At 31.5% G+C, this 111,759-nt stretch overlaps 8 protein-coding genes and 1 non-coding gene across 10 annotated transcripts; 6 read left to right on the top strand and 3 right to left on the bottom strand.

Annotated features, from left to right (window-relative positions):
• The first annotated feature begins 20,694 nt into the window (after nucleotides 1-20,694).
• VPS41 (vacuolar protein sorting 41) lies at nucleotides 20,695-33,411 on the top strand. Its single transcript, XM_047323630.2, has 19 exons — nucleotides 20,695-21,168; nucleotides 21,891-22,160; nucleotides 22,261-22,440; nucleotides 22,623-22,874; nucleotides 24,188-24,320; nucleotides 24,800-24,890; nucleotides 27,499-27,601; nucleotides 28,212-28,315; nucleotides 28,394-28,487; nucleotides 28,594-28,749; nucleotides 28,829-28,891; nucleotides 29,035-29,100; nucleotides 29,459-29,659; nucleotides 31,562-31,639; nucleotides 31,715-31,834; nucleotides 31,943-32,023; nucleotides 32,413-32,498; nucleotides 32,644-32,725; nucleotides 32,820-33,411. The coding sequence occupies exons 1-19, from the start codon at nucleotides 20,911-20,913 to the stop codon at nucleotides 33,258-33,260; spliced, it is 2,859 nt and encodes a 952-aa protein (XP_047179586.2). The 5' UTR covers nucleotides 20,695-20,910; the 3' UTR covers nucleotides 33,261-33,411.
• A 10,912-nt stretch (nucleotides 33,412-44,323) lies between these two features.
• AGO5 (Argonaute family protein) lies at nucleotides 44,324-50,266 on the top strand. The gene is made up of 22 exons (XM_047323639.2): nucleotides 44,324-44,988; nucleotides 45,122-45,345; nucleotides 45,470-45,625; nucleotides 45,719-45,852; nucleotides 45,936-46,042; nucleotides 46,336-46,439; nucleotides 46,745-46,880; nucleotides 46,989-47,105; nucleotides 47,182-47,289; nucleotides 47,361-47,432; nucleotides 47,787-47,909; nucleotides 47,995-48,145; nucleotides 48,218-48,342; nucleotides 48,469-48,606; nucleotides 48,689-48,825; nucleotides 48,898-48,960; nucleotides 49,054-49,117; nucleotides 49,230-49,365; nucleotides 49,453-49,526; nucleotides 49,624-49,718; nucleotides 49,813-49,844; nucleotides 49,928-50,266. Exons 1-22 carry the CDS (start codon nucleotides 44,482-44,484, stop codon nucleotides 50,095-50,097), a joined length of 2,973 nt encoding a protein of 990 aa, XP_047179595.2. The 5' UTR covers nucleotides 44,324-44,481; the 3' UTR covers nucleotides 50,098-50,266.
• Nucleotides 50,267-50,964: 698 nt separating this feature from the next.
• LOC124846390 (aspartic proteinase 36-like) lies at nucleotides 50,965-55,672 on the bottom strand. The gene is made up of 10 exons (XM_047323634.2): nucleotides 55,209-55,672; nucleotides 54,820-54,949; nucleotides 54,429-54,679; nucleotides 54,007-54,234; nucleotides 52,873-53,035; nucleotides 52,649-52,725; nucleotides 52,434-52,530; nucleotides 52,209-52,275; nucleotides 51,769-51,840; nucleotides 50,965-51,355 (listed from the first exon to the last, which is right to left on the bottom strand). The coding sequence occupies exons 1-10, from the start codon at nucleotides 55,430-55,432 to the stop codon at nucleotides 51,195-51,197; spliced, it is 1,470 nt and encodes a 489-aa protein (XP_047179590.1). The 5' UTR covers nucleotides 55,433-55,672; the 3' UTR covers nucleotides 50,965-51,194.
• Nucleotides 55,673-67,914: 12,242 nt separating this feature from the next.
• Nucleotides 67,915-72,097, top strand: LOC124846391 (uncharacterized). Of its 2 annotated transcripts, XR_015785180.1 has the most exons (5): nucleotides 67,915-68,216; nucleotides 68,894-69,868; nucleotides 70,909-70,956; nucleotides 71,174-71,707; nucleotides 71,818-72,097. XR_015785180.1 is itself a non-coding variant. In XM_047323636.2 (4 exons), the coding sequence occupies exons 1-4, from the start codon at nucleotides 68,040-68,042 to the stop codon at nucleotides 71,591-71,593; spliced, it is 1,620 nt and encodes a 539-aa protein (XP_047179592.1). In that variant the 5' UTR covers nucleotides 67,915-68,039; the 3' UTR covers nucleotides 71,594-72,097. The 2 variants fall into 2 exon arrangements, 1 of the variants encoding a protein (XP_047179592.1); XM_047323636.2 differs by having other exon boundaries at nucleotides 71,174-72,097.
• Nucleotides 72,098-72,518: 421 nt separating this feature from the next.
• LOC124846393 (recQ-mediated instability-like protein) lies at nucleotides 72,519-74,299 on the bottom strand. The gene is made up of 4 exons (XM_047323637.2): nucleotides 74,126-74,299; nucleotides 73,940-74,048; nucleotides 73,381-73,442; nucleotides 72,519-72,998 (listed from the first exon to the last, which is right to left on the bottom strand). The coding sequence occupies exons 1-4, from the start codon at nucleotides 74,243-74,245 to the stop codon at nucleotides 72,885-72,887; spliced, it is 405 nt and encodes a 134-aa protein (XP_047179593.1). The 5' UTR covers nucleotides 74,246-74,299; the 3' UTR covers nucleotides 72,519-72,884.
• Nucleotides 74,300-75,401: 1,102 nt separating this feature from the next.
• On the bottom strand, nucleotides 75,402-77,423 carry LOC124846387 (GDSL esterase/lipase At5g22810-like). The gene is made up of 5 exons (XM_047323631.2): nucleotides 77,144-77,423; nucleotides 76,719-76,849; nucleotides 76,384-76,617; nucleotides 76,036-76,291; nucleotides 75,402-75,705 (listed from the first exon to the last, which is right to left on the bottom strand). The coding sequence occupies exons 1-5, from the start codon at nucleotides 77,415-77,417 to the stop codon at nucleotides 75,473-75,475; spliced, it is 1,128 nt and encodes a 375-aa protein (XP_047179587.2). The 5' UTR covers nucleotides 77,418-77,423; the 3' UTR covers nucleotides 75,402-75,472.
• Nucleotides 77,424-81,419: 3,996 nt separating this feature from the next.
• LOC124846397 (GDSL esterase/lipase At5g22810-like) lies at nucleotides 81,420-84,351 on the top strand. The gene is made up of 6 exons (XM_047323643.2): nucleotides 81,420-81,556; nucleotides 82,284-82,783; nucleotides 82,898-83,028; nucleotides 83,143-83,376; nucleotides 83,492-83,747; nucleotides 83,941-84,351. Exons 2-6 carry the CDS (start codon nucleotides 82,504-82,506, stop codon nucleotides 84,132-84,134), a joined length of 1,095 nt encoding a protein of 364 aa, XP_047179599.1. The 5' UTR covers nucleotides 81,420-81,556; nucleotides 82,284-82,503; the 3' UTR covers nucleotides 84,135-84,351.
• A 20,517-nt stretch (nucleotides 84,352-104,868) lies between these two features.
• LOC124846394 (UDP-D-apiose/UDP-D-xylose synthase 2-like) lies at nucleotides 104,869-107,651 on the top strand. The gene is made up of 9 exons (XM_047323638.2): nucleotides 104,869-105,189; nucleotides 105,285-105,377; nucleotides 105,464-105,571; nucleotides 106,074-106,188; nucleotides 106,285-106,418; nucleotides 106,500-106,601; nucleotides 106,719-106,811; nucleotides 106,912-107,047; nucleotides 107,126-107,651. The coding sequence occupies exons 1-9, from the start codon at nucleotides 104,908-104,910 to the stop codon at nucleotides 107,236-107,238; spliced, it is 1,176 nt and encodes a 391-aa protein (XP_047179594.1). The 5' UTR covers nucleotides 104,869-104,907; the 3' UTR covers nucleotides 107,239-107,651.
• Nucleotides 107,652-111,183: 3,532 nt separating this feature from the next.
• On the top strand, nucleotides 111,184-111,265 carry TRNAS-GCU (transfer RNA serine (anticodon GCU)). The gene has a single exon. It is a non-coding gene; the product is annotated as a tRNA-Ser (tRNA).
• The last annotated feature ends 494 nt before the right edge of the window (nucleotides 111,266-111,759 follow it).

Below are 111,759 nucleotides of genomic sequence, written 5' to 3'. Positions count from 1 at the left end.
GGTGGACGGACGTCTATGGGGTGATGTTAAAAATCAATTTTGCACTAGTGAATTAATTGGTGCCTACTGATTGGAAGACAGTACTTTTCAAATAATAAAATAAAAAATACAGCTTAAAATTTTTGAGAAAATTGGATTAAGGATTTTGCCAATCATTGATAGTAAGGTTTAAATAATTTGAAGTTTAAGGTATTTAGTATATTTTTTGGCACAGAGATATTTAATACGTAATATCGTACGCTCTAAATATGTAATTCGTGGTTTTAAGTTAAATTTTAAAATATAAATATTCAAAATATAAAAAAAAATGTTAGTGTTCATAGATATTCTACCCAAATTGATCAAAATATATTCTATAAATATTGGTATAGTTTGTGGTTTTTGTTTTCTCCCTTGGTGTGTTTCTTTGCATAATTTTCACAAGCACTTGATGATGCACTATTTTTCTTGACAGTAAGATTTACTTTGTCAATATTGTATTGTGCATTCATACCTTATTGAGATTCTTCTTTATAATTAGTGCATCAATTATGTTATATTTATCTTCTCTTTTAGTATGGGAAATAGAGTTATGAAAATAAACAATCTAGTTCCACCTTTTTTACCAAGTAGAAAATGTACTGAATTCCTAACAAATTGAAATTGTTGGGTTAAACCAATACTAGACCAAAGCATTTTGACCGGATTCAAGAGAGAGAAAAAAATCCAAATATGAATATCCATTTATATTTAAGTCGAGTCGCTTATTGAATTCAATTTGTTTATATAATAATTTGAGTGTAATTTTCAACATGTCATGTATTTTAATAAAAATTAGGTTTAATTGCTTCCTTTGTCCCCAGTTTGGTTGAATTGTGTCAAATTCATCCTCATTTTTAAAAAAGTTTCATTGTCATCCTCACGTGGTGTAAAAGTTTCATTGTCGTCCTCACGTGGTGTAAAAGTGTCAATTGAATCCAAACATAGAAAAAATTTGTGTCAAAGTAGTCATTTTTCCTATATATCTGTGTCTTCCTTTCATACAATCAAGTACAGATATTCATTTTACCTTATCCAATTTAAGGCTTTTCATAGCTCCAGAGAAGTGACATATGAAAGGAAGACACAGAGATATAGGAAAAATGACTACTTTGACACAAATTTTTTCTATGTTTGGATTCAATTGACACTTTTATACCACGTGAGGACGACAATGAAACTTTTTTAAAAATGAGGATGAATTTGACACAATTCAACCAAACTGGGGACAAAGGAAGCAATTAAACCTAAAAATTAATATTCTAAAAACTCGGTAAACTAAGAATTGTATGATCGTGTTTTTTAATAAATTATGAAATCAATTTAATTTAGAGTAAAATTGTTTGATTAAAAGTGACAGAAAAAACAATTATAAAAATTTTGTATCCCATTATTTAAAAATATAAAACATAAACAATTTTGTAAAGTCAATAGTTGTGAAGTTATATTGCTATTTTCAAAAGGTTGTGGAGTTAGTTTTAGGTGGAGAAGTTATACAGTTATAACTTCCCATACTAATAAAAATATTTCAATTAATAAAAGATAAACTTGTGTGATTAAAAATAACATCAAAACCAGTTATGAAAATTGTATATATTTATACTAACATTTTAACCTTTGCAAGCATATGCAACTTCAAAAAATTAATTCGCAATATTGTTTTAAATTGAAACCTAATTTTGTTATTCATGATTTGTATTATAAGGGTTTAGTAATTGTATTCGGTGAGCAAGTGTAACATCCCAAAAATATAGTAATAAACCATATAATAGAAATAATTACATTTAATAATATATCAGTTCAGTCTTACACTAATCAACGTACGCTTACGGCCGAACGGCCTTACATAAGGTTTCCAATTAAACTGTACAAGATAAGATAAAAACCTGACCGAACGGTTTACAAAAGAACTTACCGAATGGTCAGATAAAAACAAAAGAGAGGAGGTGACCGAACGATCACCTCACAATAAGACTATTATCTACTAACCGAACGTTCTACTGTTCGGTTTGGACTTCAACCTCCACCAAGTTTTCCTCTTCCAGCGCCTCTTCCAGCAGTTCATCTCCATCTGCTCACATCCACACGGATGATCATCGCAACGACAAGGACGGACGTACAAAACCAGACGATACAGGAAAATGCAGGGTAAGCTTATGTAATTTAATTCAAGTATAAACATACACTTCAAACAATCAAACGCACAAGACAAGTTCATCATACGTAACATACAATTCCTAATACTAGACGGATTGTCCGGACTGTATGAAATCTGTGTAGCTACGACGTTCGTGCACCCGGGTGATGTAGTAACTGGAATACTCTCATCAGCTGCCACCCGAGGTTAGTCCTATCTGTCCAAAGTACCCTTAAGGACTAGGACCTCTTTCCGTTCCCACACATGACCTACCCTCCTCTACGTGAGGACGAGTACTCATGGAACATCAGGATGAACCGCCAGCTAAGCATTACCACATTCATACTTTACAATTTCAATATTCATCCAAGAGTCGTTCCTCCCTGGAACGCTCGTTCAAAATCCACAACCTTTCATTCATCTCATATACTCTTCATCTTTTATAATTATTCACTTTAGTGTCATCTTTATCACAATTTCTAAGAACATCAAATACCGAACGTTCAGCCCTCTTCAGAACGAGGACGAACGATAGGAACGAGACAGGGAAATCTCCCGTTCCAGACTAGAATAAGACCGAAAGGGTTACTGTTAGATTTAGTAAATAAACCGGGTACAATTATACAATATATGACGAACGTTACTTACAACAAGAATCGGTTAAATGAACTGACCCTCGTAACTACAAACAACACTCAAAGAATACCTTAAGTACAGGAAATCTAGATAGGAGACAATGAATGTAGATGTGTCAAGACGCTAAAGAACCATACGTAGAATAATTCATATACAGAACCTAATGTCGGTTAATGACTGATCACGGTAAAGGAGATTCTGCTGAAACTGGATGAACGTTGTTTCATCAAGATTGATCAATTGGAAACGAGTACAAGCGCTTGGTATAAGACCGAGCGCCACTCTTTACGAGAGCTTGGGTTAAGACCTATCACTAATTTAAACTTATAATAGAAACATTAATAATAAATATGATAAGATACAATGGAGACAGTTTTTAAGAATAACTAAATATACAAATACATGTTTACAAGATTTTCAATTCCTCACATAACACTCAGGTGTATCTACGCTTGGCCGAACGCTCAAACATAGCACTATTACAAGAAGGCGCTCGTCCTCAACTAGAATTCTTCCCAAATGAAAGAATTGAATTTCAAAGAAGTTAACTAGAACCACCGAACGGTCAAGGACCGTTCAATGACGAACGCACATTATCATAGTGAGAATTTCACATTCAGATTTTCATTTATCTTCAACTCATTTTTCAATACATCATTTCATAACCTTATAACTTCACCTAAAACATCAATTTACATACTTCGTAAAATCTATATCATGTTAATAAATCATACTCCAAACAAATACTTATATTCACATTCATACTCTCCAAACATAACTGTAACACCCCGAAATTTGGTGTTACGTCGACTAAAAATTTTTTTTTTTTTCCGTAAAACACATAAGTAAAAATTCAAATTTTAATATTCAACCTCAACGGAAAAATATAGTACGATATTCATTACAAACCGATTATTCCGAAAATAAAACGTTTAAATAGTCAGGATCGAATATAAACAAATACATTCCCAGTCATATATCCCATCTCTCTTTCATCCTTTATGCATGTTCAGAAACATCAGCCATCACATCTGCAATAACATCTGCTCCCGTATAACATCACACATTATACGATCATCGCATTCACATGCACAAACAAGCAAGGGTGAGCTAACAAAATACAATTCTTATACATCATAACATACTCATAATAACATGCTATCATCCACACCTTAACCAGATCGAACTATATACCCGAGTACGAATTATGCTTCAACCATATGCATATCCCAATATGTATCAAAATATCAAATTAGAATGCATACACCAACATGTATTACAAAATAAATCAGACTACATCCACCAATATTACAGACGAATCAAAATACATACCCCAATATGTACTAGCGTCACTCCCATCACTCTTTTCAGAGCTTCCCCGGGCCGTTACACATTACCCTAATGTGTAGTGCTGCTTCCCATCACTCTATAGGGAGATTCCCCGAGCAAGTACACCAGTCACCCTCCATCACTCTAATTAAGAGCTTCCCCGAACAAGTGCAAGTATACCCCTCATCACTCGCCTAAAGAGATTCCCCGGGCCCGCAAGCACAACGCCAATTTAATTATCTCGAGCTTCACCGGACTAGTACCCCACGTCACCCCCATCACTCTTACATAAATGTAAGAGATTCCCCGGGCGGTTACACATTACCCCAATGTGTAGTGCTGCTTCCCATCACTCTATAGGGAGATTCCCCGAGCAAGTACACCAGTCACCCTCCATCACTCTAATCAAGAGCTTCCCCGGACAAGTGCAAGTATACCCCTCATCACTCGCCTAAAGAGATTCCCCGGGCCCGCACGCACAACGCTTACTATCCACCACTCGTTTAATAACATGATCTGACCAAATACCCATATACAATAATCCTTACAATACCAATCCAACCATACCATAACGCCCATATCATATCATCATCACATATTCGCCAACCATGAACTTAGCATATGTTCAATATATTCAAATGCATAAGTGAGATTATCACATTATCATATCATTAATAACCTCAATTCTTCATTTAACATGAAACTCATAATCAAATCATATACAACCATGATTTCAACAGTACTTAACCATCCAAACATCATTCTCATATCAATATGCAATGTCAAACCGATCACACAACATTTCCATATCAAATAGATATATCAAACAACTCAAAACAGTGTATACATAACACATTTTCTTTATATCCTTTTAATACCCATATTTAGGTAACTCAAACAGCTTTAAACCATCACCAACAGTTCCGGAAGGGTCAAGAACCCCCAAAACGACCTAGAGAACGTCCAAAACGGACATCCGGAACCCCCAAAACTATCAAAAACAAATTCTGCAGCTTGCTGCTGCGTTTAGGCGCGCTGGAGCGCGACCAAAGGGCGCTGGAGCGCGACCTGCACCAGTTTAAGCGCGCTGGAGAGCGTCCCGAGGGCGCTGGAGCGCCGTATCAGTTGACAGCAAGTGCAGATTTGGCTTTTTATGCACTTGAGACTTATTCTAATGATCAAAGTGACCTCCTAAACATTAGGATTGATGAGAAAACATATTTATAACTCGAATCAAACATCTATTGATCATCAAACCCGAAACTTGGTATCTCACATCATGTTTGACACTCCAAAAACACCTAAACTCAAATTTACACCTTATACTCTTGTTTTATGCAAACTAACCACTTGGACAAGTTCTAATTGGCTCTATAACAGATTACAAATCAACACCTACAGCCCAGAACATATAATTCAAAATATCACTTGTTAAAACCCCTAAAATAGTCCAAAATCAATCCAACTTCAACATATAAACTACCAAGGAACCTAACTTCCATTTTCTACCACTTTCAACGTTCAAACCAGTTTTGAATCACTCACTATCAAGCTTAAAATGTTTAGTTTACATCAGATTTACCTTCTTTAGATTTTCACCTATCAATACCCCTAAAATACCTTTGAATCCACATGGCAAACACACTATAACAACTACTAATTCATCCTTCACCACATATTAGCTAACTTCCATCATAAACAACTCTGTAAATATCCAATCAATTGATATTCATTACAGATTCTCACTTAAAACCAATACTTCATTAAGTCAATTCTTAAACCCCCATAGATTTGATCTCAAAATCAACTCCAAAATACCTTCAAACAATATCATTCCACTTTGTATTAGACTTTAACCAATTAATCATTCACACCACACCATTCTATCCATAATCATCAATTTATCCATCTAAATTTCATCAATCATCCAAAACAAACCATTTTCGCACTTGATGAAAAAGTAGGGTAAACTATCATGGTTTCCATCTCATTTCACATTCAAATCCACCAAAAACTTCATACACATATAGATTATCATGCTAGAACGAAAATCCACCATTAATCCATCATATATTCAACAATTTTGCATCATAAAGTTCATACCAAAATTTCATAGGTCAAAACCATAGTAACAACCCACTTGAATCATTTTCTTGAAATCATTCCACTCATTTAACCAAAAATCAATTTCCATACAGCTCCCCACATCAAAATCAAGCAATTGGAATCATAGTCACATCCACAAAAATCTAGAAACCAGTTGAGTTAGCTCCCCTTACCTCTTGAAGATCTCCTTGGAACACCTTGAATCCTTCACTACGAATCTGGGCAGCACCTTGCTCCAAAGACCCCTAGAAAACTCTCTCACGGACCACTTTCTTCTTTGTAATTCAGCACCTAAGTCCAAGTGCAGAATCCACCCCTTTCTCTTATTCAAATCTGCCCCAAGGGGCAACCATGGCCCTTCACTCCAAAAAGAATCGCTCAAAATTGAAAAAGAGGATCATCCCATGCTCTTCTCTGGCCCAAAGGACCGAAATGTTGGATCTGGAACAGATTCCCCAACTTTCCACGTAAGTCCCACGTGTTTTAGATCCAAAACGCGAAAACTGACAACTCTCGCGCCCGGGCGCCCCACAGGAAAGGGCGCTGGGCGCCATCCACCCAGACAGCACATCTGTCACAACTTTGACAGTTTGGTTGAACCCCTTCTCGAAGTCGGAATTAGGCGTATGAGTACTCGAATCGAAGCTCTTTGAGTCTACTTTCCAATGGAAAAAGAATCAACCCAAAATATTAATTGTATAAAAAGTTATACATAAAATAGTAAACTATGTCAAATTTTGACAGCATTCAATTTTACACTACAACTTGAAATTTTTACAACTTGGTAAAATTTTGAGTTTACAAGGGTCTTACATTCTCCCCTCCTTTAAAAATTTTCGTCCTCGAAAATTGTACTTGTTAACCAAAAAGATGAGGATAAAGATTTTTCATTTCTTCTTCCAATTCCCAAGTCATTTCTTCAGTCTTCTCATTCCACAACACTTTCATTGTACGAATATTCTTCCCTCTCAACTGCTTTGATTGAACATCCAGTATTCGCACAGGTTTCGTGTCCAATGACAAGTCTTCTCTGATTTGAACATCATCCAATTCGAGCACATGATCAGGGTTTGACACATACTTCCTCAACTGAGAAACGTGAAACACATTGTGTAAATTTTCCAATTGAGGAGGTAGTGCAATTTCATATGCTACCGGTCCTATCCTTTTGATAATCTGAAATGGTCCAAGAAACTTCGGAGATAACTTCCTTGACTTGATGGCTCTTCCAACTCCTTTCATCTGAGAGACTCGCAGAAAAACATGATCTCCCACCTCGAATTCAAGAGGTCTCCGTCGTTTGTCTGCATAAGACTTCTGCCTACTCTGTGTTGCACGCATCCTTCCTTGTATCAGCTTAACCTTCTCGGTTGTCTTCTGTAACAACTCTGGACCCACCGATATTACTTCCCCATCTTGGAACCAGCACAAAGGTGTCCTACACCTTCTCTCATAGAGAGCTTCATACGGTGCCATTCCAATGCTCGCGTGAAAGCTATTGTTGTACGTGAACTCCACCAAAGGTAACACCTCACTCCAACTTCCTAAGTGATCCAGTACACATGCTCTCAGCAAATCTTCCAAAGATTGTATAGTCCTTTCAGACTGTCCATCCGTTTGGGGATGATAAGCTGAACTCATCCTTAACTCTGTACCCAAAGATTCTTGCATCTTCTTCCAAAATCTTGACGTAAATCTTGGATCACGATCTGAAATAATGCTCTTGGGTACTCCATGCAACCTTATTATCTCCTTAATGTAAAGTTCTGCTAGCTTATCCAATGACATCTTCTGGTTGATGGGTAAGAAATGAGCACACTTTGTCAACCTGTCCACAATCACCCATATAGAGTCATGACCTCTCGGGGACCTTGGTAAATGAGTCACAAAGTCCATTGATATGTCATCCCACTTCCATTGGGGAATTTCTAACTGTTGCAGCATTCCTCCTGGTCTTTGATGCTCAATCTTAGCCTTCTGACAAGTTAGACAAGAGGAGACAAATTCCGCCACATCCTTTTTCATTCCAGTCCACCAAAAAGAATCCTTCATATCCTTGTACATCTTAGTCATACCAGGATGTATGCTAAGACGACTCTTATGTCCTTCTTCCAGAATCTTTCTTATCAATTCCAACTTTGCTGGAACACACACCCTGTTTCTAAACCGCAAAACTCCGTCAGCTCCTAGACTAAAGTCCTTAGCCTGCTCTGTCCCTAACAACTCCACCGTCTGTTGTAAGTTTGCGTCTTCTTTTTGCTCTGCTTTAATCTTCTCCAAGAAGTCACTTGTGATCTTTAAATGACTACACCAAATATGATCTTGGTTCAACTGTAAACCCAAGTTCATATCTCTAAACTTTTCAATTAGCTCTAGTTCCTTAACCATCATAGCTGACATTTGTATCCGCTTCCTGCTCAAAGCATCTGCAACAACATTTGCCTTTCCTGGATGGTACTGTAAGTCAAAGTCAAAGTCCTTCAAGTATTCCATCCATCTTCTCTGCCTCATATTTAACTCCTTCTGATCGAAAAGATACTTCAAGCTCTTATGATCACTAAAGACCTGAAAACGTGATCCATAAAGATAATGTCTCCAAGCCTTCAGAGCGAAAACAACAGCGGCTAACTCGAGGTCGTGTGTTGGGTAATTCCTTTCATGTACCTTCAATTGCCTCGATGCGTAGGCCACTGGTCTCTTTTCTTGCATTAACACACATCCGAGTCCTTGGTGTGAAGCGTCGCAAAACACTTCAAAAACCTTCGAAGTATCTGGGATCATTAGCACTGGAGCACTTGTCAGACTTCTCTTCATCTCTTCAAAGCTTGCTTCACACTTGTCTGTCCAAGAGAATGGTTGGTCCTTCCGAGTCAACTGCGTCAGTGGACCTACTATCCTTGAGAAATCTTTGACAAATCTCCTGTAGTACCCGGCTAGGCCCACAAAACTCCTCACTTCGGATACTGTTTTTGGACGTTCCCACTTCAATACTGCTTCTACTTTGGTTGGATCCACAGAAATTCCTTGGGCAGAAATCACATGACCTAGAAACTGTACCTCATCCAACCAAAACTCGCACTTGGACAATTTCCCGAACAACTGGTGCTCCCTGAGTGTTTCTAACACTGTCCTCAAATGTTTAGCATGCTCTTCCTGATCCTTAGAATAAATGAGAATGTCGTCTATGAACACAACAACAAACTTATCTAACCAAGGCCGGAAGATTCGATTCATGTAATCCATAAATATTGCAGGAGCATTGGTCACTCCGAACGGCATCACCACAAACTCGTAGTGACCGTAACGTGACCGAAAGGCTGTCTTCTGTATGTCTTCAGGCTTCACTAGGATTTGATGGTACCCAGACCTTAAGTCGATCTTTGAAAACACGCCAGCTCCACGCAATTGATCCAACAAGTCTTCAATCCTCGGTAATGGATACTTGTTCTTGATCGTCAGCTTGTTTAACTGCCGGTAGTCAATGCATAACCTCGAACTTACATCCTTCTTCTTCACTAATAGTACTGGTGCCCCCCAAGGTGAAGCACTTGGCCTGATGAATTTCTTTTCTAACAACTCTTCAATCTGCTTCTTTAGTTCGACTAATTCTATCGGAGCCATCCTGTACGGGGCCACAGACACTGGTCCAGCTCCTGGGACTAGATCAATGGAGAACTCTACTTCTCTGCTTGGTGGTAATCCTGGAATTTCATCCGGAAAGACATCCATGAACTCCTCCACCACTGGGATTCTCATTGCTTTTTCTCCAGAACTCTTCTTCTTCTCCTGAGCCATCACTACAAAACATGTGGCTCCATTACTGACCTCCTTCCAGGCTTCCTTAGTTGTGATCAACTTAAAATCGTCAGAGTCCGGGAACACCAACTGTTGTCGTCCACAGTCGAGAAGAATGTGATTTGAAATCAACCAATACATTCCTAGGATGAAATCTAAACCTTAGGATGGTAGAAAATCAAGTTCTCCTTGAACTTGTGTCCAGCCAAAAGATCGTGATTCCAACACAGACTAAACTGGTTGAGATCTAACTCGATATGTGTTGTAGAAAACTCTAGTTTACACTAGTTTCTCATAAGAAGCTACACCAACAATTCCTTCAATTCTCTCAGTCACATTGTGAGAGTTGCAATTCTCAGTTCTCTGAGACATGATGCTCTTTACACGCATAGTAATGACACAATCAATTTCATAAACAAACAAGAAAATTACAAGAATGCATGATAGAATTTCTCACTCCCCAATCCTTAAAATTTTATTTTCGAAAAAGAATCACTGCTCTGATACCACAAGTGTAACACCCCGAAATTTGGTGTTACGTCGACTAAAATTTTTTTTTTTTTCCGTAAAACACATAAGTAAAAATTCAAATTTTAATATTCAACCTCAACGGAAAAATATAGTACGATATTCATTACAAACCGATTATTCCAAAAATAAAACGTTTAAATAGTCAGGATCGAATATAAACAAATACATTCCCAGTCATATACCCCATCTCTCTTTCATCCTTTATGCATGTTCAGAAACATCAGCCATCACATCTGCAATAACATCTGCTCCCGTATAACATCACACATTATACGATCATCGCATTCACATGCACAAACAAGCAAGGGTGAGCTAACAAAATACAATTCTTATACATCATAACATACTCATAATAACATGCTATCATCCACACCTTAACCAGATCGAACTATATACCCGAGTACGAATTATGCTTCAACCATATGCATATCCCAATATGTATCAAAATATCAAATTAGAATGCATACACCAACATGTATTACAAAATAAATCAGACTACATCCACCAATATTACAGACGAATCAAAATACATACCCCAATATGTACTAGCGTCACTCCCATCACTCTTTTCAGAGCTTCCCCGGGCCGTTACACATTACCCTAATGTGTAGTGCTGCTTCCCATCACTCTATAGGGAGATTCCCCGAGCAAGTACACCAGTCACCCTCCATCACTCTAATTAAGAGCTTCCCCGAACAAGTGCAAGTATACCCCTCATCACTCGCCTAAAGAGATTCCCCGGGCCCGCAAGCACAACGCCAATTTAATTATCTCGAGCTTCACCGGACTAGTACCCCACGTCACCCCCATCACTCTTACATAAATGTAAGAGATTCCCCGGGCGGTTACACATTACCCCAATGTGTAGTGCTGCTTCCCATCACTCTATAGGGAGATTCCCCGAGCAAGTACACCAGTCACCCTCCATCACTCTAATCAAGAGCTTCCCCGGACAAGTGCAAGTATACCCCTCATCACTCGCCTAAAGAGATTCCCCGGGCCCGCACGCACAACGCTTACTATCCACCACTCGTTTAATAACATGATCTGACCAAATACCCATATACAATAATCCTTACAATACCAATCCAACCATACCATAACGCCCATATCATATCATCATCACATATTCGCCAACCATGAACTTAGCATATGTTCAATATATTCAAATGCATAAGTGAGATTATCACATTATCATATCATTAATAACCTCAATTCTTCATTTAACATGAAACTCATAATCAAATCATATACAACCATGATTTCAACAGTACTTAACCATCCAAACATCATTCTCATATCAATATGCAATGTCAAACCGATCACACAACATTTCCATATCAAATAGATATATCAAACAACTCAAAACAGTGTATACATAACACATTTTCTTTATATCCTTTTAATACCCATATTTAGGTAACTCAAACAGCTTTGAAACCATCACCAACAGTTCCGGAAGGGTCAAGAACCCCCAAAACGACCTAGAGAACGTCCAAAACGGACATCCGGAACCCCCAAAACTATCAAAAACAAATTCTGCAGCTTGCTGCTGCGTTTAGGCGCGCTGGAGCGCGACCAAAGGGCGCTGGAGCGCGACCTGCACCAGTTTAAGCGCGCTGGAGAGCGTCCCGAGGGCGCTGGAGCGCCGTATCAGTTGACAGCAAGTGCAGATTTGGCTTTTTATGCACTTGAGACTTATTCTAATGATCAAAGTGACCTCCTAAACATTAGGATTGATGAGAAAACATATTTATAACTCGAATCAAACATCTATTGATCATCAAACCCGAAACTTGGTATCTCACATCATGTTTGACACTCCAAAAACACCTAAACTCAAATTTACACCTTATACTCTTGTTTTATGCAAACTAACCACTTGGACAAGTTCTAATTGGCTCTATAACAGATTACAAATCAACACCTACAGCCCAGAACATATAATTCAAAATATCACTTGTTAAAACCCCTAAAATAGTCCAAAATCAATCCAACTTCAACATATAAACTACCAAGGAACCTAACTTCCATTTTCTACCACTTTCAACGTTCAAACCAGTTTTGAATCACTCACTATCAAGCTTAAAATGTTTAGTTTACATCAGATTTACCTTCTTTAGATTTTCACCTATCAATACCCCTAAAATACCTTTGAATCCACATGGCAAACACACTATAACAACTACTAATTCATCCTTCACCACATATTAGCTAACTTCCATCATAAACAACTCTGTAAATATCCAATCAATTGATATTCATTACAGATTCTCACTTAAAACCAATACTTCATTAAGTCAATTCTTAAACCCCCATAGATTTGATCTCAAAATCAACTCCAAAATACCTTCAAACAATATCATTCCACTTTGTATTAGACTTTAACCAATTAATCATTCACACCACACCATTCTATCCATAATCATCAATTTATCCATCTAAATTTCATCAATCATCCAAAACAAACCATTTTCGCACTTGATGAAAAAGTAGGGTAAACTATCATGGTTTCCATCTCATTTCACATTCAAATCCACCAAAAACTTCATACACATATAGATTATCATGCTAGAACGAAAATCCACCATTAATCCATCATATATTCAACAATTTTGCATCATAAAGTTCATACCAAAATTTCATAGGTCAAAACCATAGTAACAACCCACTTGAATCATTTTCTTGAAATCATTCCACTCATTTAACCAAAAATCAATTTCCATACAGCTCCCCACATCAAAATCAAGCAATTGGAATCATAGTCACATCCACAAAAATCTAGAAACCAAGTTGAGTTAGCTCCCCTTACCTCTTGAAGATCTCCTTGGAACACCTTGAATCCTTCACTACGAATCTGGGCAGCACCTTGCTCCAAAGACCCCTAGAAAACTCTCTCACGGACCACTTTCTTCTTTGTAATTCAGCACCTAAGTCCAAGTGCAGAATCCACCCCTTTCTCTTATTCAAATCTGCCCCAAGGGGCAACCATGGCCCTTCACTCCAAAAAGAATCGCTCAAAATTGAAAAAGAGGATCATCCCATGCTCTTCTCTGGCCCAAAGGACCGAAATGTTGGATCTGGAACAGATTCCCCAACTTTCCACGTAAGTCCCACGTGTTTTAGATCCAAAACGCGAAAACTGACAACTCTCGCGCCCGGGCGCCCCACAGGAAAGGGCGCTGGGCGCCATCCACCCAGACAGCACATCTGTCACAACTTTGACAGTTTGGTTGAACCCCTTCTCGAAGTCGGAATTAGGCGTATGAGTACTCGAATCGAAGCTCTTTGAGTCTACTTTCCAATGGAAAAAGAATCAACCCAAAATATTAATTGTATAAAAAGTTATACATAAAATAGTAAACTATGTCAAATTTTGACAGCATTCAATTTTACACTACAACTTGAAATTTTTACAACTTGGTAAAATTTTGAGTTTACAAGGGTCTTACAATAACCATCATGCATTATATTCATTTCAGTCAATTAGCGATCGTTCATACAACCAAACAAACAGATAAATTAAATTAAATAAGTTTCCCTTACCTCAGAGCGTGAACGTACGTCCTTCAGACTAAAACTCAGTTCGCCGAACTACTATCCTTTCTACCCTCAACGCTCAACGACTCTTCGAACCAAAATAAAACAACAGACCAAACTCGTTCAGAATGAAACTAAGGACCCATGCAACCAGAACTTGGTTTGCATGTTTACAAGAACGAATGGTTAAAGACAAGAAAAACTTACCCGTTCAGAATTTGAAACCAATCGGATCAAACTAAAGCTTGGGACGCCGGAAGTGCTCCTACGGTACCTGAATGGAGATCGGAAAAGAGAAAGGGTGAGTTTTGGTAGAGAGAGGATAGAGTTTCTAGTGAGAAGGAGGAGAAAATGAAAAGTTCAGAGTTTGGGAAGAAGGGTGCATGCAGAGTAAGTGAAACGAAAAATTTCAAAAAATCAGATTTTGCTTCTCTCATTAAAACGAACGTCTGCTCACTCACTGACACCTGCCTTCCACTATCTGATTTTTCAAATCCTCGTTGCTTGACTCCTGGCGTCCGTGCAGAGGGGTTTTGGGTGCGTTTTCATGAGGCCTGACAGCAAGCCAACTACTTTGATGCATATTTTTACTCTAGCAAATAGATTTAGTGTGGTTCAGGTATTTTGGGTGCATGGTAAACATCATTTTCTTGTAGGTTTAATTGAATTTTAAGTTATCTGAAATTTTTAATCTTTTTATTGAGTTTTTCTTTTATCTTATAGTTTCTATTTGAGTTGTTATTTTCTAATATTTATGATGTGAGGTTGATGTATGATAATATAATTATTATTGTATTTTCTTTTCTCATTGTAACATCCCATAATCTCACACTCGACATTTAACACTTGATAATTCATAGTTGATATATTGTAGCATTACACCACCACTCATATTGAATATAAAGAACTTCATACAATATACCTATGTGTGTGTGTGTGTGTGTGTGTGTGTGTATATATATATATATATATATATATATATATATATCTTTTAAACTCAGATTTCAACTAAAAACTCATAAATACAATTCGAACTCTTCTAATTTATTCTTCTATCTCTTCCTTCATTGGCACTGAATCGAACGATATTCCTTCATCTGCTCCCGTATAACGAATTATACGATCATCGCACAAACACAAACACAAACAAGTAGGGGTGAGCTAACATTACACAAATCATTTGTAAAACATGCATAATTACATTGATACACTTAACAAACATCATATAATAATTATGTCATACACCCACATACTATCATACAACAATCGCACCATAGACACTCATCCCATCATACCACAATCCCTAATAGACACTTATCCCACAATATTCAATAGACACTCATCCCACAACACCCAATAAACACTCATCCGGATGATACGTTGATGAGCAGTCACGGGAGGTTATGCACTTGTGATGACTTCTACTTATTCTTACAAATACACTTTCAAAATATTTTATATCATCCACAAGGTTAGTCCTCAACACTATGTCCAAAACCGGCACATAGACCAAGACCTCCTGTCCCTCTCACCACATAATTCATCCTTCTCTACTTGAGATTGGATGATTATTAGAGTATCAGGATAACCTCCAATAACAGGACCTTCAACATCAACATATACACTAATACCATATCATTACAGAATCTCTCCATGAGATTCATACCATGCTCATATTTCTCAACTCATATTATACCATTACAAAATCTCCCCATAATACTCATATCATGTTCAGATGCATAATTTCATATCAACATCATAAAATACATTCATCACAGAAATCATACAGGATAAATATATTACAAACAAATTAATAATAATAAAATATTACTATAAATGGTCACCGGAGAAGAATCAAATGTTTGACAATCATTAAAATAATCTTAATATATAAAAATTCTTGGGGAAACAAGAAGCTGAATCTGGCAGAGCCGGTTAGACAACTTCTCATTCTTCCAGGAAGATGCAATAAAAATTAAATAGAACAGTAAAAGTTCTGGGGAAACAAGAAGTTGAATCTGGTAGAGCCGGTTAGACAACTTCTCGTCCTTCCAAAAAGATGTAATGAAAATAGATAAAACAATAAAAGTTTTGGGGAAACAAGAAGTTGAATCTGGCGGAGCCGGTTAGACAACTTCTCATCCTTCCAAAAATACAATATAAATAAATAAGAAAAACAATAAAAGGTATAGGGAATACAAGAAGTTGAATCTGGCAGAGCCGGTTAGACAACTTCTCATCCTTCTAAAAATGCAAAAGAAACAACTAAATGTTCTGAGTAATAATAACGTACAATTAGTATAGCAGAATCACTATCACGTTTTACAACTATCAAACTTGGATCTCGGCACAGAAGCATGTTCCCCCTTAACTCCACTTCTGAAAGTAGTTTTGTCTTTTTATTTATTTATTATTTTTTTAATATTTTATTAAAAATATTATTTTATAAAAATAATATTTTGACTTCACTACCAAAAGTGTCTTGCTCACCATTCCATCGAAAGGTTCTTTGTCATTTTGCAATCATATTATTATTTTTTATTTTATATAAATATATATATATATTTTTAATTTATTATTATTATTATTATTATTATTATTATTTTTAATGAACTTTACACTCATTATTACTTTATTGAAAGTATAATGGAAAACGAAAATATTAAAACTTTACCATAATTTAAACTCAAATTTAAAAATACTTATATTAAATCAAATACATATATTAGTCAAACACTTAACACTATTATAATAAAATACAACCATTACTTCTCCTATTTCAAACATATAACCATTGCAGAATAATATGAAGGTGAGTTTATTTCCATCATTTAAGTAAATGTAAGATTTCCCACCTACTCGAATGAACATTATATTATTTCCATAGATACTTCATCCGCACTGTTTTTCTTTCGAATGAACATTATTTTGATTACTTAAAATAAAAAGCAGTTGCTTGAAGAACATTGGAGATACTCTAACTGAGTATCCCGATTAACCAATTGAAAATTAGTCAGTGCAATAAAAACATAAAAATATTATCGTAGGATGCACAAATACGGTGTATAATATATAAGAAAATCAACCTTTGACTGTTTTAAGTTTTTATAATAGATTGATTTCAATTTTAGTTTCACTTCCCAGTAGTGTTGCTTTGTTTTAATCATCACATTCAATGAAATACATGTTTTCTTATATTATAAATAACTTAATCATACCATTTTATCAATATAAATTAAAAATATATTATATTTTATAATAAACAAAATTTATGATATTTTAATAACTAAAATAAATTTAATCCAAACTCATGGATACTGAGTTACAACCTCACAAACCCATGTGTCCACGACCAGGTTATAGGTTTTTGCATCTCACAAATACTAATTGCATCTCCATAATAGAAGAAAACCATTCGAAGAGTTTTAGGTACTGCATTACGCTATCATAGCTGTCACCGTCGTTACCGCTATCACTTGTTCGAGAGGAAAAAGGAAGAAGAGTGAGAGAACACTGCATGAAAGAAGAACAAAGAAAACGCATAGTAAAACTTATTCCACAACTTTTCTAAAATATATTTAATGTATTTTGAAGCATTATTTTTTGAACATATTTCATGTGGAATTATTCAAAAAATATATTTTGAAATAGATTATATACATTTTAGAAAGTTTCTTCTGAAAATTTCATTAAAACTTGTTTCAAAATATATTTAATGTATTTTGAAAATTCTGTTATTAAAATGGAATATTAGAGTAGATAGGCAGATGTTTTAAAGTAATGAGATTAATTATTTTATTTTAAAATAAGTCGATAAAATAAATAGAATTTAATTCTATGTTTTATTTTTTAAAACACATTTCATCTCTTTAAAACTTGTTCTTTAAATCTCTTTACCTTCTTTTTACATTTTTTTATTCTTTAGGTTTTTGTTTGAAGATCAAGAAGTTCCTAGAGATCACGGTGAAGTACTCTTCACTTTCATCCGATTGATTTTCTGTTCAGAGGAAGCTTTCTCCTAGGATTTTAAGGTAAGGAAAGCTAATTTGATTTTCATAAGTGTAGTAGGATGGTTGAAATCTATTAATTTGTGTGTATATAATTATATAAAAATTGGTGATGTTGAATTGGGGGAAATGTTGAGTGATTGTATTTTTAGGATGTGTTTTGATACTGTTGAATGTATGATTGTTGCGAGTTATTATATGATGAATTTAATATATTGTTGAGATAAAATGACATTAATAATGGTGGTTGTGAATGTATGAAATTATAGTCTAGTTTGTAGCTAGAATTAATGATTTAGGTATGTTAATTTTTGGAATAATGATCACAATGTGAAATTTGTAGTTTGGTATTTGTTTTGGAGTGTTTTATGGTTGATTAACATCATAAGACATTCAAATTAAGAAGGTTAAGGAAAGAAGATAAAATGAGTTCAAATATTACTTGTTTTGGAGTGAAAATTTAGGAGTTTTGGTAGTTGAGTTTTTGAGTAAGCAATTGGTTGGGTAAACGAGAAGTTTAAGGACTTTGTTTGAAGTCCATTAGAACTTGAGAGTGTGGTTAAACTATAAAAAATCTGGTTTGTAATGCAGAAAAGAGTCAGTGAGGATTGATTGAAGTGATTTCGAGTCCATTTAGGGGGTTTTGAGTATTGAATCTTTAAAGCAACAATTATGTGGAGTAGGAGTTGGTTTAGGGTCTATGAGTCAATTTAAACTTGTTTGTGCAGTACAACTAGTGTCATGAATGGTAAAAGAGGTAGAAATGATATTGGGTAGTTTAAAGAGCTTAATTTGGTTTGGAGTGGCAAATTTGAGTATAATGGTGTTTCTAAGGATTTCATAATGTTTATAAGGTCTTAAGAAGTATTAAAAGTTGAGGGTGAAGGGTGTAAGGTCAAAGAAAAAGAGAAAATGGGATATGTTATGGCGTTGAGCGCTCCTTTTTGGGCGTCAACTCTCGGGTAACAGGATGTTGAGCACCAGCCTAGGCGCCAGCTCTCTGTCTCGGGGGCGCTAAGCGCCAGCTAGCAAAGTGAATTTTTGAGTTGTTTTGGGTGTTTTGGGACACTGGTCTGAGTTATTTTATTTCTTTTATTGATGTTTCATGATTTAAAATGTGTGGATGAAGTGTGGAATGAGGTTATCAATGTATGACTGGAATATTGTGAATGAGAATTCTAAGGAGGAAATATCTTGTGAGTGGTTTATGGGGAATTAGTATAAATTGTAAGAAGTCGATATGGAGGTTATCCTGACACTCTAATGATCATCCATGCTCAATTAAAGAGCGATGAGTCATGTCGTGAGAGAAGCAGGAGGTTGTAGTATGAGGGTTTTTTCATGGTGACAAATGGCGTTTTAAGGACTAACCTTGTGTGTCAACTTTGAGTGAGTCAGCTGTTTCACCATACAAGTGCAGAACCTTCCATGACTTGACAATTGTACTATATAATAAAGGGTTTAGCCTAGTCTGAGTCAGTAGATGTGAATGAGAATGATATTTTGCTTATTTTGTGTTTGAGATTTGTATGTTGTACTTACTTTAATATGAATAATTGTTTCACAATTAGCTTACATTTCTTGTATGTTTCTCATTTGTTTTTTCTATGTGTTATTCTTTTTGCGATGATCATCTGATGAATGTGAGTAAAGCTTGATGATGTGACGGTTGAGCAAGTGTTAGGCGAAGAAGGTGTTGATGTGTAGTGATTTTAGTACTTTATTTTCTTAGTGTTTATTTTTCCTTGGTGATTTTTGATACACTATTATTGTACATAGTTTTGATACTTGTACTTATTGTATACAGAGTTAGCTTTATGGTTATTTTAGATAATTGTAGAAATTATTTTATATTTCTTTCCATTAACTAGTTTATTTTATTGATTATGTGATCTTTCCTTTATGGTTTCAATATTGTACTTGAGAAGTTACAAAAACTTAAAAAAATCTTAAACTAATATTTTCTATTAATTTCTACAAGGATATAATTAGAATTTTAGAAAGAATAGGGTTGCAGCAAAATTTCTTTGATTGCATCCCCTGCGCCCTTTGCATTTTTATTTATATTATAGGTTTAGTTGATTTTTTTTTGTATAAGCCTTTTGTTATGTTTTAAGTCGTTTAAATTTGACTTTAGTATGAAACCTTTTTAAATTTTCAAAATTGAAAAAAAAAACCTTCTTGATATTTTAAATTTATTATTTAAATTTAAAAACAATTTTAGAGTAACTAATTATTTTTCTCAAATGGAATAATTGCAAAAACATATATTTTTAAGACGTGATAAAGTAAAAGAATTTTAATTATTTATCCTGAAATTGACGAGGAATTAATTATAAAACATAATTAGAGTTTTTTCTGTCACATTTTTTGTTTTTCTTTTACATTAAGAATTTTGTTGGGATATACTCTCCTGGATCAGAAATTAGAACCATTGGATTTCTGGGTAACGATCAATCAAGGCTTCTGATGTCACAAGGCGGTGGCCGAAAGCAAAACTGGACGTAGAAGATCAGAGTGCATCACTACTGTTAACTAATCAGTACCAAAAACCTCGTTGTTTTTGTCGTCTACTTCATCATTTCCTTTGTCGAGGGACCGTTTGAACCTTTCCTCTTTCTTGAGAAATTTTGTAAAACCAAATTTCACTTTTAAAAAAAAGACGAACAAAGAAAGGAATAATAGTATTAATTAAATAAAAAAGATTTTTTTAGCGCAACCAAACAGATCTAATTTCTCGCCTTCGCTCATTTCGCATTTTCGCCAACTGAACATTCTGCCGGGACGAGGCCTCACGCGATAACTATCCGAATGGCTCCGTTTCCGTCTGAGAACGGCGTCGAAGGAGACGACGAGAGAGAAGAGGAAGATGAAGAGGAAGAAGAAGACGAAGAAGTGGAAGATGAAGAAGACGAAGAGGAACCGAGGCTCAAGTACCAGAGAATGGGAGGTAGCATACCTTCGCTGCTAGCGAGTGACGCCGCGTCATGTATTGCCGTCGCCGAGCGGATGATCGCTCTCGGCACTCACGGCGGCACCGTTCACATCCTCGATTTTCTCGGTAATCAGGTTAGTTAACGTGTGATAATCCATTCGTTGCGTAATTCGACGTGGAGAATCTTCCGATTACTGTGTATCTGAGCTGTTATCACTCGAATTGGAGCTGGTTAGATCAAATTTATGGAGTGGAATATTTCGCGTGATTGAGAACTTGCGTGCGTTGACGTTCTCTTCAAATGTATGCTAGGAATTGTGGATATTATTTGGTTTATGCTAGCGCTGTGCACTTTGAGATTTCGCATAGCTGCCGTTTAGTGATTGATAATTTCGCAATTTCTGTGAATTTGAACTGTTACTCGAATTAGAGCTGGGTAGATCAAATTTACGGAACGGAACAATCTGTATTATTGAGAAGTTCGTTCATTGATACTCTCTTCAAATGTATGGTAAGGATTATGGATGTAATTTGGTTTATGTTGAATCCGTGCGCTTTGAGATTACACGGAGCCTGGGGTCAGAATTTCGTAATTTCTGTGAATTTGAACTGTTATTTACTCAACTTGGAGCTGCCATGACTAAATTTATGGAAAGAAGTAATTCGTGTGGCTAATAAGTTGTTTTCGTGATATTCTCTTCAAAATCAGATTATGCATGGGTTTATGGATGTATTTTGGTTTATGTTGACATTGCGCTTTGAAATCTTTTGTGTAGCGTTTGTTGGCTCATGGTCAATTGCTTGCGTGCTGTGTTATTTATAGGAATCCGTTTCTAATTGAATTACCTTGTTGCAGGTTAAGGAATTCTCCGCACATGCTTCTGTTGTCAACGACCTTAGCTTTGACACAGAAGGTGAATATATTGGAAGCTGTTCTGATGATGGATCAGTTGTGATAAACAGCCTTTTCACTGATGAGAAATTAAAGTTTGATTACCATCGGCCGATGAAGGCAGTTGCCTTGGATCCAGATTATGCAAAGAAAATGTCCAGGAGATTTGTTGCTGGAGGTTTGGCTGGTCATTTATATTTGAATTCAAAGAAATGGCTGGGCTACCGTGATCAGGTTTGTCAGAATGTTTTAATACCTGAGATATCTATTCTGTACTCTACAGTACTTTTTGTTTGTTAACGATAAAACTACCCCACCCTACCATCCCCCAAAGGTTTTGCACTCTGGTGAAGGTTCAATACATGCTGTGAAATGGAGAGCAAGTCTTGTTGCTTGGGCTAATGATGCAGGAGTGAAGGTTTATGATACTGCCAATGACCAGCGTGTTACATTTATTGAAAAACCGCGAGGGAGCCCACGCCCTGAGCTTTTACTTCCTCACCTGGTCTGGCAGGTTAGTCAAATATTGATTTAGGCAAGCGCTCGAGTTATACCATTCTTTCATGCAGTCTCCGCTGCTATAATTGAAGGCTTATTCTGTTGCATTAGAATTTGAACAGTGGCAAGGCCATTATTTCTTATGTTCCTGTATATCTCTTGATAAACTGAGGAGCTTAATGCCTTTTATCACTGTAGGATGATACCCTTTTGGTAATTGGATGGGGAACATCTGTCAAAATTGCTTCAATAAGGACAATAAGGGCAGCGAATGGGTCGTTCAGGCAGGTTCCTCTGTCTGGTGTGGCCCAGGTGGATATTGTGGCATCTTTCCAAACCAGCTATTTCATCTCAGGGCTTGCTCCCTTTGGTGATGCTTTGGTTGTTCTTGCATATATCCCTGGAGAAGATGGAGATAAGGATTTTAGTAGCTCAGCTCCTTCACGGCAGGTATTTATGCTCATTGGTAATAATGAAATGAAATTCTTTAATTTTCACGCTGAACTTCTATCCTATTGTAAATTCCTCCCATTGTTTTTATGCTACAACTTGTTTTCTTTGTTCATTCTTCTGTCTTTTACTCATGTAATGGGAAATTCCTCTAAATATCATAACTTGAAGTAGTAATTTCCTGGTCTATAAGACATAGGCATGCTGAAAAATTTATTTATTTATTATTACATTTTGTGAAAGGTCAAACAATCAATTTGATCATTTGGATTTTTTAAATTGCTTCAGTGTTATATAAGCAATGGTACCAGATCAGCACCATGCTGCTTCCCACTAGTTAGACATTTTCATATATATTACAGACAGGCATGTGGCATGCGCATTATTTACTATTTAGTGCATGTTGGTTCTATTTATTTTCGGATAAACAATATTCTTATACCAGCCCCCAGAGAGAGCTTTTGGAAAAGAGAAAAAATAATTATTTACCTGAAAAATGATTTACCTAGCATGACCTAATGTGTTATGTCTCATTCAGGCTATATATCATTGTTACTTTTTGAGGGCACTATTTCTTATTGGGGGTGTAGAAAATAATGAACTCAAGCTGCATAACAAAGTCAGTGTGGAAGCAATCAAATTTACATTGTATTTGCCAAAAATAAAGTGTATTATAATAGCAACGCCAATACTTCAATTTGCTTTACATACCTGATGTCGATACTCCTGGATAGTTCTCCAATAAGTGTAAATGATGTATCAAGACCTGTGAAACACCAATACTTTTATTTGTTTCACTTCTCTTATACTGATATTGTTGAAGGTTCTACGGCTTTAGAACATTTATACATAATAAAACTACATGAAACATACATGTGTAATATATGAACATGTCTCTTTGTGAAGCTGACTAAAAAAATTGTCTCTATGAATTATTTAAAGGAAAAGAATGAAATAGATATTGTTATCCCTATATGTAAGTTGTAAATAATAGGAAGTAATTTGTGATGACAATGATTTGTAATTTTTGATTTGTTTCGGCAATGCCTAAAAAATGTGTGCTTGATTTGTATCTGTAGAATTGCAATTATATATATTTATTTGTGAATTTTTGTACATTTTTAAATATGTATCTTGTACATACTATATCCTGTTATCTTTAAAATAACTGTATTGATGTATTGAAAACATATCTCTTACAAAGTGATTTATTCAATACATATATATATATATATATATATATATATATATATATATATATATATTCAAAAATTTGACTTTGTTATGAGCTTGAGTAAAATAATTTTGAACAGGGCAATGCTCAAAGACCAGAAGTAAGAATAGTAACATGGAATAATGATGAGCTTTCAACAGATGCTCTGCCAGTACATGGGTTCGAGCATTACAGAGCGAAAGACTACTCTCTTGCTCATGCTCCCTTCTCAGGTTAACATTTGGCTTACTTTGTTTGTGATGTTTTGAAGCATATTCAGCTATTTTGAATATGCTGTATTTCATTCCACTGATACAGACATTAATATGATATCACTGCCTGCATAAAGGATATTTATAGTGAGAGACGAAACAGCTGATAGAAAATAGGTGACACGTAATGTTCAAGGGATTGTGCACAACCCTACTCTTCATTTTTTCTTCTCCCGTCTTCTCATCCCTTTTCTTTTAATAGCCACACGTATGAATTTTTCCTCCCCCAGTTCCCCTTGGTTGCCTCAGTGGTAATCTGGCTGCATTTACCATTTTCTTCATGGGATCTTAATTCTCTTTATTGTTTCTCCCAAAATCTTTTCTTCATTCATTCCCTCCCTGAGAGACCTGAATCCTCTGAGCTCCTCCTTTCTAATATACACCTTAGTAACATATTGTTTCCTGAAATCTGTATAATAATGTTTTTCATTCAAATGTAGGTAGCAGTTATGCTGGCGGTCAGTGGGCTGCAGGTGATGAACCACTTTACTATATTGTATCTCTGAAGGATGTAGTTATTGCCAAGCCAAGGTTGATTTCAATTTCTTTATCTATTTTACTGTTTTAATTTTTGGATGCATTTGTGTATGACTTGTGGCCATAAAAGTATTGAGGGGGATGTTGACAACATGTTTATTACCAATACATAATATGTGATGTTTCCTTTATTTATTATGCATTGAAAGATGATAATATTTGTAGTTTAAACTGTTCATCATGTCCACCCTCTAGGAAAGGGGAGGGATTTAGTAAGAAAAGAAATCATCTTATGATAAAAAGTTGTCTTGAACCTCATCATATCCACTTAGCATGATATATGCTGTCTTGTGTTTGTTTGTATTTTCTAAGACAAGATATGGTTGTTGTCAGTTGATTTCTTGCACGGACAAATGTTCTAATTCTAATTGGAGTAGCTTGATTTGGTTATCATCGTTGTCCAGTTTATTGATAGTTGTGTTATGTTTAATATTCCTATACTATTGATTTTCACACATAGATTATAGAATTTCAGAATCATATAGTCTAAGGAACTTACTTTTGTCACTCATTTTAGAGGGAAAATATTGATGTCTGAATGCTGTCATCTGTCCATGTTACCCTTCACACTTGTACACTTTGTTGTTGGAAATTTTAACCTCCCTTAATTTCCTCAGCAATGCATGCTGTTGTTGTGGTTGTAAGAAGCTATATCATTTGAAATAAAAACAAATAGGGTGTGTTCTTCATCTAAAAGTTCTTGCTAAAACAATATGCTGGAATTTTTTTAATACATTTAAGATAGATGTTGTTGAATATAGAGAAAAACTAGGTATAGGGTTAATTTCCCTTGTGTCTAAAATACACAGGATAATATATTTATAATGAAGAATGATACAAGTATATATGACAACCAAACATAAATATGGTAAATAGAAGATATTGTTACAAACAATATCAACAATATCTACCAATATCAAATGTCTAGGTCTCCCTAATTAACACAAAACGCAATATATCTATCAGACGTAATTGCCCTTTTTACCACTAAACTTTTTCACTTCCACGAATTTTGTCACTGAACTTTTTTTAGCCTATTGTACCATATAAGTTAAAGAATTAAACACATTTTACCAATCCCTCAATTGGCAAACAACTATGAATCATAATGTTGCCAATAAATAAAATAATTGATACAATTCCATGTCGGCATGATCATATGCACTAAATCTAAATATATATGGCTACCCTCCTCTCTCGAGCCTTAGCCCACACATCCTAAGGACTCCCACACCACCCATCCCTCCACTCTCAATTCTTTATTGCCACCCAAATCCCTACCTCAACTGGGACTGCCCTCCTTCCTTTACTCCAACCCCAACCTTTTGAGAATGTGGCTCTACTAATTCTTCCTCAAAAGGGTCTTCAGCAGTACCACTTCTCCTCATACCTCTTGGAGTTCCAAGTGCCCCTTCCATTAACTCCCATCCATATCGGATATTTCCTTTTGTGTGTTTGCCAACTTCTCCAACCCACTTAAGTCTCAAACCTTCATCATTTGTAAGCTCCCCCACCCACCCACCCTCTCCTAGCCCAAGTCCAACCCCCAGGATCCGACTCAAAACCTGACCACATAAACACAGACACACTCTCTCAACAAAAACCCTTCCCAGCTCTTCCACCTAAGACTCCAATGCAAAACCAAAAGAGTCAAAACCCTCAAAGTCCTCATCTTTCACCAAAATACCTTTTTCCTCCCCCTTTGTCACCACCTGGAGTCATCAAGATGCAATCGGTAAAACAGTAATTTCCAGTACTATTTTTCTTAGGGTGAGAGGTCATTCATGTTTAGCAATTTCTGAACAAAAATCCTCATGTTCCTATGTGCCTAAGTCCAATGCATGGCCCTTGGCTTCGTCCACAATAATGATGGCCTCTTTGTGTGGATTGCAAATTTGTTGATCCTGGGTCGCATCAAGTCATTGTTTCCAACCCAAATTGGAACCTAGTTCAACCACAATTCTCTTACTTTATCAACAGATTGAGCATGTTCCCCTAAACAGTCTTCAATTTTTTTGACAACATGGCTGTTCATTTGATTCTTCTTATGGTGGTGTGCGCTGAAAATCTGAAACAAAAAATATATTTTAGCCAAGGGAGGCGATGTGGACATATGGGAATACCGGAGAGAATGGTGATGGAGGTGTTGAGGTCGATGATGATGGTGAAGGGAGAGATGTAGGCCATCCATTTTTTGAGATTGTGACTAGCTTCTGAAAACTGATAAGTAAAGTTCAAACAGTTAGTTAGGGTTTATGGTGTTGACAATGGTGATAGGCCAGGGTTAATGTCCACAACACACAACACTAACAGTAAAATTAACATGCAGTGCCATGCTACATAGGCCAACATTAAATTTTCAACTTGTTTTATAATCATGTCCTCTGAGTTGTTTGCCAATTGACGGATTAGTAAAATACATTTATTTTTTTAATTATATGGTACAATAAACGAAAGATGGAAAATTTGCAGAAGTACCAAAGTTGAGTGATAAAAAGTGCAACTAAGCCTTTAAATATCATGTTTATTTTCCAAGTTTTTGTAAAGATCTGAAAAAGTTAAGATAGATAATTTAGAAAAATTGATGCATTTTAATAATCAGGGATACTGAAGATCATATTGCGTGGCTTCTTCAGCATGGGTGGCATGAAAAAGCATTGGCTGTGGTTGAATCTGGTCAGGGACGAAGTGAACTACTTGATGAGGTATTATGGTTTATCCTATTTCAATCTAACTTTTAATAAAGGGCACATATATGGCACATAATTGGAATATGATATGCACAATTGCATATGTAGGCACTTGTTTAAGTTGATTGTATGTTTTTGAAAGCTCCTCAACTACTTTGTTTTTCTAGAAATCTATTAATTTATTATCATTTGTTTTTTCTAGCAATAACACTATATAGACATTTAAGATGAAATGAAATGAATTTTATAGTAATTTCCTATATAATTAGTGGTGACTAGATTATGTAAAGTAAAACTGTTGACCTGCTCAGGCTAGATCTATATAAAACTTGAAACAACTTGATTGGTATTGAAGCTTGATGTCTAGTTTCCTCGAGACTATTTTGATGCAAGTGGTAATTCTTATGCTTGTTTTAGTTTAGTTATTTGAAAGTCTTTACTCTTGAGGGTACCTTACCGGGCTTTCGATATCCCTTATTGTACTTTTCTTCTCTTTAATGAGTTCTTTTTTATAAAATAAATTACAGTGGATAAATATATTGTGTATATGCTTTGTTACCTTGTAGTTGAATTTGTCCATTTGAGTATTATGAGAAGTTTTTAATTTTTCCCACTATCTTTGCAGGTGGGATCTAGGTACCTTGATCATCTGATTGTGGAAAGAAAATACAGTGAAGCAGCATCTCTGTGTCCCAAGTTGCTTCGGGGATCAGCTCCAGCTTGGGAGAGGTACAACATGTTATTATTTGCTAGTCTGTTACTGTGTTCTGATTTGTAATTGGTGTTTAATGAACTGCTTTCAAACAGATGGGTTTTCCATTTTGCACATCTTCGTCAACTACCTGTTTTAGTTCCTTACATGCCTACAGAAAACCCCAGACTACGTGACACTGCTTATGAGGTTAGCTAGAACAAAGTGGTTTCTGTCACAATTAATGTGCTTGCTCAGTATCTGTAATTAACTTGCTTGGTATACATAATCTTGTGTGCTGCTTTTGGTTCTACAGGTTGCTCTTGTTGCATTGGCTACAAATTCTTCTTTTCATAAGGATCTCTTGTCCACTGTAAAATCCTGGTCTTCTGTAATTTATTCTGCATTACCTGTAATTTCAGCCATTGAACCTCAGCTAAATACTTCGTCCATGACTGATTCACTTAAGGAGGTTAGTCTGATCAATCATACTTGCATTTTTTAATCTGTTAACCACATATTTATGTTAATAATTTTTAAAATTGTTCTAGGCACTGGCAGAGTTGTATGTAATCAATGGGCAATATGAGAAGGCCTTCTTGTTGTATGCTGATGTAAGTGTTCAAAGTAATTCTTCTTGCATTCAGGCAGCCATGACATGTATTAAATGCTATACGCATGCTTTATACTAGAGCATATTGTCTATTTGTTATTACAGCTAATTGACTTTCCTTTTTTGTTTGGTTGAATTTTTCAGCTTATGAAACCAGAAGTATTTGATTTTATTGATAAACATAACCTACATGATGCAATTCGTGGAAAGGTATAATTATGCTTTGTAGAAGTTACGGTAATCTTGGAATTCTGTCTGTGTTTTCTCTATAGGTCATAGACCTTACCTGACAAATTTATGTTTCATATATCTGCTGGCATTCTGGGTACATTAAGGTCTGGGTATCCATGTTTGCTATATCTGATATTTTTTTTGAGGATTAATGAACAAAGTACCATAATAGATTTGCCAAATTGGTTGAGTAAGATTTTACTATTCCCAGAATTGTTTATAGAGTTGTTGAATTTTCTTTTTAAGCAGTATATGAGCTTGGTTCTGTTTGTATCGGTTTTCATTTCTTTATATAATGATCATTGAATTCTTATTTGTTTAATGTTTTTCTGTGCAGATTGTTCAATTAATGATGCTAGATTGCAAGCGTGCAGTTCCTTTGTTGATCCAAAATAGGGACTTAATAAGTCCACCCGAAGTTGTGAAGCAACTTCTAAATGCTGATGATAAGAGTGATCGTAGATATTTTTTACATCTATATCTTCATTCATTATTTGAAGTAAATCCTCATGCTGGGAAAGACTTCCATGATATGCAGGTAGTTTTGTTTCTTTTATTTAGCTTTTTGCAAGCTTCCTTAGCTTTGGAATCTAAGCTGTAAGTTAATCTGTATTTAATACTTACAATTACATTTGATGAAAGCCATGTGTCTGGCGTTTGGAGTTTCACTCGACCATTCCTACCTTTGTTTCTCTTACAGAAAATAAAGTAGCAAACTTCATTGAGTGATAACTCTGACTGTAACTGATTATGGTCCAAGACAAATGTACAGGAACAAGGAAATGTTAGATCCAATGATAGGGACTTAGGTAATATTTGGTGTCTAAGCCCCACATCAAATAACATGAAATGTTTGCTGGAGTATTTAAGTGTTTGGCTCTTTCTCCTTAACAACAACTAGCTTTTAAAGGTGGCTTCCCTAAGTCTATGGGTGCATATCAATTGGTATTAAAGTCGGTTGTCAACGTCTCAAAAGGGGCTACCAAGAGAGGGTTTTAACCAATGACGAATTTGAGTGAAGTATCACCGAATAAGTGTCATAGGAACAAATGTCTCGTCCTCATTTTTATGTGTATTTGCTCGAAAGTTTATCCAGTGTTTGTCTTGTCAATGAGATAACTGAAAGTTTGGAGATCATGTTTTCAAATCTCTCTTTGCTTGCACGGCTAATAAGACTCTTTACGTGGACCCTCCTTAGTCTCCACTTGTCAGGGAGCCTTGTGCACTAGTCATCTTCTTTGTTGAGAGAATCTTTGTGCTGTATCAACTGAAAGTTAACAATATATTTGGATAACTTTCTTATGATGTGCCTGTTGAAAATTATTACGTTACTGTTGCCAAGCCCAAATAAAAGAAATGGTTTGTCTTAGGCAATGGACAACAACAAACACAACTTGTACTAATCTGTGAGCCTTGGAAAGAGATGACATGGTTTCGTTAATGATAGGTTTATACTAAAACACAGGTGGTTTATCCATGTAATCAATCCACCTGCTAGGTTATGGAGTCTCCGATAATGGATGTGTCAAAAACTATTTGATGTCATGAATTAGGTGAAAACGCATGGATGGTTGTTGTGTATTGTAATGTTAAGTGTTAAAATAATAACTTTATCAAGACGTAAAGTTTGGTAGACATTGAAAAGCATGGCTGAAATGAAAATGCCATAAGTAAAAGACTTTGAGAGCTACCAGAAATCCAGGACCTGTACATTTTATTCACAAGTATGACCATGGATTGAGGGGATTTTCTCTCGCCTTGAGTTTGGCCTTGTGTGGTCGAATCCTTAGCTTTGGGTTTTTAGCTTTAACACGCTGTTCTGCTTCTCTAACATGGAACTGTCCCACTCTTAACATAAGGATATATAGCATCTCTAATTGTTGTGCATGAGTGTGTTTGTGCGCCCTGGAACTAGAATCATCAGGTCATTGTGTCTATTCTGATTCATCCTAGGTTTGCTAATTTTTAATTGAACTTTAAGTAGTCTAAGACAATTGCCCTATTTTTGTGCTACATTTCTGTGGTATTCCGGCTGCACCATTTCTGTCTCTCAATTTTAATAGCATAATATTAGTGCTGATTGCTGAGGACAAGCTCTGATGCAGCGTAAAGCTGCATCTTGGTGACCACTTGGTCATGAATTCAAATCCAGAAACAGTCTCTTTGCACCTTCTAGGGTAAGACTGCATACAATGACCCTTCGTATACCTTTGCATAGCAACAGGAAGCCTTTTCGCCTTTTGGCTCCTGGGTTATTTTGTTAGTATTAATGCTGATTCTTGCCTAGTCTTTACTGCTCTACCCTTCTCTCATTGGTTTTGACTGGTTGCTTCAATAACTGTCTTCTGAAGCTAAACATGAATAATAATGGTTTGTAAACGTCATTAAATTATTCTTTTCAGTCATTTAATGTAATTTCTTTTTCATATAATCCGCATAGGTAGAACTCTACGCAGACTATGATCCAAAGATGCTACTACCTTTTCTCCGTAGCAGTCAACACTACACCCTTGAGAAGGTGATGAACCAATGGAAAACTTTGACAGTAATTTGTACTGTGATTGTGAATCAAATTCTGAAAGTTGTTTTTCAGGCTTATGACATTTGCATTAAAAGGGACCTATTGAGGGAGCAAGTCTTCATTCTAGGAAGGATGGGAAACTCAAAACAAGCCCTAGCTGTTATTATAAACCATTTGGGGGATATAGAGGAGGTAATTATTTTTTGTTTTCAATTGAATGAGTTTGGTTTCAAACAACGTCTAAATCATGAACCAAAACTGTGGTGATTTTATGTTTGAAGTGGTCATGATATTTTGCAGGCTGTAGAGTTTGTCACCATGCAGCATGATGATGAACTTTGGGAAGAATTGATCAAACAATGCCTTCACAAACCTGAAATGGTACCATGATAACTGAACTTTTTTACAGGCGTGAATGTGAAATCATTGTGTTGTATTAGAATATTTGATGATTTACCACACATATATGATGTTTTAGTAGGATTAGTTACTACTTGTTATCCATGTAAAGATTGGCTTCTTTTTGTAATTAGGGCTCTACATTGCTTTAAAAATGAAAAAAAGACAAATATAATGTGAGAAAAAAAATCTAGGCATATTTTTTTGTATATTTTTACCTAAATAATACCCTAAATTTGTTTTTATTAACCTTTAGAACTTTGATTAGAAATTGAAAAAAGTAAAGAGAGAAATAACTGACCCATTATGCTAGTATGTTGTACTTCTACCCTTTCTCGATCTGTTTTAAGCTTGATTTTTGTAATTAATAGGTGGGCATATTGTTGGAGCACACGGTTGGAAATCTGGATCCCCTTTACATTGTAAATAAGGTTCCTAATGGGTTGGAAATACCTCGGTAAGTAATTAGTGTCAACTTTGTTATCAGATCATTGATTGTATTCGAAAATACTACTAAGATTTGTGCTGGCCTGAAGTCATAGAGATATGTGTCGGTAAGCACTATGTTCACTGACTGTAATATCTCTATCTACTTTCTATAGGCTCCGGGATCGACTGGTTAAGATTATCACTGACTACAGGACTGAAACATCACTCAGGCATGGGTGCAATGATATCCTTAAGGTGTTTTTTCTTCCCTATTCCCTCTGGCTCGACCTTTGGAGCCCAAATTCTTGAATCTGATCAATATCCCACTGTCTTGCTGTTATTGAAATAGGCGGACTGTGTCAATCTTTTAATCAAGTATTACAACGAGGCAAGGCATGGAGTTTCTTTAGGTAATGAAGAAGATGAGACACGAGTTAAAATGAGTGACACTCGTGCTTCTCAGGTATTTGAGAAATCCCCGAGTCTGAGAACTATGGAGATGAAGTCAAAGACTAGGGGAGGTGGAAGATGTTGTATATGTTTTGATCCATTTTCTATACAGAATGTATCGGTCATTGTTTTCTTTTGCTGTCATGGTTATCATACAACTTGTCTCATGGATTCCTCTTACACTAGTAGTAACAAGAAAGAAACCACGTCCCTAGAGGCAGGAATGTATGATGGTTACAATGGTTATGAGGACGATGCTAGCGATGACGTTGAAGATGAAGAAACCAAGTCGGGTGGCCCACGAATGCGCTGTATATTGTGTACTACTGCTTCTAGTTGAGTGTGTTCTTGAATGTGTCCACAGTTTGTGTTTGCATGGTTAATCTTTTAGTTCGTAGTTCCATGCACCGAGAGCATTTGTGGTTTCATTTGTTGTCAATTTTTTTTTATCAATATAATTAATCATGGGCTTCACTCCCCCATTTTTTGCATGGTTATTCCTTCATTGTTGATACAGGGGCTTGTTTCTTTCACGAAAATACTTTTCGTTTCACATGTTTGGTTATGTAGTAGGTCCCGATAAGATACTGAGTTTCTGTTTCTAAATCTATAAATATATCTCTACATTATCGTTGTAAACAAGACAAATTGAATACTTCTATCTTTTAATATCTTTGACTATATCAGCACCAGCTTTAAAAAAAGTTTATTCCATTAAAAATTAAAAAGGAAAGATAGAAATATGGTGGGAATAAATAATTATTATGAACAATAACTATACTTTTTCTGAGGATGTGAACTTCTCACGAAATATAAACGGTGGAAAAAGTGAAAGTGAAATCTTCTTGCAGATAAATATCAATGGATAATTTTTTCGTAGATAACTTCACCCATCTTACATTCCGGAGTATTAAAAGAACATGAGATGAAAAAATACCTTAGGCAAAGGAGGCATGCTGAAATTTCATTGTCTTTGGGTATTTGAGAACAGAATTATTTTTATTATCCAAAACATGTGAGTGTATATATATTTCAAGCCTTTGATCATATAATTTTTTTATGCCATGTGTATTTTCTATGTTATCAGCCACGTCATAGTAGTTTAAACTTTGTTTTTGGGATGATTCTCTACTTAGTTTCAAACTCCTTATCTTGTCATGCTGTCTCAATTTTTGAATACATGAATTAAACACTAATAAAGATTTTATGGAGATTAAAAACAAAAGGTTATAACATTTTTAAGAACAATTACTTAAACCATATATTTATTCTTGCAAAGCTTATGTAAATCTGAAAAGAAAAATAATCTGTAACTATAATTCTGAGTGGTTTTACTGTTATTTTTTAATTGAAATTAAAGTTCATCTTAGTAACATCGCAATAAAAATTAGCATTAAATATTAGTGTTAGAATAGTTTTAATCAGAAAGTGATACATAAACAATTGTACTTAACTTTTTTTTTTAAATTAATAAAAAAAGGTACAGTTGATAATCATCTTAAACCCAATTAACTCGTATGAAAAGGTGGAAAGACAGAAAAATATAATTTTACAAATGAATAAGTAAAAATTTTCACAAACATTATAAGTTAATAAACAAATGAGTAAACTTATTAAAAAAAATTAATAGTTAATTCAAAATTAAGATAAGATATACTAATAATTTTTTCATATTACATACTTTTAAATAATATTATTTTAGAAAAACTGTAAAACCCCAGAAAATGGTGTTTTAGAAGTGGGGTAGTCTAAAAATAGTAAAATTCGATTATTTTAATAATAAATTATTTTATTATAAATAATTTTGTTATAAACGAGTTTTATTATTTTAAAATGTATCATCTCTCTATAAACCACTTGTCTAGAGTTCTCTACCTTCTCTTTAAGAGTTATTGATCTCAAGTTATTTGACGATCAGGAGGTGCTTAGACGATCACGGCGTCAAGGTCTACCATTCTATCCGATCAATTTTTGGTGTTTAGAGCAAGTAAATTTTCATCCCTTTTTCTTATTCCTTTTCTTGATCCTTGATCAAGTAAAGAGGAACTGTTTTGCATGTATCAAGTGATCTTCTTCCATGATTATTGGTTAATTTTGGGTTTTAAGATTTGTCTCTAATCGCTAATTGGTGATTCGTAGGTGTTTCTAGAAATTTCTTGTGCGAGAAGTAATTGGAGTGTTGTTTGAGCTTTGTACCGTCGGTGTAAGGTAAGGGAAGCTAGAGTTTTCTTTAAGTCATGTTAATTGTGCATGTTAGAGAATGTATGAATATTGAATTGTTGAAGTAAAATTTTGTTATGTGATTAGAGGTATAGAAATCAATTGTTGTGTTTGATGCTTTGTATGATGATGGATGTTGTATAACATGTTGAATTTGTTATATGTATATTGGTGATGTTGAATTTGATGTTGATAAAGTGAATTGTGCTGATTGAATTGTTGGAAGAGAAAGGGTTAGTCTTGGTTGTAAGTTAATTGGTCTAAAATGGAGATTTAAGGTAGTGAAATGATTATGAATCGTTGGTGAATTGATTTGATGAAGTTTGGGTTGCTTATGACCTAGTTTGAGTCATGTTCAACACTTTATTTGGAAGAGATTTTAGTTAGGAGTAAGTGGTGGTGATTGTGTAGAGTTCAACTTGGTTTAGAACTCAAATTGAGGAAGTGAACTAGTGAAAACTTGAGTTAGAGGTTCTATGCTCAAATGGTCAATTTAGAGAGTTTTGGTAAGTCGTTTGGGACTTGTTAGAGCCCCTATGTTACCCGAAATTGTACCACAAGTGGTAGAATTCAATTTGAGTCTTTAAGTTGATCTTTTGTGAGTTTTTGATTGAGATCTTGTAGCTATTGGTTTAGATTGATGTTAAAAGGGTTTAGACACACATAGTTAAGTTTAATTGGATATATAACATGTTCTAGGAGGGTTAGAAGTTGGAAAAATATATTCTTTAGGTCAAGAGTGGTTTCGGGTGATAATTCTGCAGTTTTCGTGTTGTAGAATTATGCAGACTCGCTGAGTGACTCCACTCGCTTAGCGAGAGGTCAAGGGGTCTGGGTCACTATCTCAGGATTCGCTCAGTGATTCGAGTCGCTGAGTGAGAAGTTGGGGTCTGTTATCTTTGGGAGTTTTATTCGATCAACGAACTAGGTCGCTGAGTGAATGGTTTGGAGTCTAGAGGTACTGTCTAGAGGTTTTGCACAGTGAGCAGGGTCACTGAGTGAGGGAACTTTGGGGTCGCTCAGCAAGAGGGTTCGCTGAGCGACTGGTCTAGGTTGTAATGTACTCTTTTTCTTCTTTGATCTTATGTGATTTTAAGTGATATTCTGATTCATTGTGGATGATGTATAAGTATTCATGAGATTATATGAGCAGTGATATTATACAATTTGGTATGGAAATAAAGTTATGGAAATGATTATGAATGTGATGTGATGATGTTGTTCAAGTAATGTGTGAGGTGTGGATTTCAAGTATCATGTGAGAAAGAAATTTCAAGGAGGAATATCATAAGTTGGTTATGAGGTGTTATGTATTGATGTAGGGGCTCCTGGACTGGGGAATGATCCTAACACTCTCAAAAACCCCATTTCATGTAGAGATGGGTGATTATGTCATGGAGAGTAGCAGGAGGTCCTAATTTATGGTCACTGGTTAGGACCATAAATGTTTGATGAAATAACCTTGGTGTATGGTATTATTGGTGGTGGTTGAGGATGTGGTTATTATTATTATTTCTTATGAGTCCGATATCGATGCATCTATCCGGATAGTAAAGGGTTTCAAGTAGAAGGGTCAAATGTCTGTGGTGTTTGATTCATAACATGCATGTATATGATCATTGTTTTAAATGGTATGTGTAAACTTTTGATACTCTAGCTTACCCTTGCTTATGTGTGTTGTTTGTGTTTCGGTATGTTTTCTCTTTTGCAATGATCACTTTATTAGTGTGAGTTTAGGGAGACGTTCTTTTCAGTTACTCTAGCGATGGGTGGTTGAGGGGAAACAGTTGAGAAGTCGAATGAATCTAGAAGAAGAGTAGATATTATCTTTCATAAGTTTGTTTCCTTATAGTAATTATTGTCATTATTGTAATATTTTTTTAGTAGTATTTTACTATTAAAAATGGGATGTTAAAAAACAATCATATCTTATTGGAGAAAAATATGGAAAACGGAAGTGAAATTAAACAAAAGAAAAGTGTTAAATAATAAGTAAAGAAAAAAGGTTAAACAACGGAGGCACGGACTATAGAACATCATTATGAAGCATATGTGATTAACTTAACATTTCCAAAACAATACAAGAACGGCATCACAAATAGAAAAATATAAAAATGTAAACACAATTATATAATCATATAAACAATTAAGAAATAAACAAATAATAAAATCTCATATGGTTTCATTTCATGCATGCTATTTGTGTTTCTCTAAGCTTTTATTATGATTCAAAATATTATTAAAAAATAAATTTAAATCTGACTCGTTTAATTTATAAAATAATATAATGATTTTGTCCAAGTTTACACACAATTCGTTCTCACAAAAATTGTCTGGAAGATGAAAATTGTCTCAATTTATATAATGCATAAGTTTAATTAATATTTTGGTGATAATATTTGTAAAATTTATTCATTGTGATCTCTTGATATTTTTTTGTCTTCAATTCAATCACTTTTTTTACTTAAATTGATGTTATCACTGTTTAAAAAATAATTACAGGTTTGATTTTTTTTAATATTTTTTTTTTGTTTTATTTTATTTTATATTTTATCCTCAAATAATCTTCACTCCTTCTTCTTTTCATCTTTCACTGGCAACTTCATTTCCCTTCTCAAATGGGTGCCCTAAAAATGAAGACTCAAAAACCCAAACTCCTGAGTACCCGAAAAAGTTTTCACCTTTTCACCTTCTACATTGGCTGCTGCCATAATGAATCATTTATCAAAGAGATTGAACAATTTACCGTTACTGAGTACCAAAATCAACTTCTTATTTTTAATTGTTCAAATTTTCCACAGTTTAGACTGACTGATTGAAAAAAAATTGTTTATTATATTATTCTTATTTGGCTTAACCCACATACTAAAAGTTAAAAACACACGATGCAATAAAATCCAGTAAGTATCTTAATTCTAAAACAGTTTAAAACTAGTTTATTAAGACAATATTTTCATATAAATATTATAATTATTATTTATGATAAAATCTAATTTTATTATTATTAATTGTATTATTATATTTTTAGTTAAATATTATTTTAATGAAAATTCTATAAATCTCCCTCTTCTAAGCAACAAATTTTAGAATTTCATCATCTATATGTAAATCCATTCTCACAATTTTGATAAGACCAGTTATGTTATACGAACAAGTAATAAGTACTACAAATGTGAGCCAAACGGATAAAAGAGATACATTTAGTACTGATTTAATGTAACGGAAAAAATTAAATTAAATTCTTTTAAATAAAATAAAACTGAATTAAAGATAAAGAAATTAAGAAATCACGCTAAATACCATTAAACTTCATATATATCTGTGTTGACTAATAAATTATAAATGAGATCGATACAAGTTAGGAAAAATCCTGACACTTTTTGAAACTCCTGCTGTGCTGTATTTCTCTTCTTCCCTCAACTTCCAATGTTTTCCAAATATAGGTTTTGTTCGGCTTATTGCTTTTGTTCTGATATTGCTTTGTTGATGATTGTCTCCTAAATCCAAAATGAAGTTCCTTATGCATGCTGGGTCAGGTTAACTTACCTGAGAATGGTTATGAGAAGGAAACCACAAATAGCTTAACACATCCCTGAAATTAAGATTTGTTTCGGCTTATGAATCATTTACTCCTTTTGTCGTTTCTCTTTACTTTCTATTTTTTTAGTTTCATCTTGAGCTTTGCTACTCTTATCCTTTGCTTTTGTTTATGAAAGTGTGTGCAGATGTTTTACACCATGTTTCATTTCACATCAAATTTGAAAAATAAAAGAGTATGATTTACGTATAAGTTAAAGTTTTTCTTCAAGTTTTATTTTTCACATAGATTCTAAACTTTACATATTAAATGTTTACATATTAATGAGTGTTAACTTTAGGATCATAATATTTTTCCTTCGTCAAAATATTTAGTTCTCTTTACCTCTTAGTTTAGTCTTTAAGTCGTTGATATCCTTGTCAAAATATTTTGATACTTAAGTTAGTTATAGAGTCCGATCAGCTCTCAGAGATAATATTAATTTCACCATAAATGTAATCATTTACCTTCCTACTTTACAGCCCAAAGGTTCATAAGCATGTTTTGTCTTGTTAATCATGTAGGGTTTATAAAGAGTAATTTACATATGTGTTTATTAGACACCTCTAAAACGTAGACCGGTTATAATGTGTATAAACTCCATTTAATTGTTTGGGAAGATGTGGTTTCGAGGTTATCCAATCAGTCAACGAAAGGGAATACATTATTACAATATGATGGAGCTTAAAACTTGTTACGATGTTTGTAACAAAAAAATGGTAAATAATCTTTATTTTTTTATGTCTATCAAATGGATTTAAAAGAACAAATAACAAACATATTTTGGGTTCATGCAAGAATGTTATTTGACTATTCTTATTCTAGATATGTCATTTTGTTGGATAGAACATTGTATTATATAACTGGTCGGTCAATATATTCTCTTGTGTTGACCGACTGGATAACCTTGAAACCGCATCTTCCTAAACAATTGAAGGGAGGTCATACACATCATAACTCGCCAGTCTACATTTCAAAGGTGATTGATTGGTAAATACACATGTAATTTACTTTTCATAAACCCTACATGATTAAAAGGACAAAACATGCTTAGGAACCTTTAGGCCGTAATTCGGTCAATCTTAATTAAAAGTGTTGAAATCTGTAAATATTTAACTAAGGTAACAAAGTAAGTAATTGCATTTATTATGAAATTAATATTGTAACGTGAGAAATGATTAGATTCTAGAACTAAATTGAGCATAATAGTCTATTTGATAGATATACCATGACACAACTTAAAGACTATACCAAGAATACAAAGAGTAAATATAGAAAAAGACTGTACCAAGAACACAAAGAATAAATATAGAAAAAGACTGTACCAAGAACACAAAGAATAAATATAGAAGGTGACAAAACAAAAACAACAATTAAAAGTAAATGAGTAGTTTTTGACCCATCATCCATCCGAAACAAATATATTGAAAAAAAAAAATCACATAACCTTGTACTTTTCTTGAGATTTGATCGTTATAAAGTTAGAAGAGTAAATTTAGTCCAAATTTTGAAAAATAGATTAATTTTAATTTTTATTTAAAAGTTAAAAGATTAAAAACATATTTAATCCTTAGATTATTTATGAAATTATGATTAGAAAAAAAAGCCTAAAAAATACTTGGTAATACTGTACCTCTATTAAATTAATTATAAGTTTATGTTTAAAAATAAATTTTAATTGAAATATTATTAGTGTCGGCTGGTTATAATTAGTATTGAAAAAGATATTTAATAAGTTAAAACCTTCTTTCAATAAATTTTAATTTTGTTTAAAAAAAATCAGTTGTCTTTATTATTTTATACTTCAAATTTAATTCTATTTTATTTTCTTGGTTTATTATATTTTTTCTTTTATTTCTATGTAACTTTAATTTTAATTATATTTTATTTTTTTATTTTTATGTGATTTCAATTTTGATTTTATTTTCTTCTTTTATCTATTTGTGATTTTTTATTTCACTCTTTGTCTCTCTTTGCTTTCTTGACACATTCCATTTCTTGAATTTTATACTATCTATACGTACCAATCTTTTTATTCTCATTTTTCATTAGTATATTTTTCATTTTATTTGTGTTGATGTTGTTGTTATTCTATTTATTGAATTTATACTATGATTAACAATGCATTTCTTTTTTTTGATTTTGTGCACGGATTAAGTTTTAGGGTTCAACCCAGAACAATAATTTTTTAATTATTTTTATTAATTATTAATCTCAAAATAAACTTTGCATGTTTATGAAAAAGTTGAAGTTAAGAAAGAGAAAGACTCGAGATTGAGTCTATGTTCGAGTTTACTTTCTTGACAGTCAAAACTAGGTTTTATTGTTTGATTTTGTTCATATACTTGTTTTTATTAGTATTTTATATAATATATTTTTCATATAAAAATATATAAATATATGTGAATTAGAAAATTTGAATAAGGCTATTCAAAATTCTAAGAGAAGAAAAAAGTTGACGCTTTAGTTGCATCACAAAAAGAGTTATGAATATATTTATAAAAATAGATAATAAAAATGAATTAAAAAAATATAAGTGAATGCTGTTTGAATTAACAAGATAATAATAATATAGATACATAGGAAACAACAATATAGATTTTTCATTTTTGATTTAGTATTAAAATATTAAAGTCAATAGATTATACATTTTTGAAAGAAAAATGTTTAAACATTAAAAAATCTTTAAAACATGACAATTTGTTAGATATTATGAATTTAATTTATTTTCAGAATTAAATAAGAGAAATTATAGATTTGAAAAATAATAAAATAATTGACATTCTTAATTATATAAAAAAGTAATTTATTTTCCAAATGTTTATATAACTTATAACATTAACAATTTCAGTATTAATTATTTCAATAAGAGAAGTGAAAACTTGAGTGTGACATGATAAAAATATTTTTTTTCTAAGCAAAAGATTCACGAGAAATAGTAGGTGCAGAAAAACAAAGTTATTCTTCTAATCAAAGAAAAAAAAGTAGTCTGAATTAAGACAATGTTTTATACAACAATAAAAATCATTATGAACATATTTTATTGCATTTTGAATAAAGACTAATTGTTGAATATTTTTAAAACATATTTTTATTATTTGAATAATTTATTTTGCGTTAAGCATTTATTAATTGTCTTATTTACAAAAAACTGTTAAATAAAATTAATTTTAAATTTGTTCGTACTCTTTGAGTCGTTCTGGTTCCACGAGTCAAAAATAAATATATATGTTAGAAGAGTACAAGAGAAGATGGAAAAAGAAAAGAGAAAAGGGGACAAGGAAGCGTCACGGTCACAGACACAAACATCAGCATTGTTTGTTTCACTCCGCTTTCATTTCACCTTCTAGTGTATTGGTAAACGCTAACGTCGTCAACGTCTGCACTCCTCTTTGTCTTCGAACCTTCTAGAACGGACCCACCAAAACTTCCATAGGAAGGAGATAACTGTACGGACACATTAACTCACAAGTTAGCGTGGCATTTCAACCACTTTGTTGTTTTCTCCTATCTTCTACACTAAAGTCTTAATTCTATCTTAAAATATGTTACAATAATACTCTACTTGTTCATATTTTATTCATAAAAAACAAATTACATGTATTAATTAACTAAATTGATTTTTTATCAAATTTTATTAAACATTTTTAAAAAATGCATTTTTACCTGTAAATGATAAAGAAGTTAAATAGATATTTAATTGCATAAGCGCGTGAATGAAAAGTCCAGTAGAATTTTAACATAAAGTAATACGCGTAACCTAACATAAAGTAAAAGGAACAAAAGAAAGCATAACAAAAATTATAAGATTGGAAATCTAAACTGTTATATTATTCTTTCTTTCTCCTTTTAACTTTTTTTTTATCTGATGGAATTTTTTTCTACTTTATTTACCCAACATGGAAGCTTAAAATAGGAAAGAACGCTTAAAATATTATTTTCAAAATAATTTTAATTAAAATTAAATTAGGACATTTCTTCGTCCTCGATTCTCTCTTTCTTCGAAAGACATCCTCCTCGGATACATATAGAAAGAAAAAGGACATGGTCGATGAAGCAGAAAAAGTAAATTCTTTCCCCACGAGGCTTCACTACTGAAAAGTTCTGGTCAGAGAGCAAAAACTGAACTTGTACGGAGCAGGATATCTTACAACGGAAGCCAACCCTAATATTGAAAATATAAATATAACCGTCAATTTGGGAAAGAATATAGAAAAAATAAAAGGAAAATTCATTAGTGGATTTAATAAATACTAACATGATGAAAAAAATGTTAAATTGAAGTATAAATATAAATAGTCTAATATTATTAATAAAATAAATAAAAATAGTTGTAGGGTCCACTAAGATATATAATCGCTTGCGACTCTTGACGGGATCTGAAAGAATCGTGTCTGTGTCCAGTAATCCAACGCCGCCCATCAGCGCGAGGAATGATAACCTAGTGGTGTATCCAATTCCTTCACGCGCCTCTTTTGAAAATCGCACATTACTCGCGCTGCCTTCGCGAAACGTGTCTAACCAAAAAACTTCTCAAGTACGCTTAGAGATACCTGGGCGAGTACAAAGATTGATGAACGTGAGAGTGTGGGTAAACTTTCTCCTTTACGTGAGAGGTGGGTAAAATTATAAACTAAATATATACGGAATATTATTTATTCTTTATACTATAATAGTTTATCCAATAAAGGGTGTAGTTTTTATAAATACTTTTATTTTGTTAAATGAAAATAATTTTTTGAATAAAGTCTTTATATTTTTATCCATATAGACTATTGTAATTCCTCAATTAAAAATAGCTGCCTGACATCTTAACTTTTTGAAAGTTATTTAATAATGATATTTATCTCCTCACATTATTCTAATAATCATATTTGTTTAATACCAACACATATAAATAGTATATCAGTATTTATTTATAGATTTGAATACAGAACGTTTCTACTCAAAGATATGGTTATTAAAAATATTCATTTTGTAAACGCAACACTCATACTCGAAAGACTTTTTCTATTTTCATTAAATTTTTAGTATTCAGGAAGGAGAAATGATTAATAACATTCCCATTTCAATTTAATCACATTTAATATTTTTCCTAGAATGATTAATGTACGGAACGCTGTAATGATTTTTTTTTTACTAAAACTCATCAATGATAATAAATACACAAAATTATAGCATTGATTAAAACAATATATATTTTATATTATCTATTCTGTTTTACTATTTTCTTTTACCTATTAAACTCGCATTCTGTTCCAAACATAATTATATCAGTACTCTTTCAACGACAAACAAAAAATTAAACTCTGCTGTTTATTATAAACACACAATTATCAATGGTATTTCTATTTTTCTTTAAATACACCAAGTCAGTTTCCTGTGAAAGAATAAAATAGAAGGAAGAAAAAAAATTGAAAATGAGTTTAATTTAATTGCTGGAAACTATTATTTTTTTAACTATTCTTATTTTTTTTATTTTTAATTTGTAATTTCGGATTTTACAAAAGCAGTTACAAGCAGTTTTTATTTATTTATCTGTAGAAAATAGCTGTTAATGAAAAGAAATGGGGAATTTTGAAATTTACCCATTGGTTTTCTCTCTTTCTTCCTGCCTTCCTTCCTTCCTTCCTTCCGTCTTTCCATACCAAACTGTTACCTCCCCCCCAATGCAGTTTCACTACTTAAAGAATCACTTGAAGAGCCATTTTTCATAAAATTCCAATCACCACAAACTACACTGCCAAATCTCTCACCTGCAACAATGTCTCGTCGCGGCTCTCAGCATTCCGATTTCAACCGTCCGCCGCAATCCTCGGCTTCTTCTTCCACTGCCGGAGGCCGAGGCCGAGGCCGCGGTCGAGGTCGCGGACATTCCGCTCCGTCTCCTCCGGTTCAAACATCCTACCCTCCTCCTGCACAAACTTCATCCGCTGCTTCTCTGGCCCCGTCTACTGCCGCTCCTCCCCGCGCGGTGGCGCCTGTCCCTGCATCAGCAGGGCCTGGTCCATCCCGCCCTCCGCCGGTCCAAGCCTCGCCGGCGCCAGTTTCTGGATCGGGAGCGGTTACTACAACGGCGCCGTCTCCGGCAGTTCATTCAGTTACTTCGGCGCTCGAGAAGCAACTTACATTGGAGACGTCGGCACCGTCGTCGTCTAAGGCTAATAGATACCCAGACCGGCCAGGATTCGGGAGAGCGGGGAGGAAGATCCAAATTCGAGCAAATCATTTTCAAGTTCAAGTTGGGGTGCAAGAGATATATCACTACGATGTTAGTTAACTGAATCGTATTTATTCTGTTCTACATTAGTTTATTTCTTTGGGTTGCATGATAGTGTTTTCTGTTGCTTATGAGGTTGAGAGTGAAATGAGATGCGTGTCTGAGTGAGTTCATTTGTGATTAGGTGGCGATCACTCCGGAGATTACTTCGAAGAAGGTTTCCAGAGATGTTATCGACTTGTTGGTTCGAGCACACCGTGAATCGATTCTGGGAAATCGCATGCCGGCTTATGATGGACGAAAAAGTCTTTTTACCGCCGGACCACTGCCTTTTGAAATTAAGGAATTTAAGGTCAAACTGGGAGATAACGATGAACCAGGGGCTTCTGCCACCCCAACTTCTTCCAGGTGTGTTTTTTTTTGTAATTATTATTATTATGTGTAATAATTGTTATAGTTTACATGTATTTAAATGTAAATATATTTTTAATATTTCATTAGTTTACGGTAATTTTTGTTTCTATTGGCATAGGAAAAAGCGTGAACGTGAGTTTAGGGTCACAATACGATTTGCTTCGAAGACTGACCTTCATCACCTTATTCAGTTTCTCAGTCGCCGTCAGTTGGACTGCCCTCAGGAAACTATTCAGGCCCTTGATGTTGTGCTGCGGGCTACACCTTCTGAGAAGTTGTTTTTTATTTGGTGTTGTTTTGTTGGTTGAATTTTGATTTGAACTGTTCTGTCTCTGTTTTACTGATTTGTTTATTTTTTAAAATAAAGTTTTGATGTGGTTGGGAGATCCTTTTTTTCTCCTGCATTGGGACCTAAAGGACCGTTGGGTAGTGGAACTGAATATTGGCGGGGGTATTACCAGAGTCTTCGCCCAACTCAGATGGGCCTGTCTCTTAATATTGGTTGGTTTAACTTGTCAATGTTGGTCAAGTTCTGAGTGTCTTGAATAAAGCTGTCTTGGCAACTGATCATTCTTGTGCTGCAGATGTCTCAGCTAGGGCATTTTATGAGGCCATTCCTGTCCTTGACTTCATTTCGAAGAATTTTAGACTCGATTTTCGCAGGCCTTTGCCTGATCAGGACCGAGTTAAGGTATTGTGCTGGAAATTTGTGGTCGTTCTTTATTGGTATTTAGTTACATTTTGCTCATAAATGCATACCGATGAGATTTTTGTATTGTGCTCGAAGATTGTGTGGTTTTTTTGTTCTTATTGAGCTACATTTTGCTTTTGAGTGCATGCTAATGAGGTTTTTGTTTATGCTGAGAGTAAAGATCTGTTACCAAAATTTTCTTCAGATCGTTTGATTAATTTTCAGTCTGGGCATGTTGAAATGTGTATAATTAATTTAGAAATCACGTGTGCCTTTTGGATCTTAATTTACAGATTAAGAAAGCTTTGAGAGGAATCAAGGTCCAAGTTAATCATGGACAGAATATTAGACGTTACAAAGTCACTGCAGTCACAAAAGAACCGCTCAGAGCCTTAATGTAAGGAACTTTTGCTTTAGTTTCCATTTTAATTGTTGTCTATCATTTACATTTAGATCATTAAATGGTGGAAAAATTTATCGTAAGGATATATGGTTTTTTGTAATATGCATTTCAGTTGTTGTACTTCATTTCTTCATAAATTATTGGCATTTTTAAATGGCAAAAAGGTTTATGTCCAAATCATTCTCATTTAGTCCGTTCATCAGTTAACTTACGAAAGTATTCTCTGTTCTTATATATAAAGTGCGTAGTCTCTCAGTATGAATAAACCAAGAGTTTGACTTTGTTATTTCTATGTTTAGGTTTAATGATGACACTGGAACAAAAAAATCTGTTGTTCAGTATTTCCAAGAGAAATATAATATTTCATTGCAGTATACACAGCTTTCTGCTCTTCAAGCTGGAAGTGACACTAAGCCAATTTTTTTGCCTATGGAGGTTTATCTCTACATCACTTCATCTTTTTACGAGTGTATATATAGAAAATGTATGGAATATTTTTGGTGAGACTTAACTTTGGTTCAATGTACTTGTTTTATATTGTAGCTGTGTCAAATTGTTGCTGGACAGAGATACACTAAAAAATTAAATGAGGATCAAGTGACTGCTCTTTTAAAGGCCACATGTCAGCGTCCTCATGAAAGGGAAGACTCTATCAGAAAGGTACCTACTTCGTAATGAATTGGCATGTGTTGCTTGTTTAGTTCTTTACTGGTGGTGATTTTGTCTGTTTTGACAGATTGTGAGGCAGAGCAAATTCAGCGCGGACAAATTTGCCCGCCACTTTGACATTCAAGTGAGGGAGGATCCAGTGACACTTGATGCTCGTGTATTACCTCCTCCCATGGTATGATTATACGCAACACATTTTGGCCAATTCTTTTGTTTAGAATATCTAATTTTATTTTGTTTCTGCAGCTTAAATACCATGGATCGGGTGGTGAATCACAGGTTCAACCAAAGATGGGCCAATGGAATATGATTAATAAGGTAAATATATGAATGATTTCCTGTTTGGTGGTAATTAATACCAATGTTTTATAAAATACTGATTATGGTTTTCGTGAGTAATGTGGTTTAATTGGGTGCTCTTTGTATGATTGATTACAATGCTCCATAACCTAATGCATTTTTGTATCTCATTCTTCATCATTATTTGTTATTTTTCTTGTGTAAGTTGTGTTATCATGTACCTTAGATATGGCTAATATTATACGTTGTTCAATTACACACAGGGAATTATTACAAGTAAATTTAATGTCTATCAAGTACTTTACTCCAAGTAATATCATAATAATTTACTGGACCGGATAAAAAGATGTAACCACTTGTAATATTTTGTAGAGAATGATTGCTGGTGGTACTGTTGAACACTGGACTTGCCTAAACTTCTCTGGAAGAATACACAGAGATCTGCCATATCAACATTGTCAGGATTTGGCTGAAATGTGTAACAGCAAGGGAATGGTATGGTAGTTTGTACAGATTGCTACTGTGATTGTCTAATGGCTAGATTGTTGAGTATTTTTTATTTGCGTGGATTTTATGCCAGCGGTTTAAAGAAAGTCCTGCACTACCAATCACATCATCTCCAAGTGGTCAAATAGAGAATGCTCTTGTGAACCTGCATAAGCAGTGTAAACAGGCGAATGTAGGGCTCCAATTGTTGATTATAATTTTACCTGACGTCAAGGGGTCGTATGGTGAGTGATTTCTATTTTCAAATATAATACTCTTAATTGGCTCTATGATATCTAATCATTTCGTTCTGACAGGGAAAATAAAGCGCATATGTGAAACAGAATTAGGAATAGTATCTCAGTGTTGTCAGCCCAAACAATTGGTAAAACCGAACAGGCAGCAATATCTTGAAAATCTGGCCCTCAAGATAAATGTGAAGGTTGAAGTTATTCACTAAAAACATTGTTTGTGTTAATCATATTGTTGCTTAAGCTAAATAACATATATGTTTCAGTAAACCTTTTGTTTCTTTTAAATTGTAAACGTGTCTTTGTTGATTATATAGGTAGGTGGTACAAACACGATATTGAATGATGCATTTGTGCGTAGAATACCTCATGTCTCCGATGTACCGACGATAATATTTGGTGCAGATGTTACGCATCCCCAGCCAGGGGAGGACAGCAGTCCTTCCATTGCTGCAGTAAGCTCTTTTTTCAGTCTTATTTGTAGATGCATTACTCGGTGACGATTTTACTGTGTTTAATTGCTCAATGTTTGTGTAGGTGGTGGCATCCATGGATTGGCCTTTTGTAACAAGGTACAAAGGAGTTGTTTCTGCGCAGAAACATAGGGACGAAATGATACACGATCTTTATATTGGAGATCCGGCAGGGGGAATTCCACATTCAGGAATTATCAGGTATTGTTGATTGGTGTTGCTATTGCCACTTTTGTAAATCCAATCCAATTGACATTTTTTTACTCGTTTCAGGGAGTTGTTTCGTGCTTTCCGAATTTCAACTAATCGTAAACCGGAGAGAATTATATTCTACAGGTTGGGTTTGATCGAACTTAATGGGACATTTATGCTATTAGTCTCATATTGTGTATCTAATTCATTTATCAATGTCAAAATTATTCTCAACAGAGATGGTGTAAGTGAAGGACAGTTTAATCAAGTGCTTCTCTATGAAATGGATGCCATAAGAAAGGTATGTTGGATATGGGGAATTCTTTTGAAGAGAGGATAAGCATGTGGAATGCATAATGTTGTAATTGGAGATTTATTCCACACTTAATTGAGTTTGATATCTCTTGTTTCAGGCTTGTAACTCTTTAGAAGAGAATTATTTACCCCCAGTTACTTTTGTGGTGGTCCAAAAGAGGCACCACACTCGGTTGTTCCCTGCTAATCACGGAGCACGTGATACTACAGATAGAAGTGGAAATATAATGCCAGGTTTTATATCTCAGCTGTGTTTGGCTATATTGCAGGTTTCGTTTGTTCACGCCAGAATTTATTAATTTTGTGTACTTTTTCTTTCAGGTACTGTAGTTGATACAACTATATGTCATCCTCGGGAATTTGACTTTTATCTGAATAGTCATGCTGGAATTCAAGTAATGCATTACCCTTAAGACGTGCATTTTACTTTTGTTATTTATTTTTCTAAAGACATTTTTGATAAGTTATCTGCTTGGATTGTATATTTTGCAGGGAACAAGCCGACCAACTCATTACCATGTATTGTACGATGAGAATAAATTTACTGCTGATGAGTTGCAAATTTTGACCAATAATTTGTGTTACACGTAAAATTCTACTCCCATGCTATTTTTACTATATTTTACTATTTTTGTTGTTGCTGTCTTGTCAAGTTTGATTGAAATTTGAGCTTATTTTCAGCTATGCAAGGTGTACTCGATCAGTTTCAATAGGTTTGTTACATCAAATTTGGTTCCTATATCTTTGACTATATTAGTTTATTTACACTCATTTGGAGTTGATTGTTTGCTTGCAGTTCCTCCAGCATATTATGCCCATTTGGCCGCATTCCGTGCTCGCTATTACATTGAAGGTGACGCATCAGATGCTGGTTCTTCAACTGGAGGCAAGGGTGTTTCAGCCAGCTTTGAGGTTAAATTGCCATCGGTGAAGGGTAATGTCGCCAACGTGATGTTTTTCTGTTGAAGACTCAAGATGGTTTTCTGTAAAGATCTGTGTGGAAAAATATCTGGTGTTGCGAAATCCTTTTTTGGTCTAAAAACATAGCTGCTTTGCGACTTACAACAGAGCTTTTTGGTTCTCTAGAACAATTATGAGAAGTGAAAGAAGTGAAATACGGATTATGAATTTGTAAGGGCATTTGTTTTGTTGCTTTTTAGTTAGTTTATTGTTGGCTAAGATTTAATTAAATGTGTTGTTGATTGTGTTTTATAATTAAAGACAGAAATAATACTTTTATTTAATGAAAATGAGTAATATTAAAAAACCTAGATAGAATAATACTTTTATTTTAATGAAAATGAGTGATATTATTCTATCTAGGTTTTATAATTAAAGACAGAAATAATACTTTTATTTAATGAAAATGAGTAATATTAAAAAACCTAGATAGAATAATACTTTTATTTTAATGAAAATGAGTGATATTAAAAAACTTAATAGAGAGTCGATAATGAAAAGTTTTTTTTGTTAAATTAATTAGTAACGTTTTAAAAATGCTTAAATTTATGAAGGGGTAAATTGAAAAGTTGGGATTGCTTTTTATTCTAGTTTTTGATTTTATGTGAATGTTATGGAATGAGTTTTATGTACAATAATCATGTTAATTTAGTGCTACATATGATCTGAATAATTATTTTTCTAAAGGCCTCCACAATTTGCAATAAGCCATTTTATACAAATAACTATGATGATATTTTTATGCAGAAATTGAGTTTGACAAACATGTTATGACATAAAAAAAACTTGTTCATTTACAATATTATGTACCAAAAACACAATTTGCAATAAGTCATTTTATACAAATAACTAGATGATATTTTTATGCAGAAATTGAGTTTGACAAACATGTTATGACTTCCATAAAAAAAACATGTTAATTTACAATATTATGTACCAGAAAAGCAAAAAAACCGCAGACAACCCTGTTATGCACAAAGAAAACACAAACAACTGACAATCCAAGTAATAACGGAACGTGTGGTCTTGCCTATTGCACCAATTCCGGCAAGAGAAATACATAACAAAAAAGAATAAGTTCCAATGAGTTCCAATTCTGCATGCTACAAAATTAGTGTTATGTGCATGAACAGAGCAAGCAATAACATCCTTATCAAAGCGTGAGGTCCTTCACATAAAGAAGTGCTTCCACCTAACTCTCCTGAATCTACAAACTCACTTCTGCCCCTACCAGCTGATGCAGATACATTCACTGGCAATGAACCTATATTAATGCATTTAAATTGTAAAACTCATTAGAATATGATGTACCCTTCAACATATACAAACACAATGCAACACAACCCAATGATGAGTGACACCTAAAGTTAAAACTTTAGACACATCTTTATGTGTTGGACCCTTTTAGCTTTTTATAAAATAATGATGAGTGAAAATCTAAAGAAAAATTGAAGAGACCTTTTACTTTAAATAAGAGACTTACATGTTAGACCCTTTTGTTCATCATTTATTTACAATCACTAATAACCAATAATTATTTAAGTTGGTCTAAAATTTGAGTTTTAGTAATCTTATCCTTCCACGTACCTAAAGAAACCTTGCTTCATAAGTAAATAGAATCCTTATTTACACATCTCGTTTACTATGTGTCTGCAATGAAGTGTAGGTGAAACTTACAATCATAGTTAGTCCATCCTATGCGTTGACCAGCAACATCGTAGACAAAAATTTTGTCTTTTAATACGAGATCTGCCCCAAAAGAATCCAATGTTGTTAGTATATCATACATGATAGTTACTTGATGCTGAACAATAATGTATAAACAAGAATACTTTTGAGTTCATATTCTGTCAGACTCAGAAAGTACAGCATACTAGTTATAGTATCTCAGCCCCACAATAAGCAAGAGAGTACAAGGATTTCTATTTTTTATTCTATACTATTTGTGGGCATTACCAAAATTACAAAATATAAGTATTTTCTTTCTAAATATAAGCTTTAAGGTCCAACTATTGCTATTTTAACTTCAGTGACACTATCAACTTGTTTTATGTATCCTCATATTACCAAAACACAACATGCACATAGGACCTAAAGTTTCCAAACCAGCACTATACCTCCTAGAATAGTTACACTTTGACCCGGGATTTTCTGAAAGCCAATACACCAAACTGAACCCTCACCCTGCATCACACAGAGGTTAATTGATACCCTTGTACGAGTGAGAAAACATGCAGAGTATAATAATAACATGCATATGAAAAATAGATGTAGGTAGTCCAGTGGTCAGATATTATACCTCAGAAAATTGAATAAAAGGAAATTAAAACTTGAATACTTACAATATAATTCTGTTGAATAAGGTAGTCCAGTGGTCTTAAAACCAGAGATGCACCACCAGCGAAATTCAGACTTACTTGTGGAAACATGTCAACATTGCTAAACAAAGTATAGCCAGAGAAACAGATAAACAGTGTCAAAAACATTTATTTTTATCCAAACATGAAAAGAAGAATGCTTGAAATCAACAAAATATATATGAACAGGTCAACTTAACCTGGAGGTGGTTATTAAGTAACACTGATTTCCCCTGGAAAGAACACTGCGTACAGATTGTGGAATAGCAGCTGTAATCTGCATCAACAATAATATTGCTGTCAATTATCCATAAATTTCCTAGAAAGAAAAAATAATGCCACTATTGCTAATCACATATGAAGAATCAAAGCATCACCTATTATTAATCAATTGGATGAAAAGAAATTACCTAACATAACTCACCGCATTCACAAAGGTTGTATAAGCCTCTTCTGCAAGGTAGGACAAAGTTGTTCCAGAATCAACAATGGTACCTCTGTTGCTTGATGTAGCAAAAACTGCAGGGTTAATTTGCAAAAACTGGCCATTGACAGAGATGCTCTGCAGATATAAATTGTAATGAGGCCTGAAATATTTGCCAAGGAAGCAGTTACTCGAACCAGTTTTCACAAATAAACTATATATAGCGATATATTCCAATTTGAAAATTCTTATTCAATTTTTTGCATCATGTTAAGCCATAATTGAAGCAAATTTTTATTACAAGGAAAGGCCAGTAACCATGATAGAGTTGTAAAATCCAAAAATTAAGCCTCAATAACTGTTTATCTGTAAAATCCTAGTAAATAAATAAAAGCACTTGCACCAAATCACACCTATTAGAAACTATGCTCTCATAGTGGAAGGAAGGTTGGCTTAGATGTTCAGTTGTCAAGCTATTCAAAGCTTAAAAATCAATAGACCTTGTCTTGCTGATTTCAGGATTGAGCTTTACAAAAGTAGAAATCAATTTGAGAGTATCATCACCTTAAACAAGAAGTAATTGACTCCGATTCAAGATGGAACATGTTTTCCTTCTGTGTTTTGATGACTGATTTCAATGTTTTAGAGATCTAACCACCATTAGCACCAAGTATAAATAAAGAGGACCACTTGACCAACCAGTAACTCCTGAATGAAAATTCTTTGACCTCACACAAGGCACCTTTCCAAGAGCAGGCACCCAAGAACATTGAAAACATTCCATCCATCCCATAGTTCTAGAACCGTTAATTTGTGCAGTGACAAACAATCAGAGTGTCAAATACCTATTGTCGGGTGAACATTTTCACAACACAGTACTAACTAGTGTCCTAGATGTTATAAATTGATTTCATTTATTTGTTTTATTAGGCTCCTAAGAACAAACACAAGCTCCATCAATTCATCAACTTTTTTCATCTCGTACAAAAAAAAAAATCAACAGAAGTCAACACTTGACAAAAATTTCAATCTTCAAGTCAAGTAGATAATCTAAAGGATAAGTACCATGTTGAAATTTCACTGAATCCATTAAATATAGCACATTCTAAACCACAAATAAATAAATAAACGTACTGCGATGGAACAAGTGGAGTATAAACTATGTTTGGCTCCACAATTTCACCAAGAACCAAGACACCTCCACCAGTGTTATCTCCTCTTAAGCAATGAGAGAACACTCTCGGTGCAATTCCTTGCGATGAGAGTTGGGAAATGACAGACATGCCTTGTTGCCCGAATCCAAATATCCCATCAACTGCTCTATCGGACTTTGTTAAGTCCCCAGTCTGCTGGATGCTACAACTGTTCCACAGTAAAACATTATAAGACGATGCTTTACAAGTTTAAACCAACAAATTCAGAAGGGGAGATGAGGGAGGGGTGCTTATTAAAACATAGGAATGCTATTTCGAGCCATTTCTGACTCTCAATACAACCATAACAACAGCCTTATCCTACTACATGAGATTGGTTATTTCAAACTCGTGATAGCTCACCCAAAAACTACAGATGCAGAAGCATTTGTTGTCAAGGTTCCCTCAAAAATACTAGCAAAATGCATCAAGTCTGACACATAATAGCCTGATGTCCCACTGCCATCTCCATACTGGAACGTGTAAATGCACTGGTTGTTCTGACTGGAACAGCTTGCATCGGAGGACTGAACTCCGCTCCTGCACCTCCGGTCAGAACAAGAGATCAATGAAGATGTTGATGAACTCCTAGGGTCAAAGTAATTGAGCTGAATCTGCAACCAAATCCAGCAAAGATGATGTTCAATCAGTATCATTCACAAATCCCAAAAGTACATTGTTATAGTCTCATCCAAAATGTGTACCAAACTGAATCAACCAACTAACAAATAAGGAACAGGGAAGTTAAATTTACTTGCAGCCCACTTGTCTGAGGACAACCATTGCAGGACCCACAACTAACCCAGAGAACATCACTCCCAGTGTCAATCTGCACATAAAATTCCCTTGGAGGAGTACCCATTTTTACCTTGGTATAGTAAAGCCTGTGGGAAAAGCCAAAATTTTTATTTTGTTTTATTTTATTTCAAAAATTAAAACATTAAATGGAGAGCACAAAACATATAACAAAAGAATCAAGATTGGAATTGCAAGAGAATTTCAAATATCATAAAGAAAAGCTCAGAATTACCAGCCACACATGATAAAGAATCACCAAGATAAGAAATTTGGAGGCACCCATGACAGAAACTGATCCAAAAAAACACATAAAACTTAGAATTGAAAAATGGGTGATAGAATTACCCGACTTGTGAGGGATCGAAGGTGCCTTTGACAGGGAAATCTACGACATAGTTAGTAGACTGCAACATTCTACGATGTCTGAGGCTGTCCCGAGCTCTGAGCTGACTCAACTCCACGCCATGATTCGAAGGAAACGCTCTTTCCAGTGTCAGAGTCACCGGCGACCCCTCCACCACCGACAGAAGTGCGGCGGCGAATAGAAAAACGGCGGCCACCGCTTCCATTTAGTGTCGGTTGGAAAGTGTAAAAGAAGGGAAGGTGAAGCGGAATTGAGACAGTGACACTAATGAAATATGAGAACAAAAAGCAACGCAGCGCAAAAATTGTTGGTGTTGCTGTTCTTCATGATCGCGATGAGAGAGAATTGTAACCTGAACGAACCTGCAAGTTGCAGGTTGCGAATTTGGTTCACATAACACAACAATAATGGATTACGTATAGTTACTGCCATTTTTATATGAAACCATCGTAACAATTACTGCACCACCGCTACATACATTTTTGTAATATACTCTACCTTCTTCTTCCACCGTTTAAGAAAATAAAACGTTTATACTGGGGGAATATTTTTATTATTCTGTTATACTATATATTACTAAATTTCGTATGAAAAAACAGAACATTAACGGACATTTTTTCACAACCATGATAAAACAGAACATGTTTTCTACCCAGGAAAGAAAGAAAGAGTTTAAATGAAAATAACAAAAAAGTGAAAATATGAAAACATTAAAATGAAAGTTAATTATATTTAGGTGAAGAATGTAATACCTCACTATAAAAAACAATAAATAAAACATTATAAAACAGATATTTAGAAATATATAAGATAATAATACAGCAATTTATCATAATAATTATAATTATAGTAATATAATATATACACTGAAAAATTACATAAATTTTTCTTTTTTAAAATCTTATACAAAACAATTAGATAAATTATAAAACTACCTCGTTATCTTTTTACCTTTCATGATAGACATATTGTTACCTACCTTAACATCTATTTATACGGATCATCTTAAAACATAAAATTGTAAAAAAGATAAATTAATGTATAAAAGATTTAAATTTTTCTATGTATACTAATTTATAAACATGCACAATATCACATAAGTTATATATTCATACAAACTCTTAATACTATATCCTATTGTCTAAATAGATATGTCTTAGATATAAGGCTTCAATGTAGGCATCATTTATAATGGTATTGATGTTCTAAAGAATTATAAACAAAAAAGTTATAACCTTATCACTTACAATGTTAGTTCTCTTCGTATCTAGAATTGACGGTGACTTAGACTTTTTATGACTCTCACCATATTACTTATTTTACTTTATTTGAGTGTGAATAATTATTAAAGTTCAAGATACTTTTAACTTCCCTATGTTAATACATGCATTAATATTTTTGTCACAAAGAACATTTCCTTTAAATTCTTTCAATCTCAACACCAAACATATTCACAACACTATCATCACATTCTTCAAACACTATAATGTTTGTAAGCATATATACGATCCATTATAAACCTACTTATAATAGCCAAAGAAAAAAAATTTAGACATAATGTTTAGAAATGACGCTTAGCGTTAGACTTTTCACAAAAGGTAACTTTCAGCATCCGTCACAGTGGTAAACACTATCATTCTAGTAAAATATGGTGCTCATCGTCACTCAACACCAATTCTTTTGCAAAATGAGTGTTCGACAATACTTTTTGAATCTCAGTGTCCTGAAACTAAAATACTTGAAACAAAAATTGATGTTCAAACACATTATCAAATCTAAAAAATAATTTTCTTAACTTTTACATAAAAAATAATCCCAAGTTCATAAGGGAATATTAAATCGAGTTTGAAAGATTTAAAAAAACTAAGAAAAAAAGAAAAATTCAATAGTGAAACACAGATAAAAAAATATTATGGAAAAGAGGGAATTTACTAAAAGTAATTAAGTAAATTATGTGAGAGTGACAATTATTAGAAAAACATATTTATAAATGTATAAAATAAAGATACATTGTTTTCTATATGTATTTATAGGTTTGTATCTAACAATTATATTATTTTTCTATAACCTTATTTATTTATTTTATATCATTTGTTTTTCAATAAGGAAAAGTTTTAAGTAAGTTACAACATAATATTTTTAAGTTGAGTTATATTTCTTCATGCATCTTATATTTTCTTCGTACACCTCTATATTTATTAAAATCTCAAAATTAGTACATACTGTATCAATATGGTTTAAGAAAGTCAAACGCACAAAAATAAAATAAATTTTCTTGCATCACTTACCAGATGACTTAAGCTAAATCACCTCGATCCAAAGGCCGAAGAGAAAGACATCCCAACCTACATTTTGAAAATATCTCGGTCAACACTACAATAATAAATGAAATACTTAAAATGTTATGTATGTAAAAAAATAAATTATGACTAAGTTGTAAAGAAATCAAGAATAATTAAACAAATTAAAAAAATCTTAAAATAAATAAATCTATAAACCCTAGCTCAATAATCAACCTCCATAAAATCCTTATACATAGTCATTATTTATTAAAAATATGTCAATTAAATTATTTATTACTACATTGTCATTTATAACATATCTACAAAACATCAAAAGCATCAAAGTGTATTTGAAAACTATTCCAATAAAAAACATAAACATACGTCTACATCCAAAGAGGACTTATCAATTAAAACATCAGACTAAAAAACCCCAAGAAACAAGTGAACACATTACATATTGACCCAAAAAAAAACATAAGGCAATTAATATCATCAGTGTATATATTTACTGTTATAGTTAATACTGACATATTTTATTTAATTATTATTCTTAATACCAAGGTTTGAATGTCTTGAAAATATGGATTAAATTTTTAAAATAAATTTTATAAAAAAATATTTGTATTTTACATATCCAAGCTTAATGATTAAGTCATCTTAATTTTGAAAGTTGACACAAATCTCCAGGTAAACTGCTTTTGTTTTCTTAGGAAAGGTAAATTGCTTTTACTTATGCGTCGACACTTGTCTTTCATTACTCATTAAAATAATTGATTTTTAACTTCTTCCAAAGCCTATGATTGGATTATTTATCTTTTCAAAGTTAGTGCAGTTAGTTGCTCTTATTCAACCTACTTAGTCGTAATCCAATATGAATTCTTTCATGTTTTTTATTCTAGTTTATGTTCTTAAAATAAATCAATATAAATTGGATTTAATGTTTCAAAATATATTAAAAAAATTATTATATTAAAATCAGTAAATGTTAAAGGGATTGTACAAAGATAGCACAAAAAACTTAACACAGAATCTGATCTATTTTGATTTCTTATAACTTTCTTAAACATAAGACAATGCAATTAATGTTCAACGTTTTATGTTGATTTGATGATAAATTAGCAGTTACTTTGTGAATAAATAAGTGATTATAATCAAAATAGAAAGATATATGGTTCTCAAGTTAAATTAAACGCCATGTGATCGGTTTGAAAATAATTGTGAATAAACTAACTATAAATAAATAATAATTAACATATATTATCTTGTTAGTATAGTTAGGATAATTTTTTCTTTTAGAAATATGAATGATACGAAGATTTGAATGGATTTCGATGATGATTATTTTAATCCTTATCTAGCTTTTTTTTTTTGCTAAAGATCGATGTGCAATCTGCTATCTCAATTGATTTCGCTGTTAATATTATAAATAATGCATGTACCATTAAAATAACATTAAAATTTTGCAATATCCATCTTCGTCAATTATCTCAGTATTGTCTACGATTTGTAGTTTATTCTGATTAAAAGGGTATATATATATATATATATATATATATATATATATTGAAATGAATAAAAAAAGTAGCATTACGATAAAATATTTTTTTATGTCATTATAAAAATAGAAATCACTCAACAGATTTCTAAAATAGTTAAAATTTTGTAAATTGATTTTCAAACTATATTTTAGTTGGGTTATGGTCTTGTGATGATCTCTGTTGAATTTTCGTGACCAATATCATCAGTTTTGCGAGTTTCAAATTTTCAGAAACTTGGTTTTTGGTTTATATAAACGATTAAAAATCACTGTAGTCTTAAAAGTTCTTAAATAATTATAAAGTAATTTGACTTTATAAATAATTATATATGCTATTAACTTCATAAAGAATATTTTAAAAATAGTATTTATTATAATCTTATTAAAGTAACAATTTAAGAATGAATTACTTTTAAAGTTTTAATATTTCAGTCGATAAGTTTTATTGTCTCAGAATACTCTTCAATTGTTTAAAAGAAAAAACTATTTTTCTTTTATTATTTTTTTATACTTGTCAATGACCATTTTAGGTATTTTATTTATGTTTGAAAGCCATGTAAGAACCGAAATCTACACGTAAAGCTAATGCTATTTTTTTTCTTCTTTTCTTATCCCATAAATTGTCAAAAAGTGTTGAGACAACTTCATTATTGCTTTAAACGGTGGCTAGACTAAAGTGCCATTTCAAAATTTGACATATTTTGAACTTTTTTTATTTTTCATTATCATTTAAAATTTAAGTGAGTGGAATACAAGTTCACAAACCCATTCTTAAAATTTTTATGGTTTAGATAAACTTAAAATTTCTTATAATTTATAACTTGTTCATTTGTATTAAATATTTTTATTCATACCTTTATGAAAAAAATACCAATTATCTAAAAAATATTGACAAATAATTTTGGACAAAAGTAATATACTTAAATTAAATGTGATTTTAATATTTAGTTTCTATATAAAGTTAATTGGGTGTTTTTTTTTCTATTTAGGAACGGCAAACTTTTTTTATTACATCACTTTTCAATAAACTAGCCTAAATATAAATGCATTTTTAAATATGTATGAGCAAAAATGGATTGAATGGAGAAAAAAAATTAATTACTAATGAATGGAGAAAAAGAAAATATCTAATACAGTTTTATAGAAAACATGTCAAAATAATTATTAGTTTTTAAAACATAAATAAATAATTATATTGTAAAGAGTATATATAGTTATAAATAATATAAATAAATGTTCACATCTTAATCATAAAAAAATATTCTTTACTTTTTATGTTAGAAAAATGAAGTTGAACAAGGTTAAGGGAAAAAAATTATCCCATTTTCTATAAAGAATATCCTACTTGGTTATTCTTTCTCAATAATAATCAACTTACTATTAAAGTGTTTTTTTATTGGAGAAGTTGAGTTGATTTAAGAAGTTCTATCACAGGTTATGATGTATTTATGAAAAACACTTAAATTTTAAAAAAAAATTTACAATATATAAATATAAAATGAGATTTATATCATCTATATAATATAAAATCACCTTATATATCTAATGATTTTGGAATCCTATTACTTTTCAACCTTACTAAATTAAAATCTTGTGCATATCATCCAAAATTCACCATTATTCTGATCCCAAATCGTCTATATAATTTCCTTTACGTTAAAATTTATTATACCTACGATATCTTACTCATAATTACATCAACAGCAGTGGTTTTATAGAACACACCAGAAGTATCTGGCTGGAACCTCTTTATCCCTTTCACTTTATATCACAATCTCCTATGTTTAATCACATTTACATTTTGAATATTTGAATCATGAATTATGGCGCTTCAAACACATCCATGAACTTTTTTTTTGTCAATATTCATGGACATTTTGGTCATAAACGAGAGTTTTTTTTTTGTTGTTGAAAAATAAAAATATTATCTTTATTCTTTATTCTTTATTCAGTAGGGTCTATATAGAGAGGGTTATCTTTGCAAGACTCCACTTTTCTTTTTTTTTTCTTCAGTTGTTTCCCTCCTATCCTATCCCAAGTCATAAAGTTAAAGGAGAAAACTTTAGTTTGGTGGTTGGAAATTTAGTTAGTTACTTACTTTAATATAAAACTATAACAGAGATTTCTAGTCATTGATTGAGTAAAATACTTTACATGATAATATATAAAACTTATTCAATAGTTATAACACTCAATCATGTTACCAATGAGTCAAACAATAACGAGAAAATTCCTTACATTATATATATATATTTTTAATTAAATTCAGTTTTCAACACTTGAGTTTAAGGTTTTTTTTTATGCTGTCAAATTTTGTGTTAACGAAAGTGAAAATTAAGAGAAAGAGAGAAAGTGACACTGAGGGATGAGGTTTGTTGTTGAGAATGAAAGGAAAAGTGAAAGTGAAAGGAGATTAGATTAAGGTTTAAAAAAAAAAGTAAAATTGGTAAAAGTAAAAAATAAAAAGGATAAATTTAGAATTTAAAAAAATTGAAGTGTAGGGAGAAGATGAGGTGGTGGAGTGAGCATCACTCAACAATCAATTGGGATAAAAGCGTTCCAATAACCAAAACAAAAACCTTATTTTGGGATACATAGCAGCCTTTGTCGATTTTTCTCAGAAAATAAAATAAAAGTTACAGAAATAGTTTTCAAACATCTTTCTATTGTTAAATATGTATAATAGATTGGTCCCATAGTTTTCAAACATCTTTCTATTGTTAAATATGTATAATAGATTGGTCCCTGTCCTGATAATTGAAAGGCCTCCTGATTTGTGGCTTAGATTAATGAATTGCGTCATGAACCTAACCACGACTTTGTCGAGGTCGTTTCTTCTTGCACCCCTATTCTTTGCAAATACCAGTTTTACCCTTGCGTAAAGGATTGAAACCTAACCTTAATTTCTCGTGAAATAAAATGTCACAATCCACCTAATTTACAAAGTCTCAATCTCTTATGACAATGTTACTTCACTACAAAAGGGGTTTCTTACTCCAAATTTTGTCACAGAAACCTTCTTCAACTCTTATTACCTAAACTTTAATCTTTATATGAGTCTGCAAATTTAGTAAAGTTAAGGTAATTTCACAATATGGATCCCTAATCAATGTATAACACTATATTAACCAATATATAATTGCCTCTTAGGAATACCATATTCATATAATACACACAATTATAGTAACCTTCCAATCCAAACATTCCATTTTGTCATTATGTTGAATAACATTTATATAAAACATTCCTTAAAAGAAGAAGAAGAATAAGAACTATCTATTATGAAAATATCACATCTCAAACTATCAAACTTTTTTCAACCAACATCGTCCAGTGGATACAGAAGACAACGAGTGTTAGGTTAGATAAAGGGCTTCCCTAAAAGAAAATTTAAAATTTGTGTCCAACAGTTTGATATTTTTGCCTAATGAAAATCTCTAACACACAACGTAAATCAACTATGATGTCATTGTAAAGTGAGAGCCTAACGCCTATAATGTGACACCTAATACTATAGCCACTAAAGTTCACTAACTTCATATTTCAAGGTGGTGCCCAGTGGTAGATACTTAGCGTCCAACACCATACTATACTAGTGGGGAATGACACCTTAATGTGTTTGATTGGTTCTAATGAGTAATTTTATCCTTTTTATAAATCCTAATTGGTATCAATTCAGTTTAGAAATGTACTATTTGAAACCAATTGTTCAAACATAAATGCTCATTCTCAACCATTCCACAATTTTAAAAAACAATTAAACACATCCAGTTTAACACACTTCTCATTCACTACAATTTCATTCAACATAAATTTTCAAAGATGTTAGTCTAGTAGCTTAAACCAAATCATTATAAAATTAGCTTAAGTATAGACATACAATCTAACAAAAGTACAAAAAGCAATATCTAGTATTAATTTCCTTTACTTCATCGAATTAGCTCACTAAATTAGAATTATTCCTTAGAGTTCTATATCTCACATGATGATCTTATTGTAAGATTAAAACTTTAATTAAAAGTCAAACCATGTCTTTATGGTCATATATAAATAAATGTTTACTTTTTGAACTATTTTAAGTCACTTGTTGAATTCCAACTCATAAAAAGAAAATTAACCTAAAAACGAATAAAAGGTAAATTTATTTTGTTCTTCACTCTAATTGAATAGAAGCACATAGTTTTTTTTTACAGATATAGATTTTTACTTCTAAAAAGATAAAGAATAAGTTTAAAAATGTAGTTAGTGATACATTTTTAAAAAAGAAAATTTACAAAATAAAACTTAGAAAATCTATTTATAGCTTTAATATTTTATTAATAAAATACTCAAATGTGATAATTAAAAATAATCAATACTCTTATACTCTTTTTTAGTTTTTACACTTTTGAAATTAAATTTATTGTAATAATTTATAATAATTAGATGATATAACATATATATGTCTGTTAAGTGGGTCGATTATTTAATAGTTTATATAAAATTTATCAAAAATAATAATTTAAAAAAAATGAAAAAGTAAGTTAGACATTCTTTTTTGAAATGATGCATTAAAAAGATTTTGTTTTTCAGAGTGGTAAATTTCAAATGATAAGTTATTCATAATATATATAAAAAATAACACTTGTTTAATATTTAAATTTGGTGTTTTTTTAAAGTAACATGGCATCAACAAATTTGTCTTGAATGACTTATTATTTATATTTACTTAAATAATATAATTTATTATTTATGATCAAATTTAGTATGGAAATCAAAGTGTGACCATTATTTAGAGAACATTTTTTATTACTTAATTTTTATATAAATATAGAATAATAAAATATGTTATTTATTTTATTTATTATTCAGTAGTGGAAATACATGCTATATACATGTGTATTATTTTTTATTGTAACAAAAAATTATTAAGTCATAAAATATTTTTTATTTAAAATAATTATAAAAATAAATAATTTCTATATTTTCATTATATAAATAATATTTAAAAAAAAGATAAATTAAAAAATATTTCTTTATTATAAGTAATTATTTAAATTTAAAAGCATGGTTACTAAAGGATAAAATAAATAAAAAATATATGATACCAAAAAATTGAATCTATATTTATTAATAATGTTATGCATAAAGGAGATTTACCTTTTTTGGTGTTCATATTTTTTTAAATTCTTTCAATTAAATCCATACCACTATTATAATTGGATTTTTTATGTTAATTTTTTAAAATTATTATTTAAAAAATTAAATATATTTTTAGTCTTAAAAAATGTAAAATTAAAATTCGTTGTTATCTCAATTTTATTTTTAAATTAAAAATAAATAAATATAATCTTTTCAAGACAACTATGTGAATCTTTCTCTATAGTGTAAAATATTTAAATTATTTATGTTTTAATTTAAATTATAACCTTAAATATTATTTAGTACATGAAAAAAATAACACCATTAAATTGAGATGTATGAAATTTGATCTAGAATTTTGTACTAGATGATCCCCGAACGGCCCTAGACAAACACATGGGACAGACGGTACCTCTCAACACACCCAAACCGGACGGTCGTGACAGGTAGGTCTCCATGTGTGATTAAGGTAAAGCACTGATTAAAGGATTGAGCTCTGGATTGGGCCATGATTAAGGCCTTGCTAATCCTAGGCCCATTATAAATACAGGTCAAAGGTAAGAGGTAGGCAGACTCATTAATTACGCATTTATTGCAGCACCTAAACAACCGATCAAACATTTACTGACTTAAGCTTCGGAGCACCTTTAACAGGTACCCTCCCAAGCATACAGGACGGACAAACTTTGACAATCAGAAGACTGGATCACGGGAAGACTGGATGGGGGCAGCAGAAAGTACATGAATTTAGGTGACTCGACCCCATACAGGAACAAATTCAAATTTTGCATATATATATATAGATTAAAAAATATTTAATCTTTATTTAAAAAATCATTTTCCAATTTTACTCTTTTACAATTTTAAAAAAAATTAACTGTACCAAAATAATAAAAACTATTATTTTTATAAAAAATATTTTTTAACTTTATAAAACTTTTACTATAGCAAAAGGGAGTGCATGTGTTTCTAGCTATGTGTAGATTTGTTGGTAAAATAAAGGTTTAATATCTATTTTAGTCCTTAGGTTTAGTAGATGTGTTCAAAGTGGTCCTATATTTTTTTAGATGTTCCTATATTTTGGAAAAACGATTTAAGTTGATTTTTTTTTTGCTTAATGCGTTAGAAACGCTAACGGTGTATCCCTGACCAAAATTGAATGAGTTGTCGAGTTATTGATTGAGTGACATGCTGAGGTCAATTGACTTGGCAACTTGGAAAACACCACCATAGGGTCACCATGCTGCCATCACAGGTTCATCTTCTCGCGCAATCAAACCTTCATAGTCACCACACCATCAACCTCCATGCGTGAACGTCACACCACCATAGGGTCACCATGCCGCCATCACAGGTTCATCTTCTCGCGCAATCAAACCTTCATAGTCACCACACCATCAACCTCCATGCGTGAACGTCACACTATCTTCGTTTCGAATTGCAGAACCACCATCCACCTTCATTATGCACCTCTAGCAGCCATGACGACTTGCAAATAATCATAAATGCATCAAACCCTAAATCGCAACTCGTCTCCACCGCAACGATGCTCGTTCAATCGTGATGGTGCCTATAGGAAAATCTTAAACGAGAATCACAATCCACCCTTCTGAACCTTAATCACGAGTTCATTCTCCTTCGATTCAAAACATGCATCAGAAATCAGAAAAGCTAAGAAACCAAATCACCTAATTCGATCCTCCACAACCAACATTCGAAAGCCCGTGAGCTCATCTTCTCCATCACCTCCACGCACCGCGAGCTCCTTCGTGCAATTAAAGAACTAGCAGCTGCCGCAGATGAGGAGAGAGAACGTTTCTTGCGTCGTAAACACCATTATACAATTGTGTGAAACCCTAATTTGACTGGGAAGGGGACTGCCACGTGGTAATCCCTTATTGGCTGAGTTTGCCACACACTAGTAACTGGACAACTCATTCAGTTTTGATCTGGAGACAATTAGAGATTTTAACGTTGTAAGCAAAAAGTACCAACTTGAACCGTTTTTATAAGGCTTAATACCTCTTTTGGTCCCTCAAAATAGGGGGAATCTTCATAATTGTCCTACCTTTTTTAAAAAGTTAAAAACGGTCCCAACTTTTGAAAAAACTAGTCAAGTTAATCCTTTTTTGTTACGGCGTCAAATTTCTAACGGTGCAGCTCCATCTTGGAGAAAACTTAATTATGTGTCTAGTTTTTGTGATTGTGTCGCACTGAGGGTGAGGGGCAAGACAATCACCACAAGCGCAACACCAGCGCCCGTTTACCCACCTCCAACGCCTGAGGCCGCGCCACCGGGATCTCCCGCGACCGCCAGATCCATAAGACCTTCAACAACATCAAGATCACTATACTATGCGGCTTTGTCACCATCCTCGTCCTCCGCGGCACCATCGGCGTCAATCTCGGCTCCTCCGATTCCGACGTCGTCAACCAGAACCTTATCAAGGAGACCAACTGCATCCTCGCTGAGATTTGATCCGACGTGGACCCCTCCGATCTCGATGACCAACAACCCTTCAACCCCAATGTTATCTTTACCCTCGGTCCCAAAATCAATAATTGGGACCAAGAGCGCCAAAATTGGCTCACTCAAAACCCTCAATACCCTAATTTCATCAGAGGTAAACCTCGCATCTTGCTCCTCACTGCTTCCCCTCCCAAACCCTATGATAACCCTATTGGAGATCATGACCTCTTGAAGTCCATTAAGAAAGAGATTGATTACTGTAGATTACACGGGATTGAAATTGTGTATAATTTGGCTCATTTGGATGTTGAACTTACTGGTTACTGGGCAAAGTTCATACGCACTCATAGTTTCCTCCAATTTTTTCCAGTCAAATTATCTGGCGTTTTTTTATTCGCGATGAACTCGCGATTAGGGTTTCTAATTTGGGCTTTCCTGTTCTGCTATTAGTGTTCATCTGGGATTTGGTTTTCGTAGGTTCTCGGTGGCTATGGATGAGGCTCGATTTGGGTTTCTTTGGGTTTATGCGATTTCCTGCAGGTTTCGAAGGAGGAGATTGGTGGAGAAGCTCGCGTTTTTGTTTCTGAGTTTTTTCGAAAGTCTAGCGAAGAAGAAGATGGTGTTTTTTCGGTTTCGTTGCAGCTATACATGGAGGAGGAAAATGTGATCTGGTTGTTAGGAAGATGCTGATAGCCTTAGCGGTGGTTTAAGATGTTGACGGCGGCAACTTCTGGCTCTAACGTTTTTGGAGGTGGAAGATAAAGCTGATGTGGCAAACAATTTTTTTTTTAAATTTAAAATTGACATATTATATTACCTCGGTGTGCCACGCAATCACAAAAGTTTTGGACTGTCATTAAGTTTTCTCTAGGATGGCAGATGCACCGTTAGAAATTTGACGACATAACAAAAAAGGATTAACTTGATCAGTTTTTTCAAAAGTTGAGACCGTTTTTAACTTTTTAAAAAAAGGTAGAAAGATTCTTACATTTCCTCTCTTTCGAGCGACCAAAAGGTATTAAGCCTTTTATAAAATATGGGACTAATGTCTATAAAAGTATAAAATTACTTTGAACATATCTACCGAACTTAAGGACAAAATAGATATTAAACCTAAAATAAATTTTGGTGGTTCCATTGTTTTGAATTTTAAATTTTGAAAATAAGAGTCAGAATTTTTCATAAAAATCGAACTGTTACAAAGTGAAGGGAAGGAGTTAAAAAAAAAAAATTTCATATTTTTTAATTCGTTAATGGCAGTCACAATGATAATAACTATAGTTCCCTCAGTCACTCTCAAATTCCGGTGGTTTTATTTTCCCGGTAAAGTTCAAAAACCCTAACTCCAATTCGCCTCTCTCTGACTCAAACAAATTGGGATTTGTAACCGAAGCATTTGATGGAGAGGAACGAAAATTACAGTTCAGAGGAGGAATGCATGGAGGATTACAGGCGTGGAGGGTACCATGCCGTTCGAATCGGCGATGCTTTCAACAACGGCCGCTACGTCGTGCAGTCCAAGCTCGGTTGGGGCCATTTTTCCACCGTCTGGCTCGCTTGGGACACTCTCATTTCGGTACCTCCATTTTTCAACTCCGCTCCTTTGGTTTTCATGTTATAATTGCCCACATTATGCTTTTTTATGTCTTTGGACTTCGATCACTCACTACGTTGAATTGTTAGTTCCTCGTTTTTCGAGAACTCCATTGCGTTTAGTTGCTTCCCTGTGATGTTTTTGGAGTAATGATTATGAGAATGTTACAGATTTTTCCTGTTTCTTGTTTTAGTTGCTAGGGAAGGGTGGGAAATGAGAAGAGACTTTATAGAACCTTGAACGTAGGGAGCTAAATGAAAATTATGTGGCACTATTTGTTAGGAGTCCCACGTCGAGTGACTCTAGGTGAATGAAGCCGTGAAAGGGAAATGGACCATTTGGGTTGGGGTTGGGAAAGGATTCCATGGACTGTTAAAGGAACTGATTATGTTAGAGTGCTAAAATATGGTACTGAAGCCTTTGGGACAGTCTTACTTGTTAGTATAAGATTTACACTCTTAGTTAATCAGAAGTCGCAAGCTTACTAAATTTGACTAGTTATTATTGGATGCCTTTATCAGTGAAAACATGTAAACTGAAATGAAAAAGTGACACAAGTTAACAAAGGAAACATCCACCATGTTTAACTTGTCGCTGTTTGTAAATGTTGAACTTTGGAGTTTGAATCTCTTACTGATAGGAAAGTTTTTTGTTTGCAGCGTTTTGTAGCCCTTAAAATTCAAAAGAGTGCCCAACATTACACTGAAGCTGCAATGGATGAAATAAAGATTCTCAAACAAATAGCCGAGGGGGACCTGGATGATAAGAAATGTGTTGTGAAGCTTTTGGATCATTTCAAGCATTCGGGGCCTAATGGACAGCATGTGTGTATGGTTTTTGAATTCCTGGGTGACAATCTTCTCACCCTTATTAAATATACTGACTATCGTGGGGTTCCACTCCATATGGTTAAAGAAATCTGTTTTCATATATTGGTGGGCTTAGATTACTTGCATCGTGAGCTTTCTGTTATACACACTGATTTGAAACCAGAAAATGTGTTGCTTCAGTCACTGATAAATCCATCCAAAGATCCTAGGAAATCAGGTGCTTCACTCATCCTTCCGAATACCAAGGATAAGGCTGCGTCTAATAATGGGACTCACCAAGACAATAAAATTTTGAATGGAGATCCACTGAAGAACCAGAAAAAGAAAGTGAAGAGGAAGGCTAAGGTAGCTCAAGGCTTTGTTGGGACGGAAACTTCAGAGGAAGCTGAGGATTATAAAGGACCCGAGCAAGAAGATTGTGGCAATGATGTAAAATCAAGTGTAGAATCTGTTGAAGATAAACCTGATAGTTCTCTGAGTAAAGATGAATCAACAAAGAATTTTGAAAAGGATGCTTCACAAGGAAGTCATAGTCATATGAGTAGCAGCCGTTTGATGAAAAAGAAATTGCTAGCAGCCGTTGATCTTAGGTGCAAGCTGGTTGATTTTGGAAGTGCTTGTTGGACTTACAAACAATTCACAAATGATATTCAGACAAGGCAATATAGGTGTCCTGAGGTTCTTCTTGGATCCAAATACTCAACCCCAGCAGATTTATGGTCCTTTGCTTGCATTTGCTTTGAGCTTGCCACTGGTGATGTTCTTTTTGATCCTCACAGTGGTGACAACTATGATAGAGATGAGGTAATTGCACCTCTTTTCCACTAAAAACACTATCATGCTTAACTGTCATGAACTTTTTTCTATTGAGTGTTTTTAACAGTGTGGAAGTTCACTTGTGCTTAAGTTTTTTATTTGGTCGCTTTGCTATTACAATTCAATTTTGTATCCTCATGTTTTTGTTACATGTGAGTGAATGCAAAAGTGTATATTTCTTCGCATTTTAAACAAATATCTGTTTTTTTCAAAAGGAAAAAGGCAAATGCTATCTTTTGGAAACAATTATATGCCATGAGAAGGGTGGGTAGAATATACTTCTTTCTCGAAGAAATTTAAAACTTATGTTGCTGGAAGCCTTGCTTAAATTATACAGTTTGTAATTTCTAATTTGACAATAGGAAATATATTATGGGCCCTGGGGCTGGGAGCAATAATACAAAGGACATGCCCATGGCAGTTGAATCAATAATATTATCATGCGTGTGTCTTAATTCTTTTTCATTTATATCAGCCTTCTTTGGAATTCATGTTGTATTTGGAAATTAAGAAAAACATTCATTGGGAACATCGCTAACTTATGTAGGCAGAACATTTATAGTTAAAGAGTGATTTCTTTCCTACTAAGGATATTTCAACTTTGTACTCGTTTTTAACTTCTGAAGGATGAAATGGAGGCTTTAGCTTGCAGTTTGTGAAGTCATGCTACTGGTTAAAATTGGGGCTTCATCAGTCTTCTCTGTTTGGTTCTAATCAATGAAATTTTAAAGCAAATTTTGGGGGAAATATATATATATATATATATATATATATATATATATATATATATATATATATATATATATATATATATATATATATATATATATATATATATATATATATATCCATTGAAATCACTGGGACTCTAGGTCCATGTTGTTTTGTGTACACTTTATATATTTTTCCTTGCTTTATACTTGCTGGAAATTTTGACATTAGTGGAAAACCATGTTTGAAAACAGTGATGACTACGTAAAAATGAACTGCAATCTTGTCTTGGTGATATTTAGGCGTTTGTTTTACAGGACCATCTGGCATTGATGATGGAGCTTGTTGGGAAGATGCCTCCGAAGGTATGGATTTTATATCCAAGAATCACTATTCAAATTTAAACTTCGTTTCAGACTATTTTCCAGATCTTCATGTTGTGTTTTCCATTTTACTTTCAATGAGTTTTTCTACTTAAAAGAAATTGAAAAATAGGGTAATTTACTGTATTTCATTCTGAAAATCGGTCAATGTTGATATTTCATCTGTGTGCTGAACCAGAAAAATTTGTATGTCCTTCAGATTGCACTAGGGGGACGCTATTCTCGAGAATTTTTCAATACACATGGTGACTTGAGGCACATAAGCAATTTGAGATTCTGGCCAATGGATAAGGTGCTGATGGACAAGTATAATTTCAGTGAGCAAGACACAAAGGACATGGTTGACTTCCTTGCTCCAATACTTGATTTCGTCCCAGAAAAGAGACCAACAGCTGCTCAGTGTCTTAGTCATCCGTGGTTGAATGCAGGTCCCCGTACTCTTCAGCCCTCAATAACATCCGCTCAACCTGATGCCGTCAATGAGGAATTGTCTGAAAGAAGGAAAAGGGAAGCTGCTGAAAAAGAGTCAGTGGAAATTGGTTTGAGAAATATAGCCATTAAAGGAACTTCTGAGCCTCTCAAAGACTCCCAATCTGTAAAATCATCCAAACAGATATAAATGGGCCTGTATGGGGGTTATATGCAACCCGTGTTGTTTTCATGGATACGTTTTGCTGATCCTTTGAGCTTGATATCCATGGAATTGTTGCATGGGGCATTATATGCAATGCAGGTCAGACAAGAAGCTTCTGCCTTGGGAAGAAGCTCTTCCTGGGACAAACTTTACTGGAATTCTGCTGTACTGTTGTAACCTAACTTATTTCACCTTTACTGGCATTACAGGTGTAGGTGTAGCTTCAAATTCAATGGATCAAGTGTGCTCAGTTATACAAACTACGATTTTTTTTTTGTGCTTGGAACTTCTTCCTATATTAGAGTTGTCTTTCGAAAACGCAACACTTGTTCGGGTGGGGGTTTGTCAAATTGTACATTTTAAACGAGTTGATCCTTGATTTGTCTGCATCAGACTTTGTTGCATGCGTAGTTTGTGGGACATTTAACTTTAGTTTCTGCTTATTGTATGTAAAAAAATGAGATTTAATATTTTCCTGGATTTGAATTATTACGTCTAAGTCACAAAAAATTTTAGAAGATAAGGGATTACCATATCGATGATCCTTGGTACCCACAGGGTGCTACAACGCTATAAATAAAATGGTAGTCGATGAGCTTTCTTAATCAATAAAATATAGGTTACAAACTTGTAATATCCCAGGATTTTATTTTCATATTTCGAAAACACCGTGTTAAGGGGCATGGATTGTGCAAAAGTAAATGACATGGTTCCTGAATATTCTATATAAGAATATTTTCCCTATAAATTTCCATTACATGTATTTAATCACAACTGAATGATAGATAGAGTTTTGAATCAAGAGTTAATATTACAAATGTGATTAAATAGATTGGTATTACAAATATGTAGATGTCAAAGAATGTGACGGGGAATGAAGAGAGAAGAAAGAAAAGCTCTAGGGTGTTCATCTGGGTGTGGAATACCATTTTCACTCAATTTGGATACCACTTGGGTCTATGTATGACCAACAAAGTAAAAATTAAATCCCTAGAAAGATAACCAAATGTACAAGGTAATGCATATTAATTACCCTAAATTAAACTAAAATCCGTAAATATACAATCAAAATTAAAACACCAAATATACCTAATTGGATCATTGCAACAGTCATTTTTAATGCACTTTGTCGGTAAATTTCTCAGAATAAAGATATAGATATCTTAATACAAACACAATCTCAGAAAATTCTGTGTGCTAACTCGCAAAGAAGGGAACTTCCCGATATCGGATGCCAACCTCAATATAGCCAATCTCTGTTTATAAGATACTCACATCATGTAAATTCTTCAACAAGAGGCTGATAGAACATTTTGTATGCCTCAATCACTTCAAGATACCACATAGCCTCTCGGTCAGGAGATGATGAAAGATCAACAATCTTGTGAATCTGTTACCATTATCAGTTTAAATTAGATTTTGACTACTTTAAATTATCTGTTACAATTCTTTATATATTTCTTTATTTGTGAGACCAATAACAAACAGTGATAAAATGGAGTAATCTCGAATATAATATTCCTTCCCACAACATCGCCCAAACCCGAGTGCAATATAAACAGCCATATAAAAGTGCTCTCCCCTAGGCAGAAAGCGAAATCAGATTTTCTACATTCATTGAACATCACCAAAACAAACTCCCTTACTTTGTGGAAGAGAAAACTAATGCAAGTATGAATGGCAATGGAAGCTAGTTTTGAGATTATTTCATTCATTTTGGAAATGCCTCTAACTCAGATCAAATGATAAACATAAGTATATATTATTATTACCTTGATCATAGGAAGTTCTCCCGCACGTGCAACATATCCTCCAACCACCATTACATACATCCCTGACAAAGTAAATAAATTAAAATATAGAGTGAGCTATTTGAAGAAACACATCAAGTAGAAAATTTTGAGAAAACCCCACGCGTAGTTATTACAATTTCGATTTAAATCCAATTCAACCCCCACAAAACAACAATCTATAAGGGACTGAAGGGTCATCCCCAATTTATACACTGTTATGTAATCATCTCAAACCTTACTGCTACCACCAACTTGTTATTATTTTTATTTTTTGGCACAATTATTACACTTCTTTCACCCCAAAAATCTTATGTAGGTCATTTCCCCGTATGTATTGCCTTCATTGCCCATTTTTACCACTTGATCGATCAATTTAACTGTGTCAGGATATTTTGTTTTACAAATGATATTCGAGACAACTCGAATTAAAATATCGAAATGGAGTAATCTTAATGTTACGAGCTATTTTTTTCTACACGAGTTGCACTAATACAAATTCTAAGATTAATTGATGGAATGCAGAGGGGGTGGAGTTTACCGAGTTGCCAGCTACGGTGGCGAAACTCCCCAGTGAGGGAGAGCTCGATGAGGCCGGTGCCGTCATCGAGAAGCAGAGAGCCGGTGTCGGAGACGGAGACAAGAACGCCCTGAGAAATTAGGCAAAAAATGAAGACAAGGAAAACGGCGGCGTTTAGGGAATGCCAACGGAGAGGGAAGTCGAAACCTGCAACCACGCTCGCTGGAAGAGGAGGCCGCCGAGCGTGTAGCTGTTTTGAGAGGCTACTTCTCCAGCTTGCTTCAGCTGCGAGCACAAAAGTTTCAACGCTGCCAAGCTATAGTCCATTACGCTCTCTCTTCACTGCGTCAATAACCCACGTTCTGTTCTTTTTTTCATAGAAATGGTAGTGACACAAAAGGATGAAATAATTATAAAAGAATAAATTTTTATATTTTAAAAATAAATAAAAAATAAAAAATTTGTATGGATGAAAATATCATTTCTACTTTTCAAGTAACTATAAAGACTAAAAATATGCTTCCTTATTTGGGTAAGAACACAAATATATTACTGAATGTTTTTAATATAAAATGTAATCTAAATTCCATCCTCGTCTTCCTATACAAAAATTTGTTTTTCTGCTTTTTGAATTATACAATTTGTAAATTATTTCTGAAAATTAAAATTGACTTTAGAATTGTACCATTTAAAAGTAAAAAAAAAAAAACCTTTTTCAGTGTAATTTAGAAATATTCTTTTATAGAAAATATTTTGATCAAATTAAACGCTAAAATTAACTTTCACATTGTGTAAGACGTTTATTTAAAAACAAAAGATTTTTAAATTACGTAATCTAAAAATAAAAAATGTTTTCGAATGATATCATCTCAAAATCATTTCCATATACATAATCCAAAAAGCAAAAAAAGGATAAAAATGAAATTTTCTTTTGCAGGAGAATTTATGATGGAAAAATATACTTTGATATATATATATATATATATATATATATATATAATTTTTTTACATTTTTTATTTTTTTATTTTTTTACTAAGTGTAACATGACACATATTGACATTTATTTGACACACTTAAAAAGAGTAAAATAGTCTTAAAAAAATAATTTTTGTAATTTTTTTAAAAAGAAAAGTAAAAGTAAGAAAATTTAGTATCAAATGAATGTAAACAATTATGTGTGTCAAAATATATATATATTTTTTTTTCAAAAAATTACAAAAATTTACTTTTTTTAATATCATTTTACTCTGTCAAATGAATGTTAATCTGTGTGATACTAACTTATTCTTTATTAAGTGTAGGAAGAAGCTGCCCCTTCAATTTTGCAGTGAACTTTTTTATTTTAAAACTATATCTTCCTTACCGAAAATGACATGTTTTATTTTAAAACTATATTTTTTTATATAATTCGAATCTTATGATATAATACACTTGTTTTCTTTTATTCATATTATTTGTTGTTGTTGAACTAATCCAACGAACATAAAAGCATACATTTTCATCAATGCAATTTATCATACAAAATCTCCTTTAGTCTTTTACATAAGCCATCTTCAAACAACGCTCGTGTAGACTATATTGTGATGTGTTTGATTAGATATGAGAGAGATTCCAGCAGCAATCAAACTATCAGCCAAAACCTTGTTAGCAGCCTCTGAAGGATGAAAACTATCCCAGAATACATACTCAGATGCATTGGCACATGTTCCTGTGGAATACCTATTGCACAATATAGATGTCTCTATCAACCCTGTTCCACAACAGCCCTTCCTTGCTTCCAAAAATCCTGTCATGACACAATGCATCAGATTGTTTTTAGAGTGTCCACTGTAAAAATGGACTTAAAGCTTAACTCAACCTCACAAAACTGACCTCTAAGATGAGGTTTGCACCTACTTATAAACTATGAATTGATCTTATTTCTAATCATATACGACTTTCAATAATTCTGATAATCTATGTTGATCATCTGATTCATGCATACTTTTATTTTTTATTAAAAAGTGAATTTTAAGCTTAACTCAACCTTATAAAATTGACTTTTATAAGTAAATTTTAACCTACTTAAAAACATGTAAAGAGTTATATCTACATTTCATCTATTTAGATGTTGTACCATGTTGAGAAGGCTTGGTGACCAAGTCATAGAGAGGTTGGTAGATATCAAAGATAACCAAATTGAGGCCTGGAAGCTTGTTTTTCAAGTTACGAGATGTGGTGTTGAGCTTTTCATTGAAGGTAATTGCATCATTGTTTAATCTGGCCACACATTCGTTGCTATTATTACCAAAGAGAGTGATGGCTCCAGGTAAGCAACCTATTGGAGGCAATGATGTCACACCAATCCTCCTTGCTCCCAGTGCATGTAAACTCTGTTAAAGGCATGATCAGAAATGAAAATCATAATCAGCAAAAACAAAACAACTTAAAGTTTTAATTAATGGTAAGGTTGAGAAATGCATGCCTTGATGAAGTCTGAATAAGACTGCAAGAGGGTGTCTGAGAATTGCTCAACTGTATGAAACTTGTTAAGCAAAGGATTTATGTAGTAGTTCTGAATGAAATCACTGGTTCCAGCACTGACAAGATATATAGCATCAGATATAATTGATGAAGCATTTGATTTTCCTGCTGCTTCCACCAATATTTTCTGGCATTCCTTGTAGTATTCTAGTTGCTGGCTCAATGAAATTGCATTCTACATCCATGAAAACACACATAAGCACTTACCCAATATATGATGTTAAACAAAGAAGAAGAGAAAGTCTAAAACTTGTAAAAATTTCTAAGAGTATTTACATATAGTTTGGCTGTGGGTTCATAGTAACCAGAAGCAGCTGAGGCAAAGTTGGAACCATTCAAGAGGTTATTTCCTTTGGTGTTCAAGTTAAGGTAAGCTGGGGGATGAGAGGTAAATCCAAGAACTTCAGCTGCAGTGAATGAATCAATGAAACAAATATCAAATCCAAGTTCCGAAAATGAGTCATAAATGTTGAAAATCAAGTGTAAGTCCAAAATTACATATTGAATAAAATTGAGATAGTAGGACAATAAATAATTATATATATATATATATATAAAGGAAATATTTGATAAAGTTTTGAATAAAGTGAAGTGTGAATTCTGATTGAACTCAGATTTTATTAACGTTTGTACCTCTTTTTCGATAGACTCAACAGTATTATTATTTGGGTAAATGAGAACGGAGGAAAATGTAAAGGTACCTGTGAAGTCTATGGCAAGTTTTCCATTGCAGAACCTTCCTGTGGGATAGTGATTCTCAAAGTCTCTTCCATAAGGAAGAAAGTCTGCTTTTATTAATGTAAATTTGTGATTATTATTGCCCACATCAACAACAGAGTCCCCAAATATGAACAATGCAGGTACCAGAGGCTGTCCATTGCTCACATTGATCAACAAAGCAAGAAGAAAAGAAATCAAGAAGGACCATGAAAACCTCATACTTTTCACTTTCCCCTTCAGCAAAGATCTTTTCATTTTCTTGCAAAAAGACACAACAGAGAAAAAAAACTTTGAAGTAATTAACAATATAATAAACCTATACATATATATAAAGAGATTATTTTATTGGTGTTTAATTTTTTCCCAATTTTATCTTTTAAATAAAATTTATTAAATTAAAAAAAATCATTTTATTAATTTTACTATTTAAATACTTTTTTTTTAAATTTAACCAGTTTTTTTAATTTGACTATTTTTTAAACTTAATATTTTTTTAATTATAAAACTACCTACAAAATAAATAAAATTATTTATCATAAAACTATAAAAATTATTTATAATTAGTTTTATAATTATAACAATATAAACTAATAATAATAATAATTTTATTTATTTTTTATTATCATAAAACATAAATAACTTAGTGTAACAAATGTGTTTTCACGTAATAATTGATTTAATTTCATTTTAGAAATTTTTTTTTTTGAAAATAATAAGTATATATTTAATAAGAATTTCATGCAAATAAAAAACGGGATAAAAACTAATTTCCTGTTATAGATTAAAACTGATTTATATATTACAAATTATTAAATATACTAATAATATTTTCAATTAATACTTAATAATTTAAGGAGGAAATAAAATAAAAATCATAAATATATTTAAATTTTGTAACAAAAAGAGTAATTAATGAATATAATAAATTGTAATAATAGTTTTAATTTAATTTTAGAAAAAATATGATAAATTTGGAAATAATAGGTACACATTTAATAATAATTTCATTCATATAAAAATGGATTAAAAAAGTTCCTATAGATTAAAACGACTTTATATATTACTAATTATTGATTGTAATAATAATAATAATGACAATTTTAATTAATAAAAATAATTTAATAAGGAAATAAAATAAAATTCTAAATATGATTAAAACCTCTAACAAAAAAGGAAGCAATTAATTAATAAGATATTTGTAATAATAGTTTTTATTTAATTTTAGAAAAGAGTACATAATGTTAGAAATAATAAATATGTATTTAATAATAATTTCATTAAAATAAAACTATATTAAAACTATTTTCTATTATAAATTAAAAGATTAAATATTTTTTGTTACTGAATTTTAATACAAAATTGAAATTCATGATATATTTTGATTTTTATACTTGACAAATAATTTGATATAGTATTTTTAATCTAATTATATTAAAATTTCATTTTCGCTTTAATATATTTTAAGAAAACATTTGACATATTTAAATATTGCATCGACAAAATTTAATTTAATTGGGTTAAAAGAATTATATCCCTACAAAAATATTTAATTTTACCAAGAGTTAATTTCTGATAGTTTGGAAAACCATTTCTAAAGTTTATATTCAAAATGACAATTAAGTTATTTTTTGTTTTTTTTTTAATTTATGGCTCCACCGGATTGTGAAATTATTCAAATCTCTAATTTCGTCAAATGACACTTATGACTTCTTCTTCTTCATTTTTGTCGTCGGTCTGCTTCTTCAAGTCTTCTTTCCAAAGTTCACATTTTCTTCGTCTTTGGCCCCGTCATCGTGGCGTCATTGTTGCTTGAATGTGTCTTATGTTCTTCGTTCCTTTTGTTTGTCGTTGTTCGTCAAACCACAATTCCTAAGTTCAGGTTTTCTTTGTCCTCTATTATTGAGTCTTCGTCCTTTGTCCTGTCATTGTGTCACGGTTGTCGCCTAAGTCTCTCTTTTGTTCTCTGTTAATTGTGTTCGTTGTTGTTCGACATTGTTCAAATCCCTAAGTTCACATTTTCTTCCTTATCAGTTATAGAGTATTTGTCCTTCGCCCTATCATTGTGTCGTCGTTAACAAACCTTTCTTCTATTCTTTGTTCATTCTCTTAGTTGTTGTTGGGCATTGTCACAATCCATAAATTTGATTCATTTTTCAGTTTATGGTTAAGTTGTCTTCTCTCGTAATTCATAATTTCATTGTGGCTTGAACCTCAATTTCGTTTTCCATTCCCCTACCCTCTTCCCACCACCCCTGATTCATCTTTAATCTGCCAAATTCAAGAGATCAATTTCATCATACCATTCAATCATGCAATAACAACTTTTAAGATATCAATAACATTAAAACAATGCAATTAATTTCACTTACTTGAGACACAAATGAACTTGTTCTAAGCAACCCAAAACCCTTCAAGCTCACAGGATGTCCTATCTACACTTAGGAATAACATAAACATGATCCTGACACACCATTAGAACCATTGATAAGTAGAGACTCATATAAATGACTAAAAAGATGTATGCAAATAAAATAAGACTCATATGCAATAGATAACAGAAAAAGACTAAATAAAAGAGATGAGACTCAACTTACGCGAATGGAGAGCTAAAGCATCTCAATAGCCAGAGGAAAAGAAAGCAAAAGTAATTCCCATAATAGCGGTAAGCGAAATAAGAGCATCCTAAATCGTGAAAACAAGTTATGGGAGAGCTATATAAGTTTCGTGTTGCTAGGTGAACCAACATAGAACGTTGGACCCCAAATGGCGAGAGTCTAGTAGCCAACAACATCACTAACTAACGCTCTGGACCTGAGTAGCATGAAACACATGGAATCCCATGTAAATCAGCAATGATCACCTTACAAGACTAAATACTCCAATTAGAAGAAATCGCTGCAATGATCAATCCTAGGTTCTTCAGAGGAGGAATCCCTTGGAAAGAAGTCAAATAACTATAGAAAAATGATTTACATGATTTAAAATAAAATAATAAAATTAATTGTAACAAAATTTTTCATATTACAACTTTTCAATAGTAAAATAATCGAGTTTCACTATTTTTAGACTATTTATCACTTCTAAAAATGTTAGGTCTTTACATTTTTAATTGTTAATTATACCGATGATAATAATTTCAATTAATAATTTAAGAAAGAACTAAAATAAAAATCATAAATATAGTTAAAGTGTCTCGCCCAAAAGAAACTAATTAACTAATAAAATAAATAATAATAATAATAGTTTTAATTTAGTTTTAGAAAATAATATAATAAAATTGAAAATAATATGTATTTAATAATAACTACTAATTTTCTAGATTAAAACTAATTTATATATTACTAATCATTAATTACACTAGTAATAATAATTTCAATTAAAAATTACAAATTTAAGTATGAAATAAGATAAAAATCGTAAATATAGTTAAAACTTCTAAAAAAAGTAATTAACTAATAAAACAAATTATAATAATAGTTTTAACTTAATTTTAAAAAATATAATAAAACTGGAAATAATATATATGTATTTAATAATAATTTCATTCAAATAAAACTGAATTAAAACTAATTTCCTGTTATAGATTTAAATTAAGTTATATATTACTAATTATTAATTATACTAATAATAATGATTTAAATTATTAGTTGCTTTTGTATTTGACATTTGAAAAACTTCAAAAGTAAATAAACACGACAATCAACATCTAATTCAAACTCTTTCTTTCATCATTATAATGCAACAGAAATCAAAACATTTCACAACCTTTCATCCATTTTAATAAAGACAGTGGATTTTACTAATATGAAAAAACCTACACAATTTTGCCTATTTATAATTAACATTGCACGAAAATAATAAAAAAGGGGCAAAAATATATTGTTGTTTCGCAACTTAGATTTTTAATTATTGTAGATTTCATCTTACAAGAGTCAACTATTGTTTTCGAATCACATTTAGAATGTCACCTTGGAATACACAATGATTATTTAATGAATCTTTTACTTCACATATTACAATCAAAATTAAAAAAAAAATATAATAATCTGGGTATAAACTTTTCAAAAAAATATACTGCAAACAGTATCCTGTGTTGAAGTGAGGAGGAAAAGACACCTAAATGTTGTGATCAAAGTGGTGCTGCCACTTGAATAAATAAGGCACGCAATACAAAACTAAGTGCTCACCAACCGCATTAATATGGACACTACAAGTTTCTACCACCACCCTTTCTCTATAATCTGTAATTTTGTTCTCCTATTCATGTTTTTTTTTTGTTTAGTTCATGTTGTTGTGTTCTGTTGAGTACATTTGGTATGGTTGAAAAATAGGAAGTTAGGATCATTAACAGTTGAAGACATCGTGTATCAATAGTTCAATTTCTCTACTTACTGGTAAGTGTACTAACAAAACATCCATCAATACAATCATAATATTCTGTCATGATTTTAGGTTGAGTATATGAGCCGAAGAAAATGATGATTGTTTAGGAAGGATTCATTACAGAATATTACATATATATATGATCTAAGTCTAACTTATATAAAAGATTAACACTACTTTTAACCAATTTTAACCAAAGATTTTATATGGTGCTTAACTTTTTCATTTCTATTTTAACCACAATGGGTTTTAAACTCAGTGTGTTCTCACTTGTTATGCCTCTCTTTGATTCTATTAGACTAAGCACATCTTTGTGGTTTCATTTGAGAATTGAGAGAGTTAACTTTTCCTTGAATCTTTGATTCTATTAGACTAAGCACATGTTTATGGTTTTATTTGAGAATTGAGAGAGTTAACTTTTCCTTTAATCTTTGATTCTATTAGACTAAGCACATGTTTATGGTTTTATTTGATAATTGAGAGAGTTAACTTTTCCTTTAATCTTTGATTCTATTAGACTAAGCACATGTTTATGGTTTCTATTGATAACTGATAGTGAATTAACTTTTCCTTAAATTGAGCCATATTAAGAGGATACAGCTAAGATAGTTGAAGCTATCATGTTGCCACCTAAGTAATTCCATCTCAGTAGTAAATTTTGGCAGCATTATCCAAGCATGCAACCTCTTTTCTAAATTCCTGAAACTAATAATGCAAATAGTGTTTTTGAAATTACAGGAATTTGGACAGTGGACAGATACAGTATTTCCTATGTTGACTTATGTTATTCAGTACCCTTTACTTAAGTTGGAGCATTAATGAAGTTCTTGGAAATGCAGCCTTTACAAACCAGCTACACTGTGTGCACCAGATTCAAAGCAAACGAATAGAGTTAGATTGTGAGTTCTCAAAACGGTAACCCATCTTCAAAGTTGTTTTTTCTGTTGTGTCTTTTTGCATGAACAAAAAGAAGGCCTTTGCTGAAGGGGAATTGAAAAGTATGGGGTATTCAAGGCCCTTCTTGGCTTCTTTTCTTCTTGCTTTGTTGCTCAATGTGACCAATGGGCAGCCCCTGGTACCTGCATTGTTCATATTTGGGGACTCTGTTGTTGATGTGGGCAATAATAATCACAGATTTACTGTTATAAAAGCAAACTTTCCTCCTTATGGAAGAGACTTTGAGAATCACTATCCAACAGGAAGGTTCTGCAATGGAAAGCTTGCCACAGACTTCACAGGCACCTTTTCTTTTTCCTCAATTCCCATTTAGCTAAATATCTTATTCCTAAAGCTCTATCACTCAGTTTTTGAACTTGGATTTAATATATGTTTCATCTATTCATTTACTGCAGCTGAAGTCCTTGGATTTACCTCTTATCCCCCAGCTTACCTTAACTTGAACACCAAAGGAAATAACCTCTTGAATGGTGCTAACTTTGCCTCAGCTGCTTCTGGTTACTATGAACCCACAGCCAAACTATATGTAAATACTCTTAGATGTTTTTAGAAGTTTTAGGCTTAATCTCATTGCTTTTCTCTCTTCTCTGTTTGACATCATACAATTGGTAAGTGCTTTTGTGCGTTTTCATGGATGTAGAATGCAATTCCATTGCGCCAGCAGCTGGAATACTACAAGGAGTGCCAGAACAAATTGGTGGAAGCAGCAGGACAATCAAGTGCTTCATCAATTATATCTGATGCTATATATCTTGTCAGTGCTGGAACCAGTGATTTCATTCAGAACTACTACATAAATCCTTTGCTTAACAAGTTTTATACAATTGATCAATTCTCAGACACCCTCTTGAGGTTCTATTCAGACTTCATCCAGGTATGCATTTCTCAACCTTGACATGTTGTCCTATAATAAAACTTTCCAAAAAGAAGAGGCAAAGTTAATTTATTTTGCTGATTATGATTTTCATTTCTAATCATGCCTTTAACAGAGTTTACATGCACTGGGAGCAAGGAGGATCGGTGTGACATCATTGCCTCCAATAGGTTGCTTACCTGGAGCCATCACTCTCTTTGGTTTTAATAGCAACGAATGTGTGGCAAGTTTAAACAGTGATGCAATTACCTTCAATGAAAAGCTAAACACCACATCTCGTAACTTGCAAAACATGCTTCCAGGCCTCAATTTGGTTGTCTTTGATATCTACCAACCTCTCTATGATTTGGTCACCGAGCCTTCTGAAAATGGTACAACATCTAAATAGATTAAAAATTTACATATAGTTCCTTAGATGCTTTCAGTAAAAGTTTGCATGAAGCATCAAATGATCATCAACATAGATCACCACTGAATCAAAACTCTAATTCTGATCTCAGTTTTATCTGCATCTAAGTTTTATCTGATCTATTCCCATGTGTGTCATGCATCGTGATATCACAGGATTTTTCGAAGCAAGGAAGGCTTGTTGTGGAACAGGGTTGATAGAGACATCTATATTGTGCAATAGGAAGTCCATAGGAACATGCGCCAATTCATCTGAGTATGTATTCTGGGATAGTTTCCATCCCTCAGAGGCTGCTAACAGGCTTTTGGCTGATAGTTTGGTTGCTGCTGGAATCTCTCTCATATCCTAATCAACACTTCACGGTTCATACTCTGGATTTTCTACACTTGTGGTTGCTGGAGTTGTATGGAGAAGGCCTATGTAAAAGACTAAAGGAGATTTTGTATGTTAAATTGCATAGATAAAATGTACGCTTTTATGTTCCTTGTTACTCATGTCTCTATGCTTGATGTGTGTGTAAAGTGTTCTTTGCATCAGATTTTGTATAGCAAAATCTTCTCAATTCATCTACCTCTTTTTGACTGGTTGCTAAGTGCAGACTTCATATTGAGATCAAATTTAGAAAGATTTAAACATAACGAGACTTTCATAAATTTTTTATTTAGTTAGGCTTTTAAACACAATGAGACTGCATCATATCATGAAGTTCTCTTGATGGCAGATGGTTACTTGCACAATTTGTCATCAAATTCCACAGAATAAACACCATTCTGTGACCAACTATCTTCTTCTTCATCTTCTGAACTAACAAATTGCAAAGGAATACTCTAGTGCATGCCAGAAGGGATCAATTTTTCATTAGGAATTTCAACCCCATATAGACAGTATATTAGCATCAGGTAGTCTGAATCATAAATTCATTTTAATCCTTTTAAAACTGACAAATCAAATGAGAATTTATGAACAAAAGTGGTGTCAATATCTTAGAGCTTTAAGGTGCGATACTTAAATTCATTACAAAAAGAATTCTATAACCATGACAAATGAGTGAAAGTGAAACTAAAAGTTGCGTTAAGAGTAAAAGAGTATCACTGAATCTTATATGGAAAAACTAGTGAAAAGTTTGCATGAATTCGCATACTTACTTGGTTTCAAGCGAGTTAGACAAGTATTTGTAATGAGCATATTTTGGATCCTCTAAATTCTCTGCAATCCCATGAGAGAAGTGAGTCTCACCAAACTTCATCATTTTTGGAGCAAAAGTTATGTAGATCAAAAATCGTTCTTGCATGTAAGCACTGTTTTTCGTAACTTCTGGAAATTATAGTCTCTCATTTACCTTTGATTTATCGAAACATACAAGTGGAAGGAATTACAATTGAATACACCATGAACATACCATAAAAAACACACATGATTAGAAAAAAATTGAAAAAAAAAAGAAGAGAATAAAGGTCAAAAATACAGACAGAATAAAGCAGAATGCATACAGAAAGAATACATAAATATATAAAAAAAGTTAATCCCCAAAATTAATTGAAATATTGGTATTCCATTTTTATCTGTAATAAAAGCTTATTTTATCGTAAATAGTTATAAAATTAATCAATGAATATTTTTTCTCTTTATATATTCTTGTCAAAACTATTTTACTTGAGATGGAGCTTTGGCTTTTTTTTTTTCAATACCCACAATTGTATATTTTTTATTTGGCTACACTTATTCTAAAATTAAATAACAATGTTTTGTAAAAATATTACTTATAAATTAATACTTTAAAGTGTTTGGTTCTTGTATTTTATAAAATATCCAGTACAATAGTTTATATCAGTATTAAATAAAACTATTTTGTAAAGAAATTACTTATAAATTAATACTTTAAAATGTTTGGTTATTGTATTTTATAAAATATCTGGTACAATAGTTTATATCAGTTTTGTTTTTTTTTAAAAAATAAAACTATACAACTGAAAAAAAAACATTTCTAAATTATCAGTACAGTGATTGTGTCAACATATTATGTTTTTATGTATTAATATATTGATACAATCATTTTATATTTTGTATTTATACAATCAAAATATTAATGCAATCTTTTATATTATGTATCTTTATGCCTTAATATATCATCTTATCTTTTCACTGTATTAAAATTAAAATATTAATATAATCTTTCATTATATATTTAAGTGCTAATGTATTTTAGTGTGCATATTATATATATATATATACACACACACACTGCTAATAATAGTAGGGAATGAGTAGTTCACCAAAAAAAAATCATAAGTAAAAGTACAGGTTAATCTGATATTGAAAATATTAACAGAAATTTGTATTATAATATAAAAACAAAACATTAGCTATATTAAAAAATTAAAAATAACTAGTTATAATTATAAAGTAAAGTAAAAAAGTACATTAATATTATTATAAGTTATCTAATACATAAATTTTAGTTTAAAATATAATTTTATGCAAACCATTTTTAATGAAAAGATATAAGATGTGAATAATTATTATTGTATTATAAATAATGCACAATCCTTATTTATAAAATGCTTATTAAAAAATAATGACTACTTGATAAATATTATTATTGTTTGAATAAGTTCTAGATAAAATGATATATGCATTCTTATTTTTTAAGATTTACATTCCATTTTGTCTATTATTTGCTGGTCAATCAATTTGAAAAATGATGAATTCAAAAAGACTTGTTGTGTTGACAGTATAAAAATGATGGTCATTAATTAAAAAATAATAATTCATATCAATTTAGTATCTCTTTATATGACATCAACATGTGTTAATGAGATTTTTTTTTTCATAAATTTTTTTCATAAAATTAAGGTATTATTAAACTTGAGGTGAGGTTCTGGTCATAGGAAAACTGTAAGAAACTTTATCATCTTAAGAAACTCATATTCGTATAACTCGTTAAAATAACATTTTAATTAATAAAAGAAAATCTTCTATAGGTTTTAGAGTCTATTCATGACATTACGTGTTAGAATAAATGCACATTGTTATTAACTTTGAGTTTATAATTATTTATAAGAAAATATATTTTGAATTAAATAGAAATGAAATAAGGACATGTTAAATAAAAAGTACAAAAAGAATAGTTTTAATTATTATAAAGTAAAACATTTTAAAAACTATTGAAATATAAACTTTAATCAAGTCACGAGTTTAAAGATTTGATGTCATTAATCATCATTGTTGATGATACACGAGTTAAAATTGTTGATTTTGTCTTTATTAAGTTTGAGTAATAATTTATACTTTAAACATGTGAACTTTTGATTTTTAATCTTGGTTGACTAAGGAAAGCATTTGAAATGATAAATTTATGTCAAGATTTTTATTTTAGATAAAATATTTGAAGACTTTTATAAAATCAATTGATATTTTTATATTAGCTGTTATGGTTAACCATCTTTAATAAATTCAAAATTATGATTAAGGTGTCGATCAATTCTTGGTTGACTAAAATGATGTTCAAAATGAAAGTATTAGTTATAATTTTAAACTCACAAATATAATTATTAAAATTTTTCATTTTAATATTTCTCGATCTAAATGCGTCAACAAATATAAGATACACTCAAAGTGACATATGAAAGAATAATGTATGTAAGAGAATAAATAATTGCACACTTATCCAAAATATAAAATACTTAATAAAGTGATTTTATATGTCTGAAAAAATTTATTTGATATCACACTAGATAAAAAAAATAAAAAGAAAAATAATTGGTTATTAAAGCCTTCAAGTGTAATAGAATATCTTAACAACCAAAAATGACTTAGAACTTACAATTAAGAATAAAATCCTTGTCTAGCATGAACTCGACATTCCATTTTTTAAAATAAGTTAAGAATGAATAAACTTATTGAATAATAAATCAGTTATAAGAAAATAAAACTCTATAAAAAAAGAGAAAAAGAAAAACAAGACAAAATAAAGTAAAATAAACGAGAAAATGATTATAAACATTTGTCTAGAAATTTTGAAATTTTTTAAAACAAAAACACTCGAAAACGATATTGTAAAAAAGATATTTAAATTCACCTAACTTTACTTGTTTTACTTATGAAAAACAATAGGATATGTAAAAATCGAGTGTTCAAATTCTCAAAATAAGTATAAGTATGTTCAGAACGAAAATGAAAAACAAAATATAACCTAGAAAATATGTTGCATGATATCTCTTCATCTTGACTCATAAAAATATACGGAATAATTTAGTAATATAAGGTTTAGAAAAAAAAAAACACAAAATCATGTAGTGTAGCATCCAAGACAAACATGGGATATATAATTTGGACTTTCTTCTGTATCTCTAATTTTTCTTCTTGGACTCTTAGTGTGATGTCAAATATGCTTCTTTTGAGAATATATATATATATATATATATATATATATATATATATATATATATATATATATATATATATATATTTTACCCTAATAAAAGATAAAAAGATATTTATAGGTTTTAGAAAAATTTGAGGGTGTAAAAAGAAAGTCCCTACAACTTTTTGTAAAGACCATTACGTATGTTCACGGTCCAATATTACACAGAAAAACTTAACTAGAAAAAAGACAAGCAATTACTTCTTGCATCCTATCATTTTCTTCCAGCACCTTATTATTTTTTCTATCACTTCTGGAATTTATTTTTCAAATACAATAAATAATTTAGGAAATTTTTTCCAAAAATCAATCACCCCTCCTTTTACGAAATATATTTCTGGAAAGCTTTTGATGGAGTGAGAGGTAAAATTTGATGGAGTGAAGGAAGCTTTAACCAACAAAATTAAGGTAAGTAAAAGTATCAAACTTGGGTTCTGAGGGGACTTTTGTTGGCGCATTTCTTCTGCATCCCATAATTTCAATTTCAGTTAAAAAAGATTATGAAATTCAAATAAGTTTTCAACTATCCAATTTCAAACATTAACATTACTACTTTTTATTTCAAAATATATAATTTAAAGTAAATACTTATATTATGAATTGTATTTCAATTATATATCTCAAATTACGTTTTAGATATAGACTTTTAATGACTTAGAGAATAATTCTATTTTAATTTATTATTGTTTCTTATATTAACCAGTAGTTCCTTAGAATTTTAGAATAATATAATATATGTATTTACATTTTTGTGAGTATACACACTCTAAAGTTCCATTTTTATTATAATTTATAAATTATAATATATTTGTTTAACTTATATTTTTGTGAGTAAAAATATCCTGCACAGGAAGGTTCAGTCCTACGTTTAACCTTGACAGGTTCCACTTTTGATTATAATTTATAAATTATAATATATTTGCTTAACACATATTTTTGTGAGTAATAATATCATGTGCAGGAAGGTCCAGACTTATGTTCAACTATGGTATTCTAATGACAAGCTCACTAGCAATCCTGGCGCGGCCAAGTGATCAGCTCACTTGTGTCTTCTTGTGATCTACTCACTAGCAATCCCGGGCGGCCATACATTCAACTATGGTCTTCTAGTGACCAGCTCACTAGCAATCATGGGCGGCCAAGTGATCAGCTCACTTGTGTCTTCTAGTGATCTACTCACTCGCAATCCCGGGCGGCCATACGAAGACATTCAACTATGGTCTTCTAGTGACCAGCTCACTAGCAATCCTAGGCGGCCAAGTGATCAGCTCACTTGTGTCTTCTAGTGATCTACTCACTAGCAATCCCGGACGACCATACGAAGATATTCAACTATGGTCTTTTAGTGACCAGTTCAAACCGCTCCTACCACGACTCAACTACAAAAAGTTAAACCCTTTCGCACCTGTAAACAGCTGCTCGGGGCTTGGGAGACTTAATGTACTATACCCTGGTGACCAATCGGCTAAGGAGAATCTGGAGCCAAAACAAGCAACTGACCGGCTGTCAGTCAAACACTAATAAGGAAAGATAAATATCATTAATGACCAATTAATATATTTAATGGTCATATTGAATGCGAATATACGCTATTTATGAGTGATTGGCACGTTGTATTATCTAAAAATATATTTTAATAATGGTTAATCAATGGACTTGCACAACCATAAATATATAATTGATGTCCAGGTACAAGAATCTTAATCTATTACAATAAAATATAAAAAAATAAAAAATAACTAAATTATTATACCGAAACACTATCATTATTATATTACGCTAACTATGTTATAACATTCATGATAATTTTCTTTAAATAAAAAATAAAAAAACACACACACAAACGTGAAACATGAGTTAATGTAGTTAGTATATCATTAACAAAAATAACTAAATTATATAATATCTTTAAAAATAGAGCAAGATAAAGGAAAATAAATTGAAAAACCTATTTAAAAATCGAAAGCATAAATTAACATCCCCGTCTTGATAAACAACTTCTAATAAGAAGTTTTACTCCAAAATTTAAATTGTGCAAGTTTAGGATTTTTAAAAGCAGTTTTACTCCACTCCTCTACCATGTATTCCCATGTACTCATTTTCTCTTAATTGCTTATGCACGGTTTAAATTTATTAAATTTTAAATAAATTTAATATTATATTAAATAATTTTTATATTTTTTTATTAAATAAATAACTAATATAGATATTATTTAATAACTAAAGAGTTTTAATAATTTTACTTTAAATTATTAATATTGGTAATATTATTTAATAACTCAAAAATTATTTAATATTATTTTGTTTATGTTGGCAAATGGTACAACGCATTTCACCTTGTGCAACGTTCCTTTTTTAAAATTTTTGTATTTAAATATAATATTTATAATGTTAATAAAAGTAAAAATATGATAACATTTATAATAAATATAATTTTTTATTATGGATTGTTTAATATAATACATTCAAATATATATATATATATATCATGGATTTTAAGTTTTAAGGTTAAGAGTATTTTAATAATTTTCATCATCAAAACTAAAAAAAAGAAACTCCCAATTCTTACTCACCTCTCTCATTCCTCTCAACTCTTTCTCTTTCATCTCTCTCACTCCAACCTTTTATTTGTTATCCCTACTCTGACTTAATTTAAATATAACACAGTCCTAGAATAAAAAATCAACATCATCAATTATTTTGTTATTAAAGTGGAAAACAAATGAACAAATAAAGCAAAAACAACAAATTGCGATGTTGCGGGTTATTGTGGAGGGAGAGTATGAGATGAGAGAGAAACAAATTGAATAAGTGAGGAAGGTAGATTAGGGTTAGGCAAGTGTTTCTGAATTTTTTAATTGAAGCTATAGTAGGAATGACAAAAAAAATGTTGGACTGAGAGAGATGAAAGAGAAAAGGTTGAGAGGAATGAGAAAGATGAGTAGAAGTTCGAGGTTTTTTTTGTTTTGAGAATGAAAATTATTAAAATACCCTTAACTTTAAAACTTAGAATCCACGATATATACAAGAGTATTTTTGTCTACTAAAACCCGATACACATTGCTAAAATGTATTAACTGAAAAACAGAACTCCATATATATATATATATATATATATATATATATAATTGTGTAATTTAAAAAGGAAAGTGGACGGAGAATAAAAAATTCAAACACTTGGTCACCTTTTTTAACATTAATTTAATATAACGAATTGTTTTAAATAGAATAAAAACACGTGGTCAAATTTTATAACACTAAATTTAATATAACAATCATATTGAATTGTTTTAAATAAAATATAATTGAGTTGGAGAAAAAAAAAATTGCCTAAAACAAACTCCACCAATATTAAAATAAAATTACTAATAGTGAGTATGGTCCCTGAATAACATCTCCAACTATTTATGCATAAGTAAATTCTAACTGCCATAGAATTTAAAATCAAACCAAGCTATTTTCCCTACTTGTCACAGGTTTGTCATAATTACTTCTCAACATTTTAATTTCAACTATACCACTGGAGAAATTTAATGTATTTCAATGTTCATTCAAATGTATTTAATTTTGCTGTCATTTCACTTGTCCACACTTTACTCTAAGCATCATGTAGTTAATTCATGCAAATGTGAATAAAATTAGATTTATTTAACATATGTTGTTTTTGGAAGGTAATATGGCATAGTCATCTAAGAAGAAGATCAGAGAAGCTATCCATCTACAAAATCTAGTTATTAAGTGATTGGATGATGCTAAAATACATGTTTGCATATACCCTTAGACATGCAAAGCAACATACCCTAATTATGTAAATTTTGTTAGTTATTTACGGGTGTTAGCTCAAACAAAGGTGTTTATTTTGAAAGTTGACTGAGATCATGTGACAAAAGTAGATAAAAATATGATTTGGTATGATATTTGTGTAAAAATTATTTTGTTAACTTATGAACATTTATTGCTCATTTCTATTCAATGTTAATAATGTCTCATTATTTTGTAGCATAATTATGAGTTTGAGACTTCTGAATTCATACGGAAGAAGATACTCTCATCCATAACTATAAAATATAGAGCATTCAAATCAATGTTGTCTATCTTATATGTATTTTGAAAATACAAAGAGAATTCTCATTGTTCGATATATGGCATAGATAAGCAAACATGAGAATTATTTTGCAATATCTGTGTAACGGCACAATTTTTATAACAGTTAGTTCATTCTAAATCAGAAGGACAAATGACATATGAGAAATCACAACTTTATTTAGTAAAGAATTGTAAGTTAGTAAATATATTTGAGTTAAGAATTTATTTTATTGTGTTATGAGTAACATTATTTTTACAAGATTCTCTGTAGAGCAACATATACAGGAAAGTTTTGTTCCTTAGGATCGTCAAAACATATTAACCATTGTTATTGGTACTGAAGAGCACCATGGTTGCGTACGTACTGCTTGTTATGGTGTGAGTGTGAGACAATATTATAGAAGTTATTATCAGCAAAACACATTTGTGATGAATCTTATTACACATGAGATGAGCAATTAACTTAGACGATAAAGACACAAGTTGATGATGAATTAAGACATAAATTTGATCAACGATTCCCAACAACATAATGTGGTACAACAAGATGATGAAGGAAAGAACATAGAGACTGATATCTTTTACAGGTGTAAGTTGTATGTTGGAGAGATTCCTCCTTGTCTAGTTACCATTGACAGATTATATCTAAGGGGATCAACCATACACATTCTGCAAATGTCAAATCATTTGGATAGAATGGTAGTTGAAAATATTAGAGATGTCACAACTCCAATTTCAATGCTATGAGGAGGTGAAGTTAGTGGGAGATACACTTGAAACATTCATCTCATGACCTAAACAATTAGTTGAGGCTATTTCAACAAAGAAACATATATATTTTTCTTCATTAGAATGATGTAATTTCTAAACTAACACAAACTTTGTATTTAACTTTGTTATTATCTTCTACATAGACAAAAGTTCCAGTTGCATGTAATTTTAATCCTAATCCCCAATCCTAGTCTAACCTAAGAAAAAAATGTTAATTTAATTCATGAGTTAGTTAGGGTTTTAGCAAATCTGTTTCTTTATATACATATTTAACATTAATTTGCTCTCCTAATTAAAAAATTTTAAATAAATTTATGATATTTTTTTTATATCATATATATATATATATATATATATATATATATATATATATATGTGTGTGTGTGTGTAAAAATATATCTCACTTTGTTAATAAATATAAATTTACGGTATACATCGATTTCAAATTCTATAAATTTGCTAAAATTTATATATGTTTTTATTAAGTTGTGCACATAGATAAAAGAAATATCATTTTTGTAATACTCAAATGATCATTGACTTAATCAGTACATTAGTCCTCAAATCTCAGTCTCAGAATAAACAAGTAAACACATATTTCGATTTAATAATATATAGGTTTAATCATTTAGAACATTCCTATTTGTGTAGGAATTTCTCAATTAGGTCCTCATATTGTAAAATCTCTCAATTAGGTCCCTGAATATGAAAAATTGAATCAATTTAGACCTTGTCGTTAATTAGGCTGGACGACGTTAAAATTTTTTATGCTTGACTTGGTGACATGAGCAAGTTGTTCTGAGTGGCATACATTGGTCGCTAAGTTGGCTTTCTTTTAAATAAGTTGGTGGTCGGCCAGGTGGTCGCCCACTCGGCCTGGTGGTGGTCGACCACTCGGTCTGGTGGTCGACCACTCGGCCTGGTGGTCGACCACTCGGCCTGGTGGTCGGCCAATCGGCCTCGTGGTCAGTCAATCGATCTGGTGGTCGGCCACTCAGCCTGGCGGTCGGTCACTCGGTTTGGAGGTCGGCCACTCGGCCTGGTGGTCGGTCACTCGGCCTAGTGGTCGACCACCAAGCCGAGTGACCAACCACTAGGCTGAGTGACCGACCTCCAGGCCGAGTGACTGAGCACCAGGCCGAGTGGTCGTCCACCAAACCGATTGGCCGACCACCAGGCCGAGTGGCCGACTACTAGGCCGAGTGGCCGACCACCTGGCAGACCATCAACTTATTTAAAAGAAAGTTAACTCAGCGACTAATGTATGCCACGTCATAACAACTTGCTCATATCACCAAGTCACGCATCAAATTTTTTAACGTCGTCCAGCCTAATTAACAGCGATGTCTAAATTAATTCAATTTTATACAATAAAGAATCTAATTAAGACTAGTTAAAATACGATAAGTTATTTGAGATAAACCTCAATAAATTGGGATGTTCAAAAGGATTAAACTTAATATACTATAATATATTATAATATTTTAGATATTTAAAAAAATTGAACACATAAGCTTGATAAAAACTGCGCTAGTAGTTATATAAATATCATGAATGTCATTTTACATGCATATTTGTATTCAAATTAATATATAGGTATATATTTTAAATTAGTCAAAAATATATTAGATTTTTATAGTAATTTTACTATGACAGCTATGGTTTTTTTGACAAAGAATTAGGAATCAGATCATGATTGAGCAAGTTGATTAATTTTTATCTTTATTAATTGATTTTAGATTAAAGAAAAATAGTTTACCTCTGAATTAAAAATTAAATAATTGAAAAAAAAAGACGGTGTTTTTCAAGCTCGCCACAATCGCGTTGCGAGCAACCGTTGTCTGTGTCGGTGCAAGGTTGTGAGTGTCAATTGACAGTTGTGCCCTCGGCGCGTGACAGGCAATTGGTCAACCAACCCAATACAGTTAGGTTTTTAACTTTTTTTTTTTTCTGAAAATTTTACTTTGAATTAAGTATTTATATATAATTATATTTTTCTTTTTAATTTTATTTCAATCAAAAAAATTGTTTTTACACTATTAAAATAAAACACAATTAAAATTATTTAATTATTTAAGAATCCATATTTAATATAATTTGTAGTTAGTTAATAATATGAAATATTTATATTAATTTATAAAATAATATAAAATTAATTGAGTTATAAACACATTATAATATATTATAAATATTAAATATATAATTTAATGAGCGATTAATTTTTTCATTACAGATGTAACTACTCATTTTTATAAAATATTTCTTATCTTATTTTAATTATTTTTTATTCACAAAAAAATTAGCTTTATAATTTCTTTTGAATATGTCCACTTCCCCTCAAGAATTTACAGACATACCAATTTTCTCATTAGTAAGAGCCATTAAGATGATAAAATAAATGTTTCTTTGAAATACGTTGGTAATATGAGTTTGAAGGTGTTTTTTTTGACAAACCGTCTTAAAAAAATAGAAGAAAACAAACAAAATAAAATTATTTTTTTATACATAACCTATTTTATATATTTTTAATCTTTAAGTTTTTTATTTTTAAATTATATTTAAGTTAATTTTAACTCGTGGAAAAATTATTTTTGTATAATTTTCTCTACAAACCTTATGAAAAAGTTTGTAAAAAATAATTGATATTTTAAATAATGAATAATTAGATAATTTTGTAAACTTTTAAGAAAATGATGATTACTGTATTTCTTATATAAAATAAGTATGTTCTAAAACTGTAATATGTTCGAAAGTTTAAAAAAGTGCTTTGTATTTATTTGCTATTTTTATCAATAACTAAAAACATTATTTATATTTTAAAAAAAGTGTACACATTATAGTGAAAATACTTAAAAAGTTTAACTTTTTTACCTATAGAACTCATTATTTACCAGATTTGAGTTTTATAAAGATAAAATTAAAATAAATAAATAATATAAAATACGTAAATAAAAGATAAATATTTATTCTTTAATTCATTGATTATTTTCTTTTCTATAATTAATTTTTTCTACATTTTCTTTGAAGCTTACAGAAAAATATCATTTTTGTTACTTTATTATATTGTATTTCTATTAGATGTTCTTAAAGTACTAACGAAAGCTTAAGCTTATATGCATGTTAAATCAAATATAATAGTGGATTGGGTAATAGAATTTTCTAAAATTTATTCAATATAACTCCAAACATTCCTATAGATATATGAAACCGCAACATTATTAAACTTATTCATTGTAAATTAAAATATTTTATTTTCTATTTTTATAAATGACTTTATTTATTTTTTCTTAATTTGGCGCCAACCATGGTAATGAATTTGGATTAAATAACACCCTTTTATTTACGTAATTTATTTAATCGATTAAAAATTGCTATTTTGTTGTAACTATTCTGATATAGGTTTTTATTTGCTCTTATTCCTTTCATTGGTAATTTTTTTGTTTTAAAGTCTCTATTATATATTTTTCCAATGTAAGAATTAAAATGAAAATATACATTGAAAAGACTAAAAATAATAATAAGAACTAAAAAGAGAATTTGACAAAGACAACATTTTGCATCAAATTTTATGATAAAATATTTTCGTTTAAAAAATAAAAAATATAGAGAAGCTTTCATTTTAAAGATAGTTTAATTAAACAAACACAATACCTGGACAAAAAATGGTGAAAAATAAGCACGTGTGAGGACTTAGATGAAATTACGAAATTGGGTATGACACTTGGACAGCTCAGTACCACACATAACGCTACGTTACGCTCACGTGTTATAAGTGTCAATGATATGTGAACCCGTGAAATGACGTCTACTATATCGTTTTCTTTCCAATTTAAACAAAAACTCTTCCTACGCGCTTCTACCATACTGTTAAGTCACATTTAAGGTTGAATATAATTAATCTGTTTTTTTTTTAAATAGAACATATTAATTTATGATGATTGTTGTGGAGGAGGTTTTCTCTGGTTATACAAACATCAATAATATCTGAGTTAACTATATTATTATTGGGTTTATCAAGAATAACATCTAAACCAAATTATATAAGAGATCGACACCACTCTTTATCCAAAACCTTAAAACAATAGGTTAATGAGTTTTTCATCTTTATATAATATTCTACTTTTTCATTTCTATCGAATGTGAATTTGAACTCACATTTATATTACCAACAATTACGTGATTAAGTGAATCTTTAAAAAGAAGAAAATGATAAAAATCATACCTTTAATAAAAATAATCTTATCCTTGAGAGTATTTTTCGGTTTTCAAGACTTCTTCTATTTTCTTCTCCTCGTACATTTCCTATTATTGAAACATTTGTTAAAAAAAAATCAAAATCTTGAGGTGGAGAAAAGGGTATTAGAGTTTTCAAATGGTGAAAAATCAAAATAAAGGTGAATTTGAGAGGGAGAAATTAATGGATTTGAGTAAAGTTGAGAATAAATTAAGTGTTGTGTTTTTAATAAGTTTAAAAATGATTTAAATTTAGAAATAAAATTTATGAAAATTTGTGTAAGATTTGAGTGATGTGATAGATTTAAAAAATGTTTTAATAAATAATGGAAATTATCAAATTATTAGTAATATAAAATTATTTTTGAATTAGTTAGAATTATTTTTTAAGAAAATGTTAATGAATAGTTTTGAAAAAAAATTATTGTAATAGAAAAAGAATACAATTTATTTGATATAAAAATAAAAATTAAATAGATATTAAATATTTATGTAAGTAAAATCCATAAATTATTCTTCTCCAACAAAAGTTATAAATTATTTTTCTCTAACAAAAATAATAAATAATTTGTTTAAAAAATCATCTTAAAACCACTTAAAACAAAAGCTAAATCAAAGTTATATAAGTAAATATAGGTTCATTTTTCGCAAATCTCTAATATCAATTGAGATTATACCAAATAAGAATTCCGCTAATCTAACTTTTCTTTCCAAATAGTTCCATATAAATACAAACAATCAATTCAAAATCATTTTCTCATTTTTGTTTTAACAGTAAAGGACTGAATTGAATGTGAACACATTTGGAAGGTGCATGGAAGCCATGGGAGTCTTTTTCTTTCCTTTTCTTATCATATTTTTATTAATTTTCTTTTTCAACTTTATTTTTTTAATTTTGTGTGATTGACACTTAGCAAAAATTACTTTTTATTTCTTTATCTTTTATATCTTTTTTTCATCTTAAATACGAACTTTTCATTTCCTTGCTTTCTACCCATACGTGCAAATCTATTCATGAAACAAACCAGGTCCATAAGGATGAAAGATAATGAAAGCTTTTCGACCTTTAGTAAAAAGGATTATAAAAAATATAATCAATAACATTGATTAAATTAAAACATCTTAAATTTTTTTAATAAAAGGTAATTTCTTAAAAAGATTATTGATAAAACATGAAAATAACATAAAGATTTTACCATTCCTTTTTCCTTCATTCATAAATTGTCTTTCTAAATTTCTCTCTTATTCTAAATATGATTTTTAATATATCAATTTTCAATTACAGTGTCGCTTTGATATGAAGATTTTTTTTTTTCTTTTAGACAGATTTGACATGTAGTTAAAAAAATGTACTCTTTTATCTTGGTCAAATTTATACAAATTTTCTTTTGAATATTTTATTTTGAGTCTCGATAATTTAAGTAATTTTATTGTTTTAATCGAGTTTGAGGAATTACATGTAAGAAAAACTATTTATGTTTTTTTTTATATTACTTCATTATATATGTTATGAGTGTGAATAACTATTTATGTTTTTTTATATTACCTCATGATATATGTTATGAGGTTGAGTGTGACTTAATCATAATATGAGTTTGAATGTTTGGAATTGAGTGAAGATGTCATTTCAGTTCATGGTTAATATATGATTGTTTTTAAATTTTATACTATTGTTGAAATAGATATCCACACTAAGATGTAAAGTTTCTTAAACTAAATTTTAAATATCATTCAAATGACGTTTATGATAATGAGTTTAATGTGAATGAAAATTATACATTGAATTTTCATATTGTTAAACTGGTTTTGGGTAAAACATTGGAAATAAGTTTGGTCTTCTTCACGAAATGGATTTTCATATTCTTTTATTTAAGCAAAAATAAAGCCAAATTCAACATTTTAGTTTTAAAAACTATTAAAATAAGATGGTACAATTGTTTTCTTTTATCTTTTAAAATATTTCATTTCATTTAATTTATTTTAAATTATTTTCTTTTATCTTTTAAGAATCTTTACTATATTTTATTTTTAACATATTTATGTCTTAGTATTTAGATCCAAATTAACATTTCCATAATCATTTAAGTCATTTTCATTTACGTGTTTCATCTTGTTAAATTTACATACATTATTTACATTTATTTCTCTTTTATTTCAATTGATCTTTATCATTTCAGCGACTACCTTAGTTTTTTTTTTTCTCATCAATACTCGCTTTTCTCTAATTCCTAAAGTTTTTATTATCAAAATACAAAATAAACAAAAATGACTATATTTTATTTATATCGTCATAATAAAATATATGTTATCAAGTTAAATCTACAAAAATGAAAAAAAGAAATAGATAAAATATATACTATAGAAATCAATCATATACTTAAGCTAAGAAGGTGAAAACGATTCAAAAGGTATTACTATTGTAAGAAATATAGTATATTTGACTTGACATTTGACATTTCAAAACCCACAATTTAGATGTGAACAAAAGAAACTATTTAAAATTGTTTTACCAACTATTACACTTTTAGCAGGTAAACAAACCTTTTCAGGACATTAACATATGTCATTCAGGATAATATACTTTTATATTATAATATATAATAACCATGCGAATAAAATATTTATATATTGTCAAATATTTCGTTGAGCTAATCAAGTGAAAATTAAATAACAGTGATCTTACTGTATGTATTTATTGTGAAAATTAAATAACAGTTATGGCACTATCTGATTTTAATGTGAAAAAGAAAAGACTTAACTATATTTGTAGTTTTTAACATGGAGGACAAAAATGAGATTTCAAAGTAAATCACTCTAAGGGTGTGTTTAGTTGGAGGTAATTGGGGGAGAGTGATTGGAGGAGAGTGATTGAGTGGATTTGAGGGTAATTTTTTTGTGTGTTTATTTGAGTGGATTTGAAGGTAATTGAGAGTGAATTTTGGGTTGAAGTTTGTGAGAATTAGTGTAGGATTTGATTGATGTGACGATTTTAAAAAATTAGTTTAATTGGTAGAAATTGAAGATTACCAAAATGTCCCTAGGTATTAAAGTAATATAAAATTATATTTCTTAATGTTATATTTAATTGTAAAAATGTTTATTAAAAGTTAAAAATTTGGAATAATCATTAAAAATAATTTAAAAAATATAATTAAATTAGACTTGATTGAAATGAATTTTTTTTAAATAAGAAAAATAAATAAAATTAATTGTTAAAATGTAAAAAAATACTAATTTAGTAAATTGAAATAATAATAATAATAATAATTATTATTATTAATTATTATTATTATTATTATTATTATTATTATTAACTATGTATAAAACAATTGTGATGTTAAAAAAAATTATATAAAATATTTTGTCAAGAGAGACAAAACAACGTTCCCTTTACATCATATAAAATATTGTTTGTTATAAAGTTGGGCAGGAGGAGTAACTATGCTTCATGTGGTCTATGCTTGTTCACAGGGGTAAAAAAGATTTTTCAGCATAATCATCTCCAAATCTCGTTGCATCCCTATGGATGAAAAAAGCACCTCATCCCGCAAATCAGCGAGAATCAATCGTTGCAAATCCCTTAATGTGAACACAATTTCGTTCCTTTCCATCACTCGGTAACCCTCATCAACAGTAAATTCATGCGAAGTGAACACGGCGTAAATCTCTGCGTGTTAGCGGGTGGCCACTTTTATAGATATCTTGCAAATTTACTCTTCTTAGTCGTGAAAATCTGATCAAATGAACATAATGCATCCCACAAATCTATATTCATTTTCTCGTAAATATTGCTTATAGTTATAAACTATATTTCAATAACTTTTACTTCTTCCTGTATGCCTAGACCTTATGTTTTTAATAATTAAAAATGTATATTTTTTATAATTTAATATTATTTTCATCTTAATATTTTTATTTTTAGTAATTTAATATTCTTTCGATCTCAGTATTTGTATTTTTCTTTGTATCTTAATATTTATTAGCAGAAATTAACGCGATCCATTTTAATATATCAATGTTATTATTATAAGATGATATCTTAATATACTGATATGAACACCTTTATTCTTACACAATAACAAAATGTTTCACTCTCTACGACTACATTGAGATCACAGAAAAATTAAAAAAAAAAAATAATAATTACATAAATATTAAGAAACAAATATTAAACTTTTTAAAAAATTATTTTATGTATTCCGAAGACAATCTTTCAAATTCTCTAATTAAATTACTCTTAAAGAATTATATATTAATATATCCTTAATATCTTAAAAGTTGGTAACAAAAGGCATACGTCGAGCAAAAATTGAAATGTGAAATTTTACTTTTTAATCTTTTTATATATTTCAGTTCAAACCTTTATTAATTTTCTGGTGCTATGCTACCTGTCACACCCATAAAAACCTCAACTTAGTAGAATACATGTGTAAGCGAAAGGGGTGTCTGAAATTTAAAAAGTGAAAGACAGGTGTATGATGCCGATTGGACGATTAGTTTTGACGTTAGGAGTAAAATTTAAACTTTCTAATTTTCGTGCCACTTCTCTGCATGCACCATCATCTTCAACCTTCTGAATCTTCTCCTTCTCTCTACCATCTCCACTTTCTCTCTAAGAAAATCTCATCTTTTCTTCTTCCGATCACTTCTCAGGCACTGTTTGAACTCTCCCTGCGTCAAGGCTTTCGTTTAAACCGATCGAGTTGTGGTTCTAGGTCAGTGAGTTACTTTTTCCTTAGCAACGTTCGTTTCTTTTCACATGCAAACCCAGATTTCTGGTTGCATGAGTGAATAATCTTATTCTGAGTATTTCTGGTCTTCTGTTTGTTTTAGTTTCTTAAAGGGTGACTATCGAACGTTAAGGTCTTTGGTAGTAGTGAGCTATATTCTGCATATGTGGGCGTTTGGTTACGTTTAGAAGTAAGAGAAACTTATATAATTTGATTAAGATTCTTGTTTTGAATGGTTGTATGTTTGTATGATACTTTGTTTGATTTTTGATGAATATGAAATATTCGTGTTACTGCATGTTTGGATGTGTGGATGGATGATTGATAAATGATGTTTGAAAGTTTAAGTTTTACTCCTACGATCAAAATCGATCGTCCAATCTATATTACACACCTGTCTTTCACTTTCTAAATTTCAGACATCTCTTTTGCTTACACATGTACTCCACTAAATTACAATAAATAAACATATGGTTCCACAAGTATATAAAGATTAGAAGTGACCTTGTAGGTCTAATTTGATCTGTTTAGTTAGGCTTTCGGCCTACAAAACATACGGACCCGCATTCTTAAAGAATATTTTGAATTGTAATGCTACAAACTTGACGTATTTGAAATGTTTTCATCACTAACTCATGCATGTTAATGTTTTCAAGTGCTTGAAAATTTTATGTACATGTTCTGAATAAGTTTATTTTCATTTGATATCTGTTCATTTTTTAAAAGGTTAAATATTTTTTTAATTTTTTTTTAGTGAAAATTAAAATTACTTTTTAAAGTTTTAGACTAATTTAATTTCTCATGTTTAAAGTTATATGATTTAGTCTTTTTTTTATCCAAATGTTGTTAATATATTTTAAATAGTTAAAGTTATCCAAATATTATCATAAAATATTTAAAACGTTAATAAAATTAAATTAAAATAATTAAATCTACATATTTTTAAATTGAGAAACTAAATTAAATTAAAATTGAGACTAATTTTAATTCATTAAAAATTATATAATGATACTTTGACAACATTTTAAGATTATCTACGTGTCATTATGTGATTGGTTCAAAGTTACTCCACAATCAATAATAATAACCATAAACACCAATATGGACCAATCACAGAATGATAGGATGGTGTTAAAATGTTGTCAAAATATTATTATCCTTAAAAATTAGACGAAAAATATATTTAACTATTTTTTAAATAATTTAAAGTTATAATTGAAAAAAATGTTATAAAGTTAGGATTAAACATATAACATGCAAGAGGGCTTAAAATTTCAAAGAACGACAACTTTACTGGCACCAATTATTAACTTGTGATTGTAATAGTACGCATTCTGGTATAGCTATAATCATTCACTACTGCAACACACCATACACGAAGAACCTTGCAACGTACAATTGGTTGAATGGTAGGCATGCTATTAACTTGAATCATTGGTATTTTCCGACCTACCAATATACATTTTTCATTTTGTGACCACCATACAAATGAAAGAGACTCAAAGCAGAAATACAAGTCAGGACAATCATACTAAGGACTTCATTCAAATATTTTTTAAAGACTTTATCAAATTTCAAAATTTGATAAAAAATAAAAAAATATTTATCAAATTTTGAAGAATTAAAATTCAATAAAAAAATCTTTCATTAAATTTTGAAATTCGATAAAATTTTAAAAAATCCTTTATCAAATTTTAAATTTCAATAAATTTTTTTATCAAATTTTGAAATCTAATAAAAAGAAAAGATAAATTTTTTTAATTATAAAGATAATTTTAAAATTTTAAAATAATTTGGAGATATGAGATAAAATGATTCCAGATAGATGAAACAACCAAATATCAGTCCTTATCGCATTTTTCTAGTGATTTTAAGGGTTTATATGCTTGGCCCGTCTCGATTTACTTCTTCTAATAAAGATTAAATTATATTTAAATGAATAAACTATAAAAATTTATCTGAAGTAAAAATATAAAAATTTATCTGAAGTAAAAATATAAAAATTGTTTTGAAGTATTTTATCGTGAAATTATGTGTATAAACAATTATTATTCCCACAAAAGAAAGTTAACCATATTCCCATGTTTATGTTAGAAGAATGATTGAAAATATTAACTCAAACTAAATGGAGAAGGTGGTTAAAGCTGAAAGGGTAAAATTGGAAGAAAAATTAAATACCCCTTTCTGCAGCTTAATACAGTGGAGACCATATTAAATAAGAAAAATTTGGCTGGATTTAAAAATAAAGAGAAACAATAATAATTCAAATTTTAAAATATGTTCAACAAAGATAATTTTTCAATTTTTGTTTAAATTTTAAAATCCACATATGGATTGGAAAAAACAGACTTTGAATGAAAAGTAATCTATTGCAGAAAATAATTGTAACTTTAATACTATCAAATATTTTTTCTCTGTCGAAGAAATTTTATAATCTATTCTAGAAACATGTCAGAAATAACTACATAGATTTTATGTGAACAGATAAATTTAAATATAAATCTACCACTTAAAATTAATTTAAATATATGCAATGATAAAATAAATTATTTTGAGAAAGAAAAAATAGTTCTATGAAATGGAAGTGGAGATTTTCTTTCATCCCTGGCGGGTACCAGAGCGAGTAGAGAGTAGACGCGAAAAAGGCGCGTGGAAAACTGGAAAAAGGTCCTAGAAACGCTTTCACAATCGGAAGTAGAAATGCACGTTCTTCAATCCTTCTATTTCATTTTCATTCCGAGATTATTAAATAAAACAATAATAATAATAATAATAATTATTATTATTATTTATTATTTTGCATTTCTTCCTTCTATATATAGTCCACTCGCTGAGTTGCGTTATAATCACCACGAATTGGAGGTAGCGTTGCTTGGTGTATGAATCGAAGCAGCACAATGGCGCGAGTGGATCTGGACGGTAACCCCATCAAGCCTATCACGATCTGCATGATCGGTGCCGGTGGGTTCATCGGCTCGCACCTCTGCGAGAAACTCATGCACGAAACCCCTCACACGGTTTTCGCCTTGGACGTTTACAATGACAAGATCAAGCACCTTCTGGAACCCGATTCTCTGCCTTGGGCCGGTCGCATCACCTTCCACCGCCTCAACATCAAACACGATTCTCGTCTCGAAGGTCTCATCAAGATGGCAGATCTCGTAATTCCACAACCACTTCTATTTCCTTTCGTTTTATCTTTCTTTTTCCATTTTTGTTTCTGTTCAATTTCTTTACTCCTTGCTTTCTGTTCCAGACCATTAATCTCGCTGCGATTTGCACCCCTGCGGATTACAACACGCGCCCGCTTGACACCATTTACAGCAATTTCATTGACGCGCTCCCCGTGGTACTCCTCTGCTTCCTGTTACGTTTCAATTCAAAATCGAATCTTAAAGATTTGGTTTCGATTCGACGTCGTTTCGTTCTTTGTAGGTGAAATACTGTTCGGAGAATAACAAGCGCCTTATCCACTTCTCCACTTGCGAAGTGTACGGGAAAACGATTGGAGCATTTCTCCCCAAAGATAGTCCTCTTCGTAAGGTAATCTTTCTTTTTCTCTTTAACCGTTTTCTTGTACGACCGTTCCAGATCTGTGCATTGTGAATTGTGCTTTTTTCTTAATTTGGAATTTGTCGGTGATTTGGATTTATTGAAGTGACGTGGCTAATTGTTTTTTACGTTTTGTTTAGGTTGTTACTAGTGTATGATTATTGTCTTTTTATCATGTGATTTTGACCATGTACTTTTGAGGTTAAGGTAATGTGGATTTTCTTGATGGATTTGCCTTTGGATTTTGCATGTACTTCTTCACATGCATTCCGGTTTTTAATTCAGTTACATGAAGCTGACGTATTGTGAGTTTTTGATTAATTATCGTTATGGTTTTTGTTTGTTCTTTAGGATCACAGATTAGTGTTGGTTTTTTCAATTTTGCAGAATTCTTCACTATATGTTTTTCTGGTTTTGGATTGGCTGCAAGACTTGGTATTTTGTTGTTTCTTGCGATGAGATTAGATTATATGTGTTTGTTATGTTGTGTTAGGATCCGGCGTACTTTGTCCTTAAAGAAGACGAATCTCCTTGCATTTTTGGTTCTATTGAAAAGCAGAGGTGGTCTTACGCCTGTGCTAAACAGTTGATTGAGAGGCTGATTTATGGTGAGATTTATTTTATTTTTTGTTTTAATGTAGTGTTTCTTTTTAAATAATCCAATGACGAGTGTTGATTGTTCTCACTTATGTGATTGTTGGCAGCTGAGGGTGCTGAAAATGGTTTGGAATTCACCATTGTTAGGCCTTTTAACTGGATTGGACCTAGAATGGATTTCATTCCTGGCATCGATGGTCCAAGTGAGGGTGTTCCTCGGGTTCTTGCATGCTTTAGCAATGTCAGTTACTTGCTTTTGCTGAATTTTGTTCTGAGTTTTCAAAAATTTGTTCAAAATTCCTCAATTTTTCTTTTACTGCAGAATCTTCTTAGAGGAGAGCCCCTCAAGCTTGTAGACGGGGGACAGTCTCAAAGAACCTTTGTTTACATTAAAGATGCTATTGAAGCTGTCTTGTTGATGATTGTAGGTTCTTGTCTATTTTTTCGTTATTTTTGGGACTACTTGTTTTCTAAACACAGGCCATGTGATTTTGTTCATCTTAAATTATTGGTTCACTGAGTGTCATGTCTTGTTTTACAGGAAAATCCTGCCAGAGCTAATGGTCATATATTTAATGTCGGTAACCCAAACAACGAGGTTACTGTTAGGCAGCTTGCTGAAATAATGATTCAGGTGAAGTGATCTAGTTTTTAATTATTCGACCTACTGTTAGAATTTAAGCCTATTGTTTCTGAAATTCAATAATGAATTGTTATTCTATTTCGTTCTAAAGGTTTACTCAAAGGTGAGTGGAGAAAAAACTCCTGAAACCCCAACCATTGATGTGAGCTCAAAAGAATTTTATGGTGAGGGATATGATGACAGTGATAAGAGAATTCCTGACATGACCATAATAAACAAGCAGCTTGGTAAATTTCGTCACTTTCTCACTCTATTTGACCTTCTAAAAGAATGTATCTTACTTGACCTTATTGATAATTTGCCAGGTTGGAATCCTAAGACTTCGCTCTTCGACCTGCTGGAATCCACTCTGACCTATCAGCACAGGACATATGCTGAAGCCATCAAGAAAGTAATTGCAAAACCCGTTGCAAGTTAAGCTTTTAGAGGGATGGTGATTTGCTATCTTGGATAAGGGTGTGGTTGCCTAAGTTTTCTCCCATATTTCACTGGTTGATTTTATATAAATGGTAAATTTTCTTCCTTTTGGTTTCCTTAGCCAGTAGGCAATAGCTCACATAAGTCATTGCCTTAATGTATGTTCTGGAGAAGTAGGAATTTATATATAGGGCAATCTGTGCTGCTATGTAATTTTAATGTAGACTTTGCGTTACTAAACATGTTGAGGCATTTTATAATATTAGAGAAGATGTTTTTTATGTGTTTCTAGGGATCTCTCCAACATTGTTTTGTTGTCTTTCCGGGTCAGCTGTAAGTTGTATCATTCTGTATTGACCCTCTTAAGAGCCATGTCTTCTTAATATTAATTTATTCTATGGTTATTTTTTGTTACTTTTTCTCTCTTTCTATTATCTATTATCACATATTTTGACATCTGGACATTCTTAGTAGTTTCTAATGTTTATGTTAATTACATTATAGTTATTTAATAAATTATGGTCAATATTTATAATCATTGTTCTCACGACATTCTTAGCAAAACTCAATTAAGATGTGGTCACCGCGGCTTAGTGGGATAGTAAATTAGCATCGTCACAGAAATATCTGTTACGACACATTTTCTATAAAAGGAGGACGGTGAAATAATTTTTTTAAAATATGTTTGACATTTTTTATAATAAAAAAGGTGTATGGATTATTTTGCCAAATAATCTAAATTTTAAAGAAAGAAGTTAATTAAAAGGACATGTCTAAGTTGGTCTCTAGAACATCATTAAATTTAGAGGTCAAAAGGTTCGATTCATTTCATTTTGTGGCAAAAGGAGTGAAGCTCTAGCTGGAAGAAGAAGGTAACTGTCCATATCAATGGATCACAGTGGTTTCTTTTCTAACTAAAACCAAAGTCATTAATCGCTCATAGATTTGGCAAAGATGTGGAACAAACTTAAGAGAGTTACTTTTTTATCAACCAAAAAGAGAAGAAAGCATCTTTAGCAACATGAGAGGGGGAACATTTGATTGTTCTTTATGCTGTAGCTATCATTGTTAGTTGAGAAGATTAGATAAGACTTGTTGTAAAAGTATATTTAGTTACAAATTTAAGTTCGTCTTAATTGTTATAATTTAATTTATCAAATTACATAATATTATAAGTTTTATTTGAATGTAAGATCACTTTAATAATTTATTTACTAGACTAAATAATATTTAAAATTAAAAATATATTTTTAATTCTAAAATTGAGTTCTTAAATTTAAAATTTTAATTATATGACATTTCATATCAACCAAAATTATGCTTTACACATTGGACTTGCCATAAGTGTTCTTCTCTGAATAATCACAACTGGGACCCACAATAGCTATATGTCTCCATGCATAGGACAGTGACAATGGGGTTCCAGCGCCTATAACCGTCCCATGTGACAATCGGTGAAACCACCTAGTATGGACGAGCGGGTGCATTGAAAAAAAAATTGAACCACAATAATTGTGTGGACCTAACTAATGTGTATTTGGATAGGGTTGGAAATTTTGATTTATAGATGAAAAAATTTGAACAAATGTTAATTTTACACCGGAATGGTTATGTTTTTATGTAATTTATTTTCACAATTTAACAAGGAACTGGACACATAATTTTTTAAAAGGATGATTCCGATAATTTATATATGGAAAACGTCCATTTAAACATAAATATTTTATCATCATTTGAAGTTATACAGGGTTTTTAAATAAAGATCATTATTGTGTTTGTGTAAAAAGAAGACATGTTAATCTGTAGTTAAATACGGAATATGATGCATAGAAGGAACGACGGAACACAAGAATTCAAATGTGAATTGAAAGTTTCACTTTTAACAAACAAAAAATGAGAAAATTACGTTGTATATTAAAAAAACGATATACAAATATTGAATTTTAAGATTTTGTGTTGAATAAGGTGTACGGTGATTTATATAAATAACTCATCAGATAGAAAATTTTTAACGTTTATGTTTGAATTCGAAAATTAATTTGAGAGAATAAAAATGGTTGAATTTGAAGATAAATGAATATAAAAGTAAAGTTGTTTGGATTAGAAAAAGATAAGAAGAAATTAAATGAAAATTTGTGAATAATTTGATTAATGTAGATGATACAAATTTTAAAGATTAAAATTAAGTAAAAAATAATTTCAAAAATTAAATTAAATATAACAAAATATTTAAAAATATCACCTCAAGCTAAAATACATTAAAATAAAATATGAAACTTTAAATAACTAATTTTAGTTTATATAATATTTTAATATTAATTATTTAATTGATTAAAATGATTATAATATCTTTAAAGGTGTGTTCACTTAGAAGGATGAATTTGGGGAAGAAGAAGTGGGTGAATTTGAAAGTAAATTAAGTGTTGTTTTTTTTTAAAGGGTTTTGAAGTGAGTTAGAGTAGATTTGGAAATAAAGTTTGTAAAAATTAGTGTAATATTTGATGTATGTCATAGATAAAAATGTTTAAATTTGATAAAAAATAAAAAGTACTAAAATATCTTTAGTAATAAAAATAATAAAAATATTTATTAATAATATATTTATTGATAAAAAATATTATAAAAAGAAAAAAAAATTAAAATTATTTTTTTAAATAAACTAAGTAAAACAATATCTGTTTTAGGATTATTACTATTATTATTATTATTATTAACATGCACTTGCTTCATTATCAATTATTCACATTTCTGATATTTTTTATATTCACCTTAAAGAAACATAGTACCATTAATAACAAAAGCTATTTTGCAATTTTATTTTCCATCCCTCAAATCTTCACCCACAAATCAGATGAAATGAACAACATGAATCTATTTTTTTTTTCTTTTTCCTTCTTCACCAACCGTACATTCCTTCAAAGTAAACGCATCATAAGAGTTTGCGGTGAAAGTTTAAAACAAAAAAATTTAGCATTGAAATTCTCACTTCTAAAGCATTTCTGCACCTTTTATCTTTTCATCTCTTGAAAGAAAGATAAGTTTAATGTTTATAGTTTCTCTTTATATTCCACTTAGATAGACTATAAAAATACATGTCATGTGCTAAAAACCTAACATAAGTTAATATAGAGAAAATGCATTGAAATAAATAGGTAGAATAAGTATCTCATATTAAATCCATAATAAAATTTAATTCACAATTGAAAAAAAACATTAGAAATCTAAGTATAAATTAAAAATCCCACATTAATTGAAAAAAAAATATATAAGAAAATTAAGTTATTTTTTTTTTAAACTCTACAATACTCTTAAAAATTTACATTTCAATTGTAGTTTAATGTGACGCTTGTAATTATTATGAATTGAGGATAAAAACTACTTATTAAGACAAGGAAATTAAATCAAAACTAAATCAACTCTTCAATTCTTGTTTTATATTATAATATTATGTTATTTTCCTAATGAGTGGTTTATAAATAACTATTATAAGATTACATTATTTCAAAATATTTTGTTTACTATTGATTGGAGAAAGATTAGCTGTGGACGTTTAATTTATTCTTAGGTCATCACATACAAATATAAATATAGGTGTTCCATATGATGCGAAAAGAAAAGGGATAAAAAAAAATGTTTCATTTAAATGAAAGTGTTACATATCATTGCTCTCGTATCATAGTTATTGTTATTAAGAACCTTTACAAAATTAAAATTACTTAAAATATTAATGATATTATAAGACAAGTTAAATACGCGGTAATTTTATCATTAAGAGTTAAATAATATAATTACTTAATTAATAAGCTATGATAAATTATTTATGATTAAAAAATATGGGCAATGTATACTTGATAATTTATATCACACTCTAAAATTATCATGATAATGTCCACCATTTATTTACATACATATTTATAATTTGTAATGTGTGGCTTCAATTAACAACGTCGCTTTGGCCGAGTGGTTAAGGCGTGTGCCTGCTAAGTACATGGGGTTTCCCCGCGAGAGTTCGAATCTCTCAGGCGACGTTTGTAATCCTTTTTTCCATATTATAATTTTTTCATATTATGAAAGAAGTGTTTAGGAACATACAAAATTTTAATGAAATTCCAGCAGGTACTATTATTATATTTTCTCATCGCATTTATTTATTTCTTTCAAAATTTATAATCAATAAAACTAATTATTTTGAATTTTACAATGTTCAAATTATATTTCACCATCTACAAATTATATTCATGGAAAAATACAAATCGAGACTTTAAAATTATGGAAAAAAATCATTCACGTATACAATGATTAAAATAAAATTTTTATGATTTTATTTTTCCAAAATAAACCTATAGTGTAGGGCCGTTCGATCAGTTACAAATCGGACGATTAACCTTTATTTCAATATGTGCTAGTCATTCTCATGACCAGACGGTCACGGAAATGAACCAGTCGGTCATGAATCAAAATAATTAACTTTAATACGGATCAACTTAGAGGTAAAATATACACACAATTGGTCGATAATTAA

The sequence above is a fragment of the Vigna umbellata genome, chromosome 3, assembly GCF_029865625.1.
Source record: "Vigna umbellata cultivar VRB3 chromosome 3, Vumbellata_1.0, whole genome shotgun sequence".
Lineage (NCBI taxonomy): Eukaryota > Viridiplantae > Streptophyta > Magnoliopsida > Fabales > Fabaceae > Vigna > Vigna umbellata.
This window is presented reverse-complemented; position numbering and strand designations above follow the sequence as displayed.

Excerpts from the sequence above, each read along its gene's own strand:
- LOC124846397 (XM_047323643.2), top strand. The coding sequence starts at position 82,504 with ATGAACAAAAAGAAGGCCTTTGCTGAAGGGGAATTGAAAAGTATGGGG. Across the intron at positions 82,784-82,897 it reads GCTTGCCACAGACTTCACAG|CTGAAGTCCTTGGATTTACC; the intron begins GCACCTTTTCTT and ends CATTTACTGCAG. Across the intron at positions 83,377-83,491 it reads TCTATTCAGACTTCATCCAG|AGTTTACATGCACTGGGAGC; the intron begins GTATGCATTTCT and ends TGCCTTTAACAG.
- LOC124846393 (XM_047323637.2), bottom strand. The coding sequence starts at position 74,245 with ATGGACTATAGCTTGGCAGCGTTGAAACTTTTGTGCTCGCAGCTGAAG. Across the intron at positions 74,049-74,125 it reads TCCAGCGAGCGTGGTTGCAG|GGCGTTCTTGTCTCCGTCTC; the intron begins GTTTCGACTTCC and ends CTAATTTCTCAG. Across the intron at positions 72,999-73,380 it reads GAGAACTTCCTATGATCAAG|ATTCACAAGATTGTTGATCT; the intron begins GTAATAATAATA and ends TAATGGTAACAG.
- LOC124846390 (XM_047323634.2), bottom strand. The coding sequence starts at position 55,432 with ATGGAAGCGGTGGCCGCCGTTTTTCTATTCGCCGCCGCACTTCTGTCG. Across the intron at positions 54,680-54,819 it reads CTCAGACAAGTGGGCTGCAA|ATTCAGCTCAATTACTTTGA; the intron begins GTAAATTTAACT and ends ATTTGGTTGCAG. Across the intron at positions 52,726-52,872 it reads ATACAACCTTTGTGAATGCG|ATTACAGCTGCTATTCCACA; the intron begins GTGAGTTATGTT and ends TTGTTGATGCAG.
- LOC124846394 (XM_047323638.2), top strand. The coding sequence starts at position 104,908 with ATGAATCGAAGCAGCACAATGGCGCGAGTGGATCTGGACGGTAACCCC. Across the intron at positions 106,812-106,911 it reads TTGCTGAAATAATGATTCAG|GTTTACTCAAAGGTGAGTGG; the intron begins GTGAAGTGATCT and ends TTCGTTCTAAAG. Across the intron at positions 107,048-107,125 it reads CATAATAAACAAGCAGCTTG|GTTGGAATCCTAAGACTTCG; the intron begins GTAAATTTCGTC and ends ATAATTTGCCAG.
- AGO5 (XM_047323639.2), top strand. The coding sequence starts at position 44,482 with ATGTCTCGTCGCGGCTCTCAGCATTCCGATTTCAACCGTCCGCCGCAA. Across the intron at positions 44,989-45,121 it reads AAGAGATATATCACTACGAT|GTGGCGATCACTCCGGAGAT; the intron begins GTTAGTTAACTG and ends ATTTGTGATTAG. Across the intron at positions 48,826-48,897 it reads CCACATTCAGGAATTATCAG|GGAGTTGTTTCGTGCTTTCC; the intron begins GTATTGTTGATT and ends TACTCGTTTCAG.
- VPS41 (XM_047323630.2), top strand. The coding sequence starts at position 20,911 with ATGGCTCCGTTTCCGTCTGAGAACGGCGTCGAAGGAGACGACGAGAGA. Across the intron at positions 31,640-31,714 it reads AACACTACACCCTTGAGAAG|GCTTATGACATTTGCATTAA; the intron begins GTGATGAACCAA and ends GTTGTTTTTCAG. Across the intron at positions 32,024-32,412 it reads GCCTTCACAAACCTGAAATG|GTGGGCATATTGTTGGAGCA; the intron begins GTACCATGATAA and ends TGTAATTAATAG.
- LOC124846391 (XM_047323636.2), top strand. The coding sequence starts at position 68,040 with ATGGAGAGGAACGAAAATTACAGTTCAGAGGAGGAATGCATGGAGGAT. Across the intron at positions 68,217-68,893 it reads CTTGGGACACTCTCATTTCG|CGTTTTGTAGCCCTTAAAAT; the intron begins GTACCTCCATTT and ends TTTTGTTTGCAG. Across the intron at positions 69,869-70,908 it reads ACAACTATGATAGAGATGAG|GACCATCTGGCATTGATGAT; the intron begins GTAATTGCACCT and ends TTTGTTTTACAG.
- LOC124846387 (XM_047323631.2), bottom strand. The coding sequence starts at position 77,417 with ATGAAAAGATCTTTGCTGAAGGGGAAAGTGAAAAGTATGAGGTTTTCA. Across the intron at positions 76,850-77,143 it reads ACTTGCCATAGACTTCACAG|CTGAAGTTCTTGGATTTACC; the intron begins GTACCTTTACAT and ends CATTCACTGCAG. Across the intron at positions 75,706-76,035 it reads CACCAAGCCTTCTCAACATG|GATTTTTGGAAGCAAGGAAG; the intron begins GTACAACATCTA and ends GTGTCATGACAG.